This window comes from Miniopterus schreibersii (assembly GCF_964146895.1).
Source record: "Miniopterus schreibersii genome assembly, chromosome: 19".
Lineage (NCBI taxonomy): Eukaryota > Metazoa > Chordata > Mammalia > Chiroptera > Miniopteridae > Miniopterus > Miniopterus schreibersii.
The window spans coordinates 39,928,212-40,072,390 of NC_138119.1; the positions used below are offsets into that span (position 1 = coordinate 39,928,212).

At 48.2% G+C, this 144,179-nt stretch overlaps 1 long non-coding RNA gene across 1 annotated transcript; it reads left to right on the plus strand.

The window, feature by feature from the left end:
* The first annotated feature begins 17,445 nt into the window (after positions 1-17,445).
* Positions 17,446-50,760, plus strand: LOC308549037. The gene is made up of 5 exons (XR_013997702.1): positions 17,446-17,513; positions 43,354-43,516; positions 48,490-48,768; positions 49,093-49,188; positions 50,303-50,760. It is a non-coding gene; the product is annotated as an uncharacterized lncRNA (long non-coding RNA).
* The last annotated feature ends 93,419 nt before the right edge of the window (positions 50,761-144,179 follow it).

Below are 144,179 nucleotides of genomic sequence, written 5' to 3' on the forward strand. Positions count from 1 at the left end.
TAGAGCCCGTTGTCCCTCAATGGTTAATTCTCGAGGACTACGGGGGTCAGAGTGGCCATGGAGTATGTCAAAGAGTGGTTTTAATTCACTCGTGGTTAAGCCTAATGAAAGCCTTATCCAATTAATGTCCCCCAAAAGTTTTTGGAAATCATTCAAGGTGGGTAGATTGTCTGTTCTGAACTGAAATTTTTGTGGCCTTGCTTTCCGCCCTTCTATCAATTTCCCTAAGTAATTATAAGGCGTGGTCTGTTGAACCTTTTCAGGGGCTATGACAAGGCCAAATCTATTTAGTTGAAGTTCTAACTCTGAGTAAATCACTTTTAAGTTTTCTAGATCATGATGAGCCACTGAAACATCATCCATATAATGGATTACATAGGCTTCTGGATGTATCTTTCGAATCTCTTTAATAGCTGTAGCCACAAATTTTTGACACAATGTGGGACTATTCGCCATGCCCTGGGGCGAAACTCTCCAGTGGTATCTCTACATTGGTTCCTTAAAATTGGTTGAAGGAACACTGAAGGCAAATCTTTTACAATCTGCAAGGTAGAATGGGATGGTGAAAAAGTAGTCTTTCAAGTCTAACACTATTAAATGGTATCCTGTAGGAATGGCCACCGGAGAGGGCAAACCTGGTTGTAAAGGCCCCATAATTTGCATAGTCTTATTTACTGCTCTTAAAACCTGCAATAGCCTCCACTTTCCAGATTTTTTCTTAATGACAAATATAGGTGTATTCCAAGGATGATTAGATTCCTCAATATGCCCCTGAGCTAATTGTTCCTGCACCAATTGCTGGGCTGCTCGGATTTTTTCCTCTGTTAAAGGCCACTGCTCCACCCATACAGGATTGTCAGATGTCCAGGTAATAGGGTCGGCTATAAGGGAGGCAGGAATAGCAGTGACCTTCAGGACAAATTTGAATCATAGCCAAGACCTTGTTTTGTCAGTTGGCCTTTGCAGGGAATGTGTTGTTCTATCCCCTGCCCATATTTGCCCAGTCCCTGCCCTGGCATGTAACCTTGGTCTAACATATGATTAGTTACCTTAGTATTTGGGCTATACAATAACACTCCCATATCTTTGAGAACATCTCTGCCCCACAAAGCACATGGCAGAAAAGTCAATACATAAGGTTGACATTTACCAGGCTTTCCCTCTGCATCTCGCCAAGTAAGAACCTGTGTACTTTGCAGTGGAGATGGAGTCTGTCCAATTCCCTGCAAAGAAGTCATAGCAAGTTTCACAGGCCACTGGGATGGCCAGTATCGCTGACTAATGACTGAAACATCAGCTCCTGTATCCAGCAATCCATTAAATTTCTTACCATTAATGAGCAGTTCCCTTTCAGGTCTCTCGGACCCCACTGTTTGAATCCAGTAGGCTCTATCAGAAGAGCCAAAGCCATGATTTCCCCTCTCCTGTTGAGGTAAAACTTTTCCTATCTTCTTAAAGGGTAATAATATCAATTGTGCGATTTTCATTTCAGGGGTTAATGTAATGACATTAAGAGGAGCAATACACATGACCTTTAACTCCCCCGTATAGTCAGAATCTATGACGCCTGGAAAAACTTGAAGTCCCTTCATTGTTAACCCACTACGTCCTAATAAGAGGCCTACAGTGTCCCTTGGCAGAGGTCCGTATACCCCTGTGGGTGTAGCTTGGGGTCCCATCTCAGGTGTTAATACGTAGCGGGCGGTGGGACTTAGGCCCAGTCCTGCGCTCCCTGGTGTGGCTCTCCATGGGTCCTGTATTCCCTGTTTGGTCCCTGGTAATCCTGGGGTGGGTAGACTGACATGGCCCCGATTGTTTGAGGGGGTCAAGGCTGCCCCCTCTTGTAGTTTTCCGACTGCTGTAAGGGTTTGCCATTTATGTCAATTTTTGACCTGCACATATTAGCACAATGCTTTTCTCTTTTACATCTTGGGCAGAATCCTGGTTGTTTTACTTGTTCATTGGTATTCCTATTTCTACCTTCCTTACTGAAATGCCCCGACTTGCCACAGCTGTAGCAATTACCTCTTCCTTTATTTCTCTGTTGCTGTTCCATGACTTCTTGAATAGTTGTTCCTTGCAATGCTGCAGCTAATGTCAACCCTTGTATCTATGATGGTCCAATATCGGCACAGAGACATATATAATCCGATAGTGAACCCTTCTTTTTCCAAGGTCTAATAGTGGATTGACATGCTGAATTTGCATTCTCATAAGCCAGCTGTGTTACTAGCAACATTCCTGCCTCTCCGTCAGGCACTAAGTGGTTAACTGCCTGAAGCAATCTGGAAACAAAATCTTGCTAAGGCTCATCAGGTCCCTGCCTTATTTTGGCCAGTTCTTCTGATTTCCTGCCAGCTGTAGGCAATGTACCCAGGCCTTAGAGGCCAGTGCATTAATTGTATGATAAGCCTCCGGAGGGTAGATGACCTGTGCATCATTGGTTAGGTGAGGCCCTTCTCCTATTAACATCTCATAAGTTATAGAAATATTGTTTGCCCTGTTTCTATTTGCAGCCTCATGACAACGATCGTAAAATTCTGATTTCCATAATGAATATTCTCCTCCTGTTAAACATGCTTTAGCTATAGATCTCCAATCATTAGGAGTTAAAGCGTCAGTAGCGATGTTTTCTAGGATGGTCAAAGTATATGGAGCAGTGGGCCCATATTGAGCTGTAGCCTGTTTTAGCTCCTTTAACATTTTGAATGACAAAGGGGTGTAATATCTTTGCACCTGATTAGGATTATTAGGGTTTGGCTGCTCAGAGACTGGAAAGATGGCAAACCCAGAATTCCACACCTCCTCTCTGCTCTCTTGCGCTTTCAAGAGCGTTTGTTGCAGTGGAGATAGGGTATCCTTGATCTGTTTTTCCATAGGTGGATAATTTACATGATTTTGCCTGTTATAATTATTCAATTTGGAATTTTCCTGATAATCTTTTCCATGGAGAGGCAGGAGAAGCAGAAGGGAAAGTTGGCTTTGTTCAGAAGTTTGTAATGATTGCACCAACCGCGTCAACTGCCTGACAGTCTCTGGAGTTACTTCCTTAGCTGTATTAGTCACAGCTGGATAGAGACGATCGGCATGATGGTAGCGAGCAGCTGCCTCGTCTAGTTTGGCCTGCTCTTCTGGTGGGAGCTCCTCGGCATCCCATTCGAAATCCTTACCCCCCTCTCTCTGTACATTCTTTCCTCCATCCAACTTTTCCTCTGCTATAGGAGCCTCCTCTTTTTGTTCTGTACTCCCTGTTTTACATTCAAACTCACGACTAGGATCAAGGGGATCACGGACTAGTCTCCAGAGAGAGAATGCATCCGCGGGCACATTTTCTGGCCCATGTGCATGATACCAATCTTGTAATTTTGCCCCTACCTTTTCCCATGTTTTTATATTAACTGTACCTTCTTCAGGAAACAAAACACAGACTGTCTCTATAAATTTTAAAAACTTTAAAATCTGTTCTTCAGAAGCCCTTGCTCCTCTTGTTCTTAACATAGAATGGAACCTTTGAGCAAAAAGCTTCTGTGTGGAACTAGATTGCCCCATCTTATTTTACTCCTGACTATAAAACGAAAATGCTCCTCTTACCTCAATTCTTCTGGTGCGCACCACTTACCTATAGAGGAGTTCCTCACCTTACCTTCAGTTGCGTCTCGAGTACTCAGGTCCCTGTTCGGGCGCCACTTGTCAGGAACCAGCCTGAAAGATGAACAAACCTGAGTGCGAGCGGTGGGAGTTAGAGACGAACACAGTTACGGGATCAGGAGGCTGCCCTCCAATGAGGTGCAGCCTCAAATGGCTTCAAGGCCTTTATTATAGAGTGACAAACAACTGGTAAGGAAGGGAGGGTGACACAAAGTAGTTCTTCCCAGGCTGCACAGACACACTTTCAGCATAAACATCCTGCCGCCTGCATGAGCTCGGACCTTTGTAACTATCTCAATTTCGGCTCCCACAGGAACCTGCGGGGAGGGTTGAGTCCTTGGCTCCAGAGCCTCAGGCTACCTGGACCAAGTCCAGACACGTAGAGGGCTCTCAATAACAAGGGTCATTGTGGGGAGGATAGAGACCCTGACTCCAGTCCCTTAGGTGGCCTGGACCATGTCCAGACATGTCACCGGCTCTCAACACAAGTGTCCACCAAGAGCTGCTGCTTGAAATCCTACACATGCACATCTCCCATACTGGTGTGCTCGTTTCACTACCTGGATTTTGGTTTCCTCTCATTTCTTTGAAATGAAAAGCCTTCTTTCCAGGGTCGTCCCATCTTTGGGGAAATTGACAAGGCAAGTCCATTTTGGAAATGTCCTCTTCTCTGGGATGTGTTATAAGGTAAGCTTCTCCTACAAAGATGCCTCTTTCTCCATGCTACACACATTTTGTAGCAGTTTCAGTTTTAGGCCTGTTGGTGCTCTCAAAACGCTGTGTAACATATGTAGAGTGTTTCACTCTCCAGCACTGAATACACAAGGTAGAGCTCCTTTCGCAAATACACATGCAAACACATCTTTTTCCTCAAAGACCTACATTAGGGCACTTGGAAATGAAAGGGTTTCATCGAAACCATGTAGTCAATCATTCTTTTGCACTCTGACACTGATAGAAATGACCTTTTGTACACTCCCGTCCGAATTTCACTGCAAAATGCCCTTCTTTCTTGCTTTCTTGAATCTTCTCAATGCATTAGGTGAAAGAGCGTGTTTGAGCAAATGATATGCAGTGTGCGTTTTCCTGGATTTCAAGTCATTTGGGATACAAAATCTGCCTTTTTCCACATTGTCTAAGGAAATAACATAGATGTCTGCCCATGAGGCTTGCAAGAGATGAAACTGCATCCCAAAACTTACTCCACCGGTCAAAATACACGTTTCTACAAAGACTTTGAAGGAGCAAGCAACAACCTAGTGGCTGAGTGTTCTTTCAGAGAGAAACACCTGCATTTCTTCCTTCTGGAGGGAGTTTTCATCCTGGAATTCATATGCATTTTGTACTGTGCAGAATGTAGCTCCCTGCTCGGGGGTTGTGTCATAGAAGCACCTTTCCTGCAGGAGCTTATTGCAACATTCATTGTTTGGCTAAGTTCTCTAGGGGTGGTTTTAGTAGGCCTTTCAACTTTGGCCCAATCCCTCTTCGTACAAAATTTTTTCACAGCGCTGTTTCCAAGTGTCCACAAAGAGCTGCTGCTTGAAATCCAACACATGCACTTCTCCCATACTGGTGTGCTCATTCCACTATCTGGATTTTGGTTTCTTATTTCTTTGAAATGACAAGCCTCCTTTCTAGGGTCGGCCCATCTTTGGGGAAATTGACAAGGCAAGTCCATTTTTGAAATGTCCTCTTCTCTGGGATGTGTTATAAGGTAAGCTTCTCCTACAAAGATGCCTCTTTCTCCATGCTACACACACCTTGTAGCAGTTTCAGTTTAGGCCTGTTGGTGCTCTCAAAACGCTGTGTAACATAAGTCGAGTGTGTCACTCTCCAGCACTGAATACACAAGGTAGAGCTCCTTTCATGAATACTCAGGCAAATACAAATATTCTTCAAAGTCCTACTTCCAGGCACTTGGATATGTAAGGGTTTCATCGAGAACATGTAGTTAATCTTGCGTTTGCACTCTGCAACTGATAGAAATGTCATTTTCTACATGCCCGTTGAATTTCACTGCAAAATACCGTTCTTTCTTGCTTTCTTGAATCTTCTCAATGCATTAAGAGAAAGAGCCTGTTTGATCAAAATTATGCTGTGCGTTTTCCTGGATTTCAAGTCATTTGGGATACAAAATCTGCCTTTTTCCACATTGTCTAAGGAAACAACATAGATGGCTGCTCATGAGGCTTGCAAGAGATGAAACTGCATTCCAAAACTTATTCTACCGGTGAATATTCACGTTTCTACAAAGACTTTGAAGGAGCAAGCAAAAACCTAGTGGCTGAGTGTTCTCTCAGAGGGAAACACATGCATTTCTTCCCTCTGGAGGGAGTTTTCAGCCTGGAATTCATATGCATTTTGTACTGTGCAGAATGTTGCTATCTGCTCGGGGGTTGTGTCAGAGAAGCACCTTTCCTGCAGGAGCTTATTGCAACATTCATTGTTTGGCTAAGTTCTCTGGGGGTGGTTTTGAAAGGTCTTTCAAGTTTGGGGAATGTGAGGACCCACTAAGACAGAAGCAGGCCCCTAGGCCCCGGGGCAGGACAAAAGGCGTCCATGAGTGACTCAGTGAACTGCAGAGGGTGGAGGCAGTTCCAGGAATTAACTTAAATCTGTGGGTTTGACGAATACCAGGTGCACTCCAGCTTCAGGTGCCTGTGGTTGAGAAACATCCTGAGCCCACCCTTCCTAAAGAATTTATAACCCATGTAACTTTGTAACTGACAATGATTGCTTGCTCACTGGAGCCCTATATAAGCTTGTGGTAAATTTAGATCAGGGTTCGAGTCAGAATTCCACTGCGTTGGATACGACCGAACCCCAGCTAGCTGGAATAAAAGTGCCTTTGCTGTTACATTATCAGCTCTGGAGTGATTGCTTTTCCGCAGCATAGGGGACCTGATTCTCGGACATAAAATATGTTATTTTAAAATATTTAGATGTTACATGGCCAGGCGTGGCTCAGTGATTGAGCATAGACATAGGATCCAGGAGATCATGGTTCAATCATCAGTAGGGGGGTGTGCAGGAGGCAGCTGATCAACGACTCATCATTGATGTTTCAACTCTCTCTCTCCCTCTCCCTTTTTTGTCTCTGAAATCAATAAAGATATATTTAAAATTAAATTTAAAAATTAAATATTTAGATGTTTAAAATTTTTTATTATTTAACCCAGTAAAGTTCCAAAGTTTTTAAATTACCAAAGACTTTGTAAAATTATGTATAGGCATATCAACTGATTATTGAAAAAGTTTTTTAAAAACCTTTTATTTTAGTTATATTCATTATATTTTAATGACTTTATGAGATTTTAAAGCCAATTATTATCCAAGCTATTTTCCTGGTAAATTTTGTAATAGGGATAATATGACCATGACAACTTTTAGGAGGGTGGAGGAAAAGGCAGGGTGAGGGAGGGAGAAAGAGGCAGAATCAGGTATGGCAGTTTGTTCCCAGGATTCAGGAAATCTCGGGTCTTCCAGTCGCCTGGATTTAAAATTGTCACATTGTTTCCTTTAGGGGTGATGCTGGGGGAGGTGATGTACTCCCCCTGCAGCATCTGCAGCTTGCCCAAAGACCTTGCTGCAGCTCTGTCTGTCTAGGAGACTTTATAGGGTTTGGAAGATTTGCTTTTATATATTTTTTAAATTATATTACCCAGAGGTTTAGAAAGGCATGACTAAAGTGAGATTCTCAAGGCTGCAGCTGAGGAGTAGAGTAAAATGGGAAAGTTGAAAATGCCCATTCACCCTAGTGATCCAACAGGTTTTGGAAGAAAGAGGCCTTGGTATGTGAGTCAGAGTAGAGCTAGCAGTCTTCCGTGTCTAAAAATATGTATGACTGGCTTACGTGCCTTGTGAAGGATCACCCTTGGCTCTGTTCCTTCATAAATGATGCTCTTGTGGGGGTGCTGATTGGAGCATTGGACCCTGTCAGTTCAAGGCCATTGCGTGGATAGGTCCTATTTCTGGGGACCCTCTTCCAGTGGCCAAACTTGCAACAGAGGGTTACGGCCCTTGAGTAAGTCCCTTCTTGGGTCACTCCCTTTTCCAGTGTCCCTCACCTGTTTTGGCCCTTTTATGTTCCTTATATTCTGGGAGTTGAGTGCCCTTGAGGTGACCTATGGCTTAAAACTGAGGCATTTATTTCTATGGGATGACTGTCTTGCTCTTTCTCTGCACTGTCTGTGTTGTTAAACATGCTGAAATTGACTTGTACCAGTTGCTCAGTGGAAGTCTAGGGTTCTAAGGCTTTTTCAGGGTTACTTTTTCCTGATGTCTGGGACTACCTGTTTGAAAAAACTCATCCCTAAAGTCCTCATCACATAAATGACCAGAACAACTTCTTTAACAGGCTCCCTACTTATTACTTTTCTTAGAGATAATATGCTAAGGTTTGGGTGATAATGAGCTCCACTCCAGATAGTGGCAGGACCATTAAGTAAGTTTTTGCAGTTTTGCAAAGAAGTGCCTGTAGTTTTGTAGCAAAGAAAGAGTTGAACAAGAGTAGCTGCTCTGTCGGACGGGAGGGTGAACTGAGAAAGCAGGCAGCTCTCCCTTTGGGAAGGCACACAGTTAGCAGGAACTGTGAGTGTCCCTTAATTTATTTGATATTGTGGCAATATATTTTATACATTTTCCTTAAATTTTTATCATGGTAAAAGGAGTATAAACATTTGCAAAACAAATTTAACTGGAGAACAGTGCTACAATTTGGAGATTCACTTTCAGGCCAGAATTCCCTGTGCCAGAGTTGGCACTGGGGCTAAGCTGTATTATAAAGGAAAATCAAATTTTTTCTCTTTAAAGCCTGATGGTCAAAATTGCCCCAATTAATCCAGAGGCGAATCCTGTGGTTTTCTATTTGAAAGAGAATAGAGGAGATTACAGGAGAGAATGCTGCCACAGTCAGGAGAGCAGCTAGTTCCCGGGCCACACTTCCTGGTCATTTGATTTATACTGTGGCCAAGCTGTACTGAAAATCAAATGCGTGTGCTTAAGATTGGTAAATCCCAAAGCCCTCTCACTCCTAAGGAGACAACCCAATGAGGAGTCCTTAGGTGGGGCTGTGCCCATGATGAAAACTAGGAGGAAGGGCATTTTAGGGATGTTAGCATGCTGAGGGATAAGGGCTGAAAAGCAGTGAGAGTCTGAGGAAAACACCCCTAACACAGACAACCTAGATCTGAGGCAAATTCCAGGTGCCCCACAGTCTCAGGTTTAACTGAACAGAATCTAAACTTGAATCAAGCACCTTGACTCTGAGAGGGGATGAAAACAGACCCATCTAGATAGAAGTGTCTTTATACAAGAAATCAGACTGACAGAGGGAAAGGTTGACAGCGTCCCTAGCAGCGAGATTCTGAAGGGACAGATCAGGGACTGGGCTTTCTGTCCCATTGAGGAACATGACTTGCCCGTAGAAACAACTGCCACTTCAAACCTAGAAGCTGCTAAGGTCTCCAGAATCAGTGAGATGTGCTGATGGATGACCAAGGAGAAGAGGCACCGAGGATGGTGTGCATGGAATTCAAGAGGAGAAAGAGAGGGACCAAGCTCCCAGAGACAGAGGAGATGTTGGAGGAGAAGTTAACTCCCCATGTGGGCCACCAGAATGTTAGGATTTGGCCAGTGACATGGGCTGTGAAAGAATTTCCAACTAAAAGAAAAGATGCACAGAATAAATTTATTTTACTTTCCCAAAGGGGAAAGAGCCAATGCATTGCTAATCAATACAGGGCAATAAACAAAGGTCTGCCTTCTCTTTGGAGAATTGCTGTTGCTAGGTGACAAGGAAGAAAGGGGGAGGTTGTCTTGAAGTAGAGGAGATACCAGGAGCTGTCTTGAAAAGTTACAGTATGGCCCAGCCAGGCATGGCTCAGCGGTTGAGCGTCGACCTAGGATCCAGGCAATCAGGGTTTGATTCCCTGTCAGGGCACATGCCCAGGTTGTGGACTCCATCCCCAATGACTCTCTTGTCATTCATGTTTCTGTCTCTCTCTCTCCCTCTCCTTTCCTCTCTCTGAAATCAATAAAGATGTATTTAAAAAAAGAAAAAAGAGAAAAAAGTTACAGTATGTGTGCTTTCCAGGAAACAGTCCAGTAGATGTTCTTAGGGAGGTGTCTTATCAGTATTTTTCCCAAGGGTGTAAAACACAATTAGAGGAAAAGTTATGAAGATTTCAAAACAGGCTTGTTTACAGGGGACGGGGAAGGGAAATTTTGACTAACTATAGACTCCTTGGTGCAAATTATCCCTGAGTTGTGAAAACTGCAGGGAGGAGGGGGATGCAAGAATGTAGCCTTGAGAGTAGTTTATCTTGTCCAACAGTTTGAACAAAAAAGCCAACAGTCTTGGGGTTTATTTACAGGTGCTTCTCATAAGTTGTGGAAGTCCACAGCAAAGAAAAAGAGAGGCCTTTTTTCTGTCCTTACAACTGCCTTTACTGAGAGTTTATCCTAGATTTGGAGCTTGCGAGCGAAGCCTTGGAGCCTTGGAGAGCTGAGCCTATCCCTGAAGAGCTGAGCCTAGCCTCGAAGATAAGAGCCTCTTTCTCCAAGGGTCCCACCGAGGCCCTGGGCCCTGGCAGCATGGACCCTGGACCTCTCTCAGAAAGTCCCAGGGATGCCTTGCAGCCTAATACATGTCAATCACATGAAATTCACACTCTATTGTCCACATTTAAAGTTTTATTTGAATAAGCCTCACCTATTTGTTTACATATTGTCTATGACTGCTCTCCAAGTGTGAGGACAGACCTGGAGTTTCAACAGAGACCATAAGCCATTTACTCTCTGGTTGTTATAAAAAAGGTCTAGCTGACTTCTGAGCTAGGACCTTGAATTCCCTGTATAATCTTTGTATAGCTGTTTAAAAACTTTGGAGATATCTTTTTCAATAAAGACAATCTTTTCCATGCAAATTAGGCATTCTTTAGCCATTCCTGATTATAGGAACACTATGGAAGGTCTGTAAAAGTTTTTATAATTCCATGTAAAATTGATGTACACTCAAATGAAACCAGTCTACAGTAGCTGTTGCTGTTTATATAGGCCCAGGATGGAACTTGGAAAGAATTGGGGGGGTGGGGAGGTGAGTGTCTGTTCCCTGAAGGCGAGTTAGACTCATTGTAAGTTGCCACTACCAACATATGAACAAAGCTTGTGACTTGCCAACGTGCAGTGTGACATCATTAAAGACTGATGCTAGCCTCAAAGTCTAGACTATTCTCAGAGTCAACCCTAGCCTTGGAGCCTGTGAGCTCAGCCTCAAAGTTGCAGGGAGCCATGCCTGTCTCCGAAGAGCAGAACCTCTCTGAGATGTTGAGTGAATCCCAGGGCCCTGGCAGCCTGGGCTTTCTCTGGAGAGTTTGAGTAAAACCAAAAGTAACTTTAGGGGCCAAATTCCATAAGGACAGTGGCTTCCCAGAGAACTGTGGGGAAGCAAGGGTTCCTGTCTCTGGCTGAGGTCCATTTGGGCATCACTCATGGCTTCTGTCCCCTCTTATCCCAAAGCAGCCCTACAAAAGGGACCAATATTCAGGGCAAGGGATTCACATGACCCTGAATATGGATTGTGATTTTTTCCTACAGTGTTATCTCAATTTCAAAGAAAAAGTGTTTAACCATGGGCCACCAAGTTACCATCCAATGTGACCTGTCCTTTATGACCTGGGTGTAATTTCACACACAGAATCATAAAGAGTCCAACCACAGGAAGACTACATCAATTTAAAGGGGTACATACATGATCGAACTTGGGAGGACCAAAGTACTTATATAAGTGGTGGTCCAATTGACCTCAGTCCCTACAGCTATACAATGGATCCCTCTTTCAGCCTATCCCTTTGGACTCATGGAAAGCCTCCTATGACCTGTTGACAGAGGAAAGAATATCGTGGCCTGGATTACTAATTATTTTGCATGATATCGATGACCAATCAGAAAGTGGACAGCTACAGCATGGCAGACCATCTCTGGACATCTGTGCAAGACACTGGATAAGGGAAACCATCATAATGTGCTGAGTTTGGGGCAATTCAACTCCCCATTCAATTTCTTGGATAGCAAACTACCAGATACACAAGCAGATACTGATTCATGGCTTTGGCCATTATCTTGCAACAATAGTTGGAGATATGAAAGAAACATGATTGGAAAATCCTTCACCATGACATTTGGGCAGAACTTTGTCTGACAGGCCTCACACCATGGGCAAAAATATACAAAGATACTTGCATCTCACATATTGTTCATCACAGTGAAGCCTCAAAGTGGAGATTTTTATTAATCAAGAGGACAAAGTTGCGCATTCCCTAATCTATGGAATGTAAAATCACAAACAAACAAACAAACAAACAAAATCTACATACAGACCAAATCATGGTGATTACTAGAAGGGAAAAAAAATAGGAAAGGACAAGGAGGGTAAGGGGGTCAAATACACCAGGACAAAGGAAACTAGACTTTGGGAGAAGAGATAACAGAGTATGCTATGTCGTACTATAAAGCTGTACAAGCGAAGTTTATATAATGTTATGAACCACATTACCCCTCAAATTTAATAATAAAATTTTTATTTTTTATTTTTATTTTTATTTTTTAAATATATCTTTATTGATATATAGACAGAAAGAGAGAGGGAGAGAGAGAGATAGAAACATCCATGATGAGAGAGTTATTGATCGAGCCCCCAGCCCGGGCATGTGCCCTGAGGGGCATGGAACCCTGATCGCCTGGATCCTAGGCCGACGCTCAACCACTGAGCCACGCCCGGCAGGGCTAAAATAAAATAATTTTTAAAAGAAAATGTTAGTCCCATTCTCGTTAAAGAAAAGAAGAGACATTTTTTTGTTTTTGAATAGGATAAGCACATTTTTGTCTACCTACCATTTGTTCACTGAGGACCAGGTAAATAATCTGTTGAGACTGGGCAGTAGAAGGTGTGCTGGACGGCTTTAGCTATCATATGGTTAGTGAGAAATAGTGTTTATGAAAAGAAAAGAAAATCAGTGGTTAAGAGTTACAAAAGCAAGTGCTGATTCTAGACTCCCACCAAGCAAAACAATTTCTAAGTACTGGGCTGCAGCATCACTAGACGAAGGAGTAAGGACAGCTTGCAGTCCCCTGGGATCCCTGGGCTCTAGTTTCCATGTCTGTGGTGATGACACAGAAGTTCTGAAAAGTTTCTGAGTGGTCCCCAGCAGCTGACATGGACATGCTACTTCTCATCACTTGATATGCCTCTTTACTTTATATCCGAGACTCCAGATTCAGCTTAAAACCTCGGGACCTGAGTCTGCTGCTGTTTTGTTTGTTTTATCCTCTCCCAAGGATATGTTTTCCATTGATTTTAGAGAGTGGGAGGAAGGGAGGGAGAAGAGAGGGAGAGAGAGAGAGAGCAAGACGTCAATTGGTTGCCTCCTGCAGACAGCCGACCAGGGCCCTGAATTGAACCTGCAACCCAGGTAGGTTCCCTTGACCTGGAATTGAGCCCCAGACCCTTCAGTCCTTGAGCTGACATTCTTTCCACTGAGACACACCAGCCAGTGTGACATGAGTTGTTTTTCTCTCTCAATGGTTCCAAACCAGTTGTGAGACAAACTGTAAAGGTTTATGGTAGAGTTGTAATCAATATTGGAGGAAACTAGAATAATTCAGGATTTGTCATGGACTGGAAAAATGTGCAAGAGTAAACACACATGGGTAATAATGGTAGTGTCCCCTCCTGTGGCTGTTTCCACCTTGAGTAGACTCAAGGCCCAGAAGGACCCTAAAGTTGTGGGATAATGTGTGACCCTTAAGCAAGTGTGTTACACTATTGAAGAACTATGTTAGTTCTGTACTTTAAAGAAGCAGAAAAATAGGGGATATGTGTGGAAATAATTGTTATGTGACAGTGGTAAATTTGGATGAGAGGGAATGTATTCATTTGGGCCCACCAGACAGAGATTGTGCTATAGCTTGTGTCATTAGAAAAGGCTTTAAATGTTTATTGGCATTGTTGGCTGAAAAATGCATCCAATGATGGCCCAATAAGTGTGGTATGGAAATGACCACAGTGTCTTGTTTTAATGTAGAAGAAGTATTTGAAATGCTTAGCAAGGCAGGAATGTTCCAGTGGATTGGTCACATGAGTCACCTGTGAGTCACATATGGCATACCTTTCACCAATACATTGAGAAATCTATTGAAGGTGTGGAAACAGTGTATTTAAAGAGCTGTGTGATGACTTTCTCTGAAGGCTAAACATTGGGAACTGAAGCTTCTCAATCAGAAAATCTAACTGTGGTGGGAGATGTTGGATCCCCTGGTGGCAGGGGCACTCAACCGTGTGCAACCATTGAGCTCATTGTAGATTTGATCACACTAAAGACGGCAGCATCAAAGCGCCTGACTGGTACTGACCTACTGTGTAGGCTGATCAATTGTCGTTTTCCTAGAGGTGAGGACAGCAAGCCCACTACGTTCGTCCTCCCTCTGTTGAAGGAGAAATGCTCTATCTGATGTGAGCAATGGTGCCACTGGGATCACAGAAACTTCCAGTCAGCCCATAGACCAATCCCGCACACGAGCCAGGTCACACACCCAGAATTCTTAAATGAGGAAAGACCCCCAAAAGACAACAAAAAATTTATACATTTAACTTTACCTCTTGCCTCTCCCCAAGGGACGGATAGTCCTTTTTAGCAGGGTAACTGTCTTTTTGGGAGAATGCAAAGAATCAGATAATTCAGGGACTACAGGAGACTTGTATTGAACTATAATTGGTCTCGTAAACCAAACTGTCACTGTGGGCCTCCACGGAGCCTGGGAGCTTTGAGGGTTAGGTGACCAGTGGAGCTTGGGCTGAGGCCCGTTTGAAGTGGGTGCGTATGCCATCACACCCATCCCGTGTTGCCCCTGTTCTAGAATGCAGGGTGAAATAGCCATAGCAGGGGAAAGCCCCACCCTGGATCCATGAGGAGTGAGGGCTACTGGGGTGAGAAAGTCTAAACAGAAGTCTTTAGACGCCTCTCCCTCGGTAAGTAGTAAATGAAAAGCTCTAGCACACAAATGGTTTAATAGGAGAGCTTTGTGCCAACATCGAGAGTTTGAAAGACGCAGGAGTGCAGATCAGGCCACCTCCTCAGTAAACTTTCTATGGTGCTTGTGAAAAGGAGAAAGAGGAGAAAAGAGGGAAGAGGGAAGAGGAGGGAGAGGAGGAGGAGCAGGAGTAGGAGGAGCAGGAGCAGGAGGAGGAGAAACAACTTAGAAAGTGGCCGTGAATTAACAGAAACTTTACCTGCAGGTGATTCTGGCCGTGGCTGCTGAACCAATGTGTTTACTTAGCTTGAGTAACTCAGTGGACACAGCGCCTTGTGCCCACCTGCTGTTCTGGCAAATCCTTCCCTATGTATCTCTGAAGTTCAACCAGAGTTGCCCTCCCTCAGCCGGCAGGGCCAGCGTACACCTGCGTCACCTTACCTCTGGGTGTGTCTCCCCCGCAGCCTCCGTCTTTTGCAGAGGCCTTCGCGGCCATTTCTGTCCTTCCTCCATTGCATTACAGGGGTGACGTTATGCCGACGGGACCTAATGAGTGGGAACAGCACTACTCTAGACTTGATACACTTTTAGTGTCAGAAGTTGAGGAGTAAATCTGACGAAAATTCAGACTATTCTCACTCCATGAAATATTGTGGGTCCAGTCATATTTAGTAGGAGCAGTAATTGTTTCAAAACAATAATTTGTGGCATCAGGTTTCACCTGCCACCCAGATGGAGGCCCAGTGCCCAGTGGGCCTCTGGAATTTAGAGGCAGCACATTCCTCAGTGGAGCGTGTGACCGCAGCAAACTTATGGAGTGACCTGAACATCTGCTCCTTTTAAGCTGGACTCTGACAAAGAGAGGGCACTGGGACAGGTCCAGGCTGATGTAGAAGCTGCTCTGTGCCCTGGGCCATATACTGCAGCAGAGGTGATGGTCCTAGAAGTTTCACTGGCAGATAGAGATTTGGTTTTAGGAAGACCTGGAAGGGAATCAAAGTGCAGATGCTCAGGATTTTCAACCAAAGTCTTCATATGATTCACAAAGAAATATTGCTCTTTTGAGTAGCAACTGTTGGCCTTCTTTTGAGTCAAATCTGACAAAGAAAGTCCTTTCATAAAAATGGAGCCATGTGGTTGGACCATCGCTCAAATGCAAAATCATCTCCACCCAGAAAATAGGCATTTATGTGTCCTCTTCTGTCAGATTAGTGTCCTGAATGAAAAAGCACAGTGGGGGCCAGAACAAAGGCCAGGAAGCCCGTCCACGCTGCTCCTTCCTCCTGAGTACTGGGAAACAACAGAAACTGGGCCCAGAAGCTGGCAAACCTGATTATCATGGTTCACTGGGTGTAGAGAGCTGGGCAAGAAGGAACCATAGAGGCCAAGCTCTTTGAGGGTCCTGGTTCCCCAGACAACTGTGGGGAGGCAAGAGTTCCAGTCTCTGGCTGAGGTCCATCTGGGTGTCAAGGGTGGCTTCCATTCCATCTAAAGCCCAAAGCAGTCCTAGCTAGGAGGGGGAAGTGTTCAGGAGTGGATGCTTTCATCACCCCTCAAAATGGACTGAGGTTTGTCCCAACCGGTTTCTTTGATTTCAAACAAGAAATGGTTAACCATGGCCACCAAGTTACCACGTCATCTGAGCTGTCCTTTATGACCTGGGTGTGACGTCACCTATGGAGTCATAAAGAGGCCACCACAGGAAGACTACAACATCAATTTAAAGTGGTACATACATGATCAAACCTGGGAGGACCCCGGAGGACAAAGCAGTTATATAAGTAATGGATGAATTGTTCCTACTCCCTAGTGCTATGCCACGGATCCCTCTTCAGTGTAGACCTAGGAATCTTGGGGAGCTCCCTATGACCTGCTGACAGAGGAAGGAATGTCACGGCCTGGCTTACCAATGATTTTGCAGGATACCGATGAGCAACTAGAAAGTGGACAGCTGTGGCACGACAGACCGTCTCTGGGCATCTTTGCAGGATAGTGGGTAAGGAAAACTGTCACAATGTGCTGAGTTTGGGTTCACTCCCCTCCCTATTGACTTTGCTTGGTTGACATATGATGAGATGTGCAAGTATGTGCTGATTTCTGGCTCTGGTCAGTATTTTACATCAATAACCAGAAACGTGAACTGTGGACTGTCCCAGGGGATCCTGATGCTTCGATGTTGATTCCCAGACAGTGAACCCCCCGCGTCATGCCACATGAAAGTTAAGGGAAATAAAACTGTGCCTTTTTCCCCCTTTCAGAGGTGTCCCTGTCTCTCTCTGTCTCTCTCTGTCTCTCTCTCCCTTCCTCTCATTCCCTCATGTCGAGTGAATGGTTTGAGCTGGCCTGCATGGGCCATGGACACTGAGAAGGCGGAGGTAAGGCGTGGGCCTCTCGGTGACATCTTCCTTTCCTGCACTCTTAGAACTGCCTACTTCCCGGGCCTTGATTCGTGAGTATGCTGATGTGCTCTCGGCTACCTGCTCGAGAAGCTCTGTGAATGTGGAAGGTGCCTCTCAAAATGACACAGACATCCCCATTCGACCAGATCTATTGTGCTCCTTCTACCCGCTACCCCCTGCCAGCCGTGGGCAAGGAGACCCGGTTGGAAGTGGGCGGGGAGCAGATCCGTCTGTCCCAGCAACGGGGCGCTCTTGCCGGTCCGCAGGCTGTCACCGGGAAATGTCCAGCTGAATTTGTTTTTGCTGATTGATGGGCGCCACCTGGTGGCCGCTTAAGAAAAAAAGAAGAAAAGAGAGAAAAAAAGGGCGGGGCGTGGAGAGTAGGGGAGTCGGAACAACTGGGGACAGAGAGAGACGTTATACTTTGGGCTCCGTGCGGTACGTATTCAGATGATGTTTCGGGGTGTGTTCAGATGGTGTGTGTTCAGGTGATGGTTCAGGATGTGTTGGTACGATGCTGCATTGTGTGTTCGATACTAGGCAAACCGGCCAGGGCTTCGTTCTTTCTTGTATGTGCCCGGACTGGTGATCGGATCCACCACCTCGGGAGATGGGGGGATGCTCCATTTAACTCAGCAGACTGGCTGAGCCACGCCCGGGCCGGCCGGGGGCGTCTAAGTTTTCCAAGGCGGCCGTGCCAGAGATCCCGGTCCAGGTGGACGGCCTGTGATGCGAAGGAGCCGGTCCCTCGATCTCGACCGACCCAAGACCGCCGGCTTCGCCGTTTCCACCAGGGGCGCCCTTCTCTTCTCCTCCCCTCCTCGCTGCTGTTTGAACAGCCTGGGGAGGACGGCCGCCGAGCGTCTCTCCCTCCCGAGAGGTGGAAGGAAGGTTCCCCCCTCTCCCTTTCCTTCCCCCTTCTCTCCCGCGTGCTTCTGTGAGGAGGAGAGGTTTTAACCGCTTGTTCTCAAGAGGAGGCCCGCGAAGCTCTGTTTCGCTTTCCTGCCTCCGTCTCCCTATTCTTCCCGCCGGGACGCTTTCCTAGCCTCTCCCTGTCCTGTAACACAGAGACGGACGCCTCTTACACTTGGATGGGGTCGTGAGACACAGAAGCGTGAGAGAGACGGAGGGATCTCAGAGGGAAGGCGGCCGGGGTCGAGTTTCCGGTCCGTGGCCTGTGTGGCTCCCGGGCCTTGCGAGTAGGCCTCGGAAAGACCTCCTCCTTGCGTCGGAAAGGATAGACTTGGGGTGGGGTGTGGAGGGGAGGAGAACCCCGAAGAAAAAGAGAAAGAAAAAGGCGGCGGGGGGGGGGGGGGGGGTAGATGGGGACAGAAAGAGGCTTTGTGCTTTGGGCGGTGACCGCTCGATGCTAGATGACGCCGGAGGCGGGTCTGCAGGCGGATGGCGTCTCCTCGAGCTGCACGCTGGAGAAGCCTGCGTGGGTTTTGCGGGCGCGGGCGCGCTTGTTCTCGGAGTTCCACGCAAAGAGTCTTGTTTCTTTAATTTTATTTCCTTCTACTTTATTTTTATCATAAGAGAACATTTATTTCGTGGATCACAGAGGTAGAAGAAGTCATTCCCGGAAGGCACGGGTTTAGGAAACAAGTTATAAAGGCCAAGAAAGGGCCCTTGGGGCTTGGGAGTGAGGAAGCTAATGCTAAGGTGCCTGGGGGGAGCGGGGGGGGGGGGGGGGGGGGGGGGCCAGAGGCTGCTTCCAGGAGGGAGAGAGCTGGGTCCTCCGTCCTAATGGTTTTCTCTTAGGACAAGGCTCAGGGAAAGATCTCCTTATCATAGTCAGCAGCTTTCCAGGTGTGTCCCTTCAGGGTTATGGTCTCCTCGGACCGGTTGGTTGGCCTGAGGGCGGGGAGAGGCCACCGTTCAATGCGGCTGGCCTGAGGTCGGCTGTGGCTGGTTTTGTTGCTTTTCTGACCCTGGAGCTGAAACGGGGCTGAGGCCTAGACGTCCTCTCTAGGGAGGAACAGGTCATGGGGTCCAAACCGCCAGAGGGCAATCTGCTGGGGGAGGAAAGGCTGCCCTGGGGCGGGGTCCCACCCTCCAATTGTCTGTTGCTAGGCCCCTGGCGCTTTCCGCTCGCTCCCGTGACCTCCAGTACCTGGCCCCACGCCCTCGCTGTCTCCCTGCCTATCACATCCCCCCTCGAGGATCCTGGCTCTGAATGCTTTCAGAGAAAAGGGGCGCAGCTACTTTATTTTACTTTAAAGCCTGCCTAGTTTTCTTAACCTATGTCTCCCCGATAAATTAAATTTCCAAGAAAGAGAGAGAGAGGAAGAAAGAAAGGAAGGAAGGAAGGAAGGAAGGAAGGAAGGAAGGAAGGAAGGAAGGAAGGAGGAAGGAGGGAGGGAGGGAGGAAGGGGGAAGGAAGGAAGGAAGGAAGGAAGGAAGGAAGGAGGGAAGGAGGGAAGGAGGGAAGGAGGGAAGGAGGGAGGGAAGGAGGGAAGGAGGGAAGGAAGGAGGGAAGGAGGGAAGGAAGGAAGAAGGAAGGAAGGAAGGAAGGAAGGAAGGAAGGAAGGAAGGAAGGAAGGAAGGAAGGGGGAAGGAAGGAAGGAAGGAAGGAAGGAAGGAAGGAAGGAAGGAAGGAAGGAAGGAAGGAGGGAAGGAGGGAAGGAAGGAAGGAGGGAAGGAAGGAAGGAAGCCACAGAAAGATCAAGGGGCGATTCCTCCCTTGTTGTCCCCTGAACACTGGCCTGGCTTTGGTGGTGGAGTCCCCGGCCGCAACAATGTTTCTAGGTCCTCCCAGGAGGCCAGGGACAGGCTCATGCCGCTCCGGGACGTCTTGGCCCCGCGCCCACCGCCTGCCGGCGACTCCGTGGGATTCTTTCACGCAGGAGTCTCTCCCGCCGGTCCCCTGTTCCGGCCGCCACCCGAAAAAGATTTTCCAAGTCCCCCTTCCGCTATGGCGGCCGCGCGGCGCTGTGCCTGCCGGGAGCTCTGAGGCGGAGGCCCCGCCGCCCGCCGCCCGCCGCCCGCCGCCCGCCGAGGGCCACGGGCCGAGGGCCGGGAGACACGATCCGAGGTGGGCCGTGGGCCGGTTGGAGATCGGTCCTCCGGGCCGGCGGCAGGCCCGCCACCCGGAAACGTCTCGCTGACCTTGTTCTCGGCGGTTGTCGGGCGCCACCTGGCGGCCGCTTTTATATCGTTCCTTCTGCGCAAAGTGGCGAGGGAGGGGATGGGGCCCTGCTGCCCGCCCGCCTGAGGCCTGCTTCCAGCTGACTGCTGGCTCCTCCTGGGACTCGGTTTGTTCTGGAAAGCTGTTTTTGCTACCGAGGGGCGACTTGCTGGGAGGCCCCGAGCTAAACTCCCCCGTCTCCGTGTTTCTTAAAGGGCCGGTGTCAGAGCTCCTTCAGATCCTTTGATGTTTTGACTGGTGGACCGGCCCGGCCCGCATCCTCTCCTCCGGTCCTGCCAGGCTTTCTGCAGAAATGATCCCTCCTCCACACGAGGAGTTCTTTCCCTCTGTCCAAAAAGAAGGAGCAGATGGGCAGAGGGACCAAATCTCAAGGCAAAAAACAAGGCAGGTAAAGGCAAAGTCGGGCTGATCCCAGGAGGGAGGACCTTGGGTTCTCCGTCCTAATGGTTCTATCTTAGGGACATCCAGGGAAAGATCTCATTATAAAATTCAGCTCCTTTCAAAGTGTTTCTTCTCAGTTAGACTCAGATTGCGGTTTCAAAGCACGGTCATATGAGATACAGAGTTTATCTTATGGTGAGACTCAGGGTTACACCAGGGTCATGTTAGGAGACTCTGGGTTAGACTCAGACTCGGGGCTAAAAACAGCTCATGTTAGAAGAAGACTCAGGGTTACATCCAGTGTCATGTCAGATGGAGACTCTCGGTTATATTCAGACCCTTCATCTACACATTGTCATGTTTTGCTCTGACTCAGGATTACATGCAGGGTTATGTTAGTTGAAGACTGAGGGTTAGACTGAGACCTAAAACAGGGTCCTGTTAGACTGTGACTCCAGGTTAAATGCAGGGTCATGTTAAATGCAGTGTTAGAATTAGAGTTAGAATCAAGTTTAGACTCAGACTCAGGGATATATGCAGGATTGCATTAGATCCAGACTGAGTATAACACACAGGGACATGTTAGATGGAGACTCAGCGTTAGACTAAGAATTAGAGTCAAGGTTACACGCATGATCCGGTTAAAGGCAGTCTCAGGGTTAGGCTCAGACTCAGGGTTACGTGGAGGGTCATGTTAGTTGAAGACTCAGGCATATACACTGGGTCATTTTATTTTATTTATGTATTTTAAAAATATATGTTTATTGATTTCAGAGAGAGGAGAGGGAGAGAGAGATAGAAACATCAATGATGAGAGAGTCATTGATCAGCTGCCTCCTGTACATCCCCGATTGGGGATCGAGTCCGCAACCCGGGCAGGTGTCCTGACCGGGAATCGAACCCCGATCACCTGGATCCTAGGTCGACACTCAACTGCTGAGCCACGCCTCTCTGGGCACACACTGGGTCATTTTAGAAGCAGGGTTAGACATAGGGTTAGAATCAGTTTTAGGCTGAAAATCAGGATAATGGTAGATGCAGGGCTAGATTAAGGGTTATACAAACACTCATTTACACAGGGTCATCTTAGGTGCAGGGTTATACTTAGAGTAAGACTCAGAGTTACTGGCAGGCTCATGTTAGATACAGACTCAGGGATAGACACACACTCAGGATCACATGCAGGGTCACAGTCTATGGAACTTATGGTTGCTCACAGGTTCATATTAAGTGTGAGGGTTAGACTTAGGGTTTAAATCAAGGTTAGACTCAGACTCAGGGTTACACGTAGGGTCATAGTAGATATGGGGTTAGACCTAGGGTTAGACATAGACTCAGGGTTACATGCAGGGTCATGTTATATGCCGGGTTAGACTTAGGATTAGAATCAGGGTTAGACTCAGACTCATGGTTACACAGAGGGCCATGGTAGAAGCAGGGACAAATTTAGGGTAAGACTCAGGACTACTTGCAGGGTCATGTTAGATGAAGACTCAAGGTGGAATTCAAGGATAGACTAAGACTCAGGATAACACACAGGGTCAGCTTATACTCAGACTGTGGGTTACACAGAATGTCATGTTAGATGCAGGGTTAGACTTAGGTTTAGAATGTGAGTTACATTCACACTCGGGGTTATAAGCAGGGTCATGTTAGATCCAGTATTAGACTTAGTGTGAGATTCAGACTCATGGTTACATACGAGGTCACATTAGTTGATGACTCAGTGTTCCATGAAGGGTCATGTTAAAAGCAGGGTTAAACTTAGGATAAGACCCAGTGTTCCATGCAGGGTCATGTTAGATGCGTACTCAAGGTTGCATTCAGGATCATGTTAGATGCAGGGTTAGACCTAGTGATAGATTCAGGGTGACACCCAAATTCATGTTAGATGTAGGGTTAGACTTAGGGTTGGACTCAAGGTTCAAAGCAGACTCAGGGTTACATGCAGGGTCATGTTAGACTCTGATTCAGAGTTACACATAATGTCGTATTAGATGCAGTGTTAGACTTAGCATTAGAGTCAGGGTTAAACTTAGACTTAGAGATACACAGGGTCCTGTTAAATGCAGGGTTAGACTTAGGGTTAGACTGAGGTTTACACGCAGGGTCATGTTAGACCCTGACTCAGGGTTACACGAAAGGTCAATTTAGATGTAGAGTAAGACTTCTGGTAATACTAGAGTTACACTCAATGTCATGATGAACTCATTTTTAATATTACACACAATGTCATGTTAGGTGAAGACTCATGGTGAGACTAAGACTTAGAGTTACACGCAGGGTCATGTTATATAGGACTCAGGGTTATACTCAGACTCAAGTGTACACTCAGGATAATATTAGATGCAGGTTAAACTTAGCGTAAGACTCAGGGTTACATGCATAGTCATGTTAGGTGAAGATTCAGTGTGAGACTCAGACTCAGGTTTATAGAAAGGGTCATCTTAGGTGCAGACTCCATGTTACATGCTGGGTCGGGTTAGATGTACACTTATGGTTAGACAGGGTTAGATTCAAACTCAGGGTTACAGTCACGGTAATGTTAGGCTCTGACACAGGGTTACGTGCAGGGTTATATAAGATGCAGGTTGAAACTTAGGTTTAGAATCAGAGTTAGATACAGGGTAACATGGAGCGTCATATTATATGCAGGGTTAGACTAAGCGGTGGACTCAGGGTTAGATGCAGACTCAGGGTCATGTTAGATGAAGATTCAGGGCTACACGAAGGGTTGTGTTAGACATAGACTCAGGGTTATACTCAGGGTAACACGCAGTGTCATATTACATGCCATGTTAGACTAAGTGTTGGAGTCAGGGTTAGAATCAGACTCAGGGTTGCACGCAGGGTCATGTTAGATGAAGACTCAGGTTGTGACTCAGACTGAGGTTAACAGAAGGTCATCTCATATACAGACTCAGTGTTACATGTAGGGTCGGGTTAGACAGACACATATGGTTAGACTCAAAGTTAGATTCAGACTCAGGGTTACATGCAGGGTCATGTTAGATGATGACTGAGGGGTACATGCAGGGTCGTATTAGATACAGGGTTAGACTTAGGGTAAGACTCAAGGTTACATGCACAGTCATGTTAGATGAAGACTCAGGGTTAGATGCAGACTCAGGATTACATGAAGATTCATGTTAGATGCAGGGTTAGACTGTTGGACTTAGGGTTAGAAGCAGACTCAAGGTTACCTGCAGGCTTTGGTAAGATGCGGACTCACGGTTACACGCAGGGTCATGTTAGATGAAGACCCAGGGTTACATGCAGGGTCATTTAGATGCATGGTTAGACTTTGGTTTAGAATCAGGTTTACACTCAAACTCAACATTACATGAATGTCATGTCAGATCCAGGGTTAGACTTAGGTTTAGACTCAGACTCAGGGTTACATGCAGAATTGCATTAGACCCACACTCAGGGTTACACAGGGGTATGTTAGATGAAGACTCAGGGTAATAGTAGAAATTGGACTCAGACTCAAGGTTACACGGGTGGTCGAGTTAGAGGTTTACTCAGGGTTAGACTCAGGGTTAGGCCTAGACTCAGGGTTACACACGAGGTCATGTTAGATGTAGGATTAGACTTAGGGTTAGAATCAGTGTTCTGAGCAGGTTCATGCTAGATGATGGTCCGTGGTTACACGCAGGGTCATGTTAGATGAAGATTTAGACTTAGGGAGAGTTTCAGGGTCACACAGTGGTCCATGTTAGGCGCAGTGTTAGATTTTCTGTAAGACTCAGGCTCACACACAGGATCATTAGGTGAAGACTAAGGTTTACACGCAGGGGCATATTAGATACATGGTTAGACTTTGATTTAGAATCAGGGTTTCACTCAAACCCAGGGTTACATAGAGTGTCATGTTAGATCCAGGGTTAGACTTAGGTTTACACTCAGACTCAGGGTTAAACGCAGGGTCTTGTTAGATGAGAACTCAGGGTTATACTCAGACTCAGGTTTACATGAAGGTTCATATTAGATGCAGGGTTAGACTTAGGGTAAGTCTCAGGGTTACGCGCAGAGTCATGTTAGATGAAGGCTCAGTGTTACAAGCAGGGTCATGTTAGACGCAGGTTTAAATTAAGGTTTGCAGGAGCCCGCCGGCAGAGTTGAACGGTCCTGAGGAAGGGGTGAGGATGGAGAAAAGACAGACACAAAAAAGATGGGATCGGGAGGACTGCAGCTCGTGACTGCTGCAGCCCTGAGTTTATTTTCCAAGCTCAATATATACAGGCCCTGTTGATTGTGCTGAATAGCACCCCTCCCCACATTCCTTCAAGGCCGTTTGGATGCTCTTTCAGAGTAAACACTCTGCCACCTGCATGAGCTCAGACCTTGGTAACTATCTTTATCTCGGCTTCTATGGGGAACTTTTGGGGAGGATTGAGTCCTTGGCTTGGTATGTGGCTTGACTGCCCCTTAACCCTTCAGGCTGGGGCCAGCTTCCTAATAAGCCTTTCTAGAATTTATGGCCACAAGCTAAATTAGTATCACCTGCGTGCCTCAAGGTCTGGGTCAGGGAGCAGGAGAGCACCTCTGCAGCTCACCCAGGCAGCTCCTCCATGCCTGGGGCCACAGCAGCTCCCCACAAAGGTTTAAACTCAGGGTTACACCCAGGGTCATGTAAGACCCTGACTCACGCAGAGTCATGTTAATTGTAGGGTACGACTTCTGGTAAGACTCAGGGTTACACTCAATGTCATGTTAGATTCCGTTTTAATTTACACACAGTGTCATGTTAGATGAAGACTGAAGGTTACATCCAGGATCATATTAGATGCAGGGTTAGACTTAGCGTTAGACTCAGGGCTAGACTCAGACTAAGGTTACTTGCAAGGTCATGTTAGATGAAGACTCAAGGTTACACTCAGGGTCATGTTAGATACAGGAGTAGACAGGGTAACACCCAGGGTTACACACAAGGTCATGCTAGATGAAGACTCATGGTTAGACTAAGTTTCAGGTTCATGTTAAATATAGGGTTAGACTTAGGGTAAGACTCAGGGTTACACAGAGGGTTATGTTTGGTGAAAACTAAGGGTTACATACAGGTCATATTAGATGCAGGGTTAGACTTACGTTTAGAACCAAGGTTAGACTCAGACTCAGATTTACATGGAGTGTCATGTTAGATACAGGGTTAGATTTAGGGTTAGACTCAGACCTAGGGTTACTCACAGGGTCATGTTAGATGAAGAATCAGGGTAAGACTCAGAGCTAATGTACGGTCTTATAAGACTGTGACTCAGGTTTACACTCCTGGTCACTCTGGATGCAGGGTTAGACTTAGGTTTACCCCCACAGTCATTTTAGATGAACACTCAAGGGTTGACTCAGACTCAGGGTTACATGTAGGGTCATGTTAGATGAACACGTAGGGTGAGACTCAGAGACTCAGGATTACAGAAAGGGTCATCTTATTTGCAGACTCCATGTTACATGCTGGGTTGGGTTACACACACACTTATGGTTAAACTCAAGGTTAGATTCAGACTCAGGGTTACACTCAGGGTCATGTCAGACTCTGAAGCAGGGTTACAAGCCAGGTCCTGTTAGACGCAGGGTTAGACTTAGGGATGGACTCATGGTTACAGCCAGGTTCATGTTAGACGCAGGGTTAGACTTAGTGTTGGACTCAGGTTTAGAAGCTGACTCAGGGTGACACACAGGCTTGGATTAGATGCACAGTGAGGGTTACCTGCTGGCTCATGTTAGATGAAGACTCAGGACAAGACTCAGACTCAGGTTTACAGAAAGGATCATCTTAGATGCAGACTCAGGGTTACTTGCACGTTCAGATTAGACTCAGACTCAGGGTTACACACATGGTTCTATTAGATACAGGGTTAGACTTGGGTTTAGAATGAGGGTTTGACTCAGACCCAGGGTCATGTCAGATGCAGGGTTAGGCTCAGGGTTAGACTCACACTCAGAGTTACACACAGGTTTGCATTAGTCCCAGACACAGGGTTACACACAGGGACATGTTAGATGAAGACTCAGGGTTAGACTAACGATTAGACTCAGACTCAGGGTTCCATGCATGATGGGTTAGTGGCAGACTCATGGCTAGACTCAGGATTTTACTCAGACTCCCTGTTACAGGCAGCGTCATGTTCGATGGAACTCAGGGTTAAACACAGTGTCATGTTGGATGCAGTGTTAGACTTGGGGTTAGACTCAGATTCAGGGTTACACTCATGGTCATATTAGATGCTGGGTTAAATTTAGGGTTAGAGTCAGGATTAGACTCAGGTTTACACTCATGGTGGTGTTAGATGCAGACTCAGAATTACATGCAGGGTCAAGTTAGATGCACATTCACGGTTAGACTTGGGTTAGACTCAGACTCAGTGTTCAAAAAGTTTGCATTAGACCCAGACTCAGGGTTACACAGTGGGACATGTTAGATTAAGACTCAAATTTAGGCTAAGGATTAGACTCAGGCTCAGATTTACATGCATGATTGGGTTAGAGGCACACTCAGGGTCTGACTTAGGGTTAGACTCAGACTCAGTGTTACACACAGGGTCATGTTAGGCTAAGGCTCAGGGCCATACTCTGGGTCATGTTAGATTCAGACTCTGAGTTCCATGCAGGGTCACATTACGTGCAGGGTCAGACTTCGGGTTAGAATCAAGGTTAGACTCAGACTCAGGGTTACACATAGGCTTGTGTTAGATGCAGGGTAAGATTTTGAGTATGACTCAGGGTTACACAAAATGTCATGTTAGACTCAGACTTAGGGTTACACACATAGTCATGTTAAATGCAGATTCAGTTTTACAGTTATGGTCATATATGAAATGTAAACTCAGGGCTAGACTTAGAGATCAACTCAGACTCAGGATTACACGAAGAGTCATGTTAGATGCAGATTCAGGCTTACAAGCTGTGTAATTTTAGATGCAAACTCATTGTTACATGAAGGATTGGGTTAGACACACACTTATGGTTATACACAGGGGTGAACTCAGACTCAGGGTTATAAGGAGGGCCATGTTAGTTAAAGACTCAAGGTTACTTGCAAGGTTATGTTAGCCGCAATATTAGATTTATGTTTAGACTCACGGTTACACTCACGGTAGTGTTAGATAGGAGGTTAGACTTAGGTTTAGACTCAGGGTTACATGCAGGATCATGTTAGACCAAACTCTGGTTTAGACTTAGGGTTAGACTCAGACTCTTGGTTACACGCAGAGTCATGTTAGACAGAAACTTAGGGTTACACTGAGGGTCGTGTTAAATGCAGACACAAGTTTAAACATAGGGTTTGTCTGAGACTCAGGGTTATACATAGGCTTATGTTTGATGCACGCTGAGGGTTAGACTTAGGACTGGGCTCAGGTTCATGGTTATATACAGGGTCATGTTAGAATCAGACTCAGGGTTACAAGCAGAATTATGTTAGATGTAGATTAAGGTTTATAAGCATGGTTATGTGAGATGTAAACTCTCATGGTTAGACTTAGGGTTAGACTCAGTATAACTTGCAAGGTCATGTTTTGCAAAGTCTCAGGGTTAGATTTAGGGTTAGACTTCAACTAAGGGTTAAACATAGCATCATGTTGGACTCAGACTCAGGGTTACAGAAAGGGAAATGCTACATGCAAACTCAGTGTTACATGCTGGGTTGGGTTAGATGCACACTTATGGTTATACTCAAGGTTGAATTTATACTCAGGGTTACATGCGAGGTCATTTTTAATGAACACTCAGAATTACACACAAGATCATGTTAGATGCATGGTTAGATTTAGGTTTACACTCACAGTTACATGCAGGGTTATGTTAGGTACAAAGTTAGACTCAGGTTTAGACTCAGGGATACACCAAAAGTCATGTTAGACTCAGTATAGTGTTACACTCAAGGTCATGTTAGATAAAGAGTCAGGGTTAGACTCAGGCTTAGGGTTACACCAGTGTCATGTTAGCCAAAGACTCATGGTTACATGTAGGGTTATATTAGATGCAGTTTTAGACTTAGGGTTATAATCAGGATTAGACTCAGCTCAGTGTTACATGCAGGGTTGGATTAGATGGAGACTCAGGGTCAAACACAGGGTCATATTAGATGCAAGGTTTGTCTTAGTGTTAAACCCATACTCAAGCTTACATGCAGAATCATGTTAGATAAAGACTCATGGTTACATGAAGGGTCATATTCAAAGCAGGGTTAGACTTAGGGTTCTAATCAGGGTTAAACTCAATTCAATGTTACATGCAGTGTTGGGTTAGACGGAGACTCGGGGTTACACACAGGGTCATACTGGATAAACGGTTAACCTTACTATTAAACTCAGGCTCAGGGTTCCATGCACAGTCATGTGAGATGCAAACCCAGGGTTACACCAAGGGTGATGTTAGAAGCAGACTTAGGGTTAGACTCACATTCAGGGTTATAGGCAGTGTCATGTTAGATGCAAACTCAAAGTTAGACTTAGAGTTAGACTCAGTCTGAGAGTTATACTCAGGGTCATGTTTGTCACAGACTCAGGGTTAGACTTAGGGATAGACTCAGACTCAAGGTTACACACAGAGTCATGTTAGACACAGATTCAGGTTTACAAGTGGAGTTATGTTAGTTGTAGACTTGGGTTTAGACTCAGGGTTAGACTCAGACTCAGGGTTACAAACAGGGTCATGTTACATGCAGGTTTTGGGAAGATCTGTTTCTAATGAGCTGTTATGTTGATAAGTTAATGTATGTAAATAATTTACACTAATACTTTGAATATAGGACATATTCAAAAGTTTCAGTCATTGTCATGTTCATTATAGTTAAAGAGTCTGAACCTTTTATAAGACACTGTGGATTTGTCATGTTTGAAGATACTACTTACACTCTAGTGCATTTGACATTGTCACTGTGCCTATGACATAACATTTAACACTTATGTAGCGACAGTTTAGTGTAGAATTTTAATGGTACATATTTTATGTATTGTTTACAAAAGTGAGAAACTTATAGTGATTTACAGTCTATATTATGGAAAAGTAATATAAACCAATATTATGGACATACAACTCGCTTTATAATATATGTGGATATTAGGGAATATTTATTTCAACTGAATTGATTTTACGTCTCTTCTCTTTCTCATTCTGTGTGAGCATAAGAATTGGCACCATTTCTGCCTGGTGAAATGTGTTTTGATTTTAGGGATGTCTGACGTTTAAGGATGTGGCCATAGAATTTTCTCAGGGGCGGAGGGAGTGGGAATACCTGATCCCAGCTCAGAGATCTTTTTATGGGCATGTGGTTTTGGAGAACTGCAAGAACCTGCTCTTCCTAGGTAAGGATAACTTTCCTCCAGAAGTCGAGGTCTGGCCCTGGGTGTCTTTTTCCATCTGTGATCTGTAATCCCACAGTTCCCCTGCTACTGCTTGCTCAGGGTCCTCTCAGAGCTCTGGGATTGTGAGGGGAAATGGCTAAGTGTCTGTAGTTTTGTGTTTTGCTTGGTCATTTGGCTGCTAGACCGCAGCTGCCACACTTCTATGTACCATCTCTGCCCCGTCTCTGGGCTCCTCTGCAGTATGTGCTGACCAGTCCCCTGATACTGAGTTCACTGAAGCCGCAGTGGCTGTTTGTGGCACTTGTCTCTTTCCTTCTTTGCTCCTCCCCTGTTCTTCCAGATATACCCACCTTCAGATGTTCCACGCAAGGGTTTTGATAGGAGCACTTAAAATGTCCAAAGATTGAGCACCTAAATTAATCTGAAATACAATTATGTCACTTATAAATTATAGAACACATATACTTATGTGAGCAGGGATTTAAGTTTCTTTTTCCCTTAGCTTTATTTCTCCTAGGCCTTTACGCCCAAACACTCCCCTTGATTCCAGACAAAGCAATTAAGGAGGTGACACAGCTGTGGACAATGTATCCTTGAACAGACATGGTCAGGCCGGCCCAACCAGGAGTCAAGATATCATCTTATTGAGACATCGCCAGATGACCAAGAACAATAGCTGACGCCTGTGGATCTCCGGGGCTGCACAGTAGCTGCATTCTGTTCCCAGCCTCAGTTGACCCCACTTCCCTATATAACCCTATCCCTCAGGTCATTCCTTAAGACAGGTTTTGGATGCTCATATGCTCACTGTCTTCTTGGTTGGCCGGCCTTCTCAATAAACGCCTTATATGATTCAACCCTGCCTCTGTTGAAGTGGATACTGTGACAGGCAGCCCGAGCCCCACCGGGGTTTCCCAGTAACCTACTTTGGTGACCCAGAGGGAACCCTCCTCTGAGCCCTAAGGTAAGCCCCTTCGGGGAGTGCCAAAGGGCTCTGGGTGGTTGCCTGGACTTGGGAGACTTTGTGTAAGCGCCTGAGAAAACTCCCTAGCAGCTGCCAATTTATTTAACTCAGCCCTACCCCTAGCCCTAACCCTTTTCTTAAGCACTTACAAACTCCCAGTCGCCTTCACTGTTGGTTGAATCTGCCTTCTGTTTGTGCACTTGTTCTGATCTAATCTGTAAGACCCGGGCATTACAAGCCAGGAGTGGCATATTTAAGGTAACTTCTGTTTCTGTTGTCTGTGGGTGCTGTGTAACTCAAAAAGCATGGGAAATACACTGGCAACCCCCCGACAGCCCGCTGGACAGCGTTCTGGCTGATTGGTTGACTGATGCTTCTGTTACATCTGTTGTCTGTTGTCCCCTATCTGGGGTGAGCTTGGCCAGCTCCTGGTTGCAAGCAGCCTCTCACAGTCCTTGCCTGGTCTCCGCACCCAAGCCTGATCAGCTTAGGGCTGAGGCATAGCCCTGTGTGGCGCAGGGCATTCGGCCTGGTGTTCTGTCTGGCTGTGCACGGTAAACCGCAAGTGGTTGTCTGTCTGTTGTGTGCATTTGTAAATATTGCATATTAAGGTAGTCCTGCCTGTATAACTTTGCCTGTAATCTTGCTTGAAATGTATTTAAAGATGGGAGCATATCCCACTGTGCTGGGCTCCCCAGAGGCTTGTGGTGAGCTGAACCAGGGGGAGCAGGGGATCGCAGGAACTTGCTGCCCTGCTCTCCTCTTAAGGCATCAGTGGCCTGAACTGCTTAACTAGTGAGAGTTTTGCCTGTCTGTCAGCAATGTGACTTTGGTTGTAGATGTTCTTTGCTTGCTTTGGTCTTTTTGGGGCCTTGGTCTGCCCTTCACCATTTGTGGACACTGGGAATCCTGTCTGCTGTTTGGGCTTTGCGCCGCTTAGATGGAAGGTCTTTTGCTGCGCTGGGTTAGTGTGAGATAAAGACTCTAAGGCTCCTGTCCCAGCCCCACCAGGCTGTCTCTGCTCCTGCAGATAGAGGCTGTCAGAGAACAGTGGGGGAAAGTTTCCTGGAGGCCACAGCTGACTCTGTACCTCCTCCTTAGATAAAAGCCCCCAGAAGATGGCCTTTAAACCCCCTCCTCAAGGCCCAGAGGAAAACTGAATCTGTGTCCCAGGACCAGGCCAGTTTTTCCTGCTTCTCATGTTTGGGCACCCCAGGAGGCTGCCAGAAACCCAGTATGACAGCCTGAGGAGAGCAGGGGGGAGAAGGGAAACAACAGACCCCAGGCAGTAACATCTGAGGGAGCTGTGGGGGGCATGGACACAGGGTGGGGGTGGGCAGGGGCAGATCAGGGCAGGGAGGGCTAACAAAGCTCTATGCTTTGAGCTGAATGGCTCAGTGCTAAGCCTTAAACATTTCCTCCTGGCACCTCCTCAGTCCCCTTTGCTGGAGGTATCCACTGCCCCATCTGTGGATGTTGGGGTGCCCCAGGCTCACCTCCTCGGGTGCTCTCTCCCCCCACACTTGGTGCTGTCCCCACACATAGCTCCTCCCCCAGCTCCAGCTGCTTCTACAGCAGACTCAGGACCAGGATGTCTTGTGGGCAAGTCTCACGTGTCACGTCCAAAGCAGAGTCCTCCATCCACTCCTGAAACCTCAGTCTTTCCGTCTCAGTAACTGGCCCCTCTGTTCTTCCTGACACTCAGACCAAAACCCCGGCATAACAAATCCCACACCCATCCTCCATCCACTTTTACACTATACTTGAAGCCCACCACTCCTCAGCCCCTCCTGCCACCTGCCACTGGTCTGAGCCACATCACCATAGTCTGGATTATTGTCAGTAGCTCCCACCACCCCTGCTGTCCTCCCACCTGCCCAGGCTTGTTCCCCACCCAGCAGCCAAGAGGATGACAGTCTTCTCTCGTCACATTTGTACTGAGATCCAGAGTCTTCACTGGACTCTGGATGCCGGTAGGCAGTGGCCCTGTGGGCCTTCCTTCCTCACTGCCTGCCCAGATACCCTGGCTCTGGCTTTCCTCATGCACCCCCACCTCAGGGCCTCTGCATGCCTGGTCAGCTAGAAGGCTTTTCCTTCAGGCATGTGCAGGCCTGGTCCTCGCTTCATTCACACTTTGGTCACATCTTTCTTTTCTTTCTTTCTTTTTTTATTTATTAAATATATCTTTATTGATTTCAGAGAGAGGAAAGGAGAGGGAGAGAGAGAGAGATAGAAACATCCATGATGAGAGAGTCATTGATCGAGCCCGCAACCCAGGCATGTGCCCTGACCGGGTATCGAACCCCGATCGCCTGGATCCTAGGTCGATGCGCAACCGCTGAGCCACGCCCGGCCGGGCACATCTTACTTTCTTACCTATGATCTGTCCCCCTGCAAGACCCAAAGGTCCCAGGACACAGGACATCATTGACTCCTGCTTCCCCGCACCTGGAGGATGACTAGCACGTAGCAGGTGTTCAGTAGCATGAGTGATGAATAACAGGTGGTGGCCAGAGCCTCCGAGTAAAGACTTGGCCAGCCTCAACCTTGGGATCCTGTGTCCCCAGGAGCCATGGGAGTCCTGAACCCCACCCTCTGTCCAGACAGATCTCTGCTCCTGGCCCCTGCCGCTGTCCAGGTACACAGATCATCCGCTGCTTACTCAGAAATCAGATTTTTGTACATGAAACCCTGATTGCCCTCCTCGCAGCCCCTTTTCCTTCCATTCAAATTTCTTTTCTACCAAAGTGGCTCAGGTATTCACCAGGTCCCTTCGGCAGCGCTGCTGTGCTGAGGGGTGGTGGCGATGGGGGTGGGAGGCAGCTGTGCCAAAGGGCTGGGGTTAGACAGGCCCCAGTTCCGGCCGGTTCCCTGCGCGGGCACCGCTTCCCCAGGGCAGCGGGTCCTCCTGCTCACCGGCTGGGCGGCACCAGCCAGGAGGGGCGCCAATGGGCAGCAGCAGAGCCCCGCCGCCGGGCCTCCGGGGGACAGTGTTGGGAGGAGCAGAGTCCGCCGCCCGCCGCACGCGGTCTACGCGAGGCTCGGAAGCCGCAGGCGGGCTTCAGCGGGGCGCCGGCCGCGGGGCGGGGCGGTCGCCGTGGAGACCGGCCAGCGGCCCTGATTGGCTGAGCCGCCTCTGGCCCCGTCGGCGGAGCAGAGGCCCGGAGGGGCCCTCGGGGGACGGGCGTCGGGGGAAGTCGGCCGCCCGCCGCCTGCCGTCGCGGTGCCTGCGCGCAGTGCGCCCCCTGCCGCCTGGCGCGGAGCCTGCGCCCGAGGCCGGACGCGGCACGTTTGCCGCGAAGCAGCGGCTCCTGGCGGACCTGGGGCGCTCACCCCAGGGCGCAGCCTGCCCCCCAGGCTTCCCGGGCGCCCCGAGGCCGGACGCGGCACGTTTGCCGCGAAGCAGCGGCTCCCGGAGGACCTGGGGGGCTCACCCCAGGGCGCAGCCTGCCCCCCAGGCTTCCCGGGCGCCCCCCGAGACCGGACGCGACACGTTTGCCGCGAAGCAGCGGCTCCTGGCGGACCTGGGGCGCTCACCCCAGGGCGCAGCCTGCCCCCCAGGCTTCCCGGGCGCCCCGAGGCCGGACGCGGCACGTTTGCCGCGAAGCAGCGGCTCCTGGAGGACCTGGGGGGCTCACCCCAGGGCGCAGCCTGCCCCCCAGGCTTCCCGGGCGCCCCCCGAGGCCGGACGCGGCACGTTTGCCGCGAAGCAGCGGCTCCTGGAGGACCTGGGGGGCTCACCCGAGGGCGCAGCCTGCCCCCCAGGCTTCCCGCCCCGAGACCACCCGCGGGCGCGGCTCTGCTGCGTTGGGGGCTGGGCGCGGACGTTCCCACGAGGCGGCCGCCGTGTTCCACGCTGCGAATTCCTCCCACCCGGCGCGACCTCACCTGCGGAGTCTCCAGGCTCCTAGGCGCCTGCATCCAGCCCCGACTCCCCCGTGCCGGGGACACTGCTTCTGTCTCATTTCACCGCCAACGAACTTACAACGAGCAAAAACAACTTTCCTGCCTCCTCATGTTGCTCATTTCCTCACCTTTCTTACCAAGCCTTAACTACTGTCCCGTTTTAGATAACTACAGTAATGTAATCATTATTGCACGATAGCTGATTTACCTGCTAGCTCGTGAGAATCAACTCAAATATTATGACAGTAATAGAACCGAGTAAACTGAGGGAGAAATAACACGCATAGGTAAATACCATTTATATCCACAAAGTAAGTCAAAGTTACCATTTTAAAAAATACCCAATAGCAACAACACAAGTAAAGTTGTTATGTCGGAGAATCAGATCCCCTATGCGGAGGAAAGACAATCACTCCACAGCTGATAATGTAACAGCAAAGGGCCTTTTATTCCAGCTAGCTGGGGTTCGGTCGTATCCAACGCAGTGGAATTCTGACTCGAACCCTGATCTAAATTTACAACAAGCTTATATAGGGCTCCAGTGAGCAAGCAATCATTGTCCTTACAAGGGCTATAAATTCTTTAGGAAGGGTGGGCTCAACCACAGGCGCCTGAAGCTGGAGTGCACCTGGTATTCGTCAAACCCACCGATTTAACTTAATTCCTGGAACTGCCTCCACCCTCTGCAGTTTACTGAGTCACTCACGGACGCCTTTTGTCCTGCCCGGGGGCCTGGGGGCCTGCCTCTGTCTTGGTGGGTCCTCACATTGCCCCCTTTTCTTTTTCCTCATAATGAGGAATCGGCCTCATTCGTATGAGAGGGGAGGGAGTGGTACCATTAACTGGATGGTATTAACCCTGTCTTTGACAAAAGATATGAGTTTGTTAAAAATGCAAGGACCCACAGTAAGTAATAGGAGCAGGATTATTAATGGTCCTGCTAAGGTTGAGATAAGGGTGGTTAGCCAGGGGGATTTATTGAACCGAGACTCAAACCTGCTCTCCTGGGCTTCCCGTTCCTGTTTTCTCTTTTCAAGCCCCTCTCTCACCTTGGCCGTTGACTCTTTCACTACGCCGGTGTGGTCGGCGTAGAAGCAGCAGTCCTCCCCTAATGCCGCACATAGGCCCCCTTGTTGGAGAAATACTAGGTCGAGGGCCCGCCGATGCTGTAAAACCACCTCGGATAGGGAGTTCAGAGACGCGGTAAGGTGGGAGATGGATTTCTCTATTCTGTCTATATCTTCATCTCCGGCGGCCCTTAGGGAGCTTAGTCCCTGATGGTGAGTGGCGTGAGACGCAATGCCCGTTCCGGCTCCTGCCAGCCCTAACCCGAATAGGGTGGCTATGGTGACGGCCGTAACTGGTTCGCGGCGCCTCCTTGGAGAGGCAGGGGGTCGGGGCCCCCAGTGAGAGAACATTTCTTCTTCTGGGTGGTACAGTACTTTGGGGAGTACCCCAACCATTACGCAACACTCACTACTGGCATCAAAAACATTCTTGCTTAAACATGGGGTCAGCCCTGTTCTAGAACAAATCCACCATCCCCCAGTCGATGGTATGGTCCATTTAGCTGTCAGGGTGGCATTGGTTGAGCTACATAACTCTTGCTTAGCTGAGGGTACAGTTCCTACACACATTCCTCGTCCAGACACCTCCTGGAGGGTTAATCCAACCCTCCTGTCCCCCCAGTTACACTCGGTAGGAGACGCGTCCTCTGAGGTGGTGAATGTAGAATTTATACCAACAGCTTCATAGAAAGGGGGTCGGATTGTAGCGGAAAAGACTCAGGCCATACACCGGAGGAGGCGAAGGGAGACCTTTATTCACGCATGCGGTCCCAGAGGAGGCATCTCCAAATTCTGGGCCCCGAACAAAGGGCTTGGGTCAGCTTTATAGGGTCGGAGGTCGGGCCTGCTTGTGGCGTGAAAATAGTGGGCGGGGTTCCAGAGGTCAGATAAGGTCACATGTACATTCAGGCGGGGAATCTGAGACCTGAAACGGGGAATCCTCCTAAAATGGCTGGGGGTCCTGCCTCAGGATATCATGGCAAAGCCAGCAGGAGGTGGTTACAGTTGGGCTGGAGGTATTCAGAGCGGCATAAGCGGTAGTTAGGAGCTCCCAAAGGGGCTCGTTCCTTTCTCCCGGGGGGGGGGGGGGGGGGGGGGGGAGTAAACTTAGACTCGCCTGTAGCCGTGGCTCTATGTGTCTGAGGCTTGGGTGAGGGAGTTCTGGGGACAGTTTTGCTTCTATTATGGGGAGGTTTTAGGACTAGATTTGGTCCTACTGCTTGCCTTCTCAGAGGGAGATCTTCCCTTTTAATGAGTAGTAACCCTCCCCTGTCTCTTCCGTTCTCCCAATACCGGAAACCCCATGTCTTTCCTGTGGCCCATTCAGGGTCACTGGGGTTGGTGACATTTAGGAACAAGTACTGACAGGTGACCCTTTGGCCAAATGGGTTCCGGTAAACATTAATAGGAGTGCACCCATGCGGGCCCCATCCCACCTGGAGGAATTTACCTCTATTCCCTGGAGTCCAAGCTGTAGCTAAGGTTACACAGTCCCAATAAGCACAGTAGTATTCTCCGGGAGCATTGCAATATGTCCTTCCTGGATTACTGCTGGGGCATAGATGGTAGGCTATTTGATTGAGGCAAGGTTCAATCGGCGCTAGGTCGCATGGGTATGCTGTAAAAGCAGGGCCCCCGCAGCTGTTATTGCCTGTATTACCTTCGTGTCTTCCCATCGGGGGTATGAGGACTGGGGTTTGTAGCCCCCCAGTCTGTGAGCAGTGTTGGCAAAGTCAATAGTCCTCAGCCTGTTGTTTTATACATTCTTTCTGCTTATCTTTTTTTTTAATATATCTTTATTGATTTCAGAGAGAGGAAAGAAGAGGGAGAGAGATAGAAACATCAATGATGAGGGTCATTGATTGGCTGCAGCCCGCAACCCAGGCATGTGCCCTGACCGGGAATCGAACCCTGATCGCCTGGATCCTACGTCGACGCTTAACCACTGAGCCACGCCTGGCCGGGCTCTTTCTGCTTATCTTAAGCTTCAGTGGGTCCTCTTGATGGGGCTCAACTCTCCAGCTGGTTTGGGCGTCCTCCTGTTCCCGGGCGCTGGCCTTCCTGACGTGGGAGTGGTGGATCCAGGGACCTATACCGTCAACCTTGAGGGCAGTGGGGGTCACAAGAAGCACAACATAAGGCCCTTTCCAGCGAGGTTCTAGGGTTTTTGTCTGATGTCTCTGCACCCATACCCAGTCTCCGGGCTCAATCCCATGTTTTGGGTCGGGAGTCGGCTCCGAACCCCTATGTGCCGCAGCGACGGCAGGCCAGATCTCCTTCTGGATAGCTTGTAATGCCTCGATGGCCTCTGTAAGCTCGGCGGATCCTGGCAGAACCTCCCCCTTGGGTTCTGGTCCGGTGGGGTACACCGGGGGGGGCTACGATAAAGGATTTCAAATGGCATTAGGTTAAGCACATATGCGGTATTTCTTTTTTCTTTTTTTTAAATATATTTTTATTGATTTCACAGAGAGGAAAGGAGAGGGGGAGAGAGAAACATCAATGATGAGAGAGTCATTGATTGGCTGCAGCCCACAACTCGGGCATGTGCCCTGACCGGGAATCGAACCCCGATCGCCTGGATCATAGGTCAATGCTCAACCGCTGAGCCATGCCCAGCCGGGCATATGGGGTGTTTCTAACCCGGAACAGGGCATAAGGTAGGAGCGTGACCCAGTCCCCGCCAGTTTCTATTACCAATTTAGATAAAGTCTCCTTGATTGATCTATTCATCCTTTCTACTTGCCCGGAACTTTGGGGATTATATTCACAATGTAGTTTCCAATCAGTCCCCAAGACCCGGGACAGACCCTGCATGATTTTGCTGACAAAAGCAGGGCCGTTGTCTGAACCTATCTTCTCAGACATCCCGCATCGTGGGACGATATCTTCTAAAATTTTCTTTGTTACTACGGAGGCAGTTTCTCTCTTTGTGGGGAGTGCCTCAGCCCACCCGGAAAAGGTGCCAACTAGTACTAGTAGATATTTACATCCGTACCTTCCGGGCCTTACCTCTGTGAAGTCTATCTCCCAGCCTCCCCCCGGCTTCCACCCTCTCCCCCTCCTACCTGAATGTTGATGGGTTACTTTTCTAGACTTCATGACCTGGCAGGCACGACACTGGTCGATCATTCCTCTGAGAGTCCTTCTTTGATGGTGAAGCCGGAGCTTGGCGGTCTCTGAGAGGTAGCCCACTTTCTTTTCTCCTAGGTGTGTAGTCTGGTGCAGATGGAGGATTAGGTGGCTTCCCAGGTCCTCTGGCAGCAGCAGTTTCCCTTCAGGGTCTCGATACCGAGGTCCGACCCAGCCTCGGCGCCTGCCTTCTGAGTGACCCACTGGGTAGCGTCCTTGGAATACAAGGGGGTGGGGGGCGGCTTACCCGTGCCTGGTGGTGGGAGCCGCAGACTCAGAATGGAAGTTGGACCGCGTCTCGCCGCCTCGCGGGCCGCAGCATCGGCCGCCCCGTTTCCTGCTGCCTCCGGAGCTCCTCCCTTCTGAGGGCCGGGGACACGCACGATGGCAACGGCTTTCGGTTTCTGTACCGCCGATAGCAGCCGTAAAATGTCCCCCTTGTTTTTAATCTCTTTCCTTCAGCAGTGAGGAAACCGCGCTCCCGATAGATTGCCCCGTGGAGATGCGCAGTCCCAAAGGCGTGTCGGCTGTGTGTGAACAGTGAGGCTCCGTCCCTCCGCCCGCCCGAGGGCTTCGGCAGGGCTATCAGTTCCGCTCGCGGGCGATGTGCCGCTCGGTAGCCCTGGGCCCAGACTACTTTCCCTTTCTGATCTCCCACTGCCGCTCCGCGTGTCGCTCCCCTCGCTCTGCGTGGCTGCTCCCGTCTGCATACCAAGTCAGGTCAGGATTGTTTAACGGCCGGTCCCGTAAGTCTCTTCGAACCGCCGTCACCTCGGCCAGGATTTCTGAGCAGTCGTGTAGCAGGGCTTCCAGGTCAGGCACAGGGAGTAGGGTGGCGGGGTTCAGGGCAGCCGGGGCCTCAGACGTGACCCGGGGCGCATCTAATAGGAGGCCTTGGTAGTGAGTCAGCCGGGCGCTGGATAGCCACTTACCGGGGGGTTGCCTTAATATTCCCTCTATTGCATGGGGGGTGGTGATTGCTAGTTGCTGTCCGAAGGTTACTTTGTCAGCGTCATTTACTAGTGTCGCCGTGGCAGCTATGATCCGTAAGCACGGAGGCCATCCTGCCGCGACGGGGTCCAATTTCTTTGACAAGTAAGCAACCGACTTTCGCCAGGGTCCCAGAGTCTGGAGCAATACTCCCTTAGCTACCCCCTTTCTTTCATCTACAAATAGCTAGAACAGCTTGGTCGGATCAGGTGGCGTTAAGGCCGGCGCTTCCAGTAGGGCCCTAGTCACTGTCGTCCCTGGCCACAAGTACCCGAGTGGCCTCTCTGGGCTTAAACTCTGTGCCCCTTGCCTGGCCCTCCGCGGGATGGGCACTCTGACTTCCAGTGTCCTTTTTTCTTGCAGAAGGCACATTGATCTCTCCCTAGTCTGGACTGTCGTAGGCCTTGGCCAGCCTGCCGGGGTTTCTCCTGCTTAATCTTTTCCGGTCCCTCCCTGGCACCTGCAAAAAATATCTTGGCTAGTTCTTTCTGGTGTCTTCAATTTTCCTTAACTTGAAATTCCCTATCCTCTTGTCTAATTTTCCCCATTCTCTCCTGATCTTCCCTCCTGAGCCTATCTGCTCATTCTTCTGGTGTCTCCTGGTTGTTATACACTTTCTCTGCTACTTTTTAAGTCTTGCACTGACTGTTCTCTGAGCCCCTCTATCTTTTGTAACTTCTTCCTAATGTCAGGGGCTGCTTGGTTCACAAAAGCTAAGACTACCGCGGCCTTGGATTCTGCGGCTAAGGGGTCCATAGGAGTATATTGCCTGAAGGCCTCATAGAGTCTCTTGAGAAAAGCTCCCGGAGTCTCATTGGCTTCCTGCCTGACTGCATTTACCTTTGCCAAATTAGTGGGCTTTCGAGCCGCAGCACGGAGACCGGCCATTAGAACCTGGCAGTACACTCGAAGACGCTCCCTACCTTGATCTTGGTCGAAATCCCAAGTGGGACGGTCCAGGGGAAATCCTTCATTAATGAGGTTAGGCTGAGTGGTGGGCCACCTGTCAACGCCCGGGACTAGCTTCCGAGCCTCCACCAGGATCCTTTCTCTCTCTTCGGTTGTGAAAAGAACCTTCAAAAGCTGTTGACAGTCATCCCAAGTGGGATTATGAGTAAAAATGACAGAATCTAAGAGATCAATGAATTCCTTGGGGTTCTCAGAGAAAGGCGCATTCTGGGATTTCCAATTGTAGAGGTGACTGGAGGAGAAAGGCCAGTATTGGTAGGCTCACTGGCCGTTAGCCCCTACAGGACCAATGGCTCGGAGAGGGAGAGCAACTGTAGAGGAAGGGCCCTCTCCCTCTCCTGGGTCTTCTTGGCGCCGTGGTCTCCGCAGTCATTCGGCAATGCTGTCCCCCTGGGGCCCTGAACTGGAGACTACAGCTTCTGGTCCTGCCGGTGGAGGAGCATAAGCGGGGGAGGACCTCCTCTATATCTAGATCTATGAGGGAAGCAAAGATGCCGTCATCGGAGAGAATAGGTTTAGGAGGAGCTGATGGCGCTGGCGCCAGGCCGTGGGAGTCCATAGGCTGAGTCTTCGCGGTCACTGCCAGCACCTGGGCTCCTGTTGGTTCGGGAGGCAAAAAAGGTTTTAACCAGGAAGAGGGGCTTTCAACCATCACCTGCCATATGAGAATATATGGGAATTGGTCAGGATGTCCGTGGGGTCCACCTCGGTTTACAATTTCCCGGACCTTCTTAATTGTGAGGAGATAGAATGTCCCCTCGGGTGGCCACCCTACCCCAAACGTCGGCCATTCTACCGAACAGAAGGTCTGCAGTTTTCTCTTATGGACTTCCATGCCATAATTTCGTCCTCGGGACCTAAACTCGGAAAAATGGTCAACAAAGACAGAGAGTGGGGTGGACTGGGTCTGTCCCATAGCCAGGTCCCAGACGAAGGGTCCAGAGATACCTAAACAGAGCAAACTTGTAACAAAGGCGACAACAAAAATTTGACACGACGTAGACAACAGTGAACAGAAAACAAAATGCCAGCGGGTTCCCGTAATTTCTCTCTCCGACCCACGCTTACTGAATGGCGCCCACCGTTCTCTAGTGGGTTCTGGAGCCTCGGGGACGTCTCCCCAGCTCCCCCGGCGGCCTTCCGCGCGTCCGCACAGGCACACTGCCAGGATTTACGGGACCATCCTAGGCTCCCTTGCCTAGGGTCAGACGGATCGCTCTATCGATCCACTCGGGCCTCTTGACCCCTAAGAGTCGCCCCCGAGTAACCGCGGCTCCCTATAGAGTATGTCCCTACAGAGTATATCAGCAGTGGAGGGTTGCCTGATCCTCTGCTTGGGGATCCCAGACGAGCCCCCAAATGTTATGTCCGAGAATCAGATCCTCTATGCGGAGGAAAGACAATCACTCCACAGCTGATAATGTAACAGCAAAGGGCCTTTTATTCCAGCTAGCTGGGGTTCGGTCGTATCCAATGCAGTGGAATTCTGACTCGAACCCTGATCTAAATTTACAACAAGCTTATATAGGGCTACAGTGAGCAAGCAATCATTGTCCTTACAAGGGCTATAAATTCTTTAGGAAGGGTGGGCTTAGGATGTTTCTCAACCACAGGCGCCTGAAGCTTGAGTGCACCTTGTATTTGTCAAACCCACCAATTTAACTTAATTCCTGGAACTGCCTCCACCCTCTGCAGTTTACTGAGTCACTCATGGACGCCTTTTGTCCTGCCCCGGGGCCTAGGGGTCTGCCTCTGACTTGGTGGGTCCTCACACCTTCTACTCTCTCTAAAATCAATGGAAAAAATATCCTTGGGTGAGTATCAACAACTCCCCCCCCAAAAAAACAATAAATAAATAAGTAATAAAAATAAAAACCACTCTGCAGCCCTGGCAGGTGTGGCTCAGCTGGTTCAGCATCATGCTAGGCACTGAAAGGTCTTCACATGTTTGTGACACAAATATTCCAACAATTAATGGGAACATTTGAGAGTCCTCTAGGAAACTTTATCCATGTCACTTTAGGATACATTTCATTCTTCAGAGGAAACCTCACTCCTTTCTTTAAAATGGTCTGGTTTATTTCAAATCTTTTTCTCTCCAATTTTTCTCAAAAGAATATACAACATTACCATTCCAAATTAAACAATACTTGAAGGAAAAGGTCAGCAAACAACAAAGGAACTCTGAAGGAGTTGGGTAGCAAGCTTCCCAGAATCGCAGATGTCTCCTTGAAAAGAGGGAAACATTTCTGCCAAGAATTGAAAACAGATCCTTATGTTCTGGGAGGCTTGCCCCCGGGAGAGTTGTGGCCTTGGGGAAAATGTTAAGCATATAGCTCAGAACAAAGCCACTTGTTCTTGCACATTTTATGGTTTCTACTGATCACTGTCTCTCACACCTGTCTTTCTGTAGCTCACAATAAAAATCGCTGGATGGTGAGGGGGGTTGTTGCAGCTCCTCCAGAGCCTCAACCCTCTGCATCTCCACCTAAATTCTACATTCTCTGTCTCTCGAGTTTCTTCACATCTCGGAAGCACAATTGACGCAGCGAGCAGGGTCCACAGCGACGGTCTCGGTAAGTCACGGGAACCGGAGAGGGATACATGCGCTAGAGGAAAGCGACGCTCCTGGGAAAAAGGGGGCAGAGTCCTGGGGACTCCCCATCCACCGAAACACAGTATACGAGGTTGTTACAGAGCTTGCTGGCGAGCTCTGGGGTAAAAGTGAAAGAGAAACAGTTTAAAGAGTTATTCATGGCGGTAAAAAGACATTGTTATTGGTTTCAACCGAAAGGTAAAGCACAATTAAATCTAAAAGTGTGGAGACAAGTTATGCGGGCTCTTAGAAGAGCACAGCAGTTAGGGGACCCTATTCCTATGGGGGGTATGGTCATTATGCAATTTAATCTCCACAGCAATTGCCCCATTTCAGTCGGACTCTGAACACAGCACAGATTATGAGAGGCCTGGTTTTGATAGAGAACATAGAGGTTATGAGTCCGTGGGGCCCGAGAGGCGCCCTCTTCCGCCCTCACCAGGAGGGAAGAGACAGGACAGGAAGGGGCCTGAAATATTAGGGGAGGAGTTTACATCAGACTCGGAGTCTGACTCCTGGGATGAGGAATTCGACCATGATTGGGATATTTACCGCATCCTTACGGCTCAAATCCAGCAACTTGCTGAACGGGTAGATGCTCTGCAAATTCCAACCAGGGGAAAACAACCTGATAAGAGCAGAAATTATTAAGTCCTCCTGAACTGGGAATTAAGGCCGGACTTTCTTCACGCCCTCTCCTGAAACCAAGTGCTCCTCCTCTTCCATTTTCTCAAATGCCTGTTGGACCTGTAAGATTTGCTTTCCCTATTGAACTGAAAAATCTAACAGTTCAAAAGTTATTGAATGACCAAGAGGGAATTCCTGCTACTGGGGAGAGTGATGATTTCTTACAGCTCATAGGTTTTCCTATTACTAGACAAAGGTTCAGGCTACAACCCAACTTTCCTCAGGGAGGAATGAATGTTAACTTTATGCCCTTTGAATATAAGGGTTTCAAAGCATTTAAAGAGGCCATTTCTAGCTATAGAATGCATTCCAGCTATGTTACTGGCTTGCTTAATAATTTTGCTACAGAACCTAAGCTTATTCCAACACATTGGGAGACATTAGCAAGGACTGTTTTAGAACCAGGAGAATATCTACAATTCAAAACATGGTGGAAACAGGAGGCAGATCATATTGCTTGAGTCAATGCACAGCAAAATCCCCCCAGACCAACTATGGAGGAATTAATGGGTACGGGACAACATAGCTCTTTGCAACAACGAGCTCAGCTAGATGATCCTGCTTTAGTGCAGATTCGAGGAGTCTGTCTGCATGCTTGGAATAGAGTTGAGCCCCCCAGTTCTAATCCTTTGTCATTTACAAAACTGGTTCAGAGTATTAATGAGCCTTATACTGATTTTTTATCACGACTTAGAAAGGCTGTTAATTGGGCTGTAGCAGACCCCAATGTGCAAGACATTTTGCTGAGAACATTATCTTATGAAAATGCTAACTCTGAATGTCAAAAGGCTCTTCGCCCTCTTAAGGTGCAAGGGGCCCCTCTAGATGAATATATAAAAGCTTGTCATGATATTGGTTCGCCATCTCATCATGCATATCTATTAGCTAGTGCTTTGAAGGATGGCTTGCAAGGCAGCACTCAAAAATGTTACAATTGTGGGAAACCTGGACATTTTCATAAAGATTGCAAGAAAAATAAAGATGGAAAGAATGGAAATGGAAATAGAGCTAGTAATCTGCCTCCATCCAAAAATCTGCCCACTGGGTTGTTCAGGAGATGTGGAAAAGGCTTTCACTGGAAAAATGAATGTTGATCTAAAAGGGATAAACAAGGGAATGTCCTGTCAAGAAACTACAGATCAGGCCCCAAGACCCAGGGCCCTGGGGAAAACAATGTGGCCTTTCAACAATGCCAATCTCAAGGGGAAATCAATTACTCCTCCATGCCCACACCAATGTTTCAGAACTAATGCATGCTACCCAGGGGAGTGCTGCACTGGACCTTCCTAGTGTGCACAGTGTTACACTAGCCCCGGGTGCAAGAGTTCAGAAGTTTTATACCAATGTGTTTGGGCCTATTCCTGAAAATACTGTAGGACTATTGTTAGGTAGAAGTAGTTTGACAACACAGGGAATCTTAGTGCACACTGGAATTATTGATTCAGACTATTTAGGTGAAATCTTGGTCATGATCAGTGTATCCAAAACTATTAATATTGATGCAGGGCAAAGGATTGCACAATTGCTTGTATTACCATATATTAAAGGGAAAGTGGCACCACTCCAAAGACAAGGAGAGTTTGGAAGCACAGGCAAACAGATTTTCTGGCATACTGTAATTAATGATATACATCCCAAAATGGAATTGAAGGTAAATAATAGGGAATTTGAAGAACTGTTGGACACAGGAGCAGATGTGTCTATTATAGCTTATCAGAATTGGCCGAAAGAATGGCCTTTGCAAACGGTTAGGGCTCAATTTACTGGAATCGGCACACTAACCAATGTATATCAAAGTACTAAAGAATTACAGTGTGTTGGGCCAGAGGGACAGATAGGACATTGTCAATTTTATGTGGCTGAGATTCCTTTAAATTTGTGGGGAAGAGATTTGTTGACTCAATGGGGAGCCACTTTAGAGATTCCTACTATATCTAAATCTGAAAGACAGTTCATGCTCAATTGTCATGGTTCTGCAGCCAGAATAGCATTTCCAAAGTTAGAGCAGGGGCCCCTGTACAGCGCTTCGCTTTACAACTCACCTGGAAAATGGAACAACCCATCTGGGTGGAACAGTGGCCCCTTCATCAAGAGAAATTAGAAGCGCTGCATGACTTAGTACAGGAACAATTACAAGCTGAACATATTGAGCCTTCCTCTAGTCCATGGAATTCCCCTGTGTTTGTGATAAAAAAGAAATCTGGAAAATGGAGAATGTTGACTGATCTTAGAAAAGTTAATGAGTGTATTCAACCCATGGGTCCTTTATAGCCAGGAACACCTTCACCAGCTTTAATTCCACAAAAATGGAGTATCAATATTGTAGATCTAAAAGATTGTTTCTTTATGATTCCCTTGCATCCCAAAGATAGAAAAAAATTTGCCTTTACCATCCCTACACTCAATAACGGGATGCCTACTGAGAGATATCAATGGAGGGTTTTGCCACAAGGCATGTTAAATAGCCCTACTATGCGTCAACAATTTGTGCACCAACCCCTACAAAAAATCAGAAAAGCTTATCCTGATAGTTAATTGAGTCTACTACTATCATGCCTCAAAAGGTGACCATTAGAAGAGATAGTCTAAAAACGCTCAATGATTACCAAAAATTATTAGGAGATATCAGTTGGCTACGACCATACTTAGGGATCCCTACATATACATTGACTCATCTCTTTCGAACTTTAGAAGGCCCACTAGAACTAGATAGTCCATGGGAATTAACCCATGAAGCAGAAACGGAATTAAAATGGATTGAAGGGCATGTTCAAAGGGCTCAGATACATCGCATAGAGTCAATGAAAAATTTCCAGTTGCTGATATTTCACACCCCACATACTCCTACAGGATTGTTAGTACAAGCTATGAATGTTATTGAATGGGTATTTCTGCCACATCGTAGTCAGAAGAAAATGGAAGAGTATAGTTCAAAAATATGTTATATAATTATCCAAGGTCACAATCGTTTAAGAAATTTAACTGGGAGGGACCCTGATGTAATTATTGTGCCATTCAATAATGCACAAATTCTAACAATGTGGCAATTAAATGAAGATTGGTAAACTGCCTTGTCTGATTTTCTTGGAAAAATTTCTAATCACTATCTCAAAGACAAATTATTTCAATTTCTAAAGAAAACACAATGGATATTATCTACTATAGTTCAAAAGGAACCCGGTAAGGGACCTATATTTTATACAGATGCTAATAAGGCTGGAATGATTGGGTATTCTGGGGAAAATATTTCCTGAGTAGTAAAGACTTCTCTAACCTCTGTCCAGCAGGTGGAGATATCAGCCATTATCCTATTACTGCAAGAGCAAGAACAAACACTTAATATAGTTACTGTCTCTCAGTATGCTGAACTCACAGTTAAACATATAGAAACAGTCACTATTATTGAGGATTCCTCACCAATTAATTTGTTATTTTTGCAACTACAGCAGTTAATTTGTGCACGTAAATGCCCGATCTATACCACCCATATAAGGGACACACACAACTTCCTGGACCAATTGATTGCATCAGTTTTAAAAGCCACAAAGGCTCATGCTTTACATCACCAGAATGCAAGGGCCTCAAAAGATGATTATCATATTTCCTGGAGGCAGGCTCATCATATTCTGAATTATTACCCTATCTGTACACAAATCCAAGGGCCTCGAATGCCAGAAGGGGTAAATCCTTGAGGCATTGCTAGTAATGATTTATGGCAAATGGATGTAACACATTTGTCTGAGTTTGGAGAGTTGCAATGTATACATCATTCTAGATACTTATTCTGGATTAACTTGGGCAACCCCCTTACCTAATGAAAGCTGATGCTGTTATAACACATCTTCTTGAGGTATTTGCAGTGATGGGTCTTCCTAAAGCCATTAAGACAGACAATGGACCTGCATACCTGACAGGCAAAACGCAACACTTCTTTTCTGAATATCATAAACAACATGTCACAGGCATTCCTTATAATCCACAGGAGCAAGCAATTATGGAATGAGCTAACAGAACCCTCAAGGAGATGCTGCAAAAACAAAAAGGGGGAATAGGGACTCAGTCACCTAGACAGAATTGCAAGAGCTCTTTTTACTATCAATTTTTTGAATAAAGACACTCAGGGTGCTACTGCAGCTGAGAAACATTGGACTCGTGAGAGTTCTTCAGAGGTACATCAACCTGTGTATGTTAGAGATGTTCTTAGGAATACCTGAATCACTGCTGAAGTTTTGCGGTGGGGCCGTGGTTATGCTTATGTTTCCACAGGTCAACAGAAGTATTGGACGCCTGTAAGGAAAATCAAAATTAGACATGAGCAAGAGAAGGAGGCGTGAATTTGACAACTTAACTTGAACCATGCAGAAGTTAGATCTTCGTGCACAAACCATCACTGTCCCTTTGCCTCAAACACAAAGGGCTACGGTTCCTACTTGGGGCCAACCAAAGAAGATGAATCAGAAAGCTGAACAAGTGTTGCACGAGGCTGGACAGCCAGTGAATGCAACGGCCCTTTTCCTTGCCGTGCTCGCTGTTATTTCCACACAGGTAACGCCTATCCAAGCAGAAAACCACACTTACTGGGCACACGTCCCTAATCCACCCCTAACGGGAGTAGGGTGGTGGGATTCTACTGTTCCTATTTATACTAATGAAACATCGTGGATGCCAGGACCTTTTGATACTCGAGGTCCAATAGCTCCTCATGGAGAGGGGGTGATTATTCCCTTTTATGAAGTAGGAGTAGAGGGTCTACCCATATGCATAGGAGTTTCTGAGCATTGCTTAAAAGTTCAGACTGCTGCCTGGGTGTCTATAGTCCAAAATTCTACTAGGAAAGATGAAAAATCAAGGAAATTATTTTTACTCCAGGGAAAGACTTTTAGCAGCAACACCAGCAGCAGCAGCCCGCCCTCTCCTGAATGGCCACCGTGCCGGACCACCACGGCAACATCTTTGAGCGATTGGGTACGTTGGGAACAATGTAGAGGTGAAGTAGCTCGGGTTCTTATTAATACTTCCTTTGGGAGTGTCATTGACTGGAGCCCTCATGGTTCTGCCCGAGCGAAGGGTCAAAGTTCAGACTTACAGTGGCTGTGGCATTCTGATGGCCAGGGTGATGGCGCCATCCAGTGGCTTGGGGGGCATGTCTGCGAGTGCTCCACATCTAATCGGTGGGCCCTCTCAGTCCCACCTATGGAAACTGATGAATGCATTAAACCCTATGCTTGGAATGGGAATATATGGCAAAACATTAGGACTAATCAAACTCAGTTACAATTTACAAGGAACTTGACGCGTTGGACACAGGCTTGTGTCCGATTGCCATACCTTATAATGATCGGGCAGGTATTATGGAATTCTACTAACTATACTCTGACTTGTCATAATTGTTCTTTTTATGCATGTGTGAATTTCTCCACCCCCTTTAATAGTTCTTTACAGGACATTTATCTGCTGAAAGCACGTTCTGGGATATGGATACCGGTCCAATTGTCCCATCCTTGGCAAGATTCTCCAACCATGATGTTGTTTCAACAGTTGGTAGAATATCTGAAAAGAGGCAAAAGAATGATTGGCATGATTATTGCCCTTATCATGGGGCTTATAGCTCTCACTGCCACTGCAGCTACGGCTGGAGTAGCCTTGCACCAAAGCGTGCAAACTGCACATTATATACAGCAATGGCACACTAACTCTGAGCAGTTACGGACATCTCAGAGGTGGATTCACTCAGAAATTAATGCTAGACTAGGAGATTTAGAACAAGCTGTAGTTATGTTAGGAGATCAAATAGTTAGTTTACAATGTCAGATGGATCTTAAATGTGATTGGATCACATCTACCTTTTGTGTCACTCCTGTTCCTTGGAATCAAACACACTTTCCTTGGTCTATAGTACAAAAACATATTTCTACTACTTTTCAAAATCAACTACAACTAGTTTCTGGGACTGATTTAATACAAGGGCTGCAGGAAGGCTTACAAAAATTGAATCCTCTTAATAGTCTTAAAGCATTAGGAGGAGGTATGGCTGGAATTTTCATTTGCTGTTGTGTTGCTTTTTGTCTCCTACACATAGTCTGGAGAGGAGCTCGCCGATCACAAAACTTAATCACCAAAGGACAGCAGAAAGCAGCTGCCTTCTCTATCCTGCTTCAGCAAATTCAGCAAAAACAAAAAGGGGGGAATGTAGGAAAAGATCAGCAAACAACAAACGAACTCTGAAGGAGTTGGTTAGCAAGCTTCCCAGAATCGCAGATGTCCCCTTGAAAGGCGGGAAACATTTCTGCTAGGAACTGAAAACAGATCCTTATCGTTCCGAGAAGCTTGACCCCAGGAGAGTTATGACCTTAAGGAAAATGTTAAGCATACAGCTCTCAGAACAAAGCCACCTGTTTTTGCACCTTTTATGGCTTCTACTGATCACTGTCTCTCACACCTGTCTTTCTGTAGCTCACAATAAAAATCGCTGGATGGTGAGGGGGGTTGTTGCAGCTCCTCCAGAGCCTCAGTCCTCCGCATCTCCACCTAAATTCTACATTCTCCGTGTCTCGAGTTTCTTCGCGTCCTGCGAGCACAACAATTACTTATTTTATATATTTATTTGATGCATGGTTGCCGGAGCCCGCCAGCACATTCGAACGGTCCTGAGGAAGGGGTGAGGATGAAGAAAAGACAGACACAAAAAAGATGGGATCGGGAGGGCTGAGCTCGTGCCTGCTGCCAACTGCCAGCCCCGAGTTTATTTTCCAAGCTCTTTTTATTCCGGTGCTGTTGTTTTTGCTGAACAGCACCCGGTCCTGTTTTCTTCCCCCTTGCCCGATACAAAGTAACTCCTTTAAGGCCCTACGACTGCTCTTTCTGAGTAAACATCCTGCCTCCTGCAGGAGCTCAGACCTTGGTAACTACCTTTGCCTCGGCTTCTAATAGGAACTTTTTGGGGAGGCTTAAGTCCTTGGCGTGGTATGTGGCTTGACTGTCCCTTAACCCTTCAGGCCGGGGCCAGCTTCCTAATAAGCCTTTCTAGAATTTATGGCCACAAGCTAAATTAGTATCACCTTGGTGCCTCAAGGACTGGGTCAGGGAGCAGGAGAGCACATCTGCAGCTCACCCAGGCAGCTCCTCCGTGCCTGGGGCCACAGCAGCTCACCCACATCTCCAGGGAGCAGGGGAGCACATCTGCAGCTCACCCAGGCAGCTCCTCTGTGCCTGGGGCCACAGCAGCTCACCCACATCTCCAGGGAGCAGGGGAGCACATCTGCAGCTCACCCATCACTGTCCTGGGGCCACAGCAGCTCACCCACATCTCCAGGGAGCAGGGGAGCACATCTGCAGCTCACCCAGGCACTGTGCCTGCGGCCACAGCAGCTCACCCACATCTCCAGGGAGCAGGGGAGCACATCTGCAGCTCACCCATCACTGTCCTGGGGCCACAGCAGCTCACCCACATCTCCCCGGGAGCAAGGGAGCACATCTGCAGCTCACCCATCACTGTCCTGGGGCCACAGCGGCTCACCCACATCTCCAGGGAGCAGGGGAGCACATCCGCAGCTCACCCATCACTGTCCTGGGGCCACAGCGGCTCACCCACATCTCCAGGGAGCAGGGGAGCACATCCGCAGCTCACCCATCACTGTCCTGGGGCCACAGCAGCTCACCCACATCTCCAGGGAGCAGGGGAGCACATCTGCAGCTCACCCATCACTGTCCTGGGGCCACAGCAGCTCACCCACATCTCCAGGGAGCAGGGGAGCACATCTGCAGCTCACCCATCACTGTCCTGGGGCCACAGCAGCTCACCCACATCTCCAGGGAGCAGGGGAGCACATCCGCAGCTCACCCATCACTGTCCTGGGGCCACAGCAGCTCACCCACATCTCCCCGGGAGCAGGGGAGCACATCTGCAGCTCACCACAATGGCTCCCCACACATGGTTCTAGCCTTGCATTGACAACGGGGAAAGGCACATAATAAGAATAGGGTCACAGTTTAATAATTATTCACCTTACTAACTATAAATGATAGGTTTTCTTATATACCCTGGGAAACTGGAGGATGTGTTGCAAGAAGAAAAACAGGACTGTCAAAAGACACAGATTTTGAGAACAGACCCAGAACAGGACACTGTTTGATTTGGTTGCTGTGCCCTGTCCCCCTCTGGGAGGTTGCCTCAGGAACGCTGACAATTCTTTGGTCCCAGGAACGACCTGCACTGTTTGTAACATCATAGACAGTGAGCCGCTTGTTATCAGACTTTGAGCTCTTGAAGGCCAGACTGCAGACCCTCCCCACCCCTTTCTGTTATACTTGCAGCTCACAGCTGCAGGTAGTTATCTTCTCCTCACTGGTATATAATCAGCCAACTGGTGAGGAGTGAGAGCAGAATTTCCAGGGTGACTGACTGTTTTCCTCATATGGCTGGCATTATTGGAATAAATGCTCATGTATGATTCAACCCTGTCTCTGCTTGCTTTGGCTCAAGTAGTGACAGGTGGACTTGGACCCATGGTGTTAGGTTTCAGCATTACTAATTGTTTTTGTTACAATAGAAAATATGTTAGTGAACAACTGTGACAAGTGTAACTCATTCATACAAAAAATGTACTCTTTTTTACCAAGGAGTGTTTTCTAGCGCATAGTGGATTTGTTCTTTGTGGTCCTTGACAGAACTTTCAGGCATATTATACAACGTTGCCAGTGAGTTTTAATGACAGGATAACATCTCACTTTAATGTTTAAAAGTACCATTCAATGTAATTTGAAAACTCCCGGCTTGAGCAAGGCCCCAAGCAGAGGATGACAGTCTTACTGAGCTTGAGAGACAGAAGTGGAAGTTTTAAAAAAAAACATGTCTTTATTGACTTCAGAGAGGAAAGGAGAGAGAGAGAGAGAGAGAAACAATGATGAGAGAGTCATTGATCGGCTGCCTCCTGCATGCCCCCCACTGGGGATCGAGCCCCCAACCCAGGCATGTTCCCTGACTGGGAATCGAATCACAATCTCCTGGATCCTAGGTCGACGCTCAACCCCTGAGCCATGCCCAGCCAGGTGCCTATAAGTTTTAAAAAATCCCTCTGCCAGACATAGAACCTTGGCCTATGGCGGAAACACTCTAACCAGCTGATCTACCCTGCTGGGGTCCTAATCGCCTTCCCCCTCTTCTTCCTCTTCTTCTTCTTCTTCTGAATATGTTTTTTATTGACTTGGGGGGAGAGAAGGAGAGAAAGAGAAAGAGAGGGGGACAGAAACATTCATGAAACATCGCTCACCTCCCTCCTGCACACCCTCCGCGGGGCCTGTGCCTGACCTGGAATGGAACTGGCCACCTCTCAGTGCTGGGATGATGCTCAAACAGGTGAGCCACACCGGCCAGGAGGGCCCGATCTTTATTTTTATTTTTTTTAAAATGTATTTTTATTGATTTCAGAGAGAGGAAGGGAGAGGGAGCGAGAGACAGAAACATCAATGATGAGAGAGTCATTGTTCAGCTGCCGCCTGCAAGGCCCTGACAGGGGATCGAGCCCCGATTGCCTGGATCCTCGGCCAATACTCAACCGCTGAGCCACGCCCGGCCGGGCCAGAATGTTTCTTAAGTTAATAAAGCCTACATGATTAATTTATTTCTTCATTAAATTTCATGTCCACAACTACACCTGGTTCCTGGATGTGTTCATTTAAATGGACGACTAAAAACTAAAGTAAAGCATGAGAGGTGGGTCTGGTCCTGCGGCCAGAGGTTGGGCCCGGACAAAGGTGTGAGTCAGGGCTGAACTTGAGGCCAACAGCAGCCTGGTACTTGAGTTGAGAAGCTTGTCCTGGCCGAGCTGCTCAGCGTGTTGTAGGCAGAGGAACAGCACCAGGTGTTAGGCTCATGGGGTAAGACCAAACCTGGGTTCAGCAAACTCGGTACTTGGGTTCTGGTTAGGAAAGAACTCAGAGCCAAGACCTGAACTATAAGAGGACATTTGATAAAATTACAGAGGTAGAAGAAATAATTTCTAGAAGAAATGGGCTTAGGGAACAAGTTATAGAGGCAAAGGAAGGGCCCTTGGGGCTTGGGAGTGAGGAAGCTAATGCTAATGTGTCTGGGTGGGGTTTGGAGAGAAAGGAAAGGGAAGGGAAAGGGAAAGGGAAAGGCAAAGGCAAAGATGTAGGTGTGGGCTGCTCCCAGGAGGAGTTCTCGATCATAGTGGTTTTAAGGGAGGAGATTTCAGGGGAGGTCTCTGGGGAAAATGTCATTATAATATTTAGCAGGTATCCCGGTGTGTCCTTTCAGGATTGTGGTCTCCACTGGTTGACTGGTTGGCCCCAGGGCAGGGGCCATCATACAGTGCAGCTGGTCCTGAAGTCAGCTGTGGCTGGTTTTGCTGCTTTTCTGGGCCTGGACCTGAAACAGGGCTGAGGCCTAGATGTTATCTCTAGGGAGGAAAGGTCATGGGGTCCCAACCACAATCTGCTAGGAAAGGAAAGGCCACCCTGGGGGGAGGTCACAACCTACAATTGCCCTTTGCTAGGCTCCCAGGGCTTTCCACAATGATGATGTTGTGTATCTGGCTCATCGCCCTTGCTCTGTTCATGTCTGCCTAACTGCCCATCACAAGCTTACACGTCAAGCGAGTATGGAGGTTGACATCAATTGAAGTGTGTCGATGCAAGCGGTAGGCCTGGTTGGGAGACCTGGGGCCAGAACAAAATTAGGTGAGTGATGGAGCCTAGAGAAAATTAGATGAGCAGTGTGGTGGGCGGGGCCTGAAGTGAGGGGGGGCAGGAAGCAGGGACAGCCAGACTGCGAAGACCAGAAAAGGGTTCCCCAACTGTTTCTGGGGTACAGTCTCAGGTGCCCAGTTAACTGAGCACTTCCTGTGGGACCACCTTTCTGGTAGCACATCCTTTAGGCCATACACCAGATTTAGTAGTGTACAATTTTTTTAAAAAAATTATATCTTTATTGATTTCAGAGAGAGGAAGGGAGAGGGAGATAGAGAGATAGAAACATCACTGATGAGAGAGTCATCATTGACTGTCTGCCTCCTGCACGCCCCCTGCTGAGGACCAAGCCCAAAACCCAGGCATGTGTCCTGACTTGGAATCGAACCTTGATCTCCTGGATCCTAGGTCAACGCTCAACCGCTGAGCCACGCCTGGCCAGGCAGTGCACAACTTCTGATTCCAGTTTACTTGACCATTTGAGGTCCAACCTTACATGCTCTCAGGAGCAGAGTCAGCCTTAAGCTTAGGTCCTTCAGCAATGAATGTTGTAAATATAAAAACGAGAAATTTATTAGTAACAAAACAAAGACTCCGAGAGGTTTGCTCCATGTCCAAAAGAACATTGCTTGTAAATGGCAGACCCAGGCTCAGGTCAATTGTAGAGGTCAAAAGCTTAGGAGTTTCCAATATCAGAACTACCGCAATTGCACACAAAGAGAAGTGCAAGCTAGAAAAGGAGTGATGTTGGGCTAAGCAATTTAAAAGAATTTTCCCCCCTTGACTGTCAAGAGACCAAACTGGATGAGCAAAGAAAGGGTTTCTGGTGTTGTCACCACAACAATTTAGGTTATTAAAATTTTTAAAACTATCCCATGTTTTCCTCTAGTACTTGTTTTAAAAAATGAAAGTGGCTTTGCTTGTTGCAGCTTACTTAAACCTTACAGGAAAATAAAATTAATTCAATAATCCTACCCCAAGAGGTAAAAACTGCTTTCGTGTTAAGTACACAGCCTTCCAGACGACTGACATGCACATTTCCTTTCTTCTACTTCCGTGGATTTAATTTACTATTTTTAGGTTCTTAGGATGCATGTAAAAATTGCAAATTTTCAGCTTTTCTCTTTTCCTAATATGTGATTAAGACTGCACATTTTTCTTTAAGTTTTGTTATGTAGTATTTTTATTATTTTGTTCTAATTATTTTCTAACTCCAATTGTGATTTTTTTGGGGGGTTAATTAGAAGTGTATTTCATAACTTCTAAATATAAGGACTTTCTAGTTAACTTTTGTTACTGATTCCTAGACTAAATGCAACAAGAGCAAGAAAAATCCTTTATATAATTTTAATCCTTTTTAGTTTGAATTTGCTTCACAGCAAAATAGGGTCACTTTAAAAAATGTTCCAGGAGGTCGGAAGATGGCAGCACTGTGAGAAGCGGCAGAGCGACCCCGCTCCCAGCCACGGACTCGATTTAATCCTAAAATCCTACACAACCAGCTTGAAAAAAACAGACAAACACACCTGAGTGGATGGAGTGCAAGTGGGGAGCACTAAAGACACATCACGGAGTCCGGTAAGGGGGGGGGCGTAGGAAGGGGGAGACCCCCTGAAGCCTGTGCTGGGCTCCGAGCCCAGAGGCTTGGAGGCGGCAAAGCTCCCTCCCCTCGGGAGTGCAGACGGCATCCAAAAGCGGGGACCCCACACCCAGAGCGAAGAGGGGAAGGAGCGCCCCGCGCACAGGGCAGGCGATCCCAGGGGAGCGTTGAGTCTGGGAGGGGACACCTTCCTAGGAAACAAAGCCTCTAGTCGCGGCTGCGACCAGCGTCTGGCGCTCGGGGTGCCGACCATAGGGAAGGCTGTCCCAAGGGCTGTGGCACTCAAGTGGCAAGGGACCAGAGGACTGCGCTGAGCAGCCGCACACGGGCCCTCTGCCTCCCTGAGGGGCACTGTGTTGAGCCCCAAAAGCACGGAATCTGCGAGGTGCGGGGGAGGGGAGGAGCCCTCCCGCCCTGAGCTCCAGGTGCCGGGAGGCTGGGACCTGCGACCAGCCCTGAGGGGCGCCCTGGTGGCGCCTGAAGCTGCCCCAGTTTTGCTGAGACCAGCAGTGCAGGGAGCTGACTTTGGGTCCCCTCCCCTGGGTGCCTCAGAGCGAGGGCGGCGGGACCCTGCAGAGCGGACTCTGCCTGTGTGTTGCTTTGTGCTTTTTGCAAGTTCGATCATTTGCAAGTTTGATGGGGAACCGGTTCCCACGTTCCCGGCTGGCACTGCACGGACAGACCAGCGGAGGCTGGGGTCGGGGTCTGCACTGGAGATGGTCTGAGGGGTGGGCCGGTGCGACCTGCTAACCAGAGCTGAGTAGGGAGGGGCGGACCCCTCCGGCCTCTCCAGCATTCAGGAGCACCCCCTCCCAACAGGAAAGGGGTGGGTACCGCTCACTGACTCCCCAGACGTCCCCCAGGGCACAGTCCTGAGGGGGAAGGGAGAACAGCTCAGAGGAGGAATTTATAAGAATAAGATTCTCAGGGACTGTGGTTTGGGAACTGGAGGAAACGCTGAAAACCCCTGCAGGGGGCTGGGCAGGCAAAGGGCTCATCAGAAGGTGTTTTTAATCAAACCCACTGAGCCCAGGCTGCTGAAACGGCCCAGACAGAAAAGGCGACAGGCTGAAATCAATCTGAAGCTGCAGCAGCTCAGAGCCTGGGGAACTAGAATCAGAGGACAGCGTAGGGACTGAGGAGCTGGCGGTGGAGCAGAGACTAACTCCTGCAGAGTGAGCGCCTGACAGCGACACCTCTAAGGGGAGTGATACCCTGGGCTACACTAGCCACCCTGCACCCTAAAGACTCTACAGAAGACTCTGGAGCAAGACCAGGAAACTACAAGGCTGCAAAATAGCTGACAAGAGGTGGCCCACGGAGAGACTCAGATCAATCATCTACCTAAGGGCACCAGAGCCAAAACTAGACGGCGTCCCACATTGGGGTGATACACAAACACCTCCCAGGAGAACTGAAATCAGCACACAAAGCAGAGACCCTCAGACAACATAAGTTGCCCAGAAAAAAAAAAACCTCACCTGATTGACTACCGTTTTTTTTGTTGTTGTTTTTTCTGCTGTTTTTTTTTTTTCTTTTGTATGGTTTTGTGTTTTTTTGGTTTTGGGGACTTTTTTGTTTGTGGGCTCACTTATTTTTTCTCTTTTTTCCTTAAGAAGAAAAGAAAGGGGAGAAAACTTTGTTTTTTCTTCTTTTTTAAATTTTATAATAAATTTTTTTTTCTACACTTTTTTTTAACTAATTTTTTTTTTCCTTTTTCTCCTTTTTATAAAAGAATTTTGTTTTGCTTTGCTTGTTTTTCAGTTTTGTTTTGAATAGCTGCTTTGTTTTCTTGTATCCTTGCTTCTAACATCAAGACTTTCTTGATATCCCTGCTCAACGACTGGGACTTTATCATTATATCCAAGTTTACTGCTTCCCTCTATAGTTTCCCCCAAATCTCCTACTGGGCTCCCTCCCTGCCCGGCTTTATCTCTCTCTCTCTTCTCAATCCATTGGCATAACGTTTTTCTTCTGTTTCTTTTTTCTTTTCCTACTTTTCTTTCATTCTTTCATTAGGCTCCCTTCTGTCTTCCTGTCTGACTGTTAGTTTCTCCTATTCTCTTTATTGTATTTTTGTTTTCTCATTTTCAACTATCATATTTCTATTCTCGCTCTTAATTCTTTGCTGGCCCTCCTTTCAGAATATTTTCTCTGCTTCTATCACCTCCCAGTAGCTTCTCTATTTTTTACATTTTAGTTTATTATTAGTTTCTAAATTTTCACCAGTATCAACAACTATATACATCTCTCTCTCTCTAAGCGTTACTTTTCTTTTTTTGTTTTTGTTAAGCACCTTTTTTTTTTCTTTTTTCTTTTTTTCTCTCTGTATGTGTGTGTGCGGGGGTGGGTGTGTTGTGTTCTCCCTTCACTCTCCCAGTTCTATTTTCACATGAGTCATTTTCATTATTACTGTCAAGATATTTTGTAAAATACCTCCTGTTTCCTGGAATTTTAGTTGTGCATTGGCCTGCCTTGCCAGCACCCGTACAACAGCTTACACGTCGAGGTGGAGGCTGAGACACAGTTAGCCAACCTGAGAGAAGGGTCCTCCCAAGGACTGACCAACAACAATCTAGACCCAACCACAACAGGAGAACATAAAGAAACCACAAAAGGGGCACCCACAAGAGGGTCAGGACTAGAGCAAAGAGCTCAGAGGTATAAGGAAAACACACCTCTGGGCTCCACTAGACCCACAAGACAAAATCCCATCCCACAAGGCTGGGGGTCAGCAAATATATCTAATATATAGATACAAACACTAAGACCTAGCAAAATGGGGAGACAAAGAAACAACCCCCAAATTAAAGACAAGGAAACATCACCAGAAAAAGACTTTGATGAGATGGAGTTAAGCAAGCTATCAGAAATGGAGTTCAGAGTATGGATGATGAAGTTGTTCAAGGAACTTAAGAAGACTCTAGATGATAAGATCGAGGAACTTAGTGAAAATATGAAAAAGGAGATACATACCATAAATAAAACTCAGACAGAGATAAAGAATGCTGTATCTGATTTCAAGAATGCACTGGAAGGAATTAAAAGCAGGCTCAATGAAGCAGAAGATAGAATAAGTGACTTAGAAGACAAGGTAGAACAAATCACACAATCAGAGCAGCAAAAAGCAAAACAACTTAAAAAACATGAGGACAGTCTAAGGGAACTTTGTTACAACATTAAGCAAAACAACATTCGCATTATAGGAGTGCCAGAGGGGGAGGAAAGAGAACAAGGGATAGAGAACTTGGTGGAGGAAATAATTATAGAAAACTTCCCTAGGCTGTCAAAGGAGAAAACCACACCAATTCAGGAAGCACAGAGGGTCCCAAACAAGAGGGATCCAAAGAGACCCACTCCAAGACACATTGTAATTAAAATGGCAAATGGCAAGGACAAAGAGAAAACATTACAGGCTGCAAGAGAGAGACAAGCAGTGACCTACAAGGGAACCCCCATAAGGCTGACAGCTGATTTCTCAACAGAAACTCTTCAGGCCAGAAGGGAGTGGCATGAAGTTCTGCAAGTAATGAAAAGCAAGAACATGCAACCAAGACTACTTTATCCAGCAAGGCTATCGTTTAAACTTGAAGGTGAAATAAAAAGCTTCCCTGACAAAAAAAAGCTAAAGGAGTTCAGTTCCACGAAACCAGCATTGCGAGAAATGCTAAAAGGACTGCTTTAAGAAAAAAGAAGGAATAGTGAGAGAAAGGTACATCAGCATAAAGGGGGAAAATGGCATTAAATAAGTTGATATCAATAGTAACCTTAAATGTAAACGGAATAAACGGTCCAATCAAAAGACAGGGTAGCTGAATGGATAAGAAAACAAGACCCAAATATATGCTGTCTACAAGAGACCCACCTGAGAGCAAAAGACTCACACAGGCTAAAAGTGAAGGGGTGGAGTAAAATATTCCATGCAAATGGAAAGGAAAAGAAAGCTGGAGTAGCAATTCTTATTTCTGACAAAACAGACTTCAAAATAAAGACCATAATGAGAGACAAAGATGGTCAGTACATATTACTAAAGGGATCAATCCATCAGGAGGAAATAACCCTTCTAAACATTTATGCACCCAATACAGGAGCACCTAAATATATAAAAAATTTCTTGGGGGACTTTAAAGGGGAGATTGACAGCAACACAAACATAGTGGGAGACTTTAATACCCCACTGTCAGCACTGGACAGGTCATCAAGACAAAAAATCAACAGGGAAACACAGACCTTAAATGAATCACTAGACTTAATGGATTTAATTGACATTTACAGAACATTTCACCCCAAAGCACCAGAATACACATTCTTCTCAAGTGCACATGGAACATTCTCAAAAACAGACCACATGTTAGGGCACAAGGCAAATCTCTACAAATACAAGAAGATTGAAATCATATCAGGCATCTTCTCAGATCACAATGCCATGAAGCTAGAAATCAACCACTATAAAAAAAACTCAAAAATATTCATGTGCATGGAGGCTAAATAGCATGTTATTAAACAATGAATGGGTTACCAAGGAGATCAAGGAAGAAATCAAACACTTCATGGAAAGCAATGAAAATGAACAGACAACAACCCAAAACCTATGGGACACAGGGAAAGCAGTCCTGAGAGGAAAATTCATAGCATTACAGGCCCATCTCAAGAAACAAGAAAAAGATCTAATGAACCATCTAACACAACAACTAAAAGAACTAGAACGAGAACAGCAAGAAAAGCCCCAAGGAAGCAGAAGGAAGGAAATAATAAAAATCAGAGCAGAAATTAATGACATAGAGACTAAAGAAACAATACAGAAAATCAATGAAACCAAGAGCTGGTTCTTTGAAAAGGTAAATAAGATTGATGCACCTTTAGCCAGACTCACTAAGAAACAAAGAGAGAGGACCCAAATAAATAAAATCAGAAATGAAAGAGGCGATATAACAACTGACCCAACAGAAATACAAAGCATTGTAAGAAAATATTATGAGCAACTATATGCCAACAAATTGGACAACATGGGGGAAATGGAAAAATTCCTAGAAGCATACAACCTTCCAAAGCTGAATCAAGAAGAGGCAGAAAACCTGAATAGGCCAATAACAACTAATGAAATCAAAACAGTAATCAAAAAACTCCCAGCAAACAAAAGTCCTGGACCAGATGGACTTACAGATGAGTTCTACCAAACATTCAAAGAAGAATTAACACCTATTCTATTCAAACTATTCCAGAAAATTCAAGAGGAGGCAAAACTCCCAAACTCTTTTTATGAGGCCAGCATCATCCTAATCCCAAAACCAGACAAAGATACTACAAAGAAAGAAAATTACAGGCCAATATCCCTGATGAACATAGATGCTAAAACCCTCACTAAAATACTAGCAAACTGGATCCAGCAATACATTAAAAAGATCATACATCATGACCAAGTGGGATTTATTCCAGGGATGCAAGGCTGGTACAACATCCGCAAATCAATAAATGTGATACATCACATAAACAAAATGAAAGACAAAAATCATATGATCATATCAATAGACACAGAAAAAGCATTCGACAAAATCCAGCACCCATTTCTGATAAAAACTCTCAGCAAAGTGGGAATAGTGGGATCATACCTCAACATAAGGCCATATACGACAGACCTACAGCCAACATCATACTCAATGGGCAAAAACTCAAACCATTTCCATTAAAAACCGGAACAAGACAGGGATGTCCACTTTCACCCTCTTATTCAACATAGTACTGGAAGTCCTCACCATAGCCATCAGACAGGAAGAAAACATAAAAGGGATCCAAATTGGAAAAGAGGAAGTAAAACTGTCATTATCTGCAGATGACATGATACTATACATAGAAAACCCTAGAGACTCCATCAAAGTACTACTAGATTTGATAAACAAATTTGGCAAGGTAGCTGGATACAAAATCAACATCCGGAAATCAATGGCATTCTTATACACCAACAATGAACTTTCAGAGAGAGAAATGAAAAAAGCAATACCATTTCCCATTGCAACTAAAAAAATAAGATACCTAGGAATAAACTTAACCAAGGATATAAAAGACCTGTACTCAGAAAACTACATGACACTGAAAAAAGAAATAGAGGAAGATTTAAACAAGTGGAAGAATATACCATGCTCATGGATTGGAAGAATTAATATCATTAAAATGTCCATACTACCCAAAGTAATTTATAAATTTAATGCAATTCCTATGAAAATCCCAACAGCATATTTCACAGACCTAGAACAAACATTTCAAAAATTTATATGGAACCAAAGAAGAGCCCGAATAGCTGCAGCCATCTTGAGAAAAAAACAACAGAGTGGGAGGGATCACATTACCAGACTTCAAACTGTATTTCAAAGCCACTGTAATAAAAACGGCCTGGTATTTGTACAACAACAGGCACATAAATCAATGGAACAGAACAGAGACCCCAGAAATAGACCCACGCCATTATGGTCAGTTAATATTTGACAAAGGAGGCAAGAGTATCCAGTGGAGCAAAGACAGTCTCTTCAATAAGTGGTGCTGGGAAAATTGGACAGATACATGCAAAAGAATGAAACTAGACCACCAACTTTCTCCATGCACAAAAATAAACTCAAAATGGATAAAAGACTTAAATGTAAGCCACGAAACCATAAAAATCCTGGAAGAAAACATAGGCAGTAAAGTCACAGACATCCCATGTAGTGGACTTTGCACTGATACATCTCCTAGGGCAAGAGAAACAAAGGAAAAAATAAACAAATGGGACTACATCAAACTAAAAAGCTTCTGCACAGCAAAAGAAAACAGCCTCAAAATACAAAGGAACCCCACGGTCTGGGAAAACATATTTACCCAGGATGCATCTGATAAGGGGCTAATTTCCAAAGTGTACAAAGAACTCACAGCACTCAGCAAGAGAAAGACAAACAACCCAATTAAGAAATGGGCAAAGGACTTAAATAGCCACTTCTCCAAAGAGGACATACGGATGGCCAAGAGACACATGAGAAAATGCTCAACGTCGCTAATCATCAGAGACGCAAATTAAAACCACAATGAGGTATCACTTCACACCTGTCAGAATGGCTCCATCAACAAATCAACAAACGACATGTGCTGGGAGGGTGTAGAGAAAGGGGAACCTGGTGCACTGCTGGTGGGAATGCAGACTGGGGCAGCCACTGTGGAAAACAGTGTGGAGGTTCCTCAAAAAATTAGAAATGGAGCTGCCGTTTGACCCAGTGATCCCACTCCTAGGAATGTATCCTAAGAATCCTGAAACATTCATCAGAAAGGATTTATGCACCCCGATGTTCATAGCAGCACAGTTTACAATAGCTCAGATGTGGAAACAGCCCAAGTGCCCATCAGTAGCTGAGTGGATGAAAAGCTGTGGGACATTCACACCATGGATACTACGCAGCTGTAAAGAAGAAGAAGCTCGTGCCCTTTGGGACAGTATGGATGGTCATGGAGAATATTATGCTGAGTGAAATAAGCCAGGCAGCGAAAGGAAAATATCACATGATCTCGCTTATACCTGGAATCTAAAGAACTTAATAAATTGACGAGCAGAATAGATTCAATGACATGGAAGCATAGTTGAGACTGACCAAATGTCAGAGGGATGGAGGGGGGCGGGGGGTGGAGGGGGAGAGAGCAACCGAAGAATTTATACACAACCCAAGGACACGGACAATGGTGGGGAGAGGGGCTGGGGAGGGGGAAGGAACCGGGGAGGAATGGGTCATTGGGGAGAAAAGGGGACATCTGTAATACTTTAAACAAAAATAAAAATTATAAAAAGTTAAAAAAAAAAAAAAGAAATTAAAAAAAAAAAAAAAGTTCCAAGTGTTCCAAGTGCTGCCATCTCCTGTGCGTCTGGGAAATAGCACCGTAGTGTAGGCCACCAGCAAAGATGGGTGGATGTAGTGAATACTATGAATGTGGAATGTGGTTTGCTGCTCATGCTAAGTTTTTTATATCAGTACTCATATTTTAGTGGGAGTCGGTTGATTCTAAAAGTGGTATTCACTGTCCTTAATGAGGGGTGTTTTAAATGTATCATGATTATAACTGTCTATTTTTTATTGGAATTCTGTTCTATATAATTTGCCCTATGTAATGAAATGTATGTGAATTTGGAACTACCTGGGAAAAGGAAGTTATTGATATGAAGTACTCTTCTTTAGTTCTAGTAATGCTTTCTGCCTTCAAGTCTACTGTATGTCATTACACAATTTTTATTTAGTTCATGTTTTCATCATATATCTTTTTATATTCTTTCACTTTCAATCTCTTTGTATCCTTCTATTTCAGATAGCTCCCAGTGTTTTCTATTAACTGTGAGTGGCAATTACAATCCCTAAGGAATTGATTTTGGTGGAGGGTATGATATAGGGGTTCAATATTTTTTCTATTCAGTTGTCCCTCATAATTTATTATATAATTCATATTTTCCCAATTATCTAAAGAGACATATTTATCATGCAAAATTTCCATATGGATTTGAGTCTGTTGCTGGAACTTCTGTTCCATCAATTTGTCTATTCACAGGACATTACCCAACTCTTTTAATTACTGTAGCTTCGTAATGTGATACATTGCTATATCTGGTTGGGCAAGCTTCTATTCATTACTGTGCTTGATAGAATTTTCCTTTCAATTCTTTCTTATTTTAACAGGTGAATTTAAATTGAGCATGTTATACTTTTAAAAATCATTCTGATTTTTTTTTTTTTAAAAACTATGTCTATTGATTTCAGAGAGGGAGAGAGAGAGATAGAAACATCAAGGATGAAAGAGAGTCATTGATCAGCTGTCTCCTGCATGCCCCCTGCTGGGGATTGAGCCTACACCCCAGGCATATGCCCTGACCCAGAATCGAAACTCAGACTCTCCTGGATCCTAGGTCGATGCTTAATGGCTGAGCCACATCTGCCAGGCTCATTCTGATATTTTAATGTAGATCATATTAAATTTATAGACAAATTTGGGAAATTAACATCATTATGTTGTTCTATCTGAGAACAAGATGTTACTTTCCAGTTATTCAAGTTTCCATTATGTGGGTAGCATTTTAAATTTTTGTTCAGCCCACCCAGGTGTGGCTCAGTGGTTTAGCATCGACCTAGGATCCAAGAGATTGGGGTTTGATTCCCCATCAGGGCACATGCCCGGGTTGTGGGCTGCAGCTGATCAATGACTCTCTCATCATTGATGTTTCTATCTCTCTCTCTCTCTCTCTCTCTCCCTCTCTCTCTCTCTCCCCCCCCTTCCTCTCTCTGAAATCAATAAAGATATATTTCAAAAAAAATTTTGTTCATACAGATAGTGTATATTCTTTTTTAAAATATATATATATTTTCATTGATTTCAGAGAGAGGAAGGGAGAGGGGGAGAGAGAGAGAGAGAGAAACATCAATGATGAGAGAGTCACCATTGATTGGCTGTCTCCTGCATGCCCCCGACTGGAGATCGAGCCTGCAACCGGGGCATGTGCCATGACCAGGAATCGAACCTCAATCTCCTGTATCCTAGGTCAGTGCTCAACTGCTGAGCCATGCCCGGCCAGGACAGATTGTGTATATTCTTTTTAGGTTTATTTTTTTGTTATTTTCATCAGCGATATTCCTTGTTTATTAGAATCTGAAGCTGTCCATATTACATCAAATATAAATATATATTATATTTATGTTTCCTTCTTAGCTTTTCAATTTAGGTGAGTGTATTTATAGATAATGCCATTAATGTCACCACCACTGTAATCCTCAGTGCAGCTTCTTTTCTTGTTAAGTTTATTCCCAGGAGTTTTATTAGTTTTGTGGCTATTGTATAAAGGATATTTAATTTTGCATCTTATTTGTAATAACTTTTAAGTTGATTCTCATGAGTTATCAAGGAAAATAAACTATCATGCAATAATAATAATTACATTATTTTAATTATATAAAACATAACATAGTTAAAGCTTGTAAGAAAATAAATGAGGTAATTTGAAGAGTTAGAAAAAAATCTATTTTTTTAGTGATAAATTCATTTATGTTTAAATAGAATAGTAACAAGATTCTTAAGGTTAAATGAGTTTAGGGCATGGACCCATGGTGTTCTAGAAACCAGAAGTATTTTGTAAGTAACTTTGTGCCACATGTAGGTTATCTGAGGAACCCACGATATTGCAAATGTCGACATTTTGAAAGAGAAAACTTTAGATGGTGAGTTCTGGAATCTAAAAGAGTAAGATGCAGTAAAAACACTCAGAAACATTCAAACACATGGAGGCTAAATAACATTATTAAACAACGAATGAGTTACCATTAAGATCAAGAAAAATACAAAACTTCCTGGAAAGAAATGAAAATGAACACACAACAACCTCAAATCTAAGGGACACAGTGAAAGCAGTCCTGAGAGGAAAATTTATAGCACTACAGGCTTACCTCAAAAAGCAAGAAAAAATTTTAATAAACTATCTAACCCTATAACTTAATTAGAAAGCTCCCCTGTGAAGCCATCTGACCAGAGCTTTTGTTTGCTGGGAGTTTTTTTTATTACTGCTTTGATTTCATCAGTTGTTATTGGCCTATTCAGGTTTTCTGATTCCTCCTGATTTGGTTTTACATGATCTCACTCTTATGTGAAATCTAATAAACAGAATAGACTGAGGAACAAAATAGATCCAGAGACACAGAAGCATGGAGCAGACTGAGGGATCTCAGAGGGAAGGCAGAGGTTGGGGAGTGGGGGAGAGAGATTAATCAGAGAACTTACATGCTTATATGCGTAACCCATGGACACAGACGACAGTGTGGGGAAGGTGAATGGGGGGTGGAAAGGATCAATGGGGAAAAGGGGGGGAATCTGTAACACTTTCAACGATAAAGATAAATTAAAAAAATAAAAATAAAGGAGTAAGTTGATTGATTCTAAGTATCATTAGGAAACAGCTATGAAAGAGTGATTTATGAGCAATGAAAAGGAGCTGTGACCATGAGATGCCTGCTGTGGCTGATCAGCGTGAGGCAGCCTGCTAAGGTGCCAGGCCTTCCTTCCCTCCCGAGCCTTCAGGGGAGTCTTCTCTGCCTGGGAAACTCCTCTCTAATCTTTGCAGGAGGGCTGGCTGTGTTTTTGTTCTTTGGGTTTAAGCTTCCGTGCTGCCTGTTCAAAGAGAGGCATTGCTTCAGATCTAGGATGGAAACTGACATGACGTCTCTATTGAATTTGACCCTTCATCATGCTCCACACAGAGAATGGTTTCTCATTCTCTGTACCATTGACCTTTTGGGCCAGATAATTCTTTGTTGCGGGGCATTGTCCTCTGCATTGAGATTAATCAAAGAACTTATATGCATATATGCTCTGATCATTATGTTAATTGCATTGAATTTGGATCTTATTAACATTCATTAGCTCTATATTCTTTCTTTTTTAAAAAGAAATATATATCTTTATTGATTTCGGAGAGAGGAAAGAAGAGGGAGAAAGAGATAGAAACATCAATGATGACAGAGTCGTCATTGATTGGTTGCCTCCTGCATGCCCCCTGCTGAGGATCAAGCCCAAAAGCCAGGCATGTGCCCTGAGCCGGAATCGAACTGCAATGCCCTGGATCCTAGGTCAATGCTGAACCACTGAGCCATGCCCGGCCAGGCATTAGCTCCATTTTATGTATGCAGGTAACACCCTCTCTTACCAACCACCCTCATGACAGTCTCAACTATCTCCACACATTTCAAAATCTCCTTTCGTTGAGAACCACTGACTTTGAACCTTTGATCATTTTGGAAGCTGAATGATCTGCCTGTGGTAGCCACTATTTGTACTGTCACTCAATTCAAATTATTTCCTAACTGCAATTGTGATTTTTTGTGTGGAGTTATTTGGAAGTGTATTTCATAATTTCAGATTTAAAGGACTCTCTACTTCCCTTTTATTATTGATTTTCAGATTAACTGAAATGAGCTCAAGAAACATACTTTATGTAATTTATTTATTTTTATTTTTTTAATTTTATTTTTGTTTACAATATTACAGATGTCCTTTTTTTCTCCCCAATGCCCCGTTCCACCACGTCCCTTCCCCCTCCCCAGTCCCTCTCCCCCCCATTGTCCGTGTCCTTGGGTTGTGCATATGTGCATATAAATTCTTCGGTTACTCTCTCCCCCTCCACCCACCCGCCCTCCTCCATCCCTCCGACATTCGTCAGTCTCATCTATGCTTCCACGTCATTGAATCTGTTCTGTTCAGCAGTTTATTAAGTTCTTTAGATTCCACGTATAAGCGAGATCATGGGATGTTTGTCTTTCTCTGCCTGGCTTATTTCACTCAGCATATTCTCCAGGTCCATCCATACTGTCCCAAAGGGTACGAGATTCTTCTTTACAGCTGCGTAGTATCCACGGTGTGAATGTCCCACAGCTTTTTATCCACTCATCTACTGATGGGCGCTTGGGCTGTTTCCAGATCTTAGCTGTTGTAAACTGTGCTGCTATGAACATCGGGGTGCATATGTTCTTCCTGATTAATGTTTTAGGGTTCTTAGGATACATTCCTAGGAGTGGAATCACTAGGTCAAGAGGCAGCTCCATTTCTAATTTTTTGAGGAACCTTCATACTGTTTTCCACTTTGCAATTTCTTGAAATTTGCTTTATATAAAGTACAATATGGTCGCTTTAAAAAATGTTCCACGTATGCTTCTCTGCTGCCATCTCTAGCGCATTTTGGGAATAACAGCGCAGGTCAGCAGGAAAAGTTAAATTTATGTTGTGCTCACATTGTTTTATTTTCTCTTTTACTTACTAATTTTTTGTGTGGGAATCTATTGGTCTGAAAGAGGTTTGCTCTATTCCTGAATGAGAGCGGTGTATTAGGTCTCGTATTATGATTATGACACTTTCTATTTTGGTAGCTCTGTTCTATATAATTTCCGTTATGTAATTAGGTGCATTGAAATTGGGTCTTCCTGGTAAATTGAACTTATAGATGTAAGGTGCTCTTCACTTATTTGTTCAAGTTTCTTTTTTGTGGGTAACATTTTAAATCCTCATTCGTGCAGATCCTGCATATTCTTGTTAAGGTTGTGGCTAGGCTTTTTATCAGTTTCATTGCTATTGGGTCTTTTCATTGATTATATGTTCAACTTCTGTTTGTATCTATAAGAAATATTTATTTATGCATCTTATGCTCGACAACTTATTCTTAAGGATCCTCTTGCAGAAATTACCTTAGTTGAGTAGAAACCTTTGTATAAAAGGGGCCCAGTTCTGTGAACTTAGATTAAAGGCTTAATGTCTCTGAATGTTCAAATAGTAAGTTCTTATTGGGGAAGGAGCATTAAAAATAACTTGAAGGTTTATTTTATTCATAATTTGTAACGTAAAATATATATTTGTAAGCTTCCAAATTTGAAAACAAGATGGCTTAGGTTAGATATACAGTTTTACAAAGAGGAATGTGCTATTTTGGAGCTCAGATTTCTAGTTTGGCATAGAAAAACCACCTTCTAAAACTTATAGGAGAGGCCCTAGCTGATTTGTTTCAGTGGTTAGAGTGTTGATCCATGGACTGAAGGGCCCCGGGTTGGATTCCAGCCAAGGGGGCATGCCTCAGTTGTGGTTGCATGCTCGATCCCTGGCCCCGGTCTGTCCCCTACCACACTCTTTCTGAAATGCAATGGAAAAAATATCCTCTGGTGAGGATTCAAACAAACAAACTCATAGGAGGGAACCACTCCAGTTTTTTGATGATCTGTGATTAGTTGAATTAAATTTTATGATTATTTTAGTGTGCACTCTTTTAACTTAGAAAAAAGTTCAATGTGAAACTGTAGAGTGTATATCACTGGCATCAGCCTCATTCATCTGGTGCCCAGAGTCTCATGCTTTATTTAATCTCACGATGTTTTGTACAGTAAAGTTTCATGGTTATATTTGTTTGACATTTCAGTGGTCAGGGCTTTACCGGTATAGAGTTGTGGGTTAATGTTTTAGTGGTTGGGTTATTAATTTTTTTAATGACAAATAAGTTTATTGATGAAATTAAGTCCATTTAAAAAAAGATTTCTAAATGTCTTTCAATTGGGTTTTGTTTTGCGTTCCTTGCTTTTATTTCCCCCCCAATTTATCTTTACTGTTGAAAGTGTTACAAATGTCCTATCCCCACCCCCCATTGACCCACTCCACCCCCAGGGTTAGGTTTTAAGCTTAGGGTCCTGGGTCCCTGCTCTAGAGTCCTCTTGACAGTGCAAGGGTCTGGAGTCTGTGGTTCAGCTCCTGTGTCTGGCATCTTGCATCTGGTAACTGGTATCTGGTGTCCAGCACCCACTTAAAAGATCTGGGTTCCTAATCATGGATCTGAGTTCTGACTCCAGTGTCTGTGGTGTTTAGGTTGAACTGGATCTGGCTCTTTGTCTGGTGTCTGGATTCTGGTTGGGTGAAGCTGGTTTCCTGGATTCCTGTGTGGGGTCCATGTGCAGCTACATCGCCAGGTCTGACATATGGTGTCTTGTGTCAGACAGTCTCTGGCATCTAGTGTCTGGCATTCATGGTCCAGTGTCTGGCTTTGGGTCTAGGGGTTAGCTTTTCATTTTGGGTCTGCTATGGAGATGGGGATGGGGTCTGAGTCTGGCTCTGGTATCTAGTGTCTGTTAACTGATGGTCATTGTCTTCAATTCAATGTCAGCTGAAGACCTTAAGTTGGGGTGCGGTGAAAAGGAGACTTCATTCATTGAAAATAACTCAATGGTGTTACAGCATGGCTGGGAGAATAGCATGGCTGTTGAGAAGCTCAGTGTTTTTACAGGAGAATGATGAAGCTGCATCGATGTGGAAGCAGCTCTATTGTGCTACTTCTGAATTGTGAAGCACTGTGGCTCTGAGGGGGCCCTGGGGTGAGGCTGTCCTGGGTGAATTCCCTTTCAGGCTACACAGCTAAGCTCTGCTCTGCTCTAGTACAGGTGTTCCGGTCTGGTCCTGTCATTTATTCTTTGTCTAGTCTTGATGTCTTTATCAGTCCATTCAGTGTGGGAGGAAGTTTTCAGGTCACTCCCTGAATTGAGGTATGAGAAGTCCCTGTATGGAAATGGATATGAGGCCATTAAAAAAAATTTGATCCCAGTCATCCACAAGGAGCCCTTCATAGTAGGTGTCAGTTTTCTTTTCAGCCACATATCTGCTCTGCTGTGTGAGCTGCACCGGGAGTCCTGTGGTAAGGGAGAGCTGGAGGCTGGGTTTTCTATCCCGGCTCCGACAGCTATGAAGGAGAAGAGGGGAGTCTGGGGAAGAATGCGGTAGACCTGAGGGCAAAATTTCCATTATTGCTTGACACCGGTACGTGAGGGCAGAGTGGGTTTTTGTGTAAGGGTCAAGGAGGAAATTGGAGATGAATTACTTATTATCATCGAATCTTTTACTTGCTGCTATAGGTTTTGTTATTTATAGACAATCATTGCTTTTTACTCTAATACATTTATAAATAAATTACATCTTTTTAAAAAATCCATGAAAAGAACTCTGATTTACAAGTTTCTAGACAAGTCCTATCTTTGAAATGAAATAAAAAATTTGTAAGTCTAAGAAATACCTGAATTCATAAATACACTGACAAATAATCAAAATTAACAAGAAATTGATTATGGAACTCAATAAACCATTGTTCTCAATAAGTCATTGTTCTTATGACTTTTTAAAATATTGCCAATTTTTAAATCTCTATTTTCCAAATATAAGAAAAACTAAAAGGAGACATTCTACATTATTAACAAGGGCTTATTCACCAGGTTATAAGGACTGATAACTTAATAACATTCACATCACAATAGACTCCCGGAGGGAGACAAAGAGGTCAATGACTATGACTTACAATGAGGAGATTTTTGTCTATTGAAAATACATTAATTAGAGAAAACGAGATGGCGGCGCAGGTAACAGCTGCCGCCTCCCACAGCCACATTAAAATGACAACTAAAATACAGAATCACCATCACTCAAAACCTCCTGAATTCTGGCTGAACAGAACCCCTACAACCAGGGAGCTGAAGAAGGACTGAGACCAGTTGGAGGGGAGATGCGGGCAGATCAGGACTGAATCCGAGACTCACCGTGGGCCCACACCTGGTGCCACGGTTTAAACCCAGGAGGGACATCTTGGAGGTGGAGGTTTCCTGGAGGAGTGAGGGGTGCCAGCCCCATATCATGTCCCCCAGTCCAGGGCTCCAGAGCCAGGAAGAGAAACCCCCACAACTTCAGGCTGTAAAAACCAGCAGGGACTGTCACTGAGAGTTACAGAGGGTGTGGGAGTCCCAGGCAGCTCCTCTTAAAGGGCCTATACATGGACTCAGACATGCTCCCTTTGAGCTCCAGTGCCAGGGAGCAGCTTGAAAGGAATCTGGGACACTTAGGGAGGAACTAACCTGCCTGAAATTGGGATGAGAGCTGGAGGGGCAGGTTTTTCCCAGGCAGAAGAGCTGGCAGAGGCCATTGCTCCTTTGGCAAGCCCTCCACCCACACAGCCAGCAGGCAGGAGCCATATGTGAATGTCCAGTACCCGGCTGACACCTTTGGCCCCACCCCGTGATTCCCGGAGGCCCCATCCCTTCCCACCTGCAAGTTCATCCAAGCCATTTCCAGTGGCTATTCTATGCAAGTGACCTCTCAAGCCTTATGCTTAGGATTTTTCTAAAGTCTCGCAAACAAGCATCAGTGTGCCTCATATGTCTTGATAAGGGGCCCCAGGCCTGGCACTAGTGGCAGCCTGCATTGGCTCATAGCTTGGCCTTTCCTGGACAACACCAAGCCCAGCACAAATAGCAGCCAACTACAGTTTGCTGTGTAGCTCATGCTGGGTAGCCCTGGGCAAGGCACTGTCAGAGGCTGACTTGGCAGCCCCCCAGAAAGCCTCAGAGACAGTGGTCAGACTCAACCATGCTGGATTACAACCCTACCACATCCACGAGTGACACTCAAGGGGTGCACTTGGTGAACACCAAAGCCCCCCTGAAGTAAATCCTTCTCCATAGGGGTGTCTCCAGTATAGCAGATCTTTGGCTGTAGTTGCAGCTGGTCCTCACAGCTGATTGGCCTGGGGGTCAATTCCTCCCAGTGATGCCAACAGCAACCAAGGCTCAACTACAACAGGACAGTGCACACAACCCACACAGGGGAGCACCTAGAAGGCACAGCTCAGGTGACTGGACCCTACAGGACACCTCCTACACAAAGCCACTCCACAAGTTCCAGGAGACATAACAGCTCTACCTAATACATAGAAACAAACACCTGGAAGCAGCCAAAATGTGGAGGCAAAGAAACATGTCACAAAGGAGAGGACAGAAGAAATCTCTAGAAAAGGAACTTAATGAAATAAATCCAAGCAAGCTAACAGATACAGAGTTCAGAATTTTGTTTATAAGGATTCTCAACCATATTAGTTAGAGTATTGCGAAAACAACTGATCAATTTGAACTGAACAATATGAAATTAAGGCTATATGAACTGAAATGAAGAATAATTTATAGGGAATCAACAGTAGAGTAGAGGACGCTCAGAATCAAATCAGCAATTTGGAACAGAGAGAACAAGAAACACCCAACCAGAAGAGCAAAGAAAAAAGAATCCAGAAATATGAAGATTGTATAAGGAGCCTCTGGGGCAACTTCAAGAGGTCCAACATTTGTATTATTGGGGTGCCAGAAGAAGAGAAAAGAGAGCAAGAAATTGATAAGCTATTTGAAAAAATAATTACAGAAAACTTCCCCTACCTGGGGAAAGAAATAGACTTACAAGTCCAGGAAGCACAGAGGGTCCCAAACAAGAGGAACCCAAAGAGGCCCACACCGAGACACATAAGGAAAATGCTAAAGCTTAAAGGCAAAGAGAATCTTAAAAGCAGCAGGAGAAAAGCAATTAGTTCCCTACAAGGGAGCGCCCATAAGATTGTCACCTGATTTCTCAACCGAAACTTTGCAGGCCAAAAGGGAGTGGCAAGAAATATTCAAAATGATGAAAAGCAAGAACCTACAACCAAGATTACTCTACTCAACAAAGCTATCATTTAGAGCTGAAGGTCAGATAAAGAGCTTCACAGATAAGAAAAAGCTAAAGGAGTTCATCACCACCAAACCAGTATTATATGAAATGTTGAAGTGTCTTCTTTAAGAAGGTAATGAACAAAAGAATCTGACAAACAAAATAGACCAAGAGACTTTGAAGCATGCAGCTGATGGTCATATCTCAGATGGAATAGGGACGGAGTTGGGAGGTGGGAAGAGATTAACTAAAGAAGTTATTTGAGTATATGCATAACTCATGAACACACAGACAATAATGGAGTGAAGGCCTGGGGGGGGGGGGATTGTGAGCGATGTGGAGGGGGTCAATGGGGGAAAAAGTGGGACACCTGTAATACTTTAGCAAAGATAAATTAAAAAGTGATAATAATTGTGGCCCAGCCTGCATAGCTCAGTGGTTGAGCATGGACATTTGATCCAGGGCACATGCCTAACTTGCAGGCTAGATCCCCAGCAGGGGGTGTACAGGAAGCAGCTGATCAATGACTCTTTCTCATCACTGACGTTTCTAGCTCTCTCTCCCTCTCTCTTCCTCCCTATGAAATCAATAAAAACATATTTAAAAAATAATAATTGGGGTACAATACATGTAACACAAAACTGACCATCTTAGTCATTTTTACATCTACAATTCACTGGTCTGAAGTATATTCACACTGCTGTGCAGCCATCAGGACCCCCACCTCCACAACTCTTTTCATCTTGCAAAATGGAAACACTAACTCCTTGTCCCCTCTCCTAGTGTCCTCTGGAAGCTTCCCTTCCACTTTCCATGCTGGGACTATGACCCAAACAGGATGCCATGGAAGTGGGATTATCTGTATTTGTCCTTTTTTGGTGGGGTCATTTCCCTTAGCATAGTGTCGTCAAGATGCATGCATTCAGTCCTGGAGTGTATCCGAATTCCCCTCCTTTTAGGGCTTAGTAATACTGTGGGAGCAGGTAGTTTAGGTTGGGGAGGGTGAAGGGGCTGGCAGCTCCCTCCCCACTGTCCCCTGTTTTTGGCTCCTTCCTTGGAGGCTGAGGTTTGCTCCTGCAGGGCTGCAGATTCCCAGCCCGCAGATAACCATCCAGGTCTGGGAACCAGGAACAGAGCTCCAGCTGTTCCTGGGAGATGAGGACCTTCTCCTCACTCCCCAGACAGCCCTGCAGCTTTCACTCAGCTAATTTAAATATTAGGCACATGTATAGTTTTATTTTTATTATTTTTTAAAAATACATCTTTATTGATTTCAGAGAGAGGACGAGAGAGATAGAAACATCAATGATAAGAGAGTCAATGATTGGCTGCCTCCTGCAGGCCTCCAACTGGGGATCAAGTCCATAATCCGTGCATGTGCCCTGACTGGGAATAGAACCGCAATCTCCTGGATCCTAGGCCAATGGTCAACAGCTGAGCCATACCTGGCTGGGCAGCACATGTATAGTTTTAAACAAAAGTTGAATTTCTAGCGTCAAAAGGAGTCATTTAAATATCTCTACCCAGGCCCTTCCATGCAGCAGGAGCAGCCAGTGAAATGGACTCCAAGAGTCTCCTCCTGGCTTCTGCCTGTTCTTCCCGAGCCTCCTGGGCAGTGTCTGCTCCCTTTCTTGGTTTCCAGGGCTGGGGCAGGTTTTGTCCTCAGCTCAGTGCTCCTGCCCTCCCCCAGAGAAGGCTTGGCTGACCCTGATGACCACCTCCACCCCTACCCAGGGGGTCCCATCATTCCCCAGAAGTCCCCAAGACCCTGAGAAGTTCTGGCCTCAAACCATTAACAGACAGGCACAGATCTGTGGTCTGACCGAGCTGTTCACATGGGCGATGTGAAGCCAGGAGGGGACATTTGCAAGGCCTTCCAAAGTGTGACCTGTTCATGTATTCATCATATGTTGAGGAGTGCTTCCAACCTTAGGCCAGGTGCTAGTCACAACCCTTGGGCTCTTACAGACACTGGAAGAATGTTTAAACTGATTTTAACATGTAGACACCACCCTTGTGATATGCCAGGTGTTCCCATCGCTTTTGAAACATTAATTTTTAACACTCTCCATAACCTCAGAAAGGGTAAGGTTTTTATTATTTCTGAGTGTCAGATGTGGAAACTGAGGCACAAATAATACTGCTCTCAAACCTTGCGCTTGTAAAGTACAAATATTAGCACCTCATAACTGCTGTGGACCACACATCTGGGCACAGTTTGGCTGGGTTCCTCTGCCTCAAGGTCTCTGTGAGGCAGGAGATGGGTTTGAACTTCAGCTCAATTGGGGAGAGGCTTCTTCCCAAAGTCATTCACCTGCTGTTCATCAGGGTGCAGTTTGGACTGAGAGCCTGGGTTCCTGCCTGCTGGCCTGGGCCTTCCCTTGGTTCTCTCCTATGGGGCATCTACATAGGGCAGCTCAAACCATGGGCTCTTTCTCTCCCTGTTTCAGAGATATGACAGACAAAGACAGAGAGACAGAGAGACACATACAAAGAGAAAGTGAAATAGAGGCCAAGAAAAAGGAAGGGAACTCAAGGATGAGAGTATGAGAGAAGTGTCAGGACCTGACATCCCATCACCTGGGCTGTACTCTACGTTGTTCAGGAGCCAGTTACTGAGCCCTTAGCAGATACAAGAGAATGTTCCCACCCAGAGGCTGGAATCACTAGAAGCCACTGTGAAGGCTCCTACCACATGGACCTACATGAGGCACTTGGTCTGGTTCTGAGCCTAAGTAGAGACCCCTGGAAGATTTTACGCCAGTGAATGACAATATTTGAATTTCCTGTCATTTCAAATCCTTAAAGATGCAGACTTGAAAATGAGGCCAAAGTGGGTAGTGACTCTCCCAAGACCACAGGCATGTTTTGCGCAGGATTCACCTGGGGTCCCCCTTATTCTTGTCCTTCTTCCACCTCTACACTTGTGCAGCAGATTCATGGGAGAGCAGCCCACAGATGTTAGGGACGTTATGTCATCCATACCTGATGGTGTCCTTGGGAAATGGTGTTTAGCGTCATTTTCATTGTGCTGGTTGGGAGGTTGATGAGGCCCTGAGAGGCACAGAGGCTTCCCCAGGACACGGATCTTGGGAGAAAAGGAGCTACGAGCTCAGCTTTCTCCTCCTAGCCGGAGCCCTGGTCCATCCCAAGGAAGCTGTGGGATGGCTGGGTTAGGTGCTGGTGTGCAGGTCTAGATATGTCATGGGCGAGGAAGATGAGTGTTCGGAAGCCCAGAGGAGCTTTCGGTGGCTCTGATTGGAGGAAGGGGTCCAGGTCCCAGAACCTTGAGGGGTGACCTCACTTCCTTGGTGACAGGCCCCCAATAGAACTTAGAACTCTGGTAACCAGCTACCCACATTCTAGAGACAACTGCCTTTCCAGATCACTTGACTGGAGGTGGTCAGGAGACTAGGATGTCTCGCTTTTGCTTCCCATGCTTCTGTGGCTCTGGGCAGAAAAAATCCTGAAGTGAGAGATGTTTCTGTTGCTGTAGAAATTGGACAACCGTGGACAACCCTTGCCCTCTGGCCCAAGGCACCATCTGGTAACAGAGGGCAGCCTAAGGTAGGCCCATCCAGGCCAGACCCCAAATGGGGTCCCACCTTGGCAGCTCTACACCTCTTACCTCTCCTCCTGAGTATGTGTGTGTGCTGGGTGTAGTGAGGGAAAGCGTGGGGTGAGGGGGCTCATCCTGGGCAGTAGGTTGTTAGGTATCAGAAGCCTGGAGGGTCTGTCATGTTCATGGCCCAGGTCATGGCTTACAGGAAGGGAAGTTGAGTGCTGGGGACCAAGCTCCTGTATCCACTTGTTACTATGGAGTCCTCCAGGGTTCATCGTGTTCCTTCCCTGCCTGGAGGTCTTTGCAGATGGTCCTCTGTGCCTGATCTGGGGAGCAGCATTTGTGGTGGGCATCTCCCCCAGTGACAGTGCCCAGGGAGGCCCTTGATGCCCCTGGTCTGGGACTGGGCCCTGACTCTGTAGACCTCCAATGAAGACGTTATACAGGGGCTGACTGACGTGTTAACTTATGCCAGGAGCCTGTATAAAGGACAAGAGGACCGGGCCAGGAAAACGTTCTCCTGCCGGTCTAAGGTGAGAGGGGGCCCAGGTGACTGGGTTGAGACCAGAACCCAGACTCAAATCTGGGGCCTCAAAATTTTACAGGCCCATTCCCAAAGAAATCTTTACTTCCAACACTTCCCACCAGTTCCTGGTAGGCTAGAATTCCAGTCTTCAAGTATTTGTTGGGATCATAGAGAAAACATCTTTTGCTGTCTTTGCCTTTTAATCATTTCATTGATTAACTCCCGGCCCCATGTATCCTGTGGACCAGTCCCAGCTTGACTTTCCTTGGAGACCTTCTCCGAGCCTCACACATCATCACACTGACAAATGCTGTGTATTTAAACAAATGGGAAGGGATTAAGGTATTGGATACATTTCTCTGCCACTTGTCATCTCAGAGAGCATGGCCAACCAGTGTAGGAGGCCAGGTCAGGAGCTGTGGCCTCACTTCCCTCACATCCCATAAAGAAGGGAATTTTCCTCAGTGACCCAGCCTTTCACTGCTATTAGACCTTGATGTGATTCAGTTCTTGCTAGTTCAGCAGAGCTGCCAGGAGCACCCTCACTGTGTCCTAACACACTGTGGTAGTTTGCCAAGGCTGCCATTACACAGGACCACAATTGGGGTTGGAGGCCCCTGATGCCTCCTGGCTCAGTGTCCGCTCTGTCTTTGCAGAGCTCCCAGGAGAACATCATCAAGGTACTGGACCACAGGCCCCACTACACCATCTACCGGGTCAGGGTGCAGGTGCAATAGGCCCACAACCCCTTCAAGTGCTGGTCTGAGGTGAGAACTGGCCCAGATTGATCTCCACACCAAGGACCCCAAAATGACCAGGGAAAACCAAGAATCCAGATTCACATCTGGGGTCTTCCCCAGTGCCCTCCTAGAGCCTTCCCACTACAGTGTCCACAGTCCCATGACAAAGGAGCCCAGACCTCCAGTCCTCCCTCCAGCTACATGGAAGAGAAAAAAATCACTTCTCACATACTTGTAGGAATATTAGAAAAAAGAATATGTTTCACTTCACAGTAGACCACGAGCGCATTTGCACGTTGCTGTTTTCTTTTTTTAAAAAAATATATCTTTACTGATTTCAGAGAGAGGAAGGGAGAGAGAGAGAGAGAGATAGAAACATCAATAATGAGAGAGCCATTGATCGGCTGCCTCCTGCACACCCTCACCTCGGGATGGAGCCTGCAATCTCAGCATGTGACCTGACTGGGAGTTGAACCATGATCTCCTGTATCCTAGGTTGATGCTCAACCACTGAGCCATTCTGGCTGGGCTGTTTTTCTTCTTTTAACTACCCACCCCAGGTATCCTGTGGAGCAGTCAGCTCCACTGTCCTTGCAGACCTGGTGCAGTAACAGAGGTCACTTGTCACAGTGATGCAGCTTTTCAGTGCTGTGGACATTGCCCTAATGCAGTTCAGAGGCCATGTCAGCAGTGCTGCTGGGAACACTTACGTGTGTCCCAGTGGACAGTATAAGGTGCTTGGGCTGCCATAACACAGGACCACACTGGGTGGAGTGAACAGCAGACATTCATTTTCTCACAACTCCAGGGGCTGGAAGTTAGAGCTAAGGGCTATTTCTCCTGAGGGGGTCTGTCCTTGGCTTATAGATGGCCATCTTCTCTCTCTGTGTCACATGGACTCCCCTCTGTGCTTCCATGTGTCCTCCTCTCCTTTTCAAAGGACTATGGTCATATTTGACTAAGGCCCACACCACTGAACTCATTTAACCTTGATTACCTTTTTAAAGACTAAAACTTAAATGCAGTCCCATTCTGAAGTTCCATGGATTCCAAAATCATAGAATTTGGGGGACACAATTCAGACCACAATGTATAGTATCCTCCTCTGGAGATAGTCGCCCCCCTGCTGGTGGAAGGACAGGCACATGTAAAACTTGCCCAGCTGCAGGCAGATTCCAAATCCAAAGGGCTGTGGCAGTGATGTTGCCAACAGCAGTTTCTGATGATGGCCGCTGCCTTGCTCCCAGCCTGGCCCTTGGGTTTCTCACTCACTGAAATATTTACCTATACGATAACAATTCTCCAAGGCCATTGCAGTGTTCCTTCTTTGACAGTTGCCTCACTGGTACTTTGACTCACCTGTCAGCTTTGCATAGGTCACATGAATTTGTTCCTTCTTGGGTCATCTGCTCAGATTCCTCATGATCACCTTTCTCCAGTCTGGAGTTTCCAGGCATTTGCCCCTTTGCAGAATCTGGGGCCTCCATACTGGGGCCCTTTTACACTAAAGGGTCTCAAGACGCCCTTTAGTGTAAAAGGAACAAACATAAGTGTCTTTTTTGAGGTCAGTGGTTTTCATAGGCCATGTCTACAGTGTACACTGTCCCCAAACTGGGGAAGGACAAGATACCTAGACACTTTCCATCGATGTCAGGAGCAGATAAGTCTCAGGTAGCTGAGAGGGAATGTCATACAGGACAGTTATCACTTCTTAGCTGCATGACCTTGAGGAGACAATTGACATCCGCAAGCCTCTGTGTTCTCATCTCTATAATGGGAATGTTTCTTGAGGACTCATGGGGACAATGCTCTTCATAAGGACTATTAATACAAGGAGGTCTGATATTCCTCAGCCAAAAAAAAGAAAACATGCCTAGAAGCTAACAATTGTATGAACATCACCCCCCCACCACCACCACCACCACCAAACTTAAGTAGTATTTTGAAAACCTAGAACCTCGTTCAACCTGGGCATTGCTGTCCCTCCTCTTGCACCTGCCCTTAAGGGGCTGGGACTTCCTGGGTGAGTTCCAGACCTCAATCCTACTGGGATTCACAGTGGTGCATTTGACTGGATGTCCCTCCTTGTCCCACCCAGTATGTGGCTGAGTTAACTTTTAACCTACATGAGGCCTTCAGGCCCAGCCAGGTGTGGCTCAGCGGTTGAGCGTCGACCTGGGATCCAGGCGATCGGGGTTCGATTCCCAGTCAGGGCACATGCCCGGGTTGCAGGCTTAATCAATGACTCTCTCATCATTGATGTTTCTATCTCTCTCTCTCCCTCTCCTTTCCTCTCTCTGAAATCAATAAAGATATATTTAAAAAAAAAAAATGAGGCCTTCAGGATGCAGACCCTCCAAGAAGGCACCCTGGAGAAGGTGGCGTCATCCACGGTACCAGGTTTCCAAGATGGAATCCCCCCCACATCTGCAGGTTCATGTTCATGTACCCAGACCTCTCTAGAGCCCAATGGTTCCTGGGTGAGCTGTTTACTAGGTGAGCGCATGCTCCCTCTTCTGCACACTAGTGAGTCTGCCCACAGTTAGCTGTGTGTCTTGAAAATGTCACCATACTGTCTGAGCCGCAGTTTGCTCCACTGAAAAGTGGGGTGGTAGAGGAGAAACTTCATAAGGTTCTTGTAGGACTACTTTGGGGACAAGCCATAGCCAGTCTTACCTGCTGCCTGGCTCAGCAGAAAGGGCTGCTGGGAGTGCTGCGGTTGTTTGTGGTAATTATTTTTCTCTGTCCTGTGAAAGTCCCCTGACTCTCCCATCAGCAGCCTGATGGAAAACAGCCTGCCAAGCAGTTTGAGATTTCACCTAGCTGGCCTCTGTTCTGGTCCTTGGTGTAGGCAGATTAGGGATCTCTGGGGAGAGATGACAAGGGGCCCCGGGCCCACTCAGATATCTGGGATGGTTCTGGTTGGAGTTAATTTGCAGGACAATGTATATTAGGCTCTTACTACCAGCAGGCACTTTTGGAGACACTTAGCCTAACTCAGTGAATGAAACAGACACAATCCCTGAGTATCAATTCAAGTCAGCGAGTCAGACAATCACATTGCCCATCATTCACAGGTCCTGTCCACCATCCATCAGATCTGATGTAATCAGGGTGTTCACTGCATGTGGAGATAAAGGGCCATATAATGACCAGGGTGACACACCACAGGACCAAGTCATAAAGTGAGTGGTCTGCGGGTCCAGAAGGAGGCCTCCTGTGACTACAGGCTGGAGGCTTAGGGTGAATGGGCCCTGACAGAGCCCTAATTTTACACATTTGCTGATTCCCAGGGGAGGGCTGAGGTCTTGAGGCTTCTACTCCAGGAGGACAGGGGTCAAAGAGAAAAGTGGATGGGTCGCAATCCCCCTAGCACCAGAGGCAAGGCTGGAATGAATTGTCCCCTAGAATCCTATCCCCACCACAGACCCATCCAGCTCTGCCTGCCCCTCTTCACATGCATCTCTCCTGATGGCCATGGCCAGGCTCAGAACAAAACTGTGGTGTGCAGGCTGCTCACATGTCTGTCTCAGTCCTCAGCCAGATGTCCAGGTACACAGAGGGCTGGGCTGGGCTGTGTACAGGACCTTCAGCCCAGCTGTCAGTGGGAGGAAGACTCACAGACTCTGTGTTAAACCTGCTGGATCACCATTCCTGCTATTCTCATGACAGCCACACGGGGGTCGAAGGTGGCATGGGGCTGGTGTCTGGATGGGCAGGAACAGCCATAGAGGCTCAGTCCCAAACAAGGGTTCCATGGGAGGGCAGTGTGGAAGGAAAGACCAGGAATCTGACTCTGCTGCCTACCTGACTCTTTGCAAGGCCATTTCTTCTGTGATGGGAACTTGGCTGGATCAGGTTCGATACTTCAGCCAACCCCTACATTTCCCCTGGGTCATACTGAACCAGGCTTTTGTGTGGGTGAAACACCCTGCCCTACACCTGGTGCACCTCCTCCAAAGTCTTTGGGTAGAGCTGGAGCATCTTGAGCCCACTGGGGCAGAGCTGGAAGGTGAGGGGACTGCAGTTTGGGAAAATGATCTGGGGGTTGTGGAGTCGGGGTTTTATGGGCTGGAGGACCCTCAAAGTCAGTGGAATCTTTCCTGGCTCTTGGAAGGCACGGGATAGTGAGGCATGTGGGTGAACCAGTCTTTCTAACCTGCTCCAGAACCACCTCCAGAGCTTCAGAGCACTCCAGAGCCAGAGAAAAGGCCTGCTGCAGGGCTAGAGCCTGATCCAGCTGTGCTCACACTGCAGCCAGAGTCACCCACATCAACCCTTCCTGATCTGGAGCAAGCACCAACCTCACCTTCAGCCCCAGGGCCAGCTCTTGGGCTGGAGCCATCTAGACCACCAGCTTTGATATAAATTCTAAGAATAAAGCCAGTGCCATCCCCAGCATCCGACTACCCCTGGGCTGTGACCACTAAGCACCAGTTAAGGGAGGAGAAGGATAATATCCTGACTGTCCCTCCAAGACTGGTGGCAGAGCCACTGACAGCTATGGATGCGGTGAGCAGGGGGGGCTCTCCGGGTGAGGTGGGAGAGGCCTTCCCTCTGTCCTTAGCTGCCCGGACTGCCTTTCCCTTCTCTGTACTCCTATGATCTGGATCCAAATTCCAGCTCTCCCACTTGGCACCCATGGGTCCTGGACAATTTTCTCAACCCCCAAGCCTTCTCTGTCCACCTGCGGACATGAGATGGACACTCACAAGATCTTCACAGAGTGGCTGTGCAGATTAGATGAGGGCAGTCACACAGAAAGCTGGTTGGGGCCTGGATGGTATAGAGCTCATTGTGGTCAGCCATGTACATGGGTCCCCCATCTCTGTGCCCATGAGGCTCAGTGGCTTCAGCACTTATTAGGCACCTGATGTGTACTTAACTACAAAGGAGAACAAACAGTTCATGGTTGTTGCTGCCACAGAAGAATGTGCACTGAATAGGGATTTGGGCCATAGGGGTGATCAGATCCTGCAAGATGCCCCTTGGTGAGCAGACATGAGTCACATCCTGGAGTTTGGACTGAGGAAAGGCTGGAGGCAGGTCTTGGGCCCTTGGCCATCCAGTGCTGGGTACCCTCGGTGGACAGAGAATGAATCCCCACCAGCCTTGGGCCCTTGGTCATCCAGTGCTGGGTACCCTCAGTGGACAGAGAATGAATCCCCACCAGTCTTGGGCCCTTGGTCATCCAGTGCTGGGTACCCTCAGTGGACAGAGAATGAATCCCTACCAGTCTTGGGCCCTTGGTCATCCAGTGCTGGGTACCCCCGGTGGACAGAGAATGAATCCCAGGTACTCCAAGGCTCAGGCCACATCCCCAGGTTCTTGAGTTTCAGTCTTGACCAGTGACTCCTGCTGGAGGTTGGGGACCTTGAGCTGGGGTATTGCCAGGCTGGGTGACACTTCCCTTTCTCCCAAGGACTGTTCTCAGAGGTGCTTCTTTACCAATACCTGGGCTCTATCTGGTCCCAGTGAGAAAATCCTGGCAATGAGCAGCTGGAACCAAATGTCTGTGCCACCATCATACAGTTCAATCGTGTGGCCATCTGTGTTATGACTATCTGCCTTGGGCACCCAAGCATGATGGCCCAGGACAGGGCCAAAGTGGTGGAGCACTGGGATAAGGTGGCCAAGGTATGTGATAGGAGGCCCAGTGGAGTCTCTATGTGGAATCTTGAAAAAGGCCTCTACTGCTTTGTCAACCCTCAGGACTGAGGCCTGAGGCTTGAGCCCCAGCACAGTCTCTAGGTCCTCTCTGCCAGGGGCATGCTGACCTTGACTCTCAGGTCTCAGTGATGGGGTTCACTTCCTACTTAGTTCTTTCCTTGGCTTGTGCTAAGACTTGCTCTCTGTGAGTTTTGGTCTTTGGGTGTTAAACATGCCCACCCTGAGCATCTGCCTCACCCAGGAGGGGGTATCTATTGAGGGGGACTGAAGCTAGAGCTCCAGCTCACCACCTCACAGCCCATCTCTCCCCTTCCCAGGAGTGCAGAACCCTGGAGAACTTCTCCCTACATGCCATCTTGTCGGGTCTGGAGAGCATGAATGTCCATCGCCTAAAGAAGACATGGAGAGAAGTTTCCAGGTGTGTGGGCCTCTTCCATCAGAGGATTGGGTGTCTTCCATATGTCTCCCAATGTCCCCTTACCTCCTGGGAGGCAGCCAACCCTGGGGACAGGGACTGGGTTGGTGGGTGGAGTGTCTAAGCCTCCCTGGGACCTCAGGCCACCAACTGTGTTTCAGGAGTCTGTTTCCTTAAATGTCAGAGACTGCATTGAGAAAAGGTGCAGATTTGCAAGTGTTTCCAGCACCAGAACCCTATGCCCAGCTGAAACAAGAACTGGTCAAAACTGCTCAATAGCAATGGGAATGGGGGCCCAGTTGACCAACATGAGAGCCCTGCCCCAGTCCCACAGAGACCTTCCTCTCAGAGGAACCCATGAAGACCCTCACCCCGGGAGTTTGAAACTTTAGATTGTCAAAAGGAATTTGCTCTTAATGCCCCTCACCTATCATTCCTAAACATGTCTCTCCTCTGTCCCTCCCCTCAGGAGGAGCACAGTCAATGAAAAAACTGTGTAAGGAAGACAACCCAGCAATCTGGAAGAAGCTCATGAAGGTAGAGCTAGGTGGAGATCTGGAAAGAGAAGAGGGTGTGAGGGAAGCAGGGACTGTGCAGGATGTGGCTTTGGTAGTTTGCCCCTTAAAGATTCTCTGAAAATTTTCAACCTCTCTCTCCTGATTAAGAGGAAGAGTTTCTGTTTGGTCCATGAGCAGGCAGGGGGCAGTTTCAGAGGAAGGAGGCCCAGTCACAATACACAGTGGTGGTGGCTGGGCTGCTGCAGAATGGGGTGCAGGGCTGGCAGATTGAGCACGTCTCTGGATTTCATGCGGATCCATCCGCTGGCACTTAGCTTCTTCTAGGCTGTGGGGTGAATGGGGTGGGTGGGTACCTTTCCTCCCCAAACCAGCCCAGCCTGTCCTCAGGAAGCCAGGGCCCTGCTGCTCCTTCGGTCTTCATCACACATCCAAGAAGAGTGACCCTGCCTGCCCCAGGGATGGGCCCTGCTGGGGATTTCCCCTAGCCAAGTGAACAAAGGGCTGTTTGGCCATGCGTCCCAACTGCTGGACCAGAGACAGAGAGGTGTGCATTCTGTGCTTCCCACTGCCCCATGTAGCACTCACTGCCAGTCTGTCATAGTCAGGATTCTCACCCAATGCTCAGTGGGAAAAAACATGGGCCAGAATGCTTCTGAAAAGTGTATTGGGAGCTGATGCATTGTTAGTGAGGGGGGACCTGGAGCACTAGGCTCATTTCCCCTCAATTGACACACCCTCTTGGGTGGGTCAGATGTTCAGGGTGGGCACATTGAGCACAGACCTCAGATGTTTCAAGTCCACCAGGTGGCAAAGTGTTCCCTCACCGCAAGCCGCCGGGGGCCCCGCCTTTCGGGGCACCGGGTCCCCCAAGGGGGACTCTGCGGTCTTCCCCGGCATAGCGCGGTCCGACGGGGCGCCACGCCGTCTCGGCGTGCCCTGTGGATCCCGGGAGGCGCCCTTCAGTGATCGTGGGGCCGGGGCTCCCATCCGGGAGCCGGGTTCCCAGAGGATGCCACCGGACGTCGCCACGCCCGCCCCTCCCAGACACCTTCTCCAGGCGCACCAAAGGCGCCGGGGCCGCCTGCTCCTGGGACAGCCCACGGGGGTCTCTGCCAAGGGCGGGAGACGGCTGGGGCTGGGAGGCTCGGGGCCGGCGGCGTCGGGGCGTGCGCGGCGGGGGGAGGGGAGCGGTTGCGTTCCGCTCGGCGGGCGGCGGGTCCCGGGGCCCCGCCCCGGGGGCCGTGGAAACATCTGGCGGGCAGGACAGGCCGGGGCGGCCTGGAGCGCGCAGCGGGGGCCCCGGGCGCGGGCCCCGGGCGCGGGCGGGCTGGGGTTCGGCGGGCCGCCCGGCAGGGGGCGGCCGAGAAAGGAAAGAGAGCAAGGAAGGAAAAGGAGAGAGAGGGCCAAAGAAAAAGCCTACGGCACCCGGTATTCCCAGGCGGTCTCCCATCCAAGTACTAACCAGGCCCGACCCTGCTTAGCTTCCGAGATCAGACGAGATCGGGCGCGTTCAGGGTGGTATGGCCGTAGACGCTGGAGGCGGCCTCCCGGCGCCCCAAGAGCCCGCGCCTCCTCCGCCTCCGCGGCCCCCGGGGCCCCCGCACGCCCCGGCTGCGCCCGCGCCGCCTGCCGCGCGCCTCCCCGGGACCCCGGAGACCGCTGCGGTGCGGGGCCCTGCCGGGGCGGCGCGCGCTTCCCTTCCCGAGCCCAGGGACGGTGCGGGGGGGTGCTGGTGGTGGTGGTGGTGGTGGGGGGGGGACGACGACGACGACGACAGCGCTTTTGCGGGGGGGGCGCCCTAGGGGGTGCCCTCCCCACCCGCTCCGGACGCGGCCCCCTTTGCGGGTGGCGGAGGGCGGGGACCGCCCCCGGCCTCCCGGCCCCGCCCGCAAGCCGCCGGGGGGTGGGGGGGGGTGGAGGAGGGGCGCGGCGTTGCCTGGGCCCCCTGCCGGGTGCCTCCCCGGTGGGCGGCGCGCGGGATCGCGCCGTTCCCCGCCTTTCGGGGCACCGGGTCCCCCAAGGGGGACTCTGCGGTCTTCCCCGGCATAGCGCGGTCCGACGGGGCGCCACGCCGTCTCGGCGTGCCCTGTGGATCCCGGGAGGCGCCCTTCAGTGATCGTGGGGCCGGGGCTCCCATCCGGGAGCCGGGTTCCCAGAGGATGCCACCGGACGTCGCCACGCCCGCCCCTCCCAGACACCTTCTCCAGGCGCACCAAAGGCGCCGGGGCCGCCTGCTCCTGGGACAGCCCACGGGGGTCTCTGCCAAGGGCGGGAGACGGCTGGGGCTGGGAGGCTCGGGGCCGGCGGCGTCGCGGCGTGCGCGGCGGGGGGAGGGGAGCGGTTGCGTTCCGCTCGGCGGGCGGCGGGTCCCGGGGCCCCGCCCCGGGGGCCGTGGAAACATCTGGCGGGCAGGACAGGCCGGGGCGGCCTGGAGCGCGCAGCGGGGGCCCCGGGCGCGGGCCCCGGGCGCGGGCGGGCTGGGGTTCGGCGGGCCGCCCGGCAGGGGGCGGCCGAGAAAGGAAAGAGAGCAAGGAAGGAAAAGGAGAGAGAGGGCCAAAGAAAAAGCCTACGGCACCCGGTATTCCCAGGCGGTCTCCCATCCAAGTACTAACCAGGCCCGACCCTGCTTAGCTTCCGAGATCAGACGAGATCGGGCGCGTTCAGGGTGGTATGGCCGTAGACGCTGGAGGCGGCCTCCCGGCGCCCCAAGAGCCCGCGCCTCCTCCGCCTCCGCGGCCCCCGGGGCCCCCGCACGCCCCGGCTGCGCCCGCGCCGCCTGCCGCGCGCCTCCCCGGGACCCCGGAGACCGCTGCGGTGCGGGGCCCTGCCGGGGCGGCGCGCGCTTCCCTTCCCGAGCCCAGGGACGGTGCGGGGGGGTGCTGGTGGTGGTGGTGGTGGGGGGGGGGGACGACGACGACGACGACAGCGCTTTTGCGGGGGGGGCGTCCTAGGGGGTGCCCTCCCCACCCGCTCCGGACGCGGCCCCCTTTGCGGGTGGCGGAGGGCGGGGACCGCCCCCGGCCTCCCGGCCCCGCCCGCAAGCCGCCGGGGGGTGGGGGGCTGGGTGGAGGGGGGGCGCGGCGTTGCCTGGGCCCCCTGCCGGGTGCCTCCCCGGTGGGCGGCGCGCGGGATCGCGCCGTTCCCCGCCTTTCGGGGCACCGGGTCCCCCAAGGGGGACTCTGCGGTCTTCCCCGGCATAGCGCGGTCCGACGGGGCGCCACGCCGTCTCGGCGTGCCCTGTGGATCCCGGGAGGCGCCCTTCAGTGATCGTGGGGCCGGGGCTCCCATCCGGGAGCCGGGTTCCCAGAGGATGCCACCGGACGTCGCCACGCCCGCCCCTCCCAGACACCTTCTCCAGGCGCACCAAAGGCGCCGGGGCCGCTTGCTCCTGGGACAGCCCACGGGGGTCTCTGCCAAGGGCGGGAGACGGCTGGGGCTGGGAGGCTCGGGGCCGGCGGCGTCGGGGCGTGCGCGGCGGGGGGAGGGGAGCGGTTGCGTTCCGCTCGGCGGGCGGCGGGTCCCGGGGCCCCGCCCCGGGGGCCGTGGAAACATCTGGCGGGCAGGACAGGCCGGGGCGGCCTGGAGCGCGCAGCGGGGGCCCCGGGCGCGGGCCCCGGGCGCGGGCGGGCTGGGGTTCGGCGGGCCGCCCGGCAGGGGGCGGCCGAGAAAGGAAAGAGAGCAAGGAAGGAAAAGGAGAGAGAGGGCCAAAGAAAAAGCCTACGGCACCCGGTATTCCCAGGCGGTCTCCCATCCAAGTACTAACCAGGCCCGACCCTGCTTAGCTTCCGAGATCAGACGAGATCGGGCGCGTTCAGGGTGGTATGGCCGTAGACGCTGGAGGCGGCCTCCCGGCGCCCCAAGAGCCCGCGCCTCCTCCGCCTCCGCGGCCCCCGGGGCCCCCGCACGCCCCAGCTGCGCCCGCGCCGCCTGCCGCGCGCCTCCCCGGGACCCCGGAGACCGCTGCGGTGCGGGGCCCTGCCGGGGCGGCGCGCGCTTCCCTTCCCGAGCCCAGGGACGGTGCGGGGGGGTGCTGGTGGTGGTGGTGGTGGTGGGGGGGGACGACGACGACGACGACAGCGCCTTTGCGGGGGGGGCGCCCAAGGGGGTGCCCTCCCCACCCGCTCCGGACGCGGCCCCCTTTGCGGGTGGCGGAGGGCGGGGACCGCCCCCGGCCTCCCGGCCCCGCCCGCAAGCCGCCGGGGGGTGGGGGGGGGGTGGAGGAGGGGCGCGGCGTTGCCTGGGCCCCCTGCCGGGTGCCTCCCCGGTGGGCGGCGCGCGGGATCGCGCCGTTCCCCGCCTTTCGGGGCACCGGGTCCCCCAAGGGGGACTCTGCGGTCTTCCCCGGCATAGCGCGGTCCGACGGGGCGCCACGCCGTCTCGGCGTGCCCTGTGGATCCCGGGAGGCGCCCTTCAGTGATCGTGGGGCCGGGGCTCCCATCCGGGAGCCGGGTTCCCAGAGGATGCCACCGGACGTCGCCACGCCCGCCCCTCCCAGACACCTTCTCCAGGCGCACCAAAGGCGCCGGGGCCGCCTGCTCCTGGGACAGCCCACGGGGGTCTCTGCCAAGGGCGGGAGACGGCTGGGGCTGGGAGGCTCGGGGCCCGCGGCGTCGGGGCGTGCGCGGCGGGGGGAGGGGAGCGGTTGCGTTCCGCTCGGCGGGCGGCGGGTCCCGGGGCCCCGCCCCGGGGGCCGTGGAAACATCTGGCGGGCAGGACAGGCCGGGGCGGCCTGGAGCGCGCAGCGGGGGCCCCGGGCGCGGGCCCCGGGCGCGGGCGGGCTGGGGTTCGGCGGGCCGCCCGGCAGGGGGCGGCCGAGAAAGGAAAGAGAGCAAGGAAGGAAAAGGAGAGAGAGGGCCAAAGAAAAAGCCTACGGCACCCGGTATTCCCAGGCGGTCTCCCATCCAAGTACTAACCAGGCCCGACCCTGCTTAGCTTCCGAGATCAGACGAGATCGGGCGCGTTCAGGGTGGTATGGCCGTAGACGCTGGAGGCGGCCTCCCGGCGCCCCAAGAGCCCGCGCCTCCTCCGCCTCCGCGGCCCCCGGGGCCCCCGCACGCCCCGGCTGCGCCCGCGCCGCCTGCCGCGCGCCTCCCCGGGACCCCGGAGACCGCTGCGGTGCGGGGCCCTGCCGGGGCGGCGCGCGCTTCCCTTCCCGAGCCCAGGGACGGTGCGGGGGGGTGCTGGTGGTGGTGGTGGGGGGGGGGGGGACGACGACGACGACAGCGCTTTTGCGGGGGGGGCGCCCAAGGGGGTGCCCTCCCCACCCGCTCCGGACGCGGCCCCCTTTGCGGGTGGCGGAGGGCGGGGACCGCCCCCGGCCTCCCGGCCCCGCCCGCAAGCCGCCGGGGGGTGGGGGGGTGGGTGGAGGGGGGGCGCGGCGTTGCCTGGGCCCCCTGCCGGGTGCCTCCCCGGTGGGCGGCGCGCGGGATCGCGCCGTTCCCCGCCTTTCGGGGCACCGGGTCCCCCAAGGGGGACTCTGCGGTCTTCCCCGGCATAGGGACCCATTGCTGAATTTAGCGGCCCCGTGGCTGGGATGCAGGTCTCTGGGAGAGCTGTGACTTGCGTGTCCTCATCTACGTCGAGCCGCAGTGTGACGGAGTTCAGCCCCCGTGGCATTTGTGACACTGGACAGACATATGTCCCTCATACTTCCTCGGGGAATGTCTAATTCAGCTCCACAATGATTGCCTGTGCCCAGGGTGCCGGCGCCCGCCGGCAGAGTGGAACGGTCCTGAGGAAGGGGTGAGGATGGAGAAAAGACAGAAAAAGATGGAATCGGGAGGACTGCAGCTCGTGACTGCTGCAGCCCCGAGTTTATTTTCCAAGCTCAATTTCTATCAGCGCTTTTTGTTTGCTGAATACTACCCCGCCGGGCTTTTTTCCCCTTGCCCGATACAAAGTAATTCCTTCAAGGCCCTATGAATGTTCTTTCAGAGTAAACATCCTGCCTCCTGCAGGAGCTCAGACCTTGGTAACTACCTTTGTCTCGGCTTCTAATAGGAACTTTTTGGGGAGGATTGAGTGCTTGGCGTGGTATGTGGCTTGACTGTCCCTTAACCCTTCAGGCCGGGGCCAGCTTCCTAATAAGCCTTTCTAGAATTTATGGCCGCAAGCTAAATTAGTATCGCCTTGGTGCCTCACGGTCTGGGTCAGGGAGTAGGAGAGCACATCAGCAGCTCACCCAGGCAGCTCCTCTGTGCCTGGGGCCACAGCAGCTCACCCACATCTCCCTGGGAGCAGGGGAGCACATCTGCAGCTCACCCAGGCTGCTCCTCTGTGCCTGGGGCCACAGCGGCTCACCCACATCTCCCTGGGAGCAGGGGAGCACATCCGCAGCTCACCCATCACTGTCCTGGGGCCACAGCGGCTCCCCACATCTCCCTGGGAGCAGGGGAGCACATCCGCAGCTCACCCATCACTGTCCTGGGGCCACAGTGGCTCCCCACATCTCCCTGGGAGCAGGGGGACACATCTGCAGCTCACCCACACAGCTCCTCTGTTCCTGGGGCCACAGCGGCTCCCCACACCCAGGCTGTCGCAAACAAGGCCCTGTCACTCTCCTCAGAGAATGGCAGGATGGGAATTCATTTTTTGTGCATGATAATGAATATATTTGAAATATATTAGAATTCATTTAGATCCTCACTCCCACCCCTTAGGAAACAGAAACTGCTAAGGCTGTTTTCCCAACAATACTCGAAGTGCCACTGTGGGAGGGGCTGGGGTTGGTGAGGGAAGGCTCTTGGGGATGCTGGGTGGTTCATTGCAGTGTTGAGTGTAACTTGATTTCCCATTGTTTTCCTGTTGAGTCAGGAACTTAGGGGTGGAAGTTGTCTTTTGCTAAATATGAACAGAAATGGTTGCATATACTGCATGGGGGCCAAAATGTTTAGGAGTTTTAAGGACTGAACATGTTTTTCTCAAGTTAGCCTTCCCTTTCCTTACTCCAACAGTGTTGGGACTCACTGGGAAATTGTCTTTTCTTTATTTTTTTAAATCCTTGCCCAAGGACATGCTTAGAGAAAGCGGGGGGGGGGGGCAGGGACCACACGGGACCATTGACACGAGATCGCAACGACAATCAGCCACCCTCCGTATATGCCTTGACTGGGGATCTAACCTCGAATCCAGGCACGAACCCCGACTGGGAGTCCAACTGGCAGCCTTTCTGTGCCCAGGACGACTCTCAACTGACTGAGCCGCTCGGGCCGGGCAAGGGAACTTTTATTTTCTTTAAAGCGGAGTCATTCCAGTACGATGAACTGACGTGCTGTGCCCCATTTCAGACTCATTTGGCTACTTTGTGAAAGGGCCTGTAATTTCTAACAGGGGAAATGCATCTTCGTCTGAACCTGAGAGATGATTTGCCTGCCGTCTACTGTCAGGACTGGGAAGAAACTTGGATGCTGGCCGTAGAAGTGGGGACAGTGCGAGCGCCCCACGGCTGGCACGTGGAAAACTGGACAAACACCCCGAGAGTGTCTCATTACCAAGAGCAGGACTGGCTGCGTAATTGTGGGGCCCAGTGCAAATGAAATGATGCCTCGTGTAAAAACCATCAAGGATTTCGAGGCGGTCGCGGTAAAGCACCGCACCACGCACAGGCTCTGCTGAGCGTGGGGCCCTGAGCGAGTGACTGCATGGGTCTCATCCCATGAACCCGGCCCTGCGAGAGCCAGTTTCTGTCCTCGTGGGGACAGGGGGGCAAGGAGGAGACAAGAGCCCATGCTAAACCCTGACCTTCATACAGCCCATGAGCCCAGGGAAGGTGCTCAGTTGGGGTGAAATGAAGTGAAAATGGACCCCATTTATTTTGCTCGTCCCACCAGATGGATTAGAAGAGTGGAGCAGGGCCAACAGCATCGGCAGCTGTGTCTTGAAAACATGTTTGGAGACATGTTTTCTCACTCAAGGTGTAAAGATGGCTTTACTGTTTCCCGTTCAGGGTGCTATCTGCTCGGAGAGCTCGCTACTGAGAACTGTGCGTTTCATGAGCCCGTCAGCGCTAGGGGAGGGAAGGGAAGATGCAGGGTTCCTGCCTCCTCCACAAAACAAGAACCAAAAGCCTCGATTAGCATTTGCCCAGATGTTGAGACTTCTGGCTGCAGCTGGCTTTTGCCTGGCCCAGCCGCTGGGGTGCCCTTGCTCATGGCTTGCTGTCCCTTGCTTGCTGTGTCCCTGTCACACACACACAGACGCGGTGGCCTCCAAGGTCCCAACTCCTCTGCCTCAGGCCCCTGCCCACCCCACACTCTCTGTGGAAAATGACCCCTTTGGGGCCGAGGTCCCTGGGAAATGGCTTGTTTTCCTCAGGGAAGAATGTGGAAGAGTCCTGTTGGGCTGCTTGGTTTTGTTTTGCTTTAGTTGTGGTAAAAGAAAGACACATAACATAAAATTTACCATTTCTGAGAGCACAGTTCGGTCGCGTTAGCTGTATTGCTATCGTTGGGCAGCGGATCACTGGCGCTTTTCCACACTTGTTGGGCTTCCAAGCTCCAGCACCACAACCCGCAGGCACGGGACTCCAGATACCGGAGAAGGAGGCAGGGCATGGAGGCAGGCGCAGGTGGGGGGGGTGTTGGGGCAGGAGGGAGCCGGGGGCAGGGCCATAGGTGAGATGGAGAAAGCTGCTCCCACTGTATCACGTTTCCCTGTTTTCCAGTCTCCTCATCTCTCTTTCCTCTCATTCTGCTGAAATTATTATTAGTTATTTTTAAAAATTGGTAAGTGCCAGTTATGACATTGACATGATGGGCTGGAGAGCGCCCGCCTGGTGTTGGAGAGAGAAACAGCCTGACCATCATCTCGCGTGTGTCCACACCTGGCGCCTACCCTGCTCTCAGCGTTTCCCTGACTTTCTAAGGGTTTGGCGGGGTGTCCTGGCCGTGCCTCTAGTCCAGGTTCCTCACTGGCCCTGCTGCGGCGGGTTCTGGGTGTTTCCCGAGCAGAGTGAAAGCAGCCAGCTCCCTGCCTGCAGGAGCGGGCTCGCTGTCTGCCCGCAGCCGAGACAGGCCCCTGCACGGATGCGCCCGTGCCAAGGCTCCGCCGCTGCTTTCTCCTCCCGCTGGCCCCTGTAAACTCACCCAGCAGCCCTGCACGGTGGCAATTAGACCCTAGTGGGAGATTTAGGAGGTGGAGTCTCCTTTCTCGCCCTGTACAGTGGCCCCTCTGCTGCTCGGGTGGCCCCTCCGCTGCTCCGGGCAGCCTCCTCTGGGGGCCCTGTCATCTGCTTGGCGGTAATTGTGCCGTCCCCCAGGGTGCTCCCCTTTCCCATCTTGGGGTCATCATATTTCCCCCGTGTCCCACGCTCACGTGACTTCCCCTAATCTCATCAGCCTCCTTCCCCCAGACCTGGTACCGTGCTGATTAGCTTCCAGCGCCCGGGTCTCACAGCAGTGGAGTCTTTGCCCAGCATGTTCCGTAGGAGCAGCGGTGGCCGTGGCTTCAAGCAAGTCTTCGGTGGACACTGTTAAAAATAAGCGTCGAGATGCAGTGTGGCTTCTGGGCCTGTGTCCCGCCACTCAGCCCTGGAACAACACAGGCCTTTCGAGGGAGACTCTGTGGTTCGGTTACAATCGGTGTGAACAGCCCGGCGGTGTGGCCAGCTGGTTAGAGCGCCAGCCCCGTAGGACAGCAAAAGCGACGCTGATGTGGGTCCTCTGTCAGCAGGGACGCAGGGAGGGGGCGGCGGAGTGGTCCGGCTGCTCCCACTTCTCCACGTGCCCCAAAGGGGTTTTCGGGAGCCTCACTTTAGGGGTGCAAGAGAGCCTGGCCTGGTTTTTGGTTTTGCTTGCTCGTTGGGGGGACGGGGCTACTTTCTCTCCATGAGTCCCTGGGATGTGGGGAGGCCAGAAGATGGCCCTCAGAGGGAAAGGGAGAGGGGTTAGAGCTACACGCAAAACGCCAGATCCCGGCGGAGGAGGCCAGAGTGCGGGCCCGCCGGGGCTCACCCGCGACAACGCAGCGCGCGTCTCCCTTCTCCGACTTTCCATTCTGTGAAAACACTTTCCAGCTCTGCCACTTGGTTCAACCGCACCATCCAGCCGCACTCATCGCTCCTTCGCTCTCACGTGGCCCCCGGACAGCCCGGCCTCTCCACAGAGAGGCAGTTTTGATGGCGGGACAGAGCGGGAAGGGGCCGGGCTCCGTGTCCTGACCAGGCCGGGTGGCCCGCGCGCCCGGCCATCTGCGGCGGGCGAGGCATGAGTGCGCCGTCGGCACCGGCCATGTCCTGCGCCCAGGTAGCTCAGCCGGCCCCAACGGAGGGACGGTTTTGCATTCGGGATCAGTACAACCACGGAGGCTTTTCCCCCTTAGGATATGCAATGTTTAGGTTTAGGCTGCCCGAGCTGAAGCGTTGCAGCCACCCTCCCACCCCCTCCCACGCGTTCTCATTCTGTCTGTGACACGGACACGGGTGGTGTCGTGGGGGGCTCACTCGCCAGGAGGTGATTCTCCTCTTTCTGATGTGCTTCCCATCAGAAAGAGTCATCAAATTAAACATCTGTCTTTTTCTTTGCTTTCCTATTTTTACCCCAAGGGGTTGGCTTCCCAGAGGATTAGAACAAAATGTGAACTAGGAGCCCATTTAATTTTAAGGTCGGTCTTGGGCCTCAAGGTCTGGATCCTAATTGTGCTCAAGGACTAACCCAAGGGACTGGATGAGTCTGGAGAATGCTGCAGCTTCAGTATGTTTGTGAAACGTTGCAGTTTCTGTAAGTTTGTGAAATGTTACAGTTTTAGTGAATTTGTGAAACGTTACAGTTTTAGTGAATTTGTGAAACTTTACAGTTTTAGTCAGTTTCTGAAGTGTTGCAGTGTTAGTAAGTTTGTTGACCTCACTAATAAATTACTTTAGGAAACTCCTTACTTGATTCCCACTCGGACAAGACCAGCCTCAGAGACTTAGCAATTTTTCACAATCATTTTTGGGAAGGCAAAGGGTTGAACGATGCACTTTTGACAGGGTCGGATTTTGCTTGTGTTTTCCTGTGTGGGAGTCCCGGTGCAGCTTCGAGATGCTCCCATCTAGTTAAGAAGGGGCTCTATGACCAAAGTGTCTGCATTCACTCCTTCCTTCAGGGAATGCTTGTTGAGCACTTACTATGTCCTGGGTGCTGTTCTCCATCAGTGATCAGGATGAACGAAAATCTCTGCCTCGTAGAGCTTATACTCCACTGGGAAGACAGACAATAAACAACAAAAATAATAAACTAAAAATATGGCGTGGGAAAGGAAAGGAGAGCGGGGTAAGGGATTGCAATCCCAGGGTAAGGTTGGAGAATTGAAGAGAAGAAAGTGAAATTGTTATCTCAATTTTTTTGTTTTTGTGTTTGTTCATTTATTTTGTTCTTTAGATTCCACAATTAAGTGAGATCGTACGGCCTTTTCTGTCTCTGTCTGACTTAATTCTGTTAGCATAATGCCTCCTAGGCATCGCAGGTACATGTAAGCACCAGGGATGGTTCAGAAGTGAACATGACCATCAGCAAGTGGATGGATAAACCACGTGTGGGCCATACATACAGTGGAATATTATTCAGCCTTCAAAAGGAATGAAGTACAGACACACACCACAGGATGGGTGGGCCTCAAAACCATTATGCTAGGTGTAAAAAAACGAGATAAAAGGTCACATGTTGTGTGATTGCATTTGTATGAAATGTCAGAGTGGGTAAACCCATACAGACAGAAAGCAGGCTGGTGGCCAACAGGGGCTGGGGGCAGGGAGTGGGGCGTAGCTGCTTAGTGGGTACAGGGCTTTACTTTGGGCGATAATTGTGTTTTGGAAGTAGATAGAGGCGGAAGTTGCACGATGTGACTGCCACTGAATTGTTCCCTTTCAAATGGTTACTATTATGTCATGTGAATTTCACCCCAGCTAAACAAATAAAAGATGTGAGTGCTGATGGGTCAAACACAAAATACGTGGGACTGATGACAAGCAGATCTGCGAGCCCTGATCCGGTCTGCTGGAGGGGGTGCTGGGAAGGAAGGAGGCAGAGAGGGTGAGCCCGGGACTGAGGTGGGGAGGAGGGGCAGTGGCCGGCCAGCCAAGTCTGCCTTCGCAGCTTCCTGAATGCCCTGCCCTGCCGTCTGCCAGCGCCTGGGCTACACCAAGTTATTTCCTTCCTGTCTGGGCTAAGCTGCCCAGTGCTCCATGAGCTGCACTGGCCTGAATAGCTTGGGGAGTTCACAACTAGGGTGACAGGAGCCCCAGCTCAAGTCCCAGGAGGCCCCCCCCCCCCCCCCCCCCCCCCCCCCCCCGCGGCTCCCAGCCGCAGTTCTAGAGCAGGGAGAATCCTTCACCTGCCAGCTGACCCCTTGCACTGGGCATCTGAGGGGCACAGACCGGGGACCAGCAGGCCTGGTGCTGAGAGGGAGGGCTCCTGCCAAGATGAGAGTGGGGAGACTGTGAGGCTGGGGCAACTTTAATCGAAGGCAACTTTCCTTCAGTTAATTCCTCTTTGGCCCTGGCCCCCTCCTTTAAAACCAGACCCATTTCTGGTTTCCCCGTAGAGCGTGGGGCCTTCCCCAGGTCGCAATGCAAAGACCTTTCACTGGAGGACCAGCTGTGTGCCAGGCCCTGTACCAGGCCCTGGGGGCATGCGAAGGTGAGAACCGGGATCTTGCCCTGCCTTGAGGGTTTGGGAACTGGACTCTTGATAGGAGCTCAGGGACACTTCTGAGCCTTTCCTGGGGTCAAGGAGTCCTCCACTCACCCCCACTGTCCATCCATCCATTTCCCCCCTCAGGTTTACATTTTGCAGGTGCCTAGATACAAAGGCATCCAAGCCGCTTGGGGGGAGGGGGGCCTCACCGCCTCACCACTGAGGACGGGAGTCATTTCCAGAATTCCCTACACTCCGCTGAGGCAGAGGCTGGGAATTTCACTGAGACACAGGCAGGACACCAAGGGGAGTTGTCTTCACATCACACCCTCCCTGCTGGCCAGGGGCTCCCAGCACCTCTGCCTGGAAGTGGACCAGGGGACCCAGAGGGCTCAGCGCTGCAGACAGAGCCTGATCCAGCTGGGATCTGGGTGATCACCCACCCTGGCTTCATTCCACAGATGGAGCCTGATCCAGCTGGGATCTGGGTGATCACCCTGGGATCTGGGTGATTACCCACCCTGGCTTCATTCCACAGACGGAGCCTGATCCAGCTGGGATCTGGGTGATCACCCTGGGATCTGGGTGATTACCCACCCTGGCTTCATTCCACAGACGGAGCCTGAGGCTCCGAGAGAGCCCACTAGCGGCTGCAGTTCAGGACTTGGGCTCAGAGCTGACAGGGCTGGGAGGGCAGCGGAGGGTAGGGGGCCCCGCATCTACCAGGCCTAGAAGTATGGCCACGGGGACAGATTCCCAGCTTTGGGGTCAGCCAAGGAAGGGGAAGGTAAACGGAGCTGCCTTAGGCCTGGCCGCTGGTTCACCCGGCCCCCAGCGCTCAGCAGGCCCCGAGGCTTGCAGACCGAGGCCGCTGCTTGGGGGTTCCGCGCTCCCCGAGGTGCGTGGCCCCGTGGGCCCGAGCTCGGGTGGCGACCCCGTGTCTCTGAGCGCGGACTCCCGCGCAGGCGCCCCTGGGGGTCTGTGAACCCGGGGCTCCCTCGGGACGCTGTTGGGACCCCCACGCGAACTGAGGCGCTTCTAGTGGGTTTTGCGTGCCTCCCTCTTGGGGACCCCACCCTCTCCCCCAGCTAGTGGAAGAGGCGCTGATGCGGCCGTGGACGGAAGCTCCCCCGGGCCAGCCTCGCGCGGCGCAAGGCGGCGCTGCCATCGGGGGGCGCACAGGTTGCCGGAGGCCTGGCCCCGCGGACTCGCCTCCGCCCGCGGGACCCGGGACGCCAGGGGCCGAGGGCACAGCGGCGCGCAGGGGGCGCGAGGGCGCCCGGCAAGTCCGTTCCCCGGGCAGCCCCCGGCCCCCGAGGCCCCCCAAAGCAGACGCGGCCTTCCAACCCTGCGCCCAGCTGGGCGGTTGGTCAGCCCGCCGCGTGCAGGGCTGCAGCCTGGAGGCCGGCGCGTCTGCGGGGCCCGGGGGGGAACTGAGGCCCCAGGTGCCCGGGAGGAGCGAGCGCTCCGGCTGCGCGCCTGCCGCGTCCTCGCCGGTCCAGCCCGCCCGGCGGGTGTCGGCCTGGACCCCGCGGGCACCAAGCTCCCGGCTCCTTCCGACGACGCGGGGTTTGCGCTGCCCCCGCAGGGACGCGGCCGGGCGGGGCGGCCTCTGTCCCGCACCAAGGACAGTCCCCCAGCGCCGCCACCCTGAGGACAGTCCCCCAGCGCCGCCACCCTGAGGACAGTCCCCACGGCGCCGCCACCCTGAGGACAGTCCCCCAGCGCCGCCACCCTGAGGACAGTCCCCCAGCGCCGCCACCCTGAGGACAGTCCCCACGGCCGCCACCCTAAGGACAGTCCCCCCGGCCGCCGCCCTGAGGGGCCTCCGCCCCCCTGCCCCCCCGCCCTCCCCAGCCCGCCGCCCAGACCCCGCGCTGGGAACAGACAGGTCCGGACGCCCAGGGGGAGCAGCAGCAGGAGCGTCGCCTAGGGTGGCGGGTCCTGGGGGCGACTAAGCCAGAGCCTGGGCACCCTGGGGTGCAGAGGGACGGGGTGAGGGCGGGGCGATGTCCAGACTCCAGGGTCCAACCTTGCCGCCCGCGAGCCCTGGCTATGCCCCGGAGCAAGCCCCGCACTCTCTCCGCGCCTCAGTTTCCTCCCTGTGAAGGGGAACAGCAGCAGCCCCTCCTCGGAGCGGTCCCGCGGGGCGGGCTAGTTAACCACGCCCGGGGCCCCCGCGGCGCCTCACCCCTGCCTTCAGTCACGGGGCGCCTCCCCTCGGGCAATTCAGAGACTGAACTGCCCCAGGCTCCGCCCCAGCCGCCCCCCGCCCCCAGCCCGGGCCGGGTCCTACCGCAGCGCCCCCCGCCTTTAACTGCCCGGGATCCACTGGCCCCGCAGCAAAAGGCCTCCCCCCGAGAGAGTGGGGGCTGGGGGTGAGTGAAGGGTGGTCCCCGTCTCCACCCGGCCTCGCGCAGCCGCCACCCCGACAGGAGGGGGCTTAGCCCGGGGCCCCGCGGCCTGCAGACCGCCTGTCTCACGGGGGGGGGGGGGCAGGATTCAGCGCAGCAGTCACCCCGACAGGAGGGGGCTTAGCCCGGGGCCCCGCGGCCTGCAGACCGCCTGTCTCACGGGGGCGGGGGGCAGGATTCAGCACAGCAGTCACCCCGACAGGAGGGGGCTTAGCCCGGGGCCCCGCGGCCTGCAGACCGCCTGTCTCACGGGGGCGGGGGGCAGGATTCAGCACAGCAGTCACCCCGACAGGAGGGGGCTTAGCCCGGGGCCCCGCAGCCTGCAGACCGCCTGTCTCACGGGGGGGGGGGGCAGGATTCAGCGCAGCCGCCACCCCGACAGGAGGGGGCTTAGCCCGGGGCCCCGCGGCCTGCAGACCGCCTGTCTCACAGGTCTGGGGGGGGCAGGATTCAGCACAGCAGTCACCCCGACAGGAGGGGGCTTAGCCCGGGGCCCCGCGGCCTGCAGACCGCCTGTCTCACGGGGGGGGGGGGCAGGATTCAGCACAGCAGTCACCCCGACAGGAGGGGGCTTAGCCCGGGGCCCCGCGGCCTGCAGACCGCCTGTCTCACGGGGGGGGGGGCAGGATTCAGCACAGCAGTCACCCCGACAGGAGGGGGCTTAGCCCGGGGCCCCGCGGCCTGCAGACCGCCTGTCTCACAGGTCTGGGGGGGGCAGGATTCAGCGCAGCAGCCACCTGGGAACCGCCAGGCCTGACTCTGGCCTCCCCTACGGGTGTGGGGACAGTGACTGAGGGGACCTGCCATCAGCAATGTGTCAAAGACCCCAGGGTCCCTACTAATAACTGGGGTGGGGCCTTGGCCCAGAGCCTAATAAAGGGGCTTCACCTGAGGCCGGAGCGCGCAGGAGGGAGGGACTCCGTTCCTTACATGACCTGGGGCAGCGAGGTGCGCACTGTAGGGGAGCTCAGAGGCTGCTGGTGGGCTCTGCCCTGAAGGCAGGCGGGCACTGTCCCTCCAGCACGGGGAAGGCTACAGCCCCTCACGCGTTTCAGGCCAGGAATGAGGAAGGTCCTGCCTGTGCGGCTCGCCCGTCCCAGATGTCACTTGAAGCCCAGGTTTTCCGCTGCCGCATGGGCCTCATGACGGTGACATCACCAGGTCTCAGCGGAGGGTCTGCTCAGCCCCCTACAGGCACTGCCTGTCCCTGAGATGCGGGGTTCCCGCTCCAGCACCCCAGGGCCGCTGGCCCCCCTCCAGAATCGCATCCAGGGACCGTCATTTCTCTGTGCCTTCTGCCCAGGGAGGGCAGTGCCCCGGGTGCCGAGCTGTGGGGGAGGCTCTGTCCTCAGCCTCCAGGCGGCCCAGCTCTGGGAGTCTGAGGGGTGGAGAGTTTGGGGATAATCTTGCAGACCTTGGGGCTAGTGAAATAAGCCCCACCTGGGGCTGGGAGCTGGAGGCCCAGGGCTATGGTGTGGGGGGGGGGGTAGCTAAAGCCCAGCTCAGGAGAAAGCCTCAGGTACTGACGCTCCCAGGGAGGGACTTCACCAAGCTGGTGTCCTGCAGCCCCCCCGCCCCCCCGTTTCTCCATGCCTTTTCGCTTTCCCTTTCTCAGTGGGGGGCCTCTGCGATTGAAGACCCTGGGCTGTGAAGTTGTAGTATTTGCAGGGGACTCCTCCACACCCCCCAGAAGACCAGCCACTGGCCTGTGCCCTCCACCCTACCCCCGCCAGTTTTGGGCCACCCTTGATGGGAGCCACTTGCCTTGGGAGGCCCAGTGGGCTCGTGTGCGCCAGTGTGTGCCTTTTAGGCGTCGGAGGACACTGCTCAGTCTCTTCTGGCCCAGATCCCTGGCTGGGCCCAGGGGAGGGAAGGGTTGGGCCGGTCGGACTCCGGGGAGGGCTGGGAGCCTGGCTGGATCCAGTCCCACCTTCCTTGGAGGTCCTTGTCTCTCCGTGCTGGCGGCTGGTCGTCCTGGGAGAGCTTGATGAGGGGCGGGGGGTGTCATTTTTTTGCTTCTACTAAAGGCACCTCTGCACACACACCAGGTGCAGCCGGAGCCGGCACACTCGGAGCCCAGCGCCAGTGAAGGGGGCAGTGACTTCACCCTCTACCCCGCCCCTCTGAGTCCCAGTCTCTTCTGTCCCCGTGTCTGCCACTGGGGCGAGACCCAGTTTTGGAGTCTTAGCAAGTTTTGCCTCAAGTGGGATTTCAGAAGAAAACTGTTGGATCCTGCCCTCTCTCTTCTGGGATTCCTTGGTGAGCCCTCACCCGGCCTCCCCAGCCACTGGGCCTTTCCCAGGCTTGCAAGGCCCATAGCACCCAGTCCCTGGGTGCCCACGGTTTTGTCGGGTGACACGACCTTACCTGCTGGGGGACCCCGAGGCACCTGCGGGATGGAGCCACCCTCAATCCTGCACCAGGGGAGTCCCAGCGGCCCTGGCTCAGGCCCATCTCAAGGAATGGGGCTCGAACCAGAAAACCCCTCTGCACCCCCAGGTGTCCCAGGTGCAGGGAACTTCCGCTGGTGGAGCCCGAAGGTGCCAGAGAAGAGGACAGAGAAGAGGGCCCCAGGCTGGGAAGGGCCACCCCGCTGGCTGTGCCTCCAAGTGCCCTCCAGCTGCCCTGGGGCTGCGACTTGTCTGCCCTCCTTGGCCGCAGCTTTTTAATTTCTAGCCAGACCCTCTTAAGGGCCATGCCCGTCTGTATGGCAGCTCCGGCCGCAGTGGGGGCTGAAGGCAGAGGCGGCCTGGGGAACGAGCGTTGGAGGGTCTGGCTCCCCGCGGCCCCCAGCGCCTGACACGCTGCTGCTCAAGGCCAGGGCTGGCGCGGGGGGGGGGGGGTCTGCGTGCGGGGCGGGGCGTGGAGGGTGAGAGGGTCCCGCGTACACTCCAGCCTGGGCCCGGCGGGTCCACGGCGGCCTGGGCGGGACGCGGGCTGGCCGGGCCTCGGCGGAGGGAAACTAAAATCCGCAGCGCCGAGCCCCTGGGCCGCAGCCAAGGCGCAGCCCTCACCGCAGGCCAGAGGCCCCCAGCAGGGCGCGACAGGCCCACTTTCAACAAACTCAGTCCTCGAGCAAAGGGGAAGGAGCTCCGGATTCGACGACAGAAAATACAATAGGGAGACAATGAGAAAGCGCGACGGAGGGAGGAGTGGCGGGACTCGGAGAACTGGGGAGCAGCCCCCTCGCCCCCAAATCCCGCCCCCAGGGACAGAATCCTGCCCCTCGCTCGCACCCGCCCCTTCTCCCACCCGCGCGGCTGGAAAACACCCGACTTTCTTACACTTTTAGGGTTAGGGCCAGGGCCAGGGTTAGGGGCTAGGCGCTAGGGGCTAGGGTTAGGGGTTAAGGGTTAGGGTTAAGGTTAGGGGTTAGGGTTAGGGTTAGGGTTAAAGGATAGGGCTAGGGTTAGGATTAGGGTTAAGGTTGGGGCTGGGTTAAGTTTAAGGCTAGAGCTTTGGTTAGGGTTAGGGTTACATTTAGGGGGAGGGTTAGAGTTAGGGCTCGCAGTATGGTTAGGGCTAGTGTTAGGGTTAGGTTTGTGGTTATCATTAGGGTTAGTGCTAGGGTTAGGGCTATGACTAGGGTAAGGGTTAGGGATAGGGTTGTGGCTAGGTTTAGGTCCAGCGTTAGGGTTAGAGTTAGGGTTTAGGCTAAGGTTAGGGTTAGGTTTACGTCTAGGGGTAAGTCTAGGTTTAGGGATAGTGTTTAGGCTAATGTTAGGTTTAGTGTTAGGATGAAAGTTTGCTTTAGGTTTTGTGTTAGGGTTCCATGTCAGGGTCCGTTAGCAGCTGATGCTTACTGTAATAGCTGCCTATTGGCGTTTGTTTCTAATCGTTAGGTTGGCCTGCTAGGACAAGCTGTCCTTGTGGAGGGTCTCTAATGCAAGCCAATGCCAGACGCTGTTTGTGAGTGGCCTTGAGTAACCTGTTTAAAGCTATCAGCAACCCACAGCTTGAGGTCCCCTCTGTTGGAGCTGAGTGTGTTCGAACAGGTCTGAGATGCACACCAAAGTCTGCTTTTGCAAGCCCCTGTCCAGAAGCAGATCAGGCAAAGACTCAAAGCACTCTGAGGTCTGCCTCTGCCTGCAGGCTGATTAATCTGATTCTCTTAATGAGCCTCAGGCTGTAGAAACTCCAGGGGGATAGGGCAAGAGGTTTTCTTGCAGGGTGGGGCAATGGCTTTTTCCTCAGGCAAAAGCTGCTGGGGAGGCAAATGTCTGCCTCTGCAGTCTGGGGGAATGACTTGGCCCAAGAGTCCAGAGGCCTGCCCTTTGAACTCCATGTCCAGGGCCCACAGCCCTAGGTTCTCACACAGCTCCAGTCCACTCTGCCCTCCCTCTGCTGGAGCCCAAGGTGAGTGGCTGCACACGAAACTTTGTGGGTTGGCTCTTTAGGAGGGGGCCTGCATCTCCAGCCATCTCTCCCTGGCAGATAGAAACCCGGGTGCTTTTCAGGGCCAGATGTTATGTGGGCACCTGTCTCAGGTCTGGTGCTCTGGGCTGGGGAGCCCTGTCAGGGGTTTAGGCCCCACAGTCCTCAGTGGGAACCCCCACAGCTGAGATCTCCCTCTGGACCTTCAGCTGCTGCCTGTGGGAGCCCAGCCAGCCTTCTGGTGCCTCCGCACTTCCTACACATCTCTATGCGATCTCCCCTTTTCCTCCTTGGTTATGGGGGTGCTGTCCAGCTTGTCTACAGTTGCAGTTGGTTATTCAGGATGGTTTTTCCGTAGTTTAGTTGTCATTCTAGTTTGGTCCTGGGAGAGCGGCAGGGTAGCTTCCACTCAGTCCTCCCCCACCCTTAATCTGCCCAGGTTAGTGTTCTCATGTCTTTTATTTGTCAAAATAAAATATGCACATGAAACAAAGTAGGACAGTGAGGAAAGAGCAGAAAATGAAAGGACGCCACTGCCAGCCCTGCACTCCCCTCTGCAGTGCCCCTGAGGACCTGCCAGCTCCTGCTCCTGCAGCAGAGGGTGGAGGTTCTGAGACCCGCCTCCCCCCACTCTCACCCCACAGTAGAAACATCATTATCTTGGTTTATTTCCTAGGGGTCATTGCCATCATCAGTCCCTTTAAAGAATGTGTACTGCGATAGGTGTATCTATATTTTGTCTTCCAGTACAATAGCATCGTGAGACCTCCCACCTCTTCAGGAAGGTGCCTGGGCTATGACTTCAGCCCCTCCCCCACATTTCTGAGTCTTCTGTGGTTGCAGACATGCTTTCTTGGGTTTTCTAATTGTCTTCCTTTTCTTCTCCCATTGCCTGCTTTTCTTCACATCCTTTAGTCGTTCTAGTGTTTGAAGTGTCCCCAGTGAAGACTTGCTGCTTGCAGCCCTCCTCCCTGTCCCCATCCCAGGGATGTGTCCCTGAGCCAGGGGTGAGGCCGTCCTCCTGACAGCCCCTGCAGTATCTTCCCTGGGTCGGCTCCAGGGTGTCCCAAGTCACAGGTCTCGCCCTCTCTGTCCTGACACATGTCTTATGTTCGAGACCATCTTCAGCTAATTTTCAGTAAAGGGTGAGTGAAAAATAAATTTCCTGATAAGTTGTTCTCAGGTGTCTTTTTCTGCCCTCACATTGGACTAACGATTTGACAGGGACAGAATTCAGAGTTTAAAGTACTTTTCCCACTAGAAACCTGAAGGCCTCGTATCATTGCAACAACCAGGGTCCTTGATAAGTCACAAGTCGCTCGGACGTTTTTTTCTCTGCAGGTCAGCTGCAATTCCTTTATTGGAGCTTTTGAAGAGATTAAAGCTAGGCAGGTAGCATTGGTTACTAACATCACATCATTGGCAGGTACTGTTCATCATAATTTAGTATCTGTATACTGAGTTGTGCGTTTCACCTTCTTTGCCTGTATATATGTATTTTATTATGATTTTCTTGATTTCACAGAGAGGAAGAGTAAGGGAGGGAGGGAGAGAAATAGAAAAACATCAATGACGAGAGAAAGTCACTGATGGGCTGCCTCCTGCGCACCCCCTACTGGGGATCAAGTCAGAAACCCAGCATGTGCCCTGACCAGGCATGGAACTGGGACCTCCTGGTTCATAGGCTGACACTCAACCACTGAGTCACCCCGCCTGAGCTGTTACCGTATATTTTGAGCCCTTTACCCAATTCTCCCTCCCCCACCCCCTTCTCCCTGTAACCACCATTCTGGGATCTGGATCTATGAGTTGGATTTTTTGTCAGTTCATTGGTTACTCTTTTTGTTTTACATTCCATCCACCGTGAATGGCTAAGCTGAAAAGGAGGGTTTTGTTTTGATTTTTAGTCCTAGGTAAGAGACCTTTTAATTCACCTTGGTGCTAAGCTTTTGAGTTAAAGTAAGACATCAAGGTCTCCTTTAAGCTCTGGGCATTTTTTTTGGTCATCTGACTCGATAGTCTCTTTGAAAACTTCTTCCCTCCGTGTTCTCAGGTCTCTCTCTTGAGCACAGATGTTATGTGGATGCTGGAAATCCTGGAGCAATCTTCCAAAATGGTCACCATGTTTCTTACGTCTTCTTTTCTTTGTTATTGAACATGCTTTTGAGGGTGTTTCTTAAACTATGTCTTCCACATATTACTTAATGTGGAATACAAATAATTTGGACTAGAAATCCATGTTTTTCTAGATACTCTATATAAAACATTCAAAAAGTGTACATCACCTTTGCTCTTACTTAATGCAAGACAAAACTCATTCCAACACTAAAAATAGACATTTCTCAAAAGATTGTAAAGGAGCTAGTACAAATGTATGTTATTTCACAGAGAAATACATGGTTTTCATCCCTTCGGAGTGAGTTTCCATCCTGGACTTAACAGGCATTTAGGATTGTGAAGAATGCTGATATCTTCTGGGCAGTTGTGTCATATGACGGCTTCTCACTGAGGAAGATGTTCCAACATTCATTATTGGCATAACATCTCTGTTGGTAGTTTTGGGTGAGCTTAAAACTTTGCAGAAATCCCTCTTCATACAAATTACTTTCACCATGTTCCATCCAGGTGTCCACAGTGAACTAATACTTGAACCTCTAAACCTACACTGTTTCAATATTGATTTGCTCTTCCCATTACAAAGGCATTACTTGCATGTTATGTGTTAAAGATAAGAATTATTTTGAGGATGTTTCAATCTTACAAATCTCTGTTTTTCAAGATACTCTAAAAATATGTCATTGAAGGTTGTACATCACCGTTGAGAGAGGGTAAACAATGCAAGACAAAAACTCATTCCACCAGTAAATAAATACTTTTCTCAAAAGACTTTGAAGGAGCAAGCACCAATGTAGTGACTGATGTTCTTGCAAAGAGAAATACATGCATTTCATCCCTTTGGAGTCAGTTTCCATCCTGGAATTAAGACACATTTTGTATTGTACAGAATGATGATATCTTTTGGAGCATTGTGTCATATAACAGCCTCTCATCAAGGAGCTTGTTGCAACATTTATTATTTGGATTACTTCTGTGTTGGTAGTTTTGGGAGTGCTTACAACTTTGCCCAAACCCCGCTTGGTATGAATTAATTTCACAGCGCTTATTCCAAGTGTCCAGAAAGAGCTGCTGCTTGAAATCCTAAACTGGTTTGTTCGTTTCATTAGTTAGGCATTGGTTTCCTGTTATGTCTTGTAAAATACAAGCACTATTTCTAGGGTCATTCAATCTTTGAGTAAATACACAAGGGAAGTCCTTTGCAGAATGCTCCTCTCCTCTGTGATGTGTTATAAGGTGATGGTCTTTAATAACTTTGCCCGTTTCCCATGCTTCACTCACTTTGTAGCAGTTTCAGTTTTAAACATGATGATGCTCTAAATGCAGTGTTTCACACATGTAGAGTAGAAATGTTATACCTCTTTTAGGCAACTGAAAGTGAATTGAAACACTGAAACCCTATTGTTCTTCACAGTCTTTCTTATGAGCTTGTGCACGCGTACGGATTTCATCAATCTTACCCTTGCACAGGGTCTGGCTGACTTTGAAGTGCGTCTCTTTACTATACTGTTTAGAGCAGTTCCTTTGGTGGGGAGGCAATAAAGATGTGTGGAGGGGAGGGTAAGGGAGAAGAGTTGGGACCATCTCCCTTCACCCCCACCATACACCTATCAGAGTATTTTGTGGCTTTATTTCAGTTACTCAGTCTTGGTGCACATTTAAAATTTCACATTAATTGAAATAACCCATTTCACAGATTGGGAACCACAGATTCATGCCATTTACTAGGAACTTGGCATATGATAGAGTATGTTGTTATTATTCTATGTATTCTGTCTGTCTTACTAGTCAACTTTCAAGAGTAAGGAGTGGCTTTTACATATTTGTAATTCTGATGACTAAGGACACTGCTGTGCGCAGAGCAGGCACTTAAAAACATACTTGTGTTTATAGTTGTTGACCTGTAATTGCTAACTTGAGATTTCCTGGTCAAGTAGGTTTTGTATTCTGTATTGTTTTTAGTTCAGATCATGTGATCTATTCCTAGTATCTATTTTGTCTCTTTCAATAACTTTTGTCTCAAAGGGGAAAATGCAGATCTGTGGGTGAGTGGTCTGGTAGCTAAGGATCTGAACGTCTTAAAATGTTAGAACCAAGAGCTACTTCCCATACAATTGATGAGTTAAAAAGACAGAAAGAGAGACTGAAATTGACACACAGAGAGACACAGGGAGAAAGACAGAGAAAACTGGGTCTCATTCTAGACCCTCGCCAGGTCTGTGGCTTTAAGTTCTGTGCTTCTATTTCTCATGTGCAAAACAGGGCTAATAATGCAGCAGTAGTCTTGTAAGATAAAATGAAGGAACAAATGAAAATATACTAAGGATTAGATAAAAGTGGTATTAAATGTCAAATATTGGTAGAAAGTAAATTGAATACCAGGTACAGGTGTGTTTGATTTTATTGATAATAAATAAAAGCACTAAATATGTATTTTTAGAATTTACAGTAACTTAACTTACAGATTTTAAAGATCACAGTCACTGCATTAGGTAAAGCAGGATATATGTATAATTTATTGTCAGAGGTAGAAGGCGGCTTGGATCAATAAGGATATTGTTATCTACTGTGTAGGGCAACAGATAAAATGAGTGTGTATTAAGAGCCATGGTTTTCTCTACAGTCAGTGGTGTGCCAGTTCAGTTCAGCAAATACTTAATTAGCGCTGGTGCTTTCCAAGGAACCGCGCTGGGCACTGAGGAGGAAGCAGACCACGGGTGTCAGCCGGAGGGAGACGCGACTCCTCCCCCGGCCACTAGGCGGCGCAGCGGGGGAAGCGTCGGGATGTAGACAGGGTCGGACACAGGGGACCCCGGGGGAGCTCAGAACAGTTTCTTTTCCTTCCTGCGTTTCTCCTTCCCTACCCTCCTCTACCCCCCTTTTTTCTTTTCTTTTTGTTTCTTTTATTTCTTTCTGTTATTTTTGAAAGGAACTATCTCGGGTCTGTTCCCACACGCGCCAGGTCGCCTGTCCGCGGCCTGTACAACCTCCCCCTCCCTGCTCTTCCTTCCTCACGTTTTTGATGAGCTCGCCTCTGCCACCAGCACCGCATTTGGAATGGTGTCTATTGTGCGGGTGGTAACACGAAGGAAAGTTGCTTTTGTTCTAATTATGAGAACGGTTTCATTGGGGGTGCGGGCGGGAGGGAAGAAGGAAGGAAAAGGGATCTGGGACAGACGCCCAGCGAGGGTGCTCCGAGGAGAGGTACTAAGGGTCCTGCAAAGAGGCGGCAGATGATATTCAGGCAGGGTTTCTGCTAAAACAAAACATCATTTCAAATGAGGCTGCGTCCTGAGCGAGAGCAGCGCCGCACAACAGACGGGGCGCCCGAGAGCCGCAGGCCGGCGGCTCAGGCTCACACTCCGCCCCCCTTCCGGCCCTGTTCTTCTGCCGCCTTTGTTTCCCGGGAATGTTCTGGCTGTAGCACAAGTTCGGCACTGTCGGGGACGGTGCCATTTAGGTGTGACACGCGGCCGAGCCGGACCGGAAGCAGCGCCCAGTGGGGACCGTAGGGAGAGGAGGAAGGAGGAAGGCGGGAGACGGGGCGCGGGGTGGCGGCAGCGCTTCGGGGGCCTCTGCGGACAGGGTGCCCTCTCTCCGGCCGGGGTGGCCTCTCTGCGGACGGGGTGGCCTCTCTCCGGCCGGGGTGGCCTCTCTCCGGCCGGGGTGCCCTCTCTGCGGCCGGGTGGCCTCTCTGCGGCCGGGGTGGCCTTTGCGGCCGGGGTGCCCTCTCTGCGGACGGGGTGCCCTCTCTGCGGCCGGGGTGGCCTGGCGGGCGGACGTGCAAAGCAGGGGGCGGGGCGGCTGTGCGCGGAGCCGGCGCGTGTCTGGCGTCGGGGGAGGGACGTCGAGCTTGTCACTCGTGTGCTCCTCGGTGATTATCTCCCGTCAGGCTCTGGAGACAGCGGGCTTTCCCTTCTTGAGTTTCTCCGACCTTGTCTGTGTCCGTAGCCTGCAGGGAGCGAGAGCATTTTAGTGCGACCCCTGGGCCGAGGCGGGTGTGGGACGGGCGAAGCCGCGGGACAAGGGTGCGGAGGGGCCCCCGCGGGAGGTGGAGCCTGGGGCGCGGGAACCAGAGGAGGACGGTGCGGCGGCGAACAGGGCCCGGGCGGGAGGAGGACGGTGCGGCGGCGAACAGGGCCCGGGCGGGAGGAGGACGCTGCAGGGCGAACAGGGGCCGGGCGGGAGGAGGGCGGTGCGGCGGCGAACAGGGGCCGGGTACTGGGCCCGACGCCGCCCGCGCCCGTCACACGTGGTAGCTCAGCTTCCAGTCCCACGAGGCGGGTTTTCCTCACCGCCCTCGTTCTGTAAACGGGACCGAGGCTCGCAGGCTGTAGACCCGCTGGCGGAAAGACAATGACGTGCAGAGTCGGGACCTGCGGTCCCGTGGGCTCATCTCAGAGCAGCTCCGAGCACCCAGGGGTGGGCCCGCCAGACGTGGAGAGTGAGGACGGAGCGCGGCCGCGGGGCCTCAGCGGGCTGCGGGCGGTGCAGGGCGCTGACCACGGGGGTGAGGCCGGAGCGGGCGGCGGGTGTCCGGCGGAGCTGCGGCGGGGCCGGGGCCTCGCCGTGAGCGCGGAGCCGGGGAGGGCGCCGCCCCCGAGCCTGAGACGGGCTGCTCGGCGCAGGAGGCCGAGGACGGGGCGGCTTATTCAGGGTCCCGGGGTAGAAACGCGCGCTGTGTCCTCGGCCCAGCGCAGTCAGGTGTAGTGAGTTTTTTTTTTTTTTTAACCCTCACCCAAGGATATGTTTTTCTTTTTTTTAATTGCTTTTTGTGTGTGAGAGGAAAGGAGAGAGACGAACCTGCGCATCAGGGAGAAACGCCCGCCCGCGGCCTCGTCGGCGCCGCGATGGGACTTGAGCCTGAGGCCCGCGCGGCCGACCGGCGCCCCGGGGCGGCGCCGGGACCCGCCGGCAGCGCTGCCCCCGCCTCCTGCCGCGCGAATGTTCAAGTTTAAGGAGTTCGGCGCCCCATTCGGCTGGGCCTGGTTCCTCATCGCCGCGTGAATTGGTCTTTACAACATCAAGAAGCCAACTAACACCCCCGTTCATGTGTGTCCCAAATTCAACATCAGGCTAAACCGGGAGCCGCTTCCGACACAACTTACTGACCATTGAAATCTTTGAGTATTTCTGAGAATTTCATTAATAAATGAAAGAAAATAAGGTTGCCGAGGCAAAGAGCAGGGCGATGGAGCGTGGAAAACACACACCGAGGTCTAAGAGAAGAAGGAAGTCCCGCCCACGCTGGACAAGGTGGCCGCTCACGAGGTCCTGTCCCTGCCTGCGCGGCGGCCGCCCGAGCGTGTCCCGCGAGCGGCGGGGCGGGTCCTGGGCCCGGGCCGGGCGGCCGACCCGGGCGGGCAGTGCGGAGGGCGGCCGGCGGCGCTTCCCTCCCGCGGTGCCCCCCAGCCAGCACCCCGAGGGGCCGGGGAGGATGGCCGGGCGCCGCTCGCCAGGGCGGTCAGCCTAAGGAGTGACCGCGGCGAGCGGTTCCGGGGGCGGGCTGGAGGAGCTGAAGCCGCGGCTGGGAGCCAGGGGCCGAGCCGCCCCCGCCCTGCGGAACTGACCGCCCCCCGGGACACCTCCCTCGGTGGGCAGCTCCGCTCGCGGGGCTGGGAGCGGCGTCTGTGCGGCGCCGCCCGGTGTCCGCGGGGTGACGGTCAGCGCGCGGCCGCTGTCCCTCCGAGTCGCGCCGGCCGGCCGGTCCGGGGCGGCCCCCGGGAGGGTCCGAGGCCCGCGGGGCGGCGCCGACGCGCTTTCCCGGGGCAGGTCCGTCGCCTGACGGGGCGCGGCCGGGCCAGGGTCCCCCGCCGCCCTCACGCCGCCGCGCTGTGGAAGGGAACCTGCTGCTGACCCGTCTCCTTCCCCAGCGGCCCGGGCTCCGCAGCCGACGCTCCCCCGCGACGCGGGCGTGGAGGCTGCGGCTGGTCGGCGGCGCCGGAGAACCGGCGGGAAAGGTGACCCTTCGCTGGCCGCGCCGCGGGCCCGTCCCGGCTGCGAGGCGCGCACACGGGCAGCGGGAGTGCGCCCTGCGCGCGTGGCGGCCCCGGCGCTCTGCGGGGAGCCTTGTTCACAATGAACTGACTGAGAAGTCCGCGAACACTTACGGGAAACGGGCACGTTCACGCGGGGACGGGGCCTGCGGGCGCGGAAAGGCGGGGGGCTCGGCGGGGAAAGGCGGGGGGCTCGGGGGGAAAGGCGGGGGGCTGCGGGCGCGCGGGGGCTCGGCGGGGAAAGGCGGGGGGCTGCGGGCGCGCGGGGGCTCGGCGGGGAAAGGCGGGGGGCTGCGGGCGCGCGGGGGCTCGGCGGGGAAAGGCGGGGGCTGCGGGCGCGCGGGGGCTCGGCGGGGACCCCACCCCGGCGGCTCGGGCGGGCCGCCTGCGAGCGGCGCTCTCCCGGCTGCGGACGGACAGACCAAGCTGTCCAGAGGGGTTCGTGGGACTACTATTGAACCGGAAGCGACAAGACCTGCCCGCGGCGAAGCCTGGCCTGTCCGGAGGCTCCTGTACCTCGGTGGGATTGTCTTTGGCGGCGCGGCTTTCGCTCTCAGTGCTCAGAAACTGGGCTTCATCCGTTAGCTGAGAGCGGAGCACTGACTGGTGAATCGGGCTTATGAAAACTGGCTCATGGTTTCACTCCGAGAGCATACAGGAGGCATACTAACAGACTGAGCATTTTTGTTGGGTATTCAAGTCTTCGTGGATAACCAAAAGAATAGAAAAAATTGTAACAAATTACATTTTACGTTGCTTTTCATTTTTAAGATTTTTTTATTCAAAAATACGACTTTGTAAGACTAGAACTTAAATCTAGCTAGATATCCTTCTCTGCTCTAGGGTTACATATATCTACATGACTAGGGCTAATCGTGTACAGTTTATCTCATCTGTAATCAGTCCTCTTTTTTTCATATCATCAGTTACCAGAAACTTTGTTGTCTCTACAAACAGGGAAATTGTGGCACAAAGAACTTAAGTAACTTAATTTGATTTAAGATTAAGATAGTGAATGACAGAGCCAGAATTTGAACCCAGGAATCTAGGTGGTCAGACACCAGGACTCATACATTTGTTAGTTTCATCTGCTGCTCCATTTTATAGGTATAAAATAAGGTTAAGATATTAAGCCATTTAAGGAGACATAAAATGTCTCATTAAAGATCAGTGAGTCTTTTTTTTTTTTACTTTTAAAATTTATCTTTATTGTTGAGAGTATTACAGGTATACCATTTCCCCCCCTCCCCAATTGACCCCCTCCACTTCCCTCCCACCCCCTCCCCAGGCCTTCACCCCATTATTAACTGTGTCCATGGGTTATGCATATAACTTCTTTGGTTAATCTCTTCCCACCCTCCACCCCCCTTCCCTCTTTCCTCTGAAATATGATCGTCTGTTGCATGCGTCAGTGTCTCTGGATCTATTTAGTTCGTCAGATTCTTTTGTTCATTAGCTTCTTCTTAAAGAAGACCCTTCAACATTTCCTGTAGTGCTGGTCTGGTGGTGACAAACTCCTTTAGCTTTTTCTTATCTGTGAAGCTCTTTGTCTGACCTTCAGTTCTAAATGATAGCTTTGCTGGGTAGAGCAATCTTGGTTGTAGTTCCTTGTTTTTCATCACTTTGAATATTTCTTGCCACTCCCTTCTGGCCTGCAAGGTTTCTGTTGAGAAATCAGCTGACAGTCCTATGGGTGCTCCCTTGTAGGTAATTAACTGCTTTTCTCTTGCTGCTTTTAAGAGTCTCTCTTTGTCTTAACCTTTGGCATTTTAATTATGATGTGTCTTGCTGTGGGCCTCTTTGGGCTCCTCTTCTTTGGGACCCTCTGTGCTTCCTGGACTTGTAAGTTGATTTCTTTCCCCAGGTAGGGGAAGTTTTCTGTTATTATTTTTTCAAATAGGTTTTCAATTCCTTGGTCTCTTTCTTCCCCTCCTGGTACCCCAATAATATGAATGTTGGGCCTCTTGACGTTGTCCCAGAGGCTCCTTATACTATTTTCATATTTCTGGATTCTTTTTTCTTTTTGCTCTTCTGGTTGGGTGTTTTTTGTTTCCTCATGCTCCAAATTGCTGATTTGATTCTCAGCATCCTCTACTCTGCTGTTGATTCCCTGTTAATTATTCTTCATTTCAGTTCCTGTAGCCTTCATTTCAAATTGGTACTTTATTATGTTATCAATTTTCTCAGTTATTTACCTAATAGTATGCTTAAACATCCTTATAACCAAAATTCTGAACTCTCTATCTGTTAGCTTGCTTGGATCTATTTCATTTAGTTCCTCTTCTAGAGATTTCTTCTGTTCTTTCCTTTGTTGCCTCCGCATTTTGTCTGCTTCCAGGTGTTTGTTTCTATGTATTAGGTAGAGCTGCTATGTCTCCTGGAATTGGTAGAGTGGCTTTGTGTAGTAGGTGTCCTGTAGGGTTCAGTGGCTCAGCCTCCCCAGTCACCTGAGCTGGGCCTTCTAGGTGCTCCCCTGTGTGGGCTGTGTGCACTGTCCTGTTGTAGTTGAGCCTTGGTTGCTGTTGGTGTCCCTGTGAGGAACTGACCCCCAGGCCAATCAGCTGTGAGGACCAGCTGCAACTACAGCCAGAGAGCTGCTGTGCTGGAGACACCCCCTATGGAGCAAGATTTACTTCGGTGGAGCTTTGGTGTTCACCAAGTGCGCCCCTTAAGTGTCACTCGTGGGTGTGGTAGGGTTGTAATCCACGTGGTTGAGTCTGATCACCAGGTGCACTGTCTCTGGGCCTCCCGGGAGGTGCAAAGTCAGCCTGTGCCAGTGCCTTGCCCAGGGCCACCCAGCATAAGCTACACAGCAAACCGTAGTTAGTTGGCTGCTACTTGTGCTGGGCTTGGAGGAGCCCAGGAGAGGCCAAGCTATGAGCCATTGTAGGCTGCCGCTAGTGCCAGGTCTGGGGCCACTTATCAAGCTGTATGGGGCCCGCTGCTGCTTGTTTGAGAGATTTTAGGAAAGTCCTCAGCATGAGGTTTGGGAGGCCACTTGCATAGAAAAGCCCCTGGAAATGGCTTGGATGAGCTGCAGGTGGGGAGGGGCGGGGCCAATGGTGCGAGTCAGGTGCTGGCGATTCAAATATGGTGCCTGCCTGCCGGCTGTGTACGGGGAGGACTTACCAAAGGAGCCATGGCCTCCGCCAGCCCTTCTGCCTGGGAGGAAGCCGCCCCTCCACCTCTCACCCCAACTTCAGGCAGGTTAGTTCCTCCCCGAGTGTCCCAGGTCCTTTCAGGCTGCTCCCGGCGCTGGGCTCAGAGGGAGCATCCGAGTGAGTCCGTGCACGGCCCTTTAGGAGGAGCTGCTGGGGCTCCCACAGCCTCCGTGACCCTCAGGGACAGTCCCCGCTGGTTTCACAGCCCAGAGTTGTGGGGACGTCTCTTCCTGGCCTGGAGCCCTGGGCTGGGGGCCTGCTGTGGGGCTGGGACCCCTCCCTCCTCTTGGAAACCTCCACCGCCGAGATTCCCTTCCCAGTTTCAACTGCAGCACCGGGTGTGGGCCCGCGGCCGCGTCTCCGTGATTCAGCCCCGATTGGCCCATGTCCTCGCCCCTCCTACTGGTCTTGGTGCTTCTTCAGGTCCCTGGTTGTGGGGCTTCTGTGCAGCCAGATTTCAGGAGGCTCAGAGTGATGGCGGTTCTGTATTTTAGTTTTACTTTTGATGTGGTTGCAGGAGGCAGCAGTGCAGCTGTTACGCCACCAGCTTGTTTTCCTCCTCAGTGAGTCTTTTTTAAGTTAAGACTTAAATTCTTTAAAACATGTTCCAGTTGTGAAAATATAAAGAAGCAGGAAACCCTTTGAGATAAGCTCGTTTAGTAATTTTTCTTCTTAATAAACCAGGACTGTTGAAGATGACTTACTGCTCCAAAAGATGACCTTGAAATTTGTTTAAAATAAAATTTGTCTTAACAAGGAAGAAGCAAGAAATAGAAGGTTTCATTTCATAGCTATGGATGCTGTATTCTTTTTATATTTCTAGGTTTTTATAACTAGTAGAATATTTTAAAATCTTTTTTATTTAATAAAATCTTGTAAAGTCAGATTGAGTTTTTATCTTTAAAGATAAGTCTTTATTGATATGAAATTTTGCCATTTATACCTTTGAATTCTCTCTTACTAATATATAAGAAAGATTTAGAGACAAACTAAGAAAACATATTCCTAATGTTCTATAAATAGGTTTACAAAGTCCATGAACTTGCAAATATTTTTCCAACCTGTTTTTGCCAAGCTCTCAACATGTCTCATTTAACTCTCATTCTCTTCTTACCTGGTTCTTGGCTAGTTAAGGCCTTTGTAAAACTTGTATTTAAAAGTAGGTCTATTCTCAGGTCTGCTGTGGCTTCAACTCTCAGGCATGAGTTGGGGCTCTCTTTAAGCCATACCTTGCTTCCCTATTATGGCATGTATCAGCTCAACTTTTTGGTAAGACTGTGGCTCATTATAGTAACTGCTACCACTGACCTTCCGTATTCCTGAATATTGGAGAGTGAGAGAGGCCAAGGAAGACCTGAAGTATGTCTAGGTGTGTATTGCTATGGTCAGGATTGGGAGAGGGATATGATGTCAGTTAGATACACTCCCTCCCACCTGGAGTAATCTGTTTCACTTTGTTATCATTTCTGATACTTTAAGTTATAGAAGTTTTTTTGTCAACAATTTATTTATTCCTCTTATCTCCTGACCCAGTTGTTTACCTGTGCTCTGTGTTCCTTTAGCATTTCAATGTCTACTCTGCCTTTTCTGACACCATTCATCTGGGGGTGTTGGGGCATCTACTTAAAGCCTGGTAAGGATGAAAGTCTAGGTCCCCTTTTCTGGCATGGGTAGAGGTGGGACACAGTTTTTTTCTGGAGTGTTTGGCTGGAGTAGAATAGTTATTGTCTAAGACTTATCTATCTTGTTAGACTGCCTATCTCTTAGTTATTCAGTTAGAGAAGGCTTTTGGGATTTTAAAAAATCTGTGCTAGTTGATATTTCCAGGTCTCCAGCTTTCTTCACCTCCAAATCTGGGATTTAAAAGGCAAAAAGGGTAATTCACCACCATGTTATACCATGGGTCCTGAGGTCCCTAGCTAATATGCCTTCTCTCCACCTTTCAGAGTCTTCCTGTGTTTCTTTTTTTTTTAAGATTTTTGAATTGATTTTTAGAGCTAGAACAAGGGGGGAGAGAGAGAGAGGAGAGAAGCATTGATATGAGAGTGAAATATTGATCAGCTGCCTCCCGCATGCCCCCTTCCTGGAGATCAAGCCTGAAACCCCGACAGGTACCCCCGTCCGGGAATTGAACAAGCAACCTTTCAGCATATGAGACAACATACAACCAACTGAGCCACACTGGCCAGGGCTTCCTATTTGTTTTTTGTTGTTTTGTATTTTTAAATATGACTTTATTGATTTCAGAGAGAGGCAGGGAGAGGGGGAGAGAGAGATAGAAACATCAATGATGAGAGAGAGTCGTTGATAAGCTGCCTCCTGCAGGCCCCCTACTGGGGATAGGCCCCACAACCCGGGCACATGCCCTGACTGGGAATTGAACCTCAGTTGCCTGGATCATAAGTCAATGCTGAACCACTGTGCCACGCCAGCAGGGCTTCCTGTGTTTTTTAAATATATAACTTCCGCCCGACCGGGCGTGGCTCAGTGGTTGAGCATCGAGCTAGGATCCAGGCGATTGGGGTTTGATTCCCGGTCAAGGCACATGCCCCAGTTTCGGGCTCAATCAATGACTCTCTCATCATTGATGTTTCTATCTCTCTCTCTTCCCTTTCCTCTTTCTGAAATCAATAAAGATATATTTAAAAATAAAAAAATAAATATATAACTTCCAAGGGATTTAGCTGTTCTTAGTGGGAAGAGTAGGGAGAAGTACATCTTTGTCTACTTCATCTTCCTGGAAGCAAAGTCCCACCCACTCCCTGTTGGAAATAGATTTGTGGAACCACAGATATGCTCATTCATTTAGGCGTTATCTGTGCCAACTTTCATACTAAAATGGCAGATCCGTGCAGTTGCAACAGCGACCAGATGGCCTGCACATCTACTATTTACAGAAAATGTTTGCTGACCCCATCTCTAGAAGATTTAAGTGACTTGTTATGGCCATATGATCAGTTAGTGATAGACCAAGAGCTAAAACCAGTATCTTCAGGTATTTGGCTGTCTCTTTTTTCTTTTCTGAAATGTTAACTGTTTTGTTTCCAGTTTTGGAAGTATATTCTGATTTGGTACTCTATTGGAACACATTTTGTTCAATTAAGTCACTATCTTTAATAGGATGTAGTCACAGACGGTATTATAGATGAGGTCAGTTCTAGTATGTGCAAACTCACCTCTAGAGAGAGTACCATTAAGCTTTTCAAAAGAAAACATTTTAATCTCATGTATCTTGTTACACTGCACTGAAAATAAATGTGACTGTGGATTCTTTGAATATTAAAGTATAAAAAATAATATTTCTTATATTTGCTGTGTTTTTTTTGAAAGCCTAAAGTTAGGATTTAGTATTATAAAGTTTCATCTTCTCTTATTAGAGGCTTTATTATTACTGGAATAGGTCAATTATATTTTATAATAATGAAAGGTAAATTCTACTCCTTACCTTTAATTTTAGAAACTATATTTTTTCATATTGTGATGATTAAAATGAGTGGTGGTGTGAGGCTATATGTAGTTTAGCAATAGAAAAGGAAGCTTTCTCCCCAGATAGAGATATATTTTATCATGAGTAGTATATGCTTGAAAAATGTTCCAAACAATATAAACAGCATTCAGTGGAAAGTGAAAGTCCCTGTACTCTATAATGTTCATATGGAATAGTTTAATACTTACCTTTTTCTACCTTTGAATTTATAAGCATGTATAATGTATATTTGCATATTAAAAAAACTAAATAGACTCATACTATGCTTTTGATTTCTACTCACTGATACATCATGGACATAGGACAACTTTTAAACAAATAAAATCCTTAATTTTTTGCATTTCAGTATCAAAGGCATGCAAAGTTTGTAAATGACTATATTTTATACTATGGAGGCAAAAGAGAAGATTTCAAGCGATTTGGGTAAGTGCCATGAGGTTTATGTAGAATAGAGGGGGCTGTGGAGATAGATCTTTTGAAGACCCACAGCTGTTATGTCTTCTTGGTTCTGTAATTTTCCTCTGCTTCCCATTCTGATTTCCTTGTTATATCACAAGGTGGAGAGACCGTCCATAGCTTCTAGCTAAGTAGCTTCTCATGAACCCTATTTTTGTGGCAACAGGTAGCCTGCTGAGCCAGATCTGCCCCTGGCAATAACAGAATTTGTGAGCAATACAGATGTGCCTGATCGTACGGAATTTTTTTTCCCCTAAGGGAGGGTCTTTGACCTTTTTAAACCTCAGCATTTGGGATTGCTTTTTTAAGTGTAGGGAAAGCAAGAAACCTCACTCTAATAATTTCCCACACATGAAATTGCTTCCTCTATTTGGGGCTCTTCAGAGCCTCTTGGTTTTGTGTGGGTTTTTCCCTCTGACTTAATAATTTTCTGAACTGGGAGAGCCCTGAAAAACTTTATGCTATCTTATCTATCCCAAACTTACTCCCTTCTCAATTTGGCCTGTACTCCCCAACAATCCCTGTTCTACCCCCAAACTTAACATCTGGAAAAAGTATATGCCGCGAACCAGCCGCGGCGAACAGGACTGTGCTCCGGAGGTGAAGAAGAAAAGAAAGAGAAGAGACAATGGGGCTGGGAGGGCTCTCTCCCTCAGGGATGCTGAGTGAGAGTCAAGCAAGCTTTATTCAGAGTTACAATATTTTATACAGCGTTTCAGGGCATTCGGCCAACCTTCTGAACTTCTAAGACATTCCCAGATACAACACTTTAGAGGAGGCTGCAGCCACACTGGCATCTCAGATGAATGTTTCCCAGATAAGGTGGGGGAGTATCTGGTCTAATTGGATCTGGGAACCATTCGGGGCTGAGCACACAGGACAGCAGGCAATTAGGCGCTCCCTGATTTACAGGGGGCCTCAGCACTGATGCACCTGGCTGATCTCTTTCAAGAACACCAGGACGCCGCGGTCTGCTGCCCCGGGGCCCAGGACCCCACAAGTATATTCCTCGACTCTCTTCCTTACTTATTCTTCCTAAGAAACGGTAGTAAAATGAGGGATGGAAAACTCTTCATATGTTTTTAAAAATTAGATCTCAATAGGGTGCGGTGATTGGCTTTTTAAAATTTTCATACATTTTTCCCTGTCCATTTAATGTTTCCTCAGATTTCTCATCCCAGCTTTGGTTATTTATCACCTTGTGTATAATTGAAACCAGTGCTAGAGATGGATGAATTTCTTATCCATTTAAATTGCTTCTGTAGTGGCACTCTTTATGGTGCACTGAAATGGTTTTTACAAACATATGTGCATATATGCATACGCATAAAACTGTCTTTATCTCTGTGTATTATATATTTACTCAGGTGTCCAAAAATCTCACAGGACTGCTTAACCTCCTAAATTGACTAATTGTTTATATTAAATTGAAATAGTTTTATTTTCCAGGGAAAATGACAAGACAGACATGGCTGTCATATGAGAAAGTGAGATTTCTCTGGAGCGAGGAGGAGGGAGTGGACGAGAGCCGGTGGTTTCAGCCATCGGGCTGGCACAGGGCGTGGCCGGTGCTCTCACCCTCTGCCACCCTGCGTGCAACAGCGCTGAACTGAGGACATGAAACCGTGTCTCAGGTCTGAGTCTAGTTTGGTACTTGTGGTAATTTTTAGCAGTTTTAACTGACTTCTCATTGCTTGAGTTTGTCTTTAAAAAACATTTAGAAGAATATTGTCTGTTGTCCTATAATATGTTTCTTTAAAAAAAAAATTATTTTTATTTTTTATCTTCACCTGAGGGTATTTTTTCCATTGCTTTTCAGAGAGAGTGGAAGAGGGGGGAGAGAAACACCAGTGTGAGAGAGACATCGATTGGTTGCCTCCCACATGCCCTAACCCGGGCCGGGGAATGTGCCTGCAACGAGGTGCATGCCCTGGCAGAACTGAACCCAGGACTCTTCAGTCCACTGGCCCACACTCTAACCCCTGAGCAGACCAGCTAGGACTTCTTTAAAATTTCTAAAAATATTTTGGGGAAAAAATAACCTGAAAATGGTTCTAAAAATCCAAACATTACAAAGGCTGAAAAGTGAAGAGTGGGCTGGTTCTCATTCTGACTGTCAGTCTTGTAGATTCCCTCTCTGAGAGAACTGTAAGAGTTAATGTCCCAATATTCTAGGCACATATAAGTAATAGACCTCTTTTAAAACATTAATATTTATATCATATGCATTATTTATTTGACATTGCTTCCAAGTAGCAAACCACAGTTGAATTTCTAAATGAAAATTTATATTTTTTATGAATCTAGGGAGAAGAGACTTGCAAAGAAACACTATGATAAATTATTCAAGGAATACTGCATAGCAGGTCTCAGTCAATGCAAAGAAAAGAAGTTATGCCTTCCAGATATTTATAAAAGAAGGTTCTCACACAAGTACATGTTACTTTCTGTTATACTCTCATGCCTGCCGGAGCCCGCCGGCAGAGTCGAACGGTCCTGAGGAAGGGGTGAGGATGGAGAAAAGACAGACACGAAAAAGATGGGATCGGGAGGGCTGCAGCTCGTGGCTGCCGCAGCCCCGAGTTCATTTTCTCTGCTCAATATGTACAGGCCCTGTTGACTGTGCTGAATAGCACCCCGCCCCGCATTCCTTCCCCTTGCCCAATACAAAGTAATTCCTCCAAGGTCCTATGAATGTTTTTTCAGAGTAAACACCCTGCCTCCTGCAGGAGCTCAGGCCTTGGAAACTATCTTTATCTCGGCTTCTAATGGGAACTTCTGGGGAGGATTGAGTCCTTGGCTTGGCATGTGGCTTAACTATCCCTTAACCCTTTCAGGCCGGGCCAGCTTCCTAATTAGCCTTTCTAGAATTTAGTATTGCTTTGGTGCCTCAAGGACTGGGTCAGGGAGCAGGAGAGCACCTCTGCAGCTCACCCAGGCGGCTCCTCTGTGCCTGGGGCCACAGCGGCTCCCCACACATGTCCTAGATTATTCTTTTAAAGATGCTGTTCTAGTCTCAATTGCCCTGTATCTGTGAAGTATCATTTGGACATTTTAACTCTGAAGCTGTGGAATTTACAAAGGGCCCCTTAGTCAAGGGTGCTTCTTTGTGAGCTGAGGCAGAAAAGTCTAAAATTAAACACAAGTGGCTACTGGATCCTCTTTCATCTTGACTCTCACCTGAGCCTCTAGCATTTATAATGAATGATTTAACACTGCGGAATGATGTTGTTTCACAGATGAAATTGATAGGCTATATTTCCAAGTTCATTATCATTTATAAAGAAGCGGATGTATATCTTTTGTTATACAAATGTCTGTTCTAGTAAAATTAACTTTTTTTTTTTTTTTAAATATATCTTTATTGATTTCAGAGAGAGGAAAGGAGAGGGAGAGAGAGAGATAGAAACATCAATGATGAGAGAGTCATTGATCGAGCCCGCAACCCGGGCATGTGCCCTGACCAGGCATCAAACCCCGATCACCTGGATCCCAGGTGGACGCTCAACCGCTGAGCCCCGCTCGGCTGGGCGTAAAATTAACTCTTAAAAGTGCTAATTAGTAATGGCAGATTTCCATTCCCACTTTACATCTTACTTTAGTTAATATTAAAGGGATTTTTATTCCTATCTCAAATTTCACATTTGTAGCTAGAAAAGGTTACCCAAGAACATATGATCTCAGTTTGAAATGGGAGAGGGGGGGAATGTTGCATAAATCTGTATGTTTGGGTAATGTACATTTATATTATATTAAGAAAGAGAGACAACCTATTTAAAAAGCTGTCTTAAATTTATTTATCATAAGGATTTTTTTTCATTTAAAAAATTAAATCTCAGAACCATGGTTGGTTTAATTTTTCAGTAGTACCTTTAATATATGGGTTGTGTCACAATATTCTTTTTAAAAAAATATATCTTTATTGACTTCAGAGAGAGGAAGGGAGAGGGAGAGAGAAAGAGAGAAAAACATTGATCGGCTGCCTCCTGCACGCCCCCGACTGGGGATCAAACCCGCAACTCGGGCATGTGCCCTGGCTGGGAATCAAACGTCGATTACCTGGATCCTTGGTCAATGCTCAACTGCTGAGCCACGCCTGGCTGGGCCACAATATTCTCATAGGTAATAGTAGTGTCCACTTTTATAGCCCATGCACTTGGTGTATCCCAAAGCTTCCTCAGTTTCTTGTGAACTAGCTCTGATCTCTGTACTAGTTATTACCATATCAAATCTAAAAAGCACCCCACACAGCAGTTGGAGTTACCTGAAGTTACCACACTGCAAGGTGAATGTGAAATATAGGCCTTTCTAAGAACACATAACAAAGCAGCTTTTTCAACTGGGACTCATTTATTGATTGTTTTTCAGTATTTATTGAGGACTAGGCTGTGTGTTGTGGATTAAAACATGGTGTCTGCCCTCCAAAAAAACAGAAACAAAATGACAAACCTATAGTCTAGCTGAAGGGAGAGTGTGTACATACTAAATAACTAAATATGTGTATTCTCCACTTAAAAGAACACAGTATTTTACTGGAAATCATGCTTTAAAGAGGATAATCTTAAAACAAAGTATACTTTCGTATTAGAATATGATAAATAGTCAGATATGAGGGTTAGTGCATATGAGAAATCAGATATGACACAGGTTTTGAGTGTGAATACTAGACAAGTAGGAAATATGGAGGGAGGGGGACCTGACCTTAAAAAAAAAAATTGAGACAATTTTTTTAGAGCAGTTTTAAGTTAACAGAAAAATTGAGGAGAAGATACAGAGATGTCCCATCTACCCCTTGCCCCACACATATGAGCAGTATCTTTTGGGGGGAAGATAATGACTGTCTTTGGCATACCATGTTTGAGGTGTTGGAGACAGAGTAGCACCTTTGATTTCCTTACTAGAATGCGTTTTCTCAGTTTTGTTTACCCAAAGACAGTGTTTTGTTTGTTTTTAAATTAACCAGCTCCGAGCTCAGTGCCTACTACCTGTATGTATAGTAGATACTTAGGTATTTTTAGTGAATTCCAACCTTTGTCCCACATGTCCCTTTCCTTCTTTGTTGCTTCTTTCCTTTCATCATTGAGAATTTGGTTGGATCGTTGCATCAGTTAGGAATTGATTCAGCTGCAGGGAGCAGCAAGCACTCCCAAAGAACACTGGCTTAAGTGAGCTAGAAGCCCATTTTCCTTTTACATAAAAGTCCAAGCAGATGGCATGGAGCCTCCTGTTGTCAGGACCTTAGGGTCCGTCTCTCTTACCGCTTGCATGTGTGAGCTCTTTGTGCTGGACGGTGCAGTGAGAAGATGATGCTCAGCACCAAGCCCTGAGTCACTCCAGTGTTTAATCCAGTGTATCAGCAGGAAAATTTATATCTTCAGGAAAGAATGTAAAAACATTCTGAGGCAAAACCTCTGTGTAATCTTTAATAGGAAATATGGCAGTTGTTTGTGACACTTCTTATCTCCCCATAGGATATACTTCATGGTGACAGACACTGTTTTAATAATCAATTTTTATCCTCAGAATGCTAAGCACAGCAAGTTGTTGCTTAATAATTATTTGTTGAATAGATTAATGAGTGGAAGAAAAAGTTTGGAAACTATTTTGTTATTCATTTGACTGCACTTCAATAGACATCCCAGTGTATGTTGGATGGAAAGCAATCCTCACAGACATGTATGGGTTTAAAAACAAACAGTTATTTTTAATTTTTAATTTTTTTTTCTTAGACTGGGAAGATATTATTTTCTTTGGGATTTAATTAGAATATTTTGAAATATTTTGGGCTCTCATTTTTTATTTCATTTTAGATATGTCTTTATTGATTTCAGAGAGAGGAAGGGAGAGGGAGAGAGATAGAAACATCAGTGATGAGAGTTATTGATCAGTTGCCTCCTGCACTCCCCTTGCTGGGGATCGAGCCCGCAACCTGGGCATGTACCCTGACCAGGAATCAAACCTTGATCTTCTGGATCCTAGATTGATGCTCAACCATTGAGCCACACCAGCTGGGCTTGTGCCCTCATTTGCATTTAGTATACAAAATTGCCTAATTCAAGTAATAGATGATTTAAAAAAATAAAAAATAACAAAGTTAAGCAGGCAATGAACACTTCATCTGAATTGTTTCTCTTAATACAACAACCTATGAGATTAGGATTTTTTTTTTTTTTATATATGTCTTTATTGATTTCAGAGAAAGGAAAGGAGAGGGAGAGAGAGAGATAGAAACATCAATGATGAGAGAGTCATTGATCAAGCCCACAACCCAGGCATGTGCCTTGACCGGGAATCGAACCCCGATCGCCTGGATCCCAGGTCGACGCTCAACCGCTGAGCCACGCCCGGCCGGGCGAGATTAGGATTCTTATAATAAGGAAATAGACTGAGAAGTTAAGTAACTTTCCTAAGGTCACAGAACTAGTTAAGGAATGGTAGAGCTTCCTTTGGGTCTGCGTGATTCTGGAGATGAGCTTTTAGCAATTATATAAGTAAGCTGAATAGAAAACTACACCATTAACTAGAATTTTGGTAAATTAGCATATGAATGTGAAAGATCTTAAAAGGCAGTTGAGAAAAATCATTCTTAGCCAAAAAACAAAGTTGTATTTAGGCGTCTGTAGGAAAGTCCCACTTTAGGGCTGCAGACTGATAACATTACTCTTTCCTGTTCATGACTATGCTGCTGTTGTGGAAAAAGGGCCACACATGAATAATTGGGTGTGGTTGTGTTTTGGTAGAACTTTGTAAAAATAGGCAGCAGGCCTGTGGGCCACAGTGTGCTAACCTGTGGTATAGTATGTAGCAGGTACTATTCTAAATACTTTATATGTATTTAAACCTCTTCCCATTTAAACCTCTTAACCCAAGAGGTAGGTACTTGTATTACTCCTACTTTACATATGAGGAGACAGGAACAACTAGATTAAATAACTATTAAGTGGTAGAGCTAAGAAGTAAACCCAGTCTGACTCCAAAGGCCGCACACTCGTGCACTATAGTGTACTGCCTCTTTACTGTACATGACCTCTTTTCCTGTCAGTGTCATAGGATATATATGTATTTTTTATTATTATTAATTTAGATATCTTATGTCTTGGAACCTATAACTTTTAAAAATAAAGAAGAATGTTCCTTAACAGATAAGTTGGTAATTCCCACTTTGCTGAGAGTTTTTATCAGAAATTGGTGCTGGATTTTGTCAAATGCTTTTTCTGCATCTATTGATATGATCATATGATTTTTGTCCTTCATTTTGTTTATGTGATGTATCACATTTACTCATTTGCGGATGTTGTGCCAGCCTTGCATCCCCAGAATAAATCCCACTTGGTCATGATGTATGATCTTTTTAATGTATTGCTGGATCCGGTTTGCTAGTATTTTAGTGAGGATTTTAGCATCTATATTAATCAGGGATATTGGCCTGTAATTTTATTCCTTTCTAGTGTCTTTATCTGGTTTTGGGATTAGGATGATGCTAGCCTCATAAAAAGAGTTTGGGAGTTTTTCCTTCTCTTGAATTTTCTGGAATAGTTTGAATAGAAAAGGTGTTAATTCTTCTTTGAATGTTTGGTAAAACTCGTCTGTAGATTCATCTGTTCCATGACTTTTGTCTGCTGGGAGTTCTGTGATTACTTCTTCAATTTCATTAGTTATTATCGGCCTATTCAGGTTTTCTGCCTCTTCTTGATTCAGCTTTGGAAGGTTCTAGGAATTTGTCCATTTCCCCCATGTTGTCCAGTTTGTTGGCATATAGTTGCTCATAGTATTTTCTTAAAATCCTTCATATTTCTCTTGGGTTAGTTGTTATATTGCCTCTTTCACTTCTGATTTTATTTATTTGAGTCCTCTCTCTTTGTTTCTTAGTGAGTGTGGCTAAAGGTGCATCAATCTTATTTACCTTTTCAAGGAACCAGCTCTTGGTTTCATTGATTTTTTGTATTGTTTGTTTAGTCTCTATGTCATTAATTTCTGCTCTAATCTTTATTATTTCCTTACTTCTACTTCCTCGGGGCTTTTCTTGCTGTTCTTGTACTACTACTTTCAGTTGTGTGTTATATGGTTCATTAGATCTTTTTCCTGTTTCTTGAGATGGGCCTGTAATGCTATGAATTTTCCTCTCAGGACTGCTTTCTCCATGTCCCATAGATTTGGGGTTGTTTTCTCTTCATTTTCATTTCTTTTCATGAAGTGTTTGATTTCTTCCTTGATCTCATTGGTAACCCATTCATTGTTTGATAGCATGCTCTTTAGCCTCCATGTGTTTGAATATTTTTGAGCTTTTTTATAGTGGTTGATTTCTAGTTTCATGGCATTGTGATCCGAGAAGATGCTTGATATGATTTCAAGCATCTTGTATTTGTAGAGACTTGCCCTCTGCCCTATCATGTGGTCTGTTTTTGAGAATGTTCCCTGTGCTTTTGAGAAGAATGTGTATTCTGCTGCTTTGGGGTGAAATGTTATGGAAATGTTATTTAAATCCATTAGGTCTAGTGAGTCATTTAAGGTCTCTGTTTTCCTGTTGATTTTTTGTCCTGATGATCTATCCAATGCTGAGAGTGGAGTGTTAAAATCCCCCTCTATGATTGTGTTGCTGTCAATATTCCCCTTAAAGTACCCCAAGAACAGATGCTCTACACGTTCAGAGAAACTTCTCTAGTAACAAAGTATAGAAAGGATCCCTGAAAGTATAGTCTTCAAATCCGTTTCTCAAGCTCCTCTAAGTATACAACATTGAAGGTTGTACATCACTGCTGCGAGAGGTTAAACAATGCAAGATAAAACTTATTCCAACAGTTAATATACACTTTTCTCCAAAGACTTTGAAGTAAAAAGCACCAATGTAGTGACTGAGAGTTGTTTCAAAGATAAATACATGCATTTTATCTCTTTGCAGTGAGTTTCCATCCTGGAATTAACAAGCATTTTTTAATGTGTAGAAAGTTGATATCTTCTGGAGAGTTGTGTCATATAACAGCCTCTCATGTTAAGAGCATGTTGCAAGATTAATTATTTGGATAACTCCTCTTTTTGTAGCTTTGAGAGTGCTTACAGCTTTGCTGAAATCCAACTTCCTATGAATTAATTTTACACTGCTCATTCCATGTGTCCACAAGGAGCTGCTGTTTGAAATCCTAAACATACACTGTTCCAATTTCGCTTGTTAATTTTAATACCTAGGCATTGGTTTTCTGTTATGTCTTGTAAAATACAACTATTATTTAGAGGATCATTCAATCTTTGATTAAATACACAAGTGAAGTACTTTGCAAAGTGCTCCTCTCCTGTGTGATGTGTTACAAGGAAACGTTCTTTAAGAAAGTTGCCTGTTTCCCCATGTTTCACTCACTTTGTAGCAGTTTCAGTTTTAAACATGATGAGACTCTAAAAGTGGTGTTTCACATATGTACAATTTGTAACCCTCCAGCACAGAATAAACAGGTTTTACCTCTTTTAGGAAACTCAAAGCGAATTGAAACCCTGAAATCTTATTCCTCACAGTCTGTCTTATGAGCTTGTGAAAATGTAAGAATTTCATCAATAACCTGAAGTAATTCATGCTTTGGTTCACTGGAAACTATTGAATTTCACTGCAAAATGACTTTTATGGTTAGTTTTATCATTTAAATGCTTTAGGTATAAGAATGTGTTTGAGCAAGAGTTACCTAGTGTGGGTTTTCATGGGTTAAAAGTAATTTGTGCTAAATATCCATGTTTTTCAAGATATTCTCAGTATACAACATTGAAGGCTGTACATCACCGTTGTGAGAGGCTAAACAATGCAAGACAAAACTCATTCAACCAGTAAATATACACTTTTCTCAAAAGACTTTGAAGGAGCAAGCACCAATGTAGTGACTGGGGTGTTCTTTGAAAGGGAAATACATGCATTTTATCCCTTGGAATGATTTTCCATCCTGAAATTAACGACGCATTTTGTATTATGTAGAATGTTAATATCTTCTGGAGAATTGTGCCATATAACAACCTCTCATCAATGAATATGTTGCAACATTCATTATTTGCATAACTTCTACATTGGTTGTTTAGGGAGTGCCTACAACTGTGCCCAAATCTCGCTTCATACGAATTCCTTTCACAGCGTTCATTCCAAGTGTCCACAAAGAGCTGCTGCTTGAAATCCCCAATAGTCACTGTTCCAGTACTGGTTTGCTAATTTTACAACCTAGGCATTGGATTCCTGTTATGTCTTGTGAAATACAAAGAATATTTCAAGGAACATTCAGTCTTTGAGTAAATACACAAGGGAAGTCCTTTGCAGAGTGCTCCTCTCCTCTGTGATTTGTTATAAAGTAAAGGTCTTTAAGAGAGTTGCCTGTTCCTCATGCTTCACTCTGGAGCAGTTTCAGTTTTACACATGATGATGCACTAAAATGCTGTTACACATGTGTAGAGTGTGTAACCCTCCACCACTGAATAGACATGTTATACCTCTTTTAGGCAACTCAAGGTAAACAGAAATACTGAAACCTTACTGTTCTTCAAAGTCTTTCTTATGAGCTTGTGCAAAAGTAAGGATTTGGTCGATGACATGATGTAATTCATGCTTTACTTCCCTGGAGGCGATTGAAATGAACATTTGTATAGACACGGTTCAATTTCCCTGCAAAATGACCTTATTTTCTGGTTAGTTTGATCATCTAAATGCTTTGAAAAAACACTGTCACTACACTGGTACTTTCTCCTTCAAAGTCTTTTGAGAAATGTGTTTCTTTCCTGGTAGAATGAGTTTGTCCCGCATGGTTGAACCTCTCACAATGGTGATGTACAGCCTGCACTGTTGTATACTTAGATGCCTTAGATCGTGTGTGAACAACAGATGCCTATTGTGGGGTTTTATGGATTACAAGTAAGTTGTGCTACAGATTCATTTTTTCAAGATACTCTAAGTGCCAGGGTCCAGCCCCAGTCAGTGGTCCAGGGGTCCCCAAAGGTGTGAACGGCATCGGGGAAGAATGCAGGACATGGAGCATCAGGACAATCAGCTTCTCTCTTTATTGCCTTGTTACAACTGTATTTATACTATTTGATTTTATTGCTGGTTAAACAACATGACATCATGCTTTGTTATGGTTTCTGTTTTGGCCTTTCACAGTTAACGATTGTACCTTCTTATCTGACCTTTGCTAAAGAATTTACATCTGTTTAGGTATGTTAATTTTAGTCTTATCTATTGTTTGTATTTCTATAGGCTATTCTACAGGTTCATCTCTAGTTTGTTATTTATATTCTGAAGTTACTATTTTATTGCTCTACCATATAGCTAAAAGGAGAATAACTAGGCCAGCTTTTCTTATGTAAAGGTTATGCGAGTCCTAAGTAAAGGTTCTGCAGCTTGCGCATGATTGTTTTTAGCTATGGTGACTGCCTGCCTGTCTGGCACCCAGCCTCAGTCTCTCCGCTTACATTCCCTGCAGCAGTCCATCCTCATTGTAATATCCTGTGTATGGTTATTCTGTGTATGATAAGGGTTCAGGTGTAGATTGAAATAATCTCTTTCCTAGACTGCTCTTTCCTTGTGGGGATTCCCAGAGTTTTTCATTAATATAAACATCCCCCAGTAATACATTCCTTAGTGGGAACTCACTGATGGACTCCCTGTGGATTGCCCTGTGCCAGCAAATCAGCAGAGGCCCCAACCAAGACCTCTTCCCTGGTGGGAAACTTCCTGTGGTAATGGGCCTAACAAGTCCCAAACTTTCTGCTGACAGTCTGAGTTCCTCATAAGCAGCACATAATTTTCCCGTACTCTTTGGGGCTTTTACTGAATCATTGTCTTTTCCAGTTCTGTCTGATTCCCCTGCTAGGGAAAAGTTTCCAGCTAGGGCAAAACTCTTTTCTGGTGAAGTGACTCGGGTAAGACACAGAGTGTTAGAAAGGGGAACAGCATAGGAAGAGGGATATGCCATACACGAAGTCCCACAGAGCATTTGCTGTGCACATGTCTCCTCCTTGCATACTATGTCAAGGAGCAAGGATGGAACGGCTTCCGGCATCTAAGTATAAACAGTGCAGGCTGTACATCACCATTGCGAGAGGTTCAACCATGCAGGACAAAAATCATTCTACCAGGAAATAAACACATTTCTCCAAAGACGATGAAGGAGAAAGTACCAGTGTAGTGACAGTGTTTTTCAAAGAGAAATACATGCATTTCATTTCATTGCAGTGAGTTTCCTTCCTAGAATTAACTCACATTTTGTACTGTGTAGAATGTTTATATCTTCTGGAGGGTTGTGTCATATAACACCCTTCATTTAGGAATATGTTACAACATTCATTATTTCCCTAACTTCTTGGTTCGTTGTTTTGGGAGTGCTTACAACTGTGACCAAATCACACTTCATAGGAATTCAGCTCACAGCACTCATTCCAAGTGCCCACAAAGATATGCTGCTTGAAATCCCATACATTCACTGTTTCAGTACTGGTTTGCACGTTTCACTATGTAGGCATTGGGTTACTGTTATGTCTTCTGAAATACAAGGAATATTTCGAGGATCATTCACTCTTTGAGTAAATTGACAAGGGAAGTCCTTTTTTGAGTACTCCTCTACTCTGCGATGTGTTATAAGGTAAATTTCTCCAAGAAAGTTATGCAGTGTGTGTTTTCCTGGATTACAAGTCATTTGGGACACATAATCCGTGTTTTTCCACGTTCTCTAAGGAAACAACATAGAAGGCTGCACATGAGGCTTGCAAGAGGTGAAATAATGCATCCCAAAACTTATCCCACCAGTGAAAATACACGTTTCTACAAAGACTTTGAAGGAGCGAGCACCAATGTAGTGGCTGAGTGTTCTTTCAGAGAGAAACACATGCATTTCATCCTTCTGCAGTGAGTTTTCAGCCTGGAATTCATATGCACTTTGTACTGTGTAGAATGTAGCTATCTGCTCGGGGGTTGTGTCATAGAAGCACCTTTCCTGCAGGAGCTTATTGCAACATTCATTGTTTGGCTAAGTTCTCTAGTGGTGGTTTTGGAAGGTCTTTCAACTTTGGCCAAATTCCGCTTCGTACCAATTTTTTTCATAGTGCTCTTTCCAAGTGTCCACAAAGAGCTGCTGCTTGAAATCCTACACATGCACTTGTCCCATGCTGGTGTGCTCGTTTCACTACCTAGATATTGGTTTCCTGTTATTTCTTTTAAATTACAAGCCTTCTTTCCAGGGTCATCCCATCTTTGAGGAAATTGACAAGGGAAGTCCATTTTTGAAAGCTCCTCTTCTCTGGGATGTGTTCTAAGGTAAATGTCTCCAAGAAAGATACCTATTTCTCCATTCTTCACACAGTTTGTAGCAGTTTCAGTTTTAACACATTGTGTACTGCTCACGAGTTTTCTCATGTTTCACGCCCCATCTGTTAAGTACTGCTCACGAGATTTCTTGTTTTTGTGCGCCATCTTTTAAGGACCACTCATAAGTTTTCTCGTGTTTCATGCCCCATCTGTTAAGGACCGCTCACAAGTTTTATCGTTTTTCACGCGCCATCTGTTTTGGACCTTAGATGTCAACACAGTGACTTGTCTACATCGAATGAAGCAATCTCATTGGTGGAAACCGTGCAGGTCAATCTACAAAAAAACTATATAATTGCATGAACCCATAAAGCATTGCAGTTACATTGTATTTTGGTCATTCGAGTAGTCTTCGTCTTCAAGTTCCTGGCGCTTAAAAATGCCTTCTCTCAGAAAAAGGAAGGAAACCAATGAAACCGATACACTTCTGGAAGTATTTAATGATAATTTATCAGATATTCCTAGTGAGATCGAAGATGCGGATGACTGTTTTGACGATTCCGGAGATGATTCTACTGACTCTACTGACAGTGAAATTATTAGACTTGTAAGGAAGTGCAAGGTGGAGGTGCTTTCAAGTGATTCTGACATGGACGAAGCTACTAATAATTGTTGGTCTGAAATTGACACACCACCATGCTTACAGATGTTTGAAGGTCATGCTGGGGTCACTACATTTCCTTCTCAGAGTGACTCTGTACCTCGGTGACCAATCTCTTTTTTGGTGATGAATTGTTTGAGATGTGCAAAGAGCTGTCCAACTATCACGATCAAACCGCAATGAAATGCAAAACACCATCTAGAACACTAAAGTGGTCTCCAGTTACACAGAAGGACACCAAGAAATTCCTTGAGGTAATTATTCTGATGGGTCAAACAAGAAAAGATAGCTTGAAAGACTGTTGTTCAACAGATCCTTTGATATGTACCCCTATATTTCCACAGATAATGAGTTGCCATAGATTTGAGCAAATATGGACATTCTGGCATTTCAATGATAATGCCCAAATGTACAGTAGCTCGGGGAGACTTTCCAAGATTCAACCTGTGCTGGATTATTTCCTGCATAAATTTTGAACAATATACAAAACAAAGCAGCGGTTGTCTTTGGACGAGTCAATGATTCCATGGAGAGGAGGTTTAAAATTTCTCATGTACAACCCAGCGAAAATAACAAAATATGGTTTACTTGTTTGGATGGTGTGTGAGAGTGACACCGGCTATATCTGCACTATGGAGATATGCACTGCTGAAAGAAAGAAATTGCAAGAAACTGTTCTTTCAGTCCTTGGACCCTATCTTGGCATATGGTACCATATTTTCCAGGATAATTATTACAATGCTACATCTGCTGAATTGCTGTTACAGAACAAAACTAGATAATGTGGGACTATTACGAAGAGTAGCGGTTTATCGTCAAATTTGAAAATGAAAACATCAAGAATGAAGAAAGGTGGCATAATATTTTCCAGAAAAGTCTATATTCTTCTCTTAGCATGGAAAGACAAGCGGATTGTCTGAAGGATATCAAAGATCCATGACACTTCTGTCTAGACAACAGGAAAAAAAATAGAAACACGGGAGAGAATATTGTAAAACCTACCTGCATCAAGGAATACAATGCCCACATGAAAGGCTTTGACCTTGCAGATCAATTCTTTTCGTGTTGTTCCATTCTTTTTTTAAAAAAAAATTTTAATTTTTGTTTAAAATATTACAGATGTCCCTTTTTCTCCCCAATGGCCCGTTCCACCCCATCCTTTCCCCCTCCCCAGTCCCTCTCCCCACCATTGTCTGTGTCCTTGGGTTATGCCTTTATGCATATAAATTCTTTGGTTATTCTCTCCCCATCCACCCACCCGCCCTTCTCCATCCCTCTGACATTCGTTAGACTCATCTTTGCTTCCATGTCATTGAATCTATTCTGTTCATCAGTTTATTAAGTTCTTTAGATTCCTCATATAAGCCAGATCATGTGATATTTGTCTTTCAATGCCTTGCTTATTTCATTTAGCATAATATTCTCCAGGTCCACCCATACTGCCCCAAAGGGTAGGAGATTCTTCATATGTACAGCTGCGTAGTATTCCATGGTGTGAATGTCCCACAGCTTTTTATCCACTCATCTACTGATGGGCACTTGGGCTGTTTCCAGATCTTAGCTATTGTAAACTGTGCTACTATGAACATTGGAGTGCGTATATCCTTTCTGATGAATGTTTCAGGATTCTTAGGATACGTTCCTAGGAGTGGAATCACTGGGTCAAACGGCAGCACAATTTTGAATTTTTTGAGGAACCTCCATACTGTTTTCCACAGTGGTTGCACAGTGGAGTTTTAAGCATGTTGGTGCACTCAAAACGCTGTGTAACTTATGTGGAGTGTGTCACTCTCCAGCACTGAATACACAACTTAGAGCTCCTTTCGCCAGAGACACAAAAACACATCTTTTTGTGAAGTCCTACTTCAGGTCACATGGAAATGTAAGGGTTTGATTCAGAACATGAAGTCAACCATGCTTTTGCACTCTGGAACCAATAGAAATGACTTTTGTAGATGCCCGTCTGAATTTCACTGCAAAATGACCTTCCATTCTGCTTTCAAGAATATTCTCAACGCATTAGGTTAAAGAGCGTGTTTGAGCAAGAGTGATGCAGTGTGCGTATTCCTGGATTTCAAGTGATATGGGAAAAATACTCCTTGTTTTTCCACATTGTCTAAGAAACAACATGAGGCTTGCAAGATATTGAAACAATGCATCCCAAAATGTATTCTAGCAGTGCAAACACACGTTTCTACAAAGACGTTGAAGGAGCAAGCAAAAGCCTAGTGGATGAGTGTTCTTTCAGAGAGAAACACATACATTTCATCCTTCTGGAGTGAATTTTCAGCCTGGAATAAATATGCATTTTGTACTGTGCAGAATGTAGCTACCTGCTCGAGTGTTGTGTCAAAGAAGCACCTTTCCTGCAAGAGTTTTTGCAACATTCATTGTTTGGCTAAGTTCTTTAGGGTTGGTTTTGGAAGGTCTTTCAAGATTGGCCAAATCCCGCTTCGTGCGAAATTTTTTCACAGCGCTGTTTCCAAGTGTCCACAAAGAGCTGCTGCTTGAACCTGTACACATGCACATCTCCCGTACTGGTGTGCTCGTTTCACTACATGGATTTTGGTTTCCCCTTCTTTCTTTGAATGACAAGCCTTCTTTCTGCACGCTACACAAACCTTGTAGCAGTTTCAGTTTGAAGCATGTTGGTGCTCTCAAAATGCCGTGTAAGCTATGTAGAGTGTGTCCCTCTCAAGCACTTAATACACAACTTAGAGCTCCTTTCATTACAGACACGCAAACACATCTTTTTGTGAAAGTCCTACTTCAGGTCACTTGGAAATGTAAGGGTTTCTTGGAGAACATGAAGTCAATCATGCTTTTGCACTCTGCAACCAATAGAAATGACCTTTTCTATGTGCCCGTCTGAATTTCACTACAAAATGCCCTTCCTTTTTGCTTTCCTGAATGTTCTCAACGCATTAGGTGAAAGAGCGTGTTTGAGCAAGAGTGATGCAGTGTGCGTTTTCCTGGATTTCAAGTGATTTGGGAAACACACTCCTTGTTTTTCCACATTGTCTAAGAAACAACATGAGGCTTGGAAGAGATTGAAACAATGCATCCCAGAACGTATTCCAGCAGTGAAAACACACGTTTCTACAAAGACTTTGAAGGACCAAGCAAAAGCCTAGTGGCTGAGTCTTCTTTCAGAGAGAAACACACGCATTGCTTCCTTCTGGAGTGAGTTTTCAGCCTGGAATTCATATGCATTTTGTACTGTGCAGAATGTAGCTACCTGCTCGGGGGTTGTGACACAGAAGCACCTTTCCTGCAGGAGCTTATTGCAACATTCATTGTTTGGCTAAGTTCTTTAGGGTTGGTTTGGAAGGTCTTTCAACTTTGCCCAAATCCCACTTCGTACGAAATTTTTTCACAGCGCTGGTTCCAAGTGTCCACAAAGAGCTCCTGCTTGAAACTGTCCACATGCACATCTTCCATACTGGTGTGCTCGTTTCACTACCTGGATTTTGGTTAGCTCTTCTTTCTTTGAAATGACAAGCCTTCTTTCTGCATGCTACACACAGCTTGTAGCGGTTTCAGTTTGAAGCATGTTGGTGCTCTCAAAACGCTGTGTAACCTATGTAGAGTGTGTCCCTCTCAAGCACTGAATACACAACTTAGAGTTCCTTTCGCCACAGACACGCAAACACAGCTTTTGTGAAAGGCCTACTTCAGGTCACTTGGAAATGTAAGAGTTTCATCGAGAACATGAAGTCAAACATGCTTTTGCACTCTGCAACCAATAGAAATGACCTCTTTTACATGCCCGTCTGAATTTCACTGCAAAATGCCCTTCTGTTCTGCTTTCTTGAATGTTCTCAACGCATTAGGTGAAAGAGCGTGTTTGAGGACGAGTGATGCAGTGTGCGTTTTCCTGGATTTCAAGTGATTTGGGAAACATACTCCTTGTTTTTCCACATTGTGTAAGTAACAACATGAGGCTTGCAAGAGATTGAAACAATGCATCCCAAAACGTATTCCAGCAGTGAAAACACACGTTTCTTCAAAGACTTTGAAGGAGCAAACAAAAGGCTACTGGCTGAGTGTTCTTTCAGAGAGAAACACATACATTTCATCCTTCTGGAGTGAGTTTTCTGCCAGGAATTAATATACATTTTGTACTGTGCAGAATGTAGCTACCTGCTTGGGAGTTGTGTCATAGATGCACCTTTCCTGCAGGAGTTTATAGCAACATTCATTGTTTGGCTAAGTTCTTTAGGGTTGGTTTTGGAAGGTCTTTCAACTTTGGCCAAATACCGCTTCGTACGAAATTATTTCACAGCGCTGTTTCCAAGTGTCCACGAAGAGCTGCTGCTTGAAACCGTCCGCATGGACATCTTCCATACTGGTGTGCTCGTTTCACTACCTGGATTTTGGTTTCCTCTTCTTTGAAATGACAAGCCTTCTTTCTGCAGGCTACACACACCTTGTAGCAGTTTCAGTTTGAAGCATGTTAGTGCTCTCAAAACGCAGTGTAACCTATGTACAGTGTGTCACTATCCAGCACTGAATACACAACTTAGAGCTCCTTTCACCACAGACACGCAAAAAGATGTTTTTGTGAAAGTCCTACTTCAGGTCACTTGGAAATGTAAGGTTTTCAACGAGAACATGAAGTCAATCATGCTTTTTCAATCTGCAACCAATAGAAATGTCCTTTTGTTCATACCAGTCTGAATTTCACTGCAAAATGCCCTTCGTTTCTGTTTTGTTGAAAGTTCTCAACACATTAGGAGAAAGAGTGTGTTTGAGCAAGAGTGATGCAGTGTGCGTTTTTCTGGATTACAAGTGATTTGGGAAACATACACCTTGTTTTTCCACATTTTCAAAGAAACGAAATGAGGCTTGCAAGAGATTGAAAGAATGCATCCCAAAACGTATTCCAGCAGTGAAAATATATGTTTCTACAAAGACTTGGAAGCAGCAAGCAAAAGCCTAGTGCCTGAGTGTTCTTTCAGAGAGAAACACATACATTTCATCCTGCAGGAGTGAGTTTTCAGCCAGGAATCATATGCATTTTGTACTGTGCAGAATGTAGATACCTGCTCGGGATTTGTGTCATAGAAGCACCTTTCCTGCAGGAGCTTATTGCAACATTCATTGTTTGGCTAAGTTCTTTAGGGTTGGTTTTGGAAGGTCTTTCAACTTTGGCCAATTCACGCTTCCTACGATATTTTTTCACACCGCTGTTTCCAAGTGTCCACAAAGAGCTGCTGCTTGAAACTGTCCCCATGGACATCTCCCATACTGGTGTGCTCGTTTCACTACCTGGATTTTGGTTTCCTCTTCTTTCTTTGAAATGACAAGCCTTCTTTCTGCAGGCTACACACACCTTGTAGCAGTTTCAGTTTGAAGCATGTTGGTGCTCTCAAAACGCTGTGTAACCTCTGTAGAGTGTGTCACTCTCCAGCACTGAATACACAACTAAGAGCTCCTTTCACCACAGACACGCATACACATGTTTTTGTGAAAGTCCTACTTCAGGTCACTTGGAAATGTAAGGTTATCATCGAGAACATGAAGTCAATCATGCCTTTGCAACCTGCAACCAATAGAATTGAACTCTTGTATATGCCCGCCTGAATTTCACTGCAAATTGCCCCTCTTTTCTGGTTCTTGAAAGTTCTCAACACATAAGGAGAAAGAGCGTGTTTGAGCAAGTGTGCGTTTTCCTGGATTTCAAGTGATTTGGGAAACATACTCCTTATTTTTCCACATTGTGTAAGAAAAAACATGAGGCTTGCAAGAGATTGAAACAATGCATCCCAAAACGTATTCCAGCAGTGAAAACACACGTTTCTACAAAGACTTTGAAGGAGCAAGCCAAAGCCTAGTGGCTGAGTGTTCTTTCAGAGAGAAACACATGCATTTCATCCTTCTGGAGTGAGTTTTCAGCCAGGAATTCATATGCATTTTGTACTGTGCAGAATATAGGTACCTTCTCGGGGGTTGTGTCATAGAAGCACCTCTCCTGCAGGAGATTATTGCAACATTCATTGCTTGGCTACGTTCTTTAGGGGTGGTTTTGGAAGGTCTTTCAACTTTGGCCAAATCCTGCTTCGTACGAAATTTTTTCAGAGCGCTGTTTCCAAGTGTCCATAAAGAGCTGCTGCTTGAAACTTTCCACGTGCACATCTCCCATACTGGTGTGCTCGTTTCACTACCTGGATTTTGGTTTGCTCTTCTTTCTTTGAAATGACAAGCCTTCTTTCTGCAGAATACACACACCTTGTAGCAGTTTCAGTTTGAAGCATGTTGGTGCTCTCAAAACGCTGTGTAACCTCTGTAGAGTGTGTCACTCTCCAGCACTGAATACACAACTTAGAGCTCCTTTCAGCACAGACACGCAAACACATGTTTTTGTGAAAGTGCTACTTCAGGTCACTTGGAAATGTAAGGATTTCATTGAGAACATGAAGTCAATCATGCTTTTGCAATCTGCAACCAATAGAAATGTCCTTTTGTTCATACCAGTCTGAATTTCACTGCAAAATGCCCTTCTCTTCTGTTTTGTTGAAAGTTCTCAACACATTAGGAGAAAGAGTGTGTTTGAGCAAGAGTGATGCAGTGTGCGTTTTCCTGAATTTCAAGTGTTTTGGGAAACATATTCTCTATTTTTCTATATTGCGTAAGAAACAACAAGAGGCTTGCAAGAGATTGAAACAATGCATCCCAAAACGTATTCCAGCAGTGAAAACACACGTTTCTACAAAGACTTTGAAGGAGCAAGCCAAAGCCTAGTGCCTGAGTGTTCCTTCAGAGAGAAACACATACATTTCATCCTGCTGGAGTGAGTTTTCAGCCAGGAATCATATGGATTTGTAGTGTGCAGAATGTAGCTACCAGCTTGGGAGTTGTGTCATAGAAGCACCTTTCCTGCAGGAGCTTATTGCAACATTCATTGTTTGGCTAAGTTCTTTAGGGTTGGTTTTGGAAGGTCTTTCAACTTTGGCCAAATCCCGCTTCGTAGGAAATTTTTTCACAGCGCTGTTTCTAAGTGTCCACAAAGAGCTGCTGCTTAAAACTGCCTGCATACACATCTCCCATATGGTGTGCTCGTTTCACTACCTGGATTTTGGTTTCCTCTTCTTTCTTTGAAATGACAAGCCTTCTTTCTGCAGGCTACACACACCTTGTAGCAGTTTCAGTTTGAAGCATGTTAGTGCTCTCAAAACGCAGTGTAACCTATGTACAGTGTGTCACTCTCCAGCACTGAATACACAACTTAGAGCTCCTTTCAACACAGACACACAACAGATGTTTTTGTGAAAGTCCTACTTCAGGTCACTTGGAAATGTAAGGGATTCATCGAGAACATGAAGTCAATCATGCTATTGCACTCTGCAACCAATAGAAATGAACTCTTGTATATGCCCGCCTGAATTTCACTGCAAATTGCCCCTCTTTTCTGGTTTCTTGAAAGTTCTCAACACATAAGGAGAAAGAGCGTGTTTGAGCAAGTGTGCGTTTTCCTGGATTTCAAGTGATTTGGGAAACATATCCCTTATTTTTCCACATTGTGTAAGAAACAACATGAGGCTTGCAAGAGATTGAAACAATGCATCCCAAAACGTATTCCAGCAGTGAAAACACACGTTTCTACAAAGACTTTGAAGGAGCAAGCCAAAGCCTAGTGGCTGAGTGTTCTTTCAGAGAGAAACACATGCATTTCATCCTTCTGGAGTGAGTTTTCAGCCAGGAATTCATATGCATTTTGTACTGTGCAGAATATAGGTACCTGCTCGGGGGTTGTGTCATAGAAGCACCTCTCCTGCAGGATCTTATTGCAACATTCATTGTTTGGCCAAGTTCCTTAGGGTTGGTTTTGGAAGGTCTTTCATCTTTGGCCAAATCCTGCTTCGTACGAAATTTATTCAGAGCGCTGTTTCTAAGTGTCCATAAAGAGCTGCAGCTTGAAACTGTCCACTGCACATCTCCCATACTGGTGTGCTCGTTTCACTACCTCGATTTTGGTTTCCTCTTCTTTCTTTGAAATGACAAGCCTTCTTTTTGCAGGCTACACACACCTTGTAGCAGTTTCAGTTTGAAGCATGTTGGTGCTCTGAAAACGCTGTGTAACCTCTGTAGAGTGTGTCACTCTCCAGCACTGAATACACAACTAAGAGCTCCTTTCAAAACAGACACGCAAACACATGTTTTTGTGAAAGTGCTACTTCAGGCCACTTGGAAATGTAAGGATTTCATTGAGAACATGAAGTCAATCATGCTTTTGCAATCTGCAACCAATAGAAATGTCCTTTTGTTCATACCAGTCTGAATTTCACTGCAAAATGCCCTTCGTTTCTGTTTTATTGAAAATTCTCAACACATTAGGAGAAAGAGCGTGTTTGAGCAAGACTGATGTAGTGGGTGTTTTCCTGGATTTCGAGTGTTTTGGGAAACATACTCCTTATTTTTCTATATTGCGTATGAAACAACAAGAGGCTTGCAAGAGATTGAAACAATGCATCCGAAAACGTATTCCAGCAGTGAAAACACACGTTTCTACAAAGACTTTGAAGGAGCAAGCAAAAGCCTAGTGCCTGAGTGTTCCTTCAGAGAGAAACACATACATTTCATCCTGCTGGAGTGAGTTTTCAGCCAGGAATCATATGCATTTTGTACTGTGCAGAATGTAGATACCTGCTCGGGATTTGTGTCATAGAATCACCTATCCTGCAGGAGCTTATTGCAACATTCATTGTTTGGCTAAGTTCTTTAGGGTTGGTTTTGGAAGGTCTTTCACCTTTGGCCAAATCCCGCTTCGTATGAAATTTTTTCACAGCGCTGTTTCTAAGTGTCCACAAAGAGCTGCTGCTTAAAACTGTCCGCATGCACATTTCCCATATGGTGTGCTCGTTTCACTACCTGGATTTTGGTTTCCTCTTCTTTCTTTGAAATGACAAGCCTTCTTTCTGCAGACTACACACACCTTGTAGCAGTTTCAGTTTGAAGCATGTTGGTGCTCTCAAAACGCTGTGTAACCTCTGTAGAGTGTGTCACTCTCCAGCACTGAATACACAACTTAGAGCTCCTTTCAGCACAGACACGCAAACACATGTTTTTGTGAAAGTGCTACTTCAGGTCACTTGGAAATGTAAGGATTTCATTGAGAACATGAAGTCAATCATGCTTTTGCAATCTGCAACCAATAGAAATGTCCTTTTGTTCATACCAGTCTGAATTTCACTGCAAAATGCCCTTCTCTTCTGTTTTGTTGAAAGTTCTCAACACATTAGGAGAAAGAGTGTGTTTGAGCAAGAGTGATGCAGTGTGCGTTTTCCTGAATTTCAAGTGTTTTGGGAAACATACTCTCTATTTTTCTATATTGCGTAAGAAACAACAAGAGGCTTGCAAGAGATTGAAACAATGCATCCCAAAACGTATTCCAGCAGTGAAAACACACGTTTCTACAAAGACTTTGAAGGAGCAAGCCAAAGCCCAGTGCCTGAGTGTTCCTTCAGAGAGAAACACATACATTTCATCCTGCTGGAGTGAGTTTTCAGCCAGGAATCATATGGATTTGTAGTGTGCAGAATGTAGCTACCAGCTTGGGAGTTGTGTCATAGAAGCACCTTTCCTGCAGGAGCTTATTGCAACATTCATTGTTTGGCTAAGTTCTTTAGGGTTGGTTTTGGAAGGTCTTTCAACTTTGGCC